The 144,179-nt window shown below is 37.6% G+C and overlaps 3 protein-coding genes across 3 annotated transcripts; 1 reads left to right on the top strand and 2 right to left on the bottom strand.

The window, feature by feature from the left end:
• Positions 1-11,159: 11,159 nt before the first annotated feature.
• LOC129245831 (uncharacterized) lies at positions 11,160-12,844 on the bottom strand. The gene is made up of 2 exons (XM_054884286.1): positions 12,605-12,844; positions 11,160-12,098 (listed from the first exon to the last, which is right to left on the bottom strand). Exons 1-2 carry the CDS (start codon positions 12,842-12,844, stop codon positions 11,160-11,162), a joined length of 1,179 nt encoding a protein of 392 aa, XP_054740261.1.
• Positions 12,845-18,667: 5,823 nt separating this feature from the next.
• Positions 18,668-50,168, top strand: LOC129253063 (dopamine receptor 2). Its single transcript, XM_054891302.1, has 5 exons — positions 18,668-19,367; positions 37,027-37,129; positions 37,371-37,496; positions 41,699-41,882; positions 49,092-50,168. The coding sequence occupies exons 1-5, from the start codon at positions 18,668-18,670 to the stop codon at positions 50,034-50,036; spliced, it is 2,058 nt and encodes a 685-aa protein (XP_054747277.1). The 3' UTR covers positions 50,037-50,168.
• Positions 50,169-82,885: 32,717 nt separating this feature from the next.
• On the bottom strand, positions 82,886-125,361 carry LOC129235792 (tyramine receptor 1). Its single transcript, XM_054869831.1, has 6 exons — positions 125,084-125,361; positions 108,316-109,337; positions 99,876-99,978; positions 96,554-96,679; positions 85,726-85,903; positions 82,886-84,825 (listed from the first exon to the last, which is right to left on the bottom strand). The coding sequence occupies exons 2-6, from the start codon at positions 109,223-109,225 to the stop codon at positions 83,929-83,931; spliced, it is 2,214 nt and encodes a 737-aa protein (XP_054725806.1). The 5' UTR covers positions 109,226-109,337; positions 125,084-125,361; the 3' UTR covers positions 82,886-83,928.
• Between the last annotated feature and the right edge of the window lie 18,818 nt (positions 125,362-144,179).

Genomic DNA, 144,179 nt, shown 5'->3' with positions numbered 1-144,179 from the left:
CATCCAGCTACTTGCTTTCGAACGCTCCGGAGCGCCCGAGCGCCCTTTGTTATTTGTTGAATAACTCGAGAAGCATTTGTCGAACTCAGTTCAAATTTTCACACAACATTCTTAGGATATTATACTTTAGGAAAATTAAAAAAATCTAATTTTTTGAAATTTCTTACTACCCCTAACCCCTTAAGGGGGGCAGTTCCTCCAGCACTTTAAAATTTTCCATTTGTCTTGCTTTAAAAATACATTTACAAGCTAAAGAATATCTCTTCAATATTTTAAGCTTAATAGAAAGTCTAAAAATTCCCTATGAAGTCAGTGAATAGATGAGCGTCAAACGAAAAATGAGTAAGAACGAAAACTTTAATCGTGTTTTTTTCCACGCCGTCGAATGTAACTCAAAAATTATTAAAGATATCAACTTAAAATTCTATAGGGGTATTCTTTGACATATTGGCCTTTGCATATACCTCAAATTTTGTATTTTTTAATTATCACTAAAAATATTGTTTTGATCAATTTTTTTATGAAAAAAAGTCTAATTGCTTTCTTTTTCACTTCAAATTTAAATTTTTTTTTTGTTAAAAACAGGTAAGTGCAAAGCGGAATAACTTATTTTAATGAACAATTTTTCTGGTTGATTTCAATTGATTACAAGGGGCTGTACATTCCACGACGCAAATTGAAGGTTCCACGTTTGAGCGGCTGTAGCGCCGCCATTTTTTTTTTATTTAAACAATTTTTTTTGTATATTAATTTAAGCATGATTATTTATATGTACATATTGGGTTGTTCGGAAAGTAGTTTCGTTTTGTCCCGGCAGAGGATTTAATTGTATTTTTACACAGTTAACTTCTCACTTAAGTCGCATTATCATTATATGTTTTGACAGCTGATATAGCAAAGCTTGTGTGTGAATAATTTCAATTGACTTTACGCAGTACTTTTTGGTCGGCACCCTTTTAAATATGGAGAGCAATAAGCAGCATTTGCGTTATATTTTACTTTTTTTGCTATAGAAAAGGTAAAAATGCTGTTCAAGCCAGAAAGAAATTAACCGATGTGTATGGAGAGGATGCCAAATTTCGATCCGGTAATTTTGATTTCGAAGATGCACCAAATATCGATCCGGTAATGCACCACGTTCTGGAAGGCCGGTCGAAGCTGATAAAGACACTATAAAGGCAATAGTTGATGCAAACCAGCGAATAACTGTACGTGGGATCGGTGAGAGATTAAATTTATGGAATTCAACTGTTTATGACCACCCGAAAGGCTTGGGCCTAACCTCGAAGCTCAATGTGTGGGTTCTCCAGGCCCTCACGCAGGGAAATTTGACGTTGACATCTGTGCTTCACTCCTCAAACGTCACAAAAACGATCCATTTTTGAAGCGCATCATTACTGGAGACAAAAAACGGGTTGTATATAATAATGTCTAACGCAAGAGATCATGGAGCAGAAATAATGAGTCGGCCCAAAGCATTTCAAAAACCGACATGCATCAAAAAAAAGGTGAGGCTGTTTGTTTGGTGGGATTTTAAAGGAGTGACTTTTTTGAGCTTTTACCGGGTAACACAACAATTAATTCGGGAGTGTACTGTCATCAGCTGGACAAAATGAATGATGCACTTCAATAGAAAAGGCCAGAATTAATCAACAGAAAAGGTGTAGTGTTCCACCAAGATAGTGCGAGACCTCATACATGTTTGGTCACTCGCCAAAAGCGTTTACACCTTGTACTGCCACCCCCACCATATTCTCCAGACCTGGTCCCTTCGGACTATTATTTGTTCCGGTCACTGCAAAATTTTTTGGACCTTTACCCCAAATGCACACGTTAAAAATCAACTGGATCAGTTTTTTGCCAGCATAGACCAAACATTTTATGAGCGTGGAATCATACCAGAAATATGGCTCAGAATGGCCAATATCTAATTTAATCAAATATTTATTCATTATACGAAGATCGTCTTTTATTTCCACCCCAAAAAAAAAAACGAAATTACTTTCCGAACAACCCAATAATTTACTTTAAGATAGTAAATACTCTCAGTCCTTCGCAAGCATGATTGAAAAACTCGTTGTCTGGAGGAGCTGCCCCCCTTAAATGATGTAATTTTTTACATGTAATTACGAAGTGTCGTATTTTGAATAAAAATAGGGAAACCCGGAAGACTCTAACTTTTAAAACAACTTCAAACGCGTCTTCTGAAAAACCCTTTATAAGTGAATATACTGTTGGCAAAAAGTAAGGTGAATTTATTTGTCAAAGTTAGCGGGATTAAAATTTCGCTCTAGTTATTTTTTTCATGAATTGGCAGCACTGTTAATAACATCTGGGCCAACTTTCATGTGAATGTCATTATCAGTAATATATTTACGCTTGTGGTTACCAAACGACGAAGAGTGCATTTTTCGATTTTTTCAATGTCTGATTTGATTGAGCAGAGAAGTGCCATCAAATTTTGTTTGCGGAATGAAATTTCGGCTGCGGAAACGTTTAGCATGTTGCAGAAGGCATTTGGTGATTCGACCATGTCGCAGAAAAATGTTTATAAGTGGTACAAAGGCTTCAAAGAGGGTCGAGAACGTGTTAATGACTTGGAGCGCTCCGGACGACCATCGACGTCAACAAATGCCCAACACGTCAATAAAATGAATGAGTTAGTGCTCAAAAATCGTCGGTTAACTGTTAAAGGCCTTACTGATATGATCGGAATATCAGAAGGATCTGTGAAAACCATTTTGAAAGACCATTTGGGCCTACGAAAAGTCAAATCTCGTTTGGTACCGAAAACTCTCAATTTCTTGGAAAAAAGTCGTCGCGTTGATTGTGTGAAACAATGCTTTCAGACTATCAGGACAAGCTCAAATGCATCATTACGGGAGATGAGACTTGGATTTATGCTTACGACCCTGAAACAAGCGACCAATCAAGCGAATACCGTGCTAAAGGCGAGGCCAGACCGAAAAGAGCTCGTCAAAGTCGTTCAAAAATAAAGGTCATGATGACAGTTTTTTTCGATTTCGTGGTGTGGTGCACTATGAATTCCTTCCACCTGGCCAAACTGTTAATAAGGAATATTATTTGAGTGTTATGCGTCGTTTACGTGAAGCAATTCGTCTAAAAAGACCAGAATTATGGGCCAACAACTCTTGGTTTTTGCATCACGATAATGCACCGTCTCACACTGCACTCGTTCTTCGTGACCATTTCGCCAAAAATTCCACGCATATCGTTCCGCAACCACCGTATTCGCCTGATTTAGCTCCGTGTGACTTCTGGCTATTCCCAAAACTCAAGAGACCACTCCGGGGAACGCGTTTCGCGTCGATTGAGGAGATAAAAGCTGAATCGAAGAAGGTGCTGATGGCTATACCGGAAATGGACTATTTGGCATGTTTCGGGGATTGGAAAAATCGTTGGCATAAGTGTATTTCATCGAGAGGGGAATTTTTTTAAGGGGATGAAATTGATTTACAAGAATAAATAAAGGTTTTTCATTTTACAACCAAATTCACCTTACTCTTTGCCCACAGTAAAAAGTTTCGAGCTCCCTTGGGCTGGTAGAGCCCCCACCGACTACACAGTTTCAGATCTAGTACCCGTAATTAATTACCATTTGCTTGCATTTCAGTTGTGGGCCTACACCTTTGCGCTGCCGTCCCACTTCACAAATACTTCAAGTGCATTTTTATTAAGCAGCATATCACAGTATATGTATGTACGTATGAGTGTACATATTTAATGTGTGTACATATGTTCTTAGTAAGTATGCATTATTATATACGTGTGTGTGCCCAATAGAATATACAGACACGACGCTTTCCAAAGTGAAGCGCTCTTTTTAAAAATAACCAGTTTCAGGGAATTAAATGTACGAATAAAATATAGAAATAAAAAAAGGTCCAGATAAAAAACGGTCGAAAGGCATGAAAATTGTTCGTGGATGCATAAAACATCAACCTCAGTAACTGTCAAAATCTTCATTGATTGAAATTTATTGAAATGGAGTTAAGTGATCGAACATCGGGCAGCGCATTGCAGAGGAGGAAGTCGACATTTGTTGCCTTCTTATCGGCTGACAGCTGTGGCCGATGCTTTACTAAAATTCGCATTTCAGCCATTCCTCGAGTAATTAACAAAAACTCACAGCAATCACAATCACAATTACTCTACGTCTGTTAGTCAACAGAGTTGGGCATAGTTAACTAAATAATAATGCAATAAGCGGATAGTAAAAACACTGAGCAACTGAAGACTTGGTGATAAAGAAACCTTCGTTTTAACTACCACTGAAAAATTAGTGATAGTGCAAAATTTAGTAGTAGTGCAAAATGCCCAACCCTGATAGTCAGTCAGGGAGAATTGAATACTGAAATCAGTGGTATGAAGGATACACAGTAGAGCTGTTGAAAATCCATGGACCGTATTTTTTCAATTTGCTTAATGAACCGCTTCAATTTTGACAATTTTTATAAATATTGTTTAGTTTTGTTTTAGCAAAGCGAATTCTTTAAAGTTGGTGACACAAGACCAACAACAAAATGTTGTACCTTAGAATGTCACGTCGAAGTAGAAATCCGTAGAAAACAATGAATTGATTTATTTGTGAAAAAAATAGTCCATTTATTTGCCCACCGAAACAAAAACTGACAAGGAAAAGCTATCGAGTTTTCGAAACACATTTCAAAGGTTTTTGCACCATTTCCGAGTCAAAATGTGGAAGAAGACCATTTCAAATTGATATCCCGATTCCACGATTTACTTGGAAACAGGTAAAACACACAATAAGCAAAGATCTTAAAACAAAAAAGGCGCCGGGATACGATCTCATAACAAGTAAGATTTTAAAAATTAACCACACTCAGTAGCTGCTGCTCAGAGCGCTATTAGGTTGAAGGAGATTAGCCTCTGGAAGCAACTTCCTGTAAGACATAGTAGCATTTTGAAGCAGATCTTCCCTTCCATCTCTGTACTTCGCACTGATCTCTCCATCCGCAAACTGAGTTTTGGGGGTTGCGCTAGGGCTATCTTTCCGAGCAGGCAAGATTGGAAAAAGGGGAGAGTCGGCACGGACATAGGTACCTCTGTTTTTACTGACGGATTCAAGATGGAGTCTGGAGTGGGTGCGGGGGTTTTTTCTGAATAAGCCAGAATTTCGGTCCCCTTCCAACTGCCGGAAACGAGTAGCGTTTTTCAAGCAGAGGTCTTCGCGATCCTGCAAGCATGCAAAATGCTTAGGGATTGTTGTTGGGAGGGAGATATTAATATTTTTCTAATAGTCAAGCTGCGATCAAAGCCCTGTCGTCGCCATATTGCAGCTCTCTTCTGGTGAACTCCTGTAAGGAGGAGCTTAAACGTCTCGAACGTGCAGGAAACATTTCCCTTATCTGGGTTCCTGGGCACAGGAATATGGAGTGAAATGAAATCGCCGCCGAGCTAGCCAGGAAGGGGTCGACTGAACCGGATTCAGTTGTCCCCTTCTCAGACATCGGTGTCTCGTTGACCGTTGTTAAAGGGAAACTACACAATTTCGATCCCTTTTCTCTCCTCCACTACATCAACAGCACTGGATGGTTGTAGACGGGTTTTTTTCCCTAAATTTTTTTGTTTTTTTGCAGGTATTGGTCCACGTTATGGTATCAAAACGGCACGTAAGTGCTACTTGTAGTGTACCTGGGGTACTCGTGCCATCTTATCTACCTACCTACCTATCCACAAGTGGCTATAAATACATCATTGACATGTTTAATGCGATGATCAAAAACGAGTATCCATTCAGTGGAAAGTTGCTAAAATTATATTTATTCCAAAGCCTGGCAAAACTCCGAACGTTGTTTTCAACCATAGGCCAATAAGCCTGCTGCCGCTTATTTCTAAACTTTTGAAAGGCTGCTTCTCAAAAGACTTCATCCGATAATTTAGCAAAGAAAACTCATTCCCAGACACCAATTTGGATTCCGCAAACCTCACTCCGCTATAGAGTAGGTTAATTGTGTGTACAAATTCGCTAAAGAAGCACTCAAAAAAAGGACTACTGTACTGCAGCCTTTTCAGATATTGCGCAAGCCTTTGATAAGGTAGGGCACGAAGGCCTGCTGTATAAGCTTAAAATCAACCTAGCGCATAAGCGTACCTGAATAGAGGGTCCGACACTGGAAGTGTAACCAATTAAAAAGGCCATAAATTTAGTTTGGATAAATACTTTTATTCAATTAAAAGTAAAAAAATGAGTGAAAATATTATGAAATTAAGAATCAATTTACTTTTGCTCGATATGACCATCTTTTGCCATGACTATGGCATGGCCTTGAGACGGTCTAGAAACGAATCGCAAGCTGCCCGAATGTGACTTGCAGGTATTTTGGCCCACTCGCAGACAATGGCTTTTTTCAGCGCCTCGAGACTGGTGAATCTTTCAGTTCGGACCTTACTCCCCAAAATGACCCAAAGAGAATAAAGCATCGAATTCGCGTCTGGTGAATTTGAGAGCCATTGTGTGGACGTTATGAAGTTCGGAACGTTGTTTTTTAGCCATTTTTGGTTCACTCGAGCTTTGTGAGACAGTGCCGAGTCCTGCTGAAACGTCCATGGCCTGTGCATTAGCTGCGCAAGCGGTGTGAAGTTGATTACATTTCGAGTGTCGGACCCTGTAGTAGACATTTCAAAACTGCTGAATGTCCATCAGCATCACTTTGAGAGGAAAATTTCAGTTTAAGTAAAGCATTACTAATATCCTCAGAAGAAATACCTAGAGTTTCAAAGTTCAAGGTATAATCTATGCCGGAAGAAAAGTCGCACGGAAGATCAAGTTCTTCAGCAGGCAGCAAAATTAAATTTAAAAAACTCAGCAAATAAATACACAGAAACAAATTTAAAAAAAGTATGCAGTTTTATGGCCCACAGTTGATGTTTCAAAGTTTTTGTAGACCTGTGTAATTTTTTTTAAACCAAAATTTTTCCTTGCTCTTATTAAAAAAATACTGTTTATTTTGGAACACACCTTGTTTCGAATTATGGGGTGCATACGAGAATACATACATAAGCAGGCAGCTAAAAAATGATTTAGTCAGAATTTTAAATGCACTTCGCGCATTTACTGCAAGAGTGTCATAAGCCAATAAACCGAAATGTGGAGAAAAATGGCTGTCACGCTTGCAATTTACTCTGGCTCCCCAAGGAATAGTGAAGACATATTTTCATCTAATCCGATACAGTGAACAGATATAGCCATGCATTTTTGGAGGGCATAAAATAAGAGTTTGTGGTAATTTTTGCTTACTTGTCTTAAAGAAATTTCTTTTGGATTACGACTTTATTGAAGTGAATGAGCGATGTGCCCATCATTTGAGCGAATACTTTACACTGGGGAAATACGATTTTTCGCTTATGAGACAACTAATCAGGCAAAGTGGAAACTGCAGATGCTATAGTGCATTACTTTAGTAATATTAGAAACTGTGCAGAAATTTGCAGTCGAAATTTTGAACCAAATTTGTGAAAGCTTTGAAAAAAATGTATTTGCAGTGATACTTTTGCGATACTCCACATCAAAGTGATTTGAAAATGGTTGGTGATTTGAAAATCTTTGGTATGAATAACATTCTTTGGTATAAATAACATTAGTCAGTCCTCAAAGCAGAAAGTTGGTAGCGAATCCCTGCAGCTGAAAACTCCACAGCCCCCAATGACTCGATGCGGCCCTATCGTGGCGGCACCCTTGTTTGCGCATTAACGCCTTGAACCAGGGCTGTGCTCTTTTAAATGCAATTAGTCGTGGCAGGCAGGTGAGAAGTTACAAATGCGTTAAATGCACGCTTTTCCGATTTCTGCTTCATAAACTGCACTACACACATACATACACGCATACTTATGCAACTTATTACCGAACCTATGGCATAAGCAGCCGTTGCATTGCTATTCAGCTACATATACAAGAGTATGTACATACATGTGTGTGAATACATGTGTATTTATGCATGTGTGCATGTATGTATGCATGTGGGTATGTTTGCATGTACAATGTGCACTCTGTCCATGCACATATGAATCACGTAAGTTTTTTTTTTTGTAATTTGGAATATTTAGAACGCAATGACCTCGAAACGCATTCGTAATTGCAAATATTTTTGAATTGATAGGGGAATGAAGTGGAGAGTAAAATTCACACGTTCATATGCCACATGTGCTAGAAAGGCCAGTATGAGGACTTGCATGTTTTTAAGCACCGAAAATATCGGTGCTTATGTCAACTAATTAACTGGTAATTACTATTTTTTTTATGGAAGCGTAAAAAAAAATTAGAATCTATTGAATGAAAATTCGCATGAATTAAAATTACAGAACTTCCACTTTTTAACGTACAAAAATCTGAATTTAATAAAATTAAATTTCGTCACGAATGCCGAAAGCTCGAGGTTACATTAAAAGTAGAAAACGACCGAACATCGTTTTTAGGTCGCTCCGAATCGAACATTTTCAAACCCCAAGTATTAAACAAACAATGATTTTTTTAATCCGTGCTATTATTAATAAGCTGCAAAAAATGAATACCTACGCACATTACAATCTCTTTATTTCAGTTCACAACATACATAAATGTATGAACAAAGTGGCGCAAAATTAATCATCCAATTTTTTTTTTAATAACCTTCTTGAAAATGAAATTTGAAAAGGTCGGGCCAAGGAGCACCAGGACATTTGGTGGCTCCTAAAACACTCAGGCTTAATAGCCCATTGTAATTAAAGCTCTGGAAAGGGGGTGGGTAGGTAGTCAAGGAGGGAAGGAGAAAAGTATCAGAGAAAGAGATAGGAAAGAATAGAGACGGAGATAGAGATAGTTAGTCCTATGAGAGTTTTCCAGATTTTTTGGCAAATCTGTAAATATCCTCCAGTTTTCGAGAACGAATATTACTCATTCTCATGACATCCCAATACTCGTAGCCGTGCTCAGTGCTATCCGCCTCCTCCAAGCATGACAGGCATACCGGGTTCTCGATGATTCCAATGGTGGTAATATGCTGACCCCCTAGGTTGTGTCCTGTAATGATGCCGACCATCAACCGAATGCCTTTCCTTCTTAGTTTTAGTAGAATGTTTGACAGTTTTCTGTTAGGACTTGTCACAAAACACTTTGCAGTTCTGCAGCGTTCTAGACCGGACCATCGCTCTTTATGTAGATTGCATACATAATCGCTGATCAAATTTATGACTCCTGCGGAACTGGTTCCGATTATTGGCTCTGGCCCCTGTGGACGCACCGCTGAATTAAGCTTCTTCTTACATTCTTGAACAATCTTCAAGGTTTGCTTCGCGTTTTCCAGGGCTTTCAATGCAGCCTGACTGTCACTGAAGACTCCAATCTGTTTCCCGCTCCATCTCCTCTTGATTATCCATTCGGCTACTTTCAGGATGGCAAAAACTTCTGTTTGGAAAACAGTTGCCATTCCCCCCAAAGCATAGTGATACTTATTACTATCGTTTAAGTACCGTCCGGCTTCAGACCCTATTTCATTCTTGGACCCATCGGTAAAGAAAATATCCGTCAAATCTCCCTGCATGCATTCTGGATTGCTCCATTGCTCATGCAATGGAAATCTGTCATCAAATTTCCTTCCAAATGAAACTGTGGGTATCAGGTCATCTAGATGGCATTTAGATGCCAAAAACAGTGGATACTGCTCCGACAGCAACTTAAAGGTTTCTATGTGTCCCGAAGTTCCATCTTCGTGCCAGAAACTATATTTATGGAGTGTACACATTGCTTTTATTGCTTCCTGTTGTATCTTAAGATCCAGGGGGAGCAAATCAAGCATAGCATTTAGGGCATCCCCAGAGGTTGCACTCATGGCACTTCTTTGCAGCCTGTATAGTTCCCGGATTGTGGACTTAACCATGCTCCGTCGTCACCAGACCACAGAAGCGTAAGTGATGATTGGTCTGATAAGTGCTGTGTATATCCATAGGACCACAGCAGGTTTCAGACCCCAGGTTTTGCCAAAGGGTCTACGGCATTGCTGAAAAATATTCAATGCACGATTCACCTTCAGTGAAATAACCTTCTTACTAATTTTTTTAAATATATTTATTATTATTTATTGAATCTATTAATTACTTTTAATACTAACAATAAGCTTTCGACTCTTAACCCAAATTATAGTAGGGGAAGTCGGGGTATTATTGGACACACTTTCATTTTGTACGAAAACTCGCAAAAAAATTTTTTTCCTAAAAATGCGAAAACTTGGTTTTAAAGTACGAGAAATAACCTTCATTTTGGTATGACAACTTGATCAAATGGTATGATATTGTACAGTTAATATCAGTTAGCGCAAAATATCGATTTTCGCGATTTTCAAAAATCTCGGGGAATTATTGGACAGTTCGTAAATTAATAGAAAATTTAAATTATTGTTCGAAAATTTTTATTTGAGAATGAAAATGAAAAAATAAGACTTAATTTACAAAATAAATTGAAATTTGACAAGAAATATTATTGTGGACCGCATTGAACACACGTAAATGCATTGGGGTTCTCTCCGGCGCAACTCAAGTGAACACCTCGATCACAGGCGATGCAATGGGCCGTGTTTCGGCGGTTCTCCTTCTTGGGCATATTTTCCATGCAAATTATGCAGAAATCAATGTCTTCCTCATCGTCGGTTTCAGTAGAAGACGGTATTTTCTTCAGAGGAGTATTTGGTTTTCCACGGCCTTTTAGTTTCTTTGTTGCTGGTGTGCTTTTTCGTTTCTTTGCTGCTGGTGTGTCGCCTTTCTCCGATAATCTCTCCTGTTTCTTCTTAGCCTTTTCACGTATGTATTTCGGTTACACATTCTGGCGATGTCAAGACGGCCGATTTCATTGGCTTGCGACCACGGTTTGACTTCTTAAATGGCGTGCTAAGTTTCAGCGCACCTACCGATGTCAATGCAAGGAGGAGGTCTTTGACCGAAACCGCAGTGCTTGTCGATGGTTCGGATGTCGTGATTTCTTCATGAGCTGCGGTTGATATTGAATCCCCAGACATAATGATTCGACGCTGATTATCGACATCTTCTTCATCATCGTCGCACGCATTTTCGCCACTCAACTTCGAAGCAACAAAGTCGATTTCCTTGAAAGCTTGCGGATTGAATGGAAAAATTCCTGTCGCTCGAAGTCACGCCTTAATGTTTTTTGGCGTCAAGGCAACGTCTAAGGATTGGTCGACGATGAGTGGTACATGATGTAAATCAAAAATCACGCCTACGTTGGACTTCTTCCAAGCATCATGTTTTATGGTGAACATGTTCTTGAAAGGGCCAAATACCGAAACATCGAGCGGCTGCATACGATGCGTGCAATGCGGTGGGAATGAGATCATGGTAATGCCGTGCCTCAATGCCAATTCAATGGCCTCAATCGACAAATGTGACGTGCGATTGTCGAGAAGCAGAAGAGTTGGTGAATCCGCATTCGCGCCCGTGTGTTTGATGAAATGTTGCATATATCGGATGAAGTCTTCAGATGTCATCCACCCAGAACAATTTGCGAAACCAACTGCGCCAAGTGTTGCATGCGTCATGTACACCTCTTTCATGTTGTTCCGTGGGAAGAGATAAAACGGCGGAATTGATTGCCCCGTCGCGCTAACGGACAATGCTAGAGTCACATTTGTGCCTCTCTCGGCAGATTTTGATGTTCCTACACGCTTTTTTCCTTTCGGTGCAATTGTTTTGACTACTTTCGTTGGCACAGTCGGCCATGGACATTCGTCCATGTTCCAAATTCGATGCGATTCGAACTGGGTGGCACTGAGCACAGACGACAGATTGTTGAAGAAGGCATCGACATTCTCTTTGTTCAAAGACTTTGCACGATTCTGACTCACTTGTTCCGCTGTTCGTAATGACAAATTCCGGTGACGTTTCATGAAGGCCAATTGCCAATCCGTACTTGCCTCTTTGTTGGCATTCCATGAGTTCGGATACGAAATGCCGATCTTATTAGCATATTCATATGCAAGTTTTCGCAGTTCCTTCAAACTCAATCCATAGTTGATGTTGCTGGCGTCAAGAAGGTATTTCATCAGCACACTCTCTTGCTCTGCATTGAAAATCTGAAATAAAAATAAACAAGCTGAAAATTATGTTCATTTCATGAACATTTTGCTTCCTCATAGAGATAAAATTTTTATTATCATTGGATCATTTTTAATATTTAGGATTTTTTGCGGGTTAAAATGCGCATGAAATGCGGTTCATGAAATGAATATAAAAAATTTACGAAAATGACAAAAATTGAAATTTTTCGGATATCTGAGATGAAATTATAGAAAATTCTGAAGTAATGGATCATTTCTAAGATCAGGTTCGTATTCTACGTGTAAAAACTTGCAAAAATCAGCCCTAAATCTTTTGTAACAAAAAAAAGTCAAATTTCACAGATTTGTGCTATCAACTTATAAATTAATGTAAAAAAAATTCGATTGAAGCATTTTTAAAAAATTCATAATTTGAAGGAAAACAAAGCTTTCTTCATGAAGCAAAATAAATGAATTAATGAATAATAATAAATTTATTTGTGATTGAATAAAAAAAAATTAATGAAATTAACACAACTCACTGTTTTGCCGGTCGTCGAATGTTCTTTCAGCAAATTCTTCATCACATCAACATTATCAGCAGCAACGTCAATATTTGCCTTGTCAAAATTCGAAATGTGCCAAGCCAAAGTGCTTTTTGGAATGTTTTTCGCCTTTGCAGCTTGTCGAATGGAGTTCTTGTGCAATTTCATCAGCTTAATCGCCTCTAAAATATTGTCGAAATCAATCGTCTTTTCTTTCTTGGCATAATAACGCGGCATTCTGTCACAGAAAACTTTATAAGTCTAAAATAATAATAGAAATTGACAAAAAACAAAAGCCCTGATAAAATTATGTATGAAAAAACACTTATACATATCAATCACACGAATTTATATTGTAAAACATCAAGAACTAAGTGTCCAATAATACCCCCGAGAAAAGTGTCCAATATTCCCCGAATGCTTACTTTTACAAAATGTCATAGTACAAAAAACACAATGCAAACTTCATGCATAGTTCCTTTATGCATCGGTGATTTAAGGTTACACGAATATTATAAATATACTTACCTGAATTAATACGTTGAAAACAGCAGTCAAAATAAATATAATACTTAGTGCAAAAAAAATTTCACAGTGTCGAATTTTTTTACTCTTTGACAGCACTGAATCTGCGTGTCTAAACAGGTCGACTGCCTTATGAGCTGATTACGATATAAGTGCATGGCTATTGGTTGATACCTCTAGCGTTACGGGGATGAAAGATACCGAGCTGTCCAACAATTCCCAGTGTCCAAGAATACCCCGACCTCCCCTACCTACAGCTTCTTGAAAAAAGGTTAAGTTTGTTATGGGGGCCTCAAATATGCATCACAGGGTTGAAAGGTCAATTCTTCTGAGACGTGACGAATTGACGGTATGCAACAGCGACCGAGCCAATGGATTTGGGTGGAGCCTCAGCCTTTGGTAGTAGTTTTGTTGGATTACTGCTATTTCTGCTGCCACTAATGGAACATGGATGGATATTAGTTATATACCACGGGGCTCCAGTAACCATTTTTAATATTTTAGATTGTCTTCGTTGTATAATCGCAATATTGCTGGCACTTGCATTACTCCACAGTTGTGACGCATACGTCCAGATTGGCTTTGTGATGGTATTGTATAGAAGGACTCTGTGATCAAGGCTAAGCCCGGAACGGGAATTGATAAGCCAATGAATATCTTTCGACAAAGGATTGCAGTGCCATCAGCAAACGTGGTAAATATTCGTTGGAAGGTCAGATGTGCATAATACATATAAAAGCGGACCCAGTACACTGCCTTGTGGTACGCCGGCTTTAATATCGACTCCATCAGTTAGGTAGTTTTTATATCTTACCGTAAACACCCGATTTGTAAGATAAGATTCTAATATTTTGTGTAAGCTTTGTGGAAGTGTGCGTTGGATTTTGTACATCAAGAAATATGGCTAAGCAATATTCCCGTCGTTCAAAAGCATTCCTTATTTCGGAGCTGATACGATTGAATTGCTCAATTGTGCCATGCTTCTCACGAAAACCGAACTGATGAGCTGGAACAATATTGTTTTGCTGCAGTGTGGTGTCAGTTTTCGTTTTAGCAACTTTTTAAATAGTTTGGAGAGAGATGGCAGCAGACTTATAGGTCTGTATGAAGCTGCCTTGGCTTTATTTTTTCCTGGCTACGGGATCATTATATGGTCGATTTTTTCCATTGAGAAGGAAAGTGGCCAATTTGAAGAATTGCTTTAAAAAGCACACTGAGAAATCTAACAGCGCAGTTAGGAGTCTCTGAATAAAAAAAAAATATATTGAATGATGGAAAACTTTATTTTGGGCTTTATGCGCTCATTGCTTATCTGTTTGTATTATTTAGCTATCTAGTTCACAAGTCCGAGGAGGTGCCACCCTGTATAACTCAAGCGCATGTTTGGAAGTCTAGTATATGGAAGAAAATGCACAGCATCGCTTGAAAAAAAATGTTAAAAATCAACACGATTGTTGAGCTACTTCAAACTTGCACCTTCATCATCATCACTATCATCATAGCATTTACGAGGGTGGTTTGAACAATTAATCAATAAATAAAAACCTTTTAATTGCTTCGGCTAAATCCTTTTTATTTTTCGACATGATCTCCTTTTCGGCGTATACACTTCGTCCAACGCTGTTTGTTGTTATAGTTTGTTAATCTCTTCCGAATAATACGATTTGTTCAAGTCAGAAAAAGCACTCACTCGTTTCTGCAATCACCTGCTCGTTTGAATAAAATATTTTTCCCGTCAGCCATTTCTTCAAATTGTGGAACAAATAGTGGATCGAGAGATCTGAGGGAGCCAAAGAGAATAGGGGGGATGTGAAAAGCGTTGAAACCTTATTTCCATTAATTTTACCACCACAACAACTGAGGAGTGATATTCGACACACGAAATTCTTTTTCGCCCCTTTTTTAAAATCACTCAACTTCCTCGATTCAGACGAGTGCCTAACCCAAAAAAATATACCAATCTAGCTGAAACTTGGTGTGTATTCTTCCAAGAGATGCTACTAACTAAACATAATCTCAATATGCGCCAGCAGTACCATTTCTCTGAATTTGTGCGACTTATTGAATGACATTCGTACAGCTTGGGGCTGAGCCAATGCTTCCTTTACTATTGCAGTCCATACGTTTCAGTTCATTGCTTGCCTTCTTGTTAGGTTCATTCTACGCAGATCGTCTTCCGCATCAGCCTTCTTGGCGGCCATCAGTGCTTTCTGCTGCCCACAGTGCGAGAGTTAAAAGTCTTTGCAATTATGTTGTCTTCCATTCGAGGTATGATACTTTCCTACCTATCGAAGACGTTACACCTCAGTGTACTAGAACTGAATGGACAATATATAGAATTGCATATCCAGAGGGTTTCTAAAATTCTGGTTAAAAATTTGTATACTTGATATAACTGTATTATAAAGTAAGTTTTTTTTCAATTTTGTAATTTTTTACTGAAATTGAAACTTCGATTTATAAGGTTTACAAAATTTAGAATAGCCTACTTATCTACCTGTTGGCCTCGATTCTGGAGCGTTTGATGGGTTCTCTTCGTTTGCTATACAACTGCCGTGTTTCTTTCTTCTTTTTCCATAAAACAAAAGTGAAATCGGCGTACTTGTATAAAATGTTATAAGTTGACAACTAGGGTACTTTTTTTTTGTAAACTACGGCCGGTGTAATCTCCGTCGTTGAGACTGTCGTCGGGTGGTTTTAAGTATAAAAGAATAAATAATCTGGCATCTTAGGAACCTTTCGCTAAATTTTTCTGCTTTTATGCAGAATATTAACCCATTCAGTGTACCACCTGCGGACCTGGAAATGTTCTAGAGTACAGTTTGATAATTTTTCAAATATTTCAAATATTTCTGTTTTAAACTCCACCATGTATTAAGCATTAGTTCCAAGTGATCTCAGTTTATTATTAATATTATTATTATCCCACGCCATTATTTATTCAAAAACGACCACACCTACTGCCCATAAAATACTTTTTTTTTATCATCATATCTTGCAAGGAAATTTGTACTATTCAATACTTCAGTAGAGTGCCTTTCATGTACGACTATCTTCCGAAATATAAGTCATGTTAGGTTAGGTTAGGCTGCCCTAGCTAAAGGGCTCACTTGGACAAATGTTAGGAAATTCGTCCGTTGTGGTGCCATACATGGGAGAGGAGGAAGGAGATGGGAAGGAATAAGGAGCCTTGGGATTAGAAACGATGATGACCATACATTTTTACGACGGCGCCGACGGGGGCTGATTTGCGTTCGTAGTTAGCCGTAACAAGCTACTAATAAACTTCACCAAATTTATGATATCTACACCGGCTTTATCCGCAGGCGTAGCGAAAAAGTGAGAGCCCAAGTTTCTATGTCTTTGCCAGACGAGAGCAGGGCAGCTGAGAAGAAGGTGTTGAGATGATTCCACCTCGTCCTCCAGACAGTTTCTGCAGAACGGACTTGAGGCAATCCCAAGTCTTACGGCGTGAACACCTAACGGACAATGTCCGGTAAGGATGCCCACCAAATTTGAGAGCTGGGGCTTTGTTAGCCTTAGGAGTTCCCTTGAGCGTCCCCGATCTACCCGTGGCCAGAAGGATCTCGCGACCTTGCACGTTTGCGCACTAGCCCAGCGCTCACTGAGTTGACTCGAGGCCCATCTTTCCAGGAGCAGACCACAGGTTCTCAGGGGAACCCCAATTCTCTCATTTCGCGACGAAACCGTCTCCAAAGTTCCCTGTCTAGCCAGCTCATCATCCCTCTATGCCGCTGTGCCCGGGAACCCAAATGAGCCTGATGATGCAGTATTCGGATGCAATCGAGAGAGAAGCCAGACATTCACCGACCAATCTCGAGCGCACAAACAGCGAGCCCAAGGCCCTAATTGCCGATTGGCTATCGGAGTAGATATTTACTTCCTTAACGGTAATTACCGAATTTAGCCATCCGTGGACATGTTTGCCATTCGAGCCATCCGTGGACATGTTTGCCATGCCTTGCCGCCGAATGTTGCACCCCGCCCACTCATCCCTTGAGGGAATGCGAGTAGAAAAAGGTCCGCTCGGACCTAGCGTGGGTGTACAGTGGTCCAGCACCATAGGAATGAACTTTTTGAACTCAAAGTTTTTAAGAATGCTAGAGTGTCCGTAACTTAAGTCTAGCCTATGGCCCGAATACCTTAATCTGATTGCGGCGCGTGCAGCGGTAGTTTTTCCTACAATGTCCACGGGCGCCACATTCAGCATAGCGTTAAGCGCTAGAGTAGGAGTGGTACGGAAAGCCCCACTGATTCCAATGAGGGCAGACCTTTGCACCCTCTCCAGTTTCTAAACTGATACCATCCTTTCTAGCGAGTTCCACCAGACAAGGACTCCGTATAGCAAGATTGGTTTTATAATTGTCTTATAAAGCCAGAAAGTGACTTTAGGCGAGAGACTCCATCTTTTGCCGATAGCGCCCCTGGAACCATACAGGGCGACTGTTGTCTTTCTGATTCTCTCCTCAATGTTTGGCTTCCATGTAAGACCTCTGTCAAGGATGAGTCCCAGGTACTTCATCTTGTCAGAGAGCACCAACGGAGCGCCCGATATTGAAGGGAGAAACACTCTTGGTATTTTGTATTTCCTCGTAAATAAGACGAGCTCCGTCTTCAGAGGATTTATCGGTCCAATTTATAACTAGATTCAGATAACCCTGCATCAGTTCCATCAGAGTATCTAGAAACTTGCCTCTGACAATAAGTGCCACGTCATCCGCGTAGGCAATCACCTTACAGCCCCTCCCCTCCAGCTCCTCCAGCAGACCGTTAAGTACGGCAACCCAGAGTAGTGGCGAGAGAACACCGCCTTGCGGAGTGCCTCTGTTCACTTGCCGGCGGAGAGAGGTGTCACCCCATTCTGCCACGACCGTTCTATCGGTAAGCATCGTGTGGATAAGTCTTATAAGTTCGGTTCCGACTCCTAGTTTACCTAGCGACCTGGTGATTGCCTCCGGGAGGACATTATTATAAGCCATGTTGAAAGTCACGCATTTGACAACAACAGCCAACAGCTGTATCAAGCTGAGGGAGCCTGACAACTATTATTTCTCCAGTCGACGGAGCAAGATATGGCCGCTTTAAAGATTCTCATTGTTTAGGAATTTTAGTAATTTTTCATATTTCGTTCGAAAAATTCAGTACACCATTTGTGTGCTATTTCATTCACTCATTCCAGTAATCATTGTTTACCGCAATATATTTTTTCCATAAGGCGAAGTTACAGAATTTAAATTCCTCAAAACGCATAATTGGCAGCTACGGTTGACACTTTTAAAAGTAATACCAAAGCATTTTTGATTTTTTGTTTTTTGGCGGTATTGCCCACAAACATAACTACCGTTATTCAATGCACACGCTGATCTCCATCTTTAAATCATTTGAAATTGTTAATGATTCCTCTTTTACTTTCAGCCTCAATCAGCAAACCGGTTCACAATTACAATAAGTGCTGCAGTACAGCAGATAAATCGATAAGTGACCGCTTTAAAAGCTCACCAATGATATTCAATGATGATTGTTCGACCTTCCGTTATAAATTCCGACGACGACTTATACGCCACCGTCTGGACAATATCAGCTGGAATTAAGAATGCCGGCATCATCAACTCATCACACAAAAGTGTGAATAGTTCTCAAGCAGCAAATGTGCGGAATACAATTTTCAATAAAACAGCTCTAAAAATGCCATATGGGATGTATTACAGCGCCAACAATAACAATAATCAAATAGAAAATAGCAACAATGGGTCAGAGTCGCAGTCACGCACTTCCATAGCTGCTGTAGATTCAACTTATTCGAGATCGAACAGTTCACTCGTGTATGGTGACACCGAATTGGATGTCATCAATCGCTCATTGTTGTTGACAACAGCTGTCAGTGACAACGCAACGCCGCCCAGCAACATCATTCACATTCCGCCATCGTTGCTTATGGCCAATACCACGAATAACATTACGACTGCCATCGATGCGGACGAGGAATGGGTGCGTTTTTACGATTTAATGCTGTCGTGGCAGGGCATTTGTCTAATTGCTGTCTTCAGCACATTCATTGTGGTCACCATCATTGGCAACACGCTCGTCATATTGGCCGTTATAACAACGCGCCGCCTAAAGACGGTCACGAACTGTTTTGTGATGAGTTTGGCCGTAGCTGATTTACTGGTGGGGATATTTGTGATGCCGCCAGCGGTAGCCGTTCATTTGATCGGTAAGTGATAATATTGATAACTCAGTAAAGGTATGAACGAGGGTCATTTGAAAAATCCACCCAAAGCCCGTCTTATTGTTCTTTTAATTTTTCGTCATAGTTTCTTTTATGCTTATACACATCGTCCAACACTGTTCTAGTTTGTTGATCACTTCCGAATAATAGGATTGGTCCACGTCTGAAAAATAGCCTTTGCTTTCTGCAATCACCTGGTCGTTTGAATAAAATTGTTTTCCCGCCAGTTATCTCTTCAAATTGTGGGACAAATGTAGTCCTTGGGAGCCAAGTCTGAAGAGAAGGAGAATGTGCAACGAGCTGGAACCCTATACCCATTAATTTTGCGACCACAACTGCTGAGGAGTGAGCTGTTGCGTTGTCGCGATGGAAAAGGAAAATCACTCGACTTCCTCGATTCAAACGAATGCCAAGCACAAAGAAATTGTCCGATATGGCTGAAACTTGGCGTGTGTTCTTCCAAGAGATGCTACTAACTAAACATAATCTCGGTACGCGCCAATAGTGCCATCTCTCTGACTTTGCACGGACTTTTCAAACGACCCTCGTATATCACTTTCAGCATACGAATTAAGTTCACAACTTCAGCGTGTATATGGTGGGCTCATACTTCGTTAGGTATTTGGCGAAGGTCCTCCTCCAATTTGTGTTGCGCATCTTGATGATCTTCCCCACAAATATAGGAACCTATAGTTCCATACCGCCTCCGAACGACCAGAGCCGGTTTCGAGCCCATATCGTACCGAATGGTAGATTAGATAAGATTAGAGTTTTGGAGGTCAGACAAGTACAAGCACTCAGTCAAGAAGACCATAGTACTACACCCGAATAGATTACATGGAAGTAAAAAAGAGACAGGAGAGATACAATATCTGGGTTAAGACGGAAAAATTGGTTTGAGGTTACTCTTTCGTGAACATTTTGGATTCATTGATGAATCTTAAGAGATCTGGAAAAGGAAGAGTATGAACCTACGCATGCATAAGCTCACTCGACTACGGTGGCCGCTTCATTACCTTTTATAAAGGGTGGTTAAGTTTTAAGTGCCGGTGTTGATTTTGAATAAAATCGAATTTTTTTAGGAAATTATTGTTACTTCTCTTTATTATGATATTATTGGTATGGCTCAATTACGTATGGAACAAAATATCGGCCAAATGGCCGTCACGGCCTGGGCGGCACACCTCCATCCGATGGTCCAAATTTTCGATGACGCTGAGGCATAATTGAGGTTCTATGCCATTAATGTGCCGAATTATCTCATCCTTTCGCTCTTGAATTGTTGCTGGCTTATCGACGTCCACCTTTGTTTTCAAATAACCCCAAAGAAAGAAGTCAAACGGTGTCGTTGACGTTTAGTTGTGGTTCACATTCAATATCGGCCCTTGAAATTTAACCACCCTTTAATTAGAAACTTAAATTAAACGAAATTAACCCTTAAACACATTTTCCGTTTCGACTTATTTCTGGCATTTGAGTTCAATTTTGCGCTTTGATTTATTAAGAGACTTATAGTAGAATTTTATGGCAAATATTTTTGTAGTACATTTTAACCCGTTATATACCACTGTTATGGGTATTTTTGACTCATTTTCCTTAAAATATTGCACAAAAATGTTCCTTGTTATTTTTTGCATTAAACTCCCGACCACATCATAGATCTAAAATCTAAGTATCCCATTGTTTTCTGTGCCGATTTACCCAAAGAATGTGCAAAGCGATGGAATCTTTGGCACTTCAGAGAAGGAAGTAAACTTTCAAATCTCCCGTATTTTTTGCTTATTTTGTAAAAAGTTAAATTTTTTCGTACAGTGTAATCTTTTAGCACTTGAAGCGTGAAATGAATATTCAATACAGAACAGTTGACCATAGACAATTCTAAACCGATTTTCAGCTTGACAGCTGTGCTGCATCATTCTTTGTGTGGGTTCAATGAAGCATCTCAAGTAGCTTTTATTCTCAATGCCTTATAGCTTTAAATCAAAGGAAATAGTTGTTGAACAGAATAGTTGAGATTGTATAAATATATGTATGTATGTGTAAGTTAAATATTAATATTGTACGTAAGCTTTCTTGGTATTTGAGACATAAGTTTAAAGGCTGCCAAGATAGCAAACTAATTGGGCTTGCACTATGGTTGCGACTTTCGGAAGTTTAGTAAAGCTGTGTTCCTTGAGAATGCATTAAACGTTCACGAAAAAACTGTCTGAAGATCATTAAAAGCGGCCATCGATACTTTGCTGGGCAAAGAAAGAACTGAGGATTATGCGACATATATAAAATATACAGGAAGATAAAGAAGAAGAGGATGAAAAGGTTTGTCGGAAGGCAATAAATTGTGTCGGAAATCTTGGCCTCATATTATTATCAATATTGGCATCTTCCAATATTGCAATCCACGTCGTAATTAAGAACTTAGTCTATCCACAAAAGATTTCCACAAATAACGGTTTCTTGCTACATTTTTTTGTGTTCTTTGACTGATTTGCTGATCTCCTTATTAATACACCTTCTTCTAGTCAATTTAGGGCTGCCGCTATTATTGGCGCCTTGTGGACTTCACTACAAAGCTGAATGAGCTATTTCGTCCGGGCCTTTGCGCAGCGTGTGCCCTTTTCCATTTGCTCTTTCTGCGCATCATTTCCTTTTCAATTGGTTTCTGTTTGGTTAATTGCCACAGACGTTGGTTATAAATGGTTTGTGGCCACCAAATATCGTAATAACAAATACAAATGTAGTAGTAGTAGCTGTAGTTTTCTCACCGATTCTTGCTTTAAGTGCCACATTTCGCTCCCATTTTTTATCGCTTTGTTAGACTACACTCGAGACAGCCCATCAAAGTTATTCGGCACTTAGGTTATCCAAAGCCTTATTTATTTTAAATATATAAATAACTTGAAAAAATGTAAAAAATTATTTGAATTTATATTATCTATTGTGGCCAAGAAAGTATGAACCGTATACCTGAAAGAGAATTCTGCATTGACCACAGCAAGCGAGCCAGATGGACCAAAGAAACAAAAAGCTGTGAAAGAAGAGAAAACGGGATGGACCTTGAAAGAGCTGACAAAATAATTATTTCCACACTGATCCATTTAATGAAAGATTGAAGGTGAAACTTTAGGTATGGAGGAGATATACATTTTGAAGTTAGTTATGAAATCATGCATGATTTCAGTCAGTAAATTAATTTTAAGGAAATCGCTTCTATTTCCCTCTGAAGCCTCTAGGCAACCAATGGTTCCATATACCGATTTCCGAGTCGGACCGGATGATCGAGTTCATCGCATGTCCAGAGTAGGCAACCGGGATCAGCCATTTACATTTCCCCTTACGGTCAAGTTGTTGCTTTTCTGTCCAATTTGCGCGATGGAGATTGTTGGGCATTCAGTTTACACCTCTTAGTGCTGGTTCATTTTAATATAACGGCTGGGATGTAACGGGAACGTAGGTATATTTCCTCTGACTGTATTATGCCATGAAAAAGCTTCTCATAAAAAATCATTTGTCACTCTGAAAAAAAAACATCAACATTTGTCACTCTGAAAAAAAACATGAAAAAAACATCAAAACGCACACCACAAATAGGAGGAGGAGCTCGGCCGAACAACTAACAGAAGTGCATGCGCGAATTATTTATTCTTGTTTTTTTTTGTTTTTTATGTATCGGGTGCGCTATTATCAGTCTCAACCCTTTGTTTCCTTCCACCTAAGCTCTTCTTCGTTTGACTGGGACTTATTACTTAAAATTTATTTCCACTTATGAATTATTTAGTACTTTATTGAGAATCCTCGATTGTTTAAATCTGAACCATATGTTTCGGCATGGAATCAACAAGGTTATGGAAGACGGGAATGGTAATTGCTTTCCATGAATCCTGAATAACAGGAGATCATAGGAAGCCTTGGTTCTTTATAATGAGCATTAGTTCAGTTTTATAGCGGCTTATATCGGGTCCTTTACTCTCCGTCCAGCATCGAAGTGCTGTTTAGTATCTACGAGCGCAGAGTATTGCGGAATATGCAATGAATGCACTGCGTTAAATAACTGTAACGCAAGAACTCATTGATAAGTTTTGACAAGTTATTTATTGATGATTTAATTTCAATTATTTTTTATGAAAATGTAGTTTATTCTCCTACAAATTTTCAACAAAAGTTCACATTTTCACATTTTTTAAATAAGAATCTTAAGAAAATTTTTGAGTATGCAGTTTGATAGCTCATTGAGTTTTGAAATAACAAAGTGCAAGTTTCAATTAGCTTAAAATTCGCTTTGATTTTTAAGCATTTTGTTTTGTTGCTGGTGCTTTCTTTCATATAAAATAAATGTCGAGCAGTTGTTATATGGAGAAAATTATTAGCGAAAAAATTATTAAAAATCAGTGCCATTTTTGAGGCACTTAAAACTTGCACTTTGTTATATGAAAATTTAGTGGGTCACAAAGCCACAAACTCAAAAATTTTCGTAAAATTCTTATTTAAATAATGTGAACTTCTGATAAGAATTTGTTATTTTTTTTTTTAATTTGCACAAAATTTGAAAATTAATTTTATATAGTTTTTGTAGGAAAATGGGTTATATTTTCAAGAAAAAAATTATAAGATTTAAACAAGAAGGAAATGAATGGATAAAACTTGTCAATATGTCCTAGCTCTGTAACTAATTAAAGCGGTAAATATTTCTTATTTAGAAAAAAAGGATGTCTGTCTAGGTTATTATTATATACATTATATTATTTTATACATTTCCTTTTGTACAAGTCTTTAAGCAAAATACGTAAATAGAAGATTTCGTTAGCCAACAACAACAGCAAGGTTGTTTAAACGGAAAGGTGCAACCTTTAAGGAAAATTAAAAACTCTGTGACCTCCATCTGTGACAACTTTGTGACCCATCAATCAACTTAGCACTAAGTTCAAATGCCAAATGAGAGCACTCCATCATCACTACATCACTACAAAGTGGTTTCATGTTGCAGAGCAGCAATTCAAATGCCGATGGCCCATTTAGTGCTTCAGCTTCAGTCCTTTGCTCCGCTAAACTGTCAGCTTGTGCTCGTATATGAAATGAAAGGGCGGCATCCCAATCAAATCGCTGGCAAGGGCTACTTAAAGCAAAAGCTCGAATTTCATATTCCATTCATAAACTTTTAATACTTCAAGGTCGTGTCTTATACCGCCAAGACAAAACAATGAATAAAGAAACACAAGTAATCTACTACTCAGCACGAAACGCAAGTCGATATAAATTTGTTGTTGCAAACAAGCCAGCGCAAACAGCGTAAACCACCCCAAGTTAGACAAAATCACAATAGATTTTAGCTGTCAAAATACCAACAGCAAAATTATTAAACATGTTTGAATTTTTTTCTAGTTTGCTCCTCCAGGCAACTCATTTATTGGGCTGCACTACACTTCCACACTGCAGAGAAATTACACGTGAAGTGTACTGATTGAGCCGTCGCCGGAAGATTCCTATAACAAAATATGTAAATACGAATATAATAGCCATGGTTTGCACTACAAGAAAGTGTAAAACTTTGCAAAACTTGCTATGTATACAAATAAATAAGTTTGCGTTTAATTATTTCCAATGTTTTTCTCGAGGGTGTCATCCACTGAAGGAAACTTTTTAAGGCTTGTGACGAAAACGTGCGAGCCGGCGCTGAGTTAATAATACATAAGTATAAAGTGTACACACATACATACATGTATATACGTATATGTATGTATGTAATTATTCGGTGTTGCCGGAGAAATGTTCAAGTAGTGCAGCTGACAATCGAGTAGAAAAGTTTGTAATTAAAATTTGACTAGTAAATGGGCAATTAACTTTTCCTTACCAAAACGAATTTGTGCAGACAAAATGTTTTATATTTGTTTTGTGTTGTATATCTATGCGCCTGAAGAGTTTCAATATCGTATTATTATTTAAGTATAAAATATAAATAACCCTAAATAAGTGAAATGAGTTGATGTTGTCACCGACCACGACTTAATATTTTGTACTTTAGATGTTGTAATGAATCGTCCAGATTCAGGTGTCAGTTACAAGTGTCGAGATGTGCTATCGTTGAATGTTAATTCTCTGTATTTAAATATGAGTTTTATGAATTTTAATGAATATTGGCTTCTTAGTACTGTTGCTAACAAACTTGACTCCCTCAACCATAAATTGTCCTCGGTATTCAATGTGTATGACCCACTTTGTTGTGTAAATGTTTTAATTTGTTTGATCTGCCATTAGAAAACGCAACAAATTTTATGCTAAATTGAGAAAAATACTTCTGGAGACGGATACTTCTTGGCGCCGGTATAAGAAAATCCGAAACGAAACTACTGCTATAATAAAGGAAACGAAGCGTTGTACAGGGTGGGCCATATAGCGTTTGCTTTTTAAACCACCAATTTTTTGAGAATGGTAACACAAATGACATGTCAAATGTGTGCATAGTTTACTTAAAGGTTTGAGATTTAAGAAATGGGACGCTATACGCTTGAACAAAATTGGGAAATATTGAAAACCTATTTCCAAAGTGGTGAGTATTCTTCTTCTTTTCAGATTTTCACATCGGTGGCTACGTCAATAAGCAAAATTGTCGGATTTGGGGCTCAGGAAATCCACACGTTACTGTAGAGAAGCAAATGCATCCACAACGAGCCACTGTTAGGTGCGGCTTTTGGTCTGGCGGCATCATCAGGCCATTTTTTTTTTTCGAAAATCAGCGAGGAGCCGCGGTTACAGTAAATGGCGAGCGTTACCGTGACATGCTCAACGAGTTGTTTCCAAAAATTGAAGAGGATAACATGGACGACATTTGGTTTCAACAGGACGGTGCAACTTGTCACACTGCCAAAGTTACACTTGAACTTTTGGCTACCGTTTGTGAAAACCGAATAATCAGCCGAAATTGCGATATCAATTGGCCGCCGCCCGTTGGACTATGTTTTGTGGAGAGCCGTTAAGGACAAATGCTATGCGAACCATCCAGAGACGATTGATGCTTCAAAACACGAAATCGAAGTTGCCATTCATGAAATTGGAACCCAAACAATCGAAAATGTGCTTAAAAATTGAGTTGATCGAATGGCCTACTGTAAAGCCAGTCGTGGCAGTCATTTGAACGATATTATTTTTCATTCATAAATGACAATGTTCAATCTTCAAAATAAAAAAAAAAGTTTGAAACAATATTCATTAGTTTTTTTTTATAGCCGATTCAAAAAGCATATTTTCCATGGCCCACCCTATAATAGATACTTAAAACTTCATCCATCACTTCCCTCAAGAGAACGGTGGCGCAGCCTAAAAAACTTTAAAATTCATGTTAAAGAAAGTCCCGAGTGTGAAGTTGACCTTGATGAACTTAATAACAATTTTATCAACGTTGGTAAGCAAACAAACAAGCCGAATGAGTTGGTGCGTCGCTGCCATTCGGGAGTGCGTAAGTTCGAATCCCCGTGCACGAAACACCAAATGATAGAAACAGTTTTTTCTAATAGCGGTCGCCCCGCGGCAAGCAATGACAAACCTCCAAGTGTATTTCTGGCCAGAAAAAGTTTCTCATAAAAAATATCTGCCGCTCGAAGGTGGCATGAAAGTGTAGGGTCCTCCATTAGCGGAATAACATCAAAACGCACGCCACAAATACGAGGCTGAGTATTTATTTATTATTTATTTTTATACCTAAAAAATGTGAGCTAACCTTTCTTAAGTGCATAATTTTGGTTAAACTACATTTATTACAATAATTTTATATCAATGAATTTCGAAAAAAGATTTTCTGTCAAAATGGAATTTTTGAATCAGAAGCCAACAAGCTTGATTGAAGGCAATTTGAAGGCAAGGCATTTCCTTAAGGCAATTTCGGATACGACGTCAATTGTTTCACATTTAAATTCACTTTTAAATGCAACGAGAAACTCGTTAATTGATAATTTTGGCGACAAAGTAATTTAACTTATTTCTAGCATAATACGAAGAGGCTCGAATACATAATCGTCATCGCTACAAACTCTCTTATACGAAACACTTAAATCTGCAGCTCGCTGATTCTAAATCCGCTATCAATGCTACTTCTCATAAATACATTAATAACACTGCGTTATAAAAACGAACTTTTTTTCTGTCCTATGAACCAAATATACTTTTTCGGAAAGGGGAGAAAAAATCAAAATAACGTGTATCGTTTCATGTGCACGTCAGAATTTTTTTTTTATATATAAAATATAGAGCTCGTAGTCCGCCTGTGTGAAAAACTTTGGATACATTTTTAACCCTTTTTCCGTGTTCCAATCGCGCTGAATTTCTGCAGGCAGACTCGTGGAAATGTTTTTATTATGTAAAATTCAAAAAAAAAAATTTATCAATTCTCAGATTTTCTTGAATTTTTTTTTCTAAAAAAAAATTTTTTTTCTAAATTTTCGGCATAACTTGAAGGGACTCTAATTTAAACAACTTATTAGCCTTTAATTTATTGTTTCATACAACACACTCTGTGCCGTTTGTGTGTTTGTTACAGTTCCGGAAGTTCCGATCATCTGACAGTTGCGCTACTAGGAGACATATACTTTGACAATTGTTTTAAGTTCTGTTGCGCGAAAACGTCTTTCTGTATATTTCATCTTACGAAAAATGCAGTGCCCGACTCGAAATAACTTTTGTTACGTTTGTGGCTTATTCGCACCAAGTAAAAAATTTAAAAATATTACGAAAACAGTGGTTAATTCGTTTCAGAAAATATTCAAGACTGCTTATGTTCCTTACTTGTGGTATACTCCGGAAGTCGTGTGCGACTATTGCTATAGAAATTTATGTAAGTTTACTGATGGAAGGTCAACAATAAAGTACTCTGTACCAACAATTTGGCTACCACGTACGGAGCACTGCAGTGAACTGTGCTACTTTTGCGTAACTTTTACTCAAACTAAAGGGTACCAATACTTTCGCCGCAACAAAATTCGCTACGCTAATGTAGAATAGGTTATTCCAGCGGTTCTGTACTCACCAGAAGAACGTATAGCGGCTTCAATGGAGATTTTTTATGGTGTTCCCGAATTAAGGGATGGAGAACCAACAGTAGCACCAACAATGCTATCAACATTTCTTGCATCGAATGCGAGATGCGGGAAACCAGAAGTATCGGAATTTGTACCAACACCCAGTGAACTTTGGACTGCAGTGCCGCATTTAGTAACGCAAGCCGACTTCAATGACTTTGTACGAGAAGGAAATTTGTCAAAGAGAACAGCCGAACTCTTTGCATCATGCTTTAAGCAGTGGAATATAGTGGCGGCTGATTTTAAAATAACAGCCGGTCGTGATCGACGTAGCAGTATTCCATATGACGATTTTTTTAAATTGCACGAAGATCGGGGAAAAAACCTGGCCCTCATATTTCAGAGGAGTGGCGAATAAAAAAATTCGGGGTTTTATATCTCTATTGTAATGCGGAGTGAAATACCTTTCTTTTGATACCCACATCGGCATATCTCATGGAATTTTTTTTTTTTTAATTTCGAACAGGTGGCAACCCTGTGAAACATTGTCAGTGGCAACACCTAGGTGAAAAGTCTAGAAATGTGATACACTATCTGTGTGCCCAATTTCATTCAAATCCGTTAAGCTAATCCTGAGATCGTGTGGCTATACAGATGTGCATACAAGAATTGCTCGTTTGTGACGTGTACATGAAAATCGCCGATACACATGTATTTTTATTTTTTATCCCCTTTCCGAAAAACTATATTTGGTTCATAGAGCAGAATGTGTGTAACCCGTAATTCTCGAATCTGCATTTCAACTAAACTAAAAATCGATGATGCGTGCTCAAGATCGATGATTTCTTATGGCGCGCAAGGTGTCGATGAAAACGACTCAGTTGAGAGTTGAGAGACTTCTACGTCTCTTTATTAAAAAATTTAATTTTTTGCCGCCACACACTCACACAATTATATGACTCAATTCGAAATAGATTTGCATCCGTAATATCTACATACACTCCGAGTGGATATGTATTTTGTCTTGCTTGTATTTGTATTGTTTTTTTTCTTTTTACCAAGTCAAGCCTGTGACGCATTCTTGCTGAGTGGACTGTACGGCTCGGCGCTCATTAGGGGGAAAAATGGAAGGATATCTCACTAATGTTCAATATGCAGCCTCTTAATACTTTTACTTCTGAGCCCTTGTCTGTGTTCATACTTTTGTTTTTAGACAATCTTAAGAATAAAAAACTGTTATATTGTCTTTACACAGCAATTGTAAGACCAATCCTAACACACGGGGTACTAGTATGGTGGTCGGCTTTAGAAAAGTTATATAGTAAACAAACCATGGTGCATGTACAAAGAATGGCCTGTCTTTGCATGTGCGGGGCCCTCAGGACTATACCCACAGAGACACTAAGTATTATGCCTAACCTATTACCAATAGAGTAATTCGGTAAGAAAACAGCTGCCAAGGCAGCTCTCAGATTAAGAAAAATCGGTCTACCCAGAACGAACCAGAGATGACACTCTTCAATTTTGAAAAATTCTCCTACATTCCTGGTACAATGGATTTCTGTAAGGCCAAGGATATCAACTTAAACAAATCCTTCGTCACAGTATTTCCTTCCAAAGAAGACAGGCTAACGGGTTTATTGTTAAAGGAAAATGATATAAACATCTGCACAGATGGCTCAAAATTAGACAACATAGTAGGTGGAGTGGCTTACTCCGATAAACTCGGAGTTGGCCAATCATTTCGCCTACCTGATCATTGCAGAGTATTTCAGGCGGAAGTCACTGCCATAAAAGAGGGACTTACGGTAATAAAAACGAGAGTATTATCCACAAATGAAGTCTTCATATACTTCAAGAGTCAAGCAGCAATAAAAGCGCTAGAATCTAAAATACACTCGACAAAAACAGTCATAGAATGTTTTAAACTTCTAAATGACGTATCTAAATACTTTCAGGTCTGCCCATAAGTTCGTGCGTATTTTACCCATAATTTCACTTTTGTCCGATTTTTGCATACAAAAAATTATTCGCGGAATATAACGGAACTATTTATACTTTCTTTAATATATTGTGCATTTAACAAGTGATTTTAATCGCAGATAGAAGCACGTGTTGTTAAAAAATAAAATGGAGTCCTCGAACGCGTATAAGAGGCATTTTTTGTACTTTTTTTTAAAAAGTGGTGAAAATGCTAGAACTGTTGCTGCAGAAATAAACACTGTTCACGTAGAGGATACCGTGAGTGTAAGGACTGCGCCAAAGTGGTTTTCAATATTCCGAAGTGGTAACTGCGACCTGGAGGATGCCCCGCGCGCTGGTCGTCCTAAGGTCTTTAACTCCGACGCCTTGCTCGAACTCGTGGAAGCTGAGCCAAAGTTGACAGTCGATATTATAGCTCAGAGGTTAAATTCATCGCATGGAACAGTTCACAGGCATCTGGTTCAGTTGGGAAAGGTTTAAAAGCTGGGAAAATGGGTTCCGCATAGACTTTCCGTCGCCAACCTTCAGCAGAGAGTGAATGTGTGTTCTCAGCTGCTACAACGGCTTGAAAATGAAAGTTCTTTGAACCGTATCGTTACTGGTGATGAAAAATGGGCCCTTTACAATAATCCTGTTCGCAAACGCCAATGGTTAGATGAAAATGAAACACCAGAACCGACCCCTAGAGATGGCCTTCACTCCAAGAGGATTCTCCTGTCCATTTGGTGGGATATGGCCGGTATTGTTTATTATGAACTTCTGGAACCAAATCAGACGATAACTGCTGATTATTATTCCCATCAGCTATCAAACCTGAATGAGGCACTTAACAAAAAGCGAGCGTCTTTAGTGAATCGACGCAAAGTTTTGTTTCACCACGACAACGCAAGACCTGATACCTCATATCACCTTTTCAATGGACTTCAATCTCACATGAGTAACAAGAACTACTCCTCAAAAGAAGCTATACAAAGGGATATCGAAGCGTATTTTGGCTCGAAGGACAAACAATTTTTTGAGCAGGGAATTAAAAATTTGCCTAAACGTCGTAAATAATGAAGAAAAATATATTATTGATTAATAAATACTTTAAACATCTTTTTTATTAATTTTAAAACCACCTTAAAAAAACGCACGAATTTATGGACTGATCTGAAACAAAGTACACCTTATTTATGTGCCAGACCACAGGAATATAGCAGGGAACTGCAAGGCAGATGAACTTGCTCGAACCGGTACAACGCCAGATCTCCAACCGGATAAGAGGCTGATACCTATGCCTGTAGCCACTTGCAAACTACTGATAGATATGAAAACCATCAATAAGGTAAACACAAGTTGGCAAAACCTCTCAACATGCGAATTACGCAGGCAGACATGGCCGAAATTGAACAGCAGACGATCAAAAAGCTTGTTAAGATTTAACAGAGAAACTATAAGAAACATGATAGGGGTATTAACTGGTCATTGTCTGATAGGCAGCCATGCTAGGTTAGGACTCCCGTACTTCGATTCCTGTAGAAGCTGTCTTAATACAGAAGAAGAGGAAACAGACAGATACCTTTTATGTGAGTGTGAAAGCTTAGCGACAAGGAGGCTTCGCACTCTTGACATGGCATTTTTAACTGATCAAGCGGACATAGTGCATCTTAAACTAACGAAGCTTTGCTCGTTTATTAAAGCTACCGGAGGGTTTGAAAAGGAACCCATAAGGTAAGGATAACTTCCAGTGGTATCACAATGGACCTACGAAGGGTCTAAGTGTGTCATTGCGACAGTCATCCCACCTACCTACCTAGCTTGACATACATAGTAATAATTTATGTGATCTGTTATTATTTTTTATTTTTTGTTCTACGAGTATATGTTTTTTCAACCATTTGTAAATATAAAAGAATATCACAAACTTAATCTGAAACTTTCAGGCAGTTAGCCTAAAATAATAGAATAATTGTAGATTGTAATCCTTTAGTAAATGTTTAAATAGAGAAGTTCCTGCGAGAAAAAAGGTAAATAGAAAATATAATTGAGAGCCTTTTTCTTAATATCCAAGAGTAGAATGTCTACAATACCTATTGTCTAATTGGCTAAGTTTGGCTGCGAATTACTGGCGATGCGCTTATTACGAGTTTCATTTCGACAACTGGCACTTGCGATGTGTGTTTTTGGGAAGTGAGGCAGCAGCCCTTCACCAGTTGGCGCGCAAGTTTTATACATCTCAGCTTATCAACATTTAGTATTTCTTCTTAGCCAACTAAAATGTTTTGAGTTAGAAAGTTTGCTTACCAAATGCGAAAAATGCAAACAGCAATTATCGGTCATAATTCACCCGTTTCTAATATTTATAAATACGTAGAGTGGCAAACGTACCAGAGTGCGTAATGATTTGCTTTTCTAGTTAAAATTTATTTGTTATTTTATTTAAAAAATATTGTGCATTCCTGAAGGAAGTAAAAAAAATCTTAATTTTGAACTTTTTAATGTAAATTTTCAAAACAATTTGTATGAAAAAAGTATGCGGTTTTGTAGCCCATTGAATTTTGCAAATTTGCACTGTTTAAAAACCTCGATGAATTAAAAACGAAATTTTTTTGTGGTGGCAACTCTAGCGGGTTTTTTAATATATAAAGTGAAGTCTATAAAAACTGCTATTAATTCATTTAATTTTCTTGAATAATCTTGAGCATTTTCTTCTATAAAAACATCGGCTTTATATGAAGAATTTGCAAAGTGTGGTTAGAAAAAAGTATTAAATATCTAAGCCACTAAAATTTTGACTTATTTTACTAAAATCGTATGGGCCATATCAATGCATAGCCGAATATTTTCTAAAATTTCAGACTGAAAATACAAAAAAAACAAAAATTTTATTTAAATTCCAAATGAGCAATATTTTTTAATTAAAATCAGAAAGAAATATGAATTTGAAAAGTTGTTTAAATATAAAAAAAAGAAAATAATCAACACGCATTCAGTTGTGCCCAGCACTGTATATGTACGTAAACCGTTTTTCAGTAAGAGCGCTTCAACTTTTTTTTTAATAAAACACAAACGGTTTGATTTTTTTGACCACCGCGTGCACGTTTTACGAAGTCCAATCGTTGAACCCAATTTTCGACCACTCTTTTGCATAAATCAGCCGAAATTCCAGCAATTTCGCGTTCAATATTGGCTCTGAGCTCACAAATCGTCGCCGGCTTGTTACTGTAGACCAATGACTTCACATAACCCCAAAGAAAATAGTCTAGAGGCGTCAAATCACACGAGCGCGGCGGCCATTCGACCGGTCCATTTCTGGAAATAATGCGCTCATCGAACTTACTCTTCAACAAATCAATTGTAGCGTGTGCTGTGTGGCTTGTGGCCCCGTCCTGTTGAAACCACATGTCGTCTAAGTCCATACCATTCAATTGCGGCCAAAAATAATCGTTTATCATGTCGCGGTATCGATTTCCATTCACAGTAACGTGGCGATCGTTCTCGTCAACGAAAAAATATGGGCCAATTACGCCGCCGGCATGTAAACCGCACCAAACAGTGATTTTTTCGGGATGCAACGGTGCCTCATGAATCACGTGTGGATTGCTTTCTGCCCAGTAACGCATATTTTGCTTGTTGACAAAGCCATTGAGCCAAAAGTGAGCTTCATCACTGAAGATGATTTTTTGGAAAATCTGCTCTTAAAGTAGCAGCAACAGAACGATTATTTTCATAAAAAATTTGCACGATTTGAAATCGTTGCTCAAGTGTGTAGCGTTCCATGATGAAATGTATACTAATGAAGTTTACAAATGACAAGCGAAAAATACAAAATATTGCGTCGTTCGCCCTCCCTATCGGAAAAAATTGAAGCGCACCTATTGAAAAACGCTTTACATAGGTTAGGTTAGCTAAACCCGGCTAGCCACGCATAGACTTTTTCGTTCCTCCCGATACTAGATGGAAACTGACTACTAAGATTTAAAATAGACATCACGTAGGATGTCAACGCTTTTAGCTTTTAGCAAATCTAAGCAGCGCTGAAAGATCCATTTTTGAGATATCCTCCAGAGCCTCAAACTGTGGGGCTTCCAGGTACTTCGAGCTCGTTTTTCATAACGTAGAAGGTGCTCTAAAGTTTCTTCTAAATCTTCTTTGCACTTCTTGCATTTGTCGTTGCTAGCAATGCCTATCTTGTAAGAACGCACAAAGTCTGTGCATCTGTCCTAGATGCACTGTTCTGCGCGATCTAAAAGCCTTCCGAAAGAGTGTTTCTGGTCATTGACCGGAATATCCCTCAGGATGTGGGTACAAATCTTTTGGATGGGCAAAACTGCAGTGACGGTTTGGCCCGTTGGCACGAACTCCTTCTGGACAATTCCTTTGGAATTCTAAATACAAATGAGCATCGACTTGATTTCTGACTTCTTCAAACGAATTTCTTGGGTGGTGGCTCGTCTGGAGCCTTTCCTTCAGCACTTTGACGCTTAGTTTCAGGTTCATGTTGGAAACACCACGTTTCATCACCAGTTACAATGCTGTAAAGGAAGTTCTCGTCTTTTCTCACCTCTTTGATGAATCCTTTCGAATGTTGAATTCTGAGCAATTTTTCGTCCTCAGTTAAGTTGTGCGGAATGAAACGACCGCAGACGTTTCGTAAGCCCAAATGATCAGTCAAAATGCAATAATTCGATGTTTTGGAGATATTCAACTCCGATTCCATGAACTTCAACGATGGTTTCGATTCATTTTTGGTAAACTTACGAACAATTTCGATGGAGTTTTCGGTGACTACTGATTTTGGGCGGCCCGTATTTCATTGTCATTTATATCCTCACAATCATCTCTGAAACGTGTAAACCACTTATGAACTCTGTCACTAGATAGACAATCATCGCCACAAAACTCAAATGTTTGGGTGAACGTTTTACCGATTTTAAAACAAAATTTGATATTAACTCTTTGTTCGAAACTCATTTTTGTACCGATGACACAAACATACTGACACCTTAGATGAATAACTTCTCTTCCACTAGACCGAATATCATCAAGCTCATCAAAAACAGTTTTATGACGCCAGTCTTGTTTATTATTATTATTATTATTTATAGGAAATATATGTATACAAACCATTTTTTTTTATTTTGGACTTCTCCTTGTAATTATTGAGTTATTTTCAATTTTTGTGTAAGCTAGCTCCGCGGCTTTCTCAACAGCAAAAGCTTCCACTTGGAAAATATTGCTCTGGTCCGGTAGCTTGATTGCCTGCCTGGTGCGTAGGTTTGAGCAGTAAATATCCGCTTCCACTCCGTACAAAGTTTTACAGTTGTCTATGTAAATATGAAAAGTCCTCAGGCTTCATGCCTTCGTGCCATTCCTCCTCTTCAATTGTAATATGAAAATTCTTCCAATTAAAGCACGTAGTCACGAAGTCTGTGCAACCTGCGCTCCTATTAAGCTATGTCTGAAGGTTCCGTAAATAAGTACTCCAGCAGCGATTAGTACCAACTAATGCCAACGGAAATGTATTCTCTCTGGGGCTCAATTTAGGTCACAAATTTAAGAACAACCTTGCAATGCTGGTCGTTTCTGCGTTGAATCAAGGTTGGCGTCACTAAAACTGCGTTTTATAAATGAATCGTGAGGTGTTGCAGCTGAATATAAACTTAATATTAGCCTTGAATTTTTATACTTTGCTAGCTGAAGCAGCTCTCTTTTAGTCAACTCCTATAAGGAGGAGATCAAACGTCTCGAACGTGCAGGAAACATATCCCTTATCTGGATTCCAGGGTATAGGAACATAAAGGGGAATAAAATTGCCGAAGAGCTTGCTAGGAAGACGTCGACAGAAACGGTTTCAGTTGTTCCCATCTTAGACACCCTTAGGGGACACCTTGACAGTTGTTTTAAAGTAAAAATTCACAATTTCTTTCTAAAAAACGCGCGAAAAAAGGTGGAGTTCTATCTCATCGTGTGCTACCTCGAAAACACTTTGGCCTCAGCACAACAGAAGCAGGACGCTTGCAGTGAAGGGGATCCCCCGCCAATCAATTTCCAAGCTCATAGCGGTGTTCACCGGTCACTGCGTGATCGAAACTCTAGCGGAGAAACTAGGACATCCGTACAAACCCGCTTGCAGAAGCTGTGAGGAGCCTGCAGATAAAGGGACTATTGAACACTTTCTTTACAAATATCCGGGTATGGCGGCTAGGCGCTTGAAGTTCCTTAGTGTGCCTTTTGGGGCACACTACTCCACTACATCAACAGCTCTGAATGGATGTAGATGAGTTTTTTTTTCTTCCTCTAAGTTTTGTAACTTTTTGGTAATTTGACGGTATCAAAGCAGCACTTTAGCGCTGCTTACAGTGTACCCGTGGTTCTCTTGCCATCTAACCTACCTACCTACCAACCTAGCTGAAGATATTCTGAATATGCAGCTTTACTAACCACGAACCCTTCTAAAGCTTTTCCCTACAGTGAAGTTAAAACGTTACTTTGCCAATGCCATCGTCTGCTATTATTTGCTTATTCAACTGAAAATTATTGTATTTCTATGAAAAGCAGCACGGCAAGGACACACACACAAACGCATTAGAGTACTCTAAATTTCATTTTATTGACACTTTTCTTGGCGGGCGGCATCTGAAAATGTTTGTCTTTTCCGTTTTCTCTCCTTTCAGGCTCCTGGCGTCTGGGTTGGGTGCTCTGCGACATTTGGATATCCCTCGATGTCCTGCTCTGCACGGCGTCCATTTTGAGTCTTTGCGCGATCAGCGTGGATAGGTAAGTACAACAGAAAGCTGTTGAACGTCTCTTAAAAAGTTCAAATTTGGTTGTTTATTTAATAACTAAAAATACGAAAGGCATAAGCCTGTAAAATAATTTCAATTAACAATAAATTTTGAGCTTAATTTCCTGTATCAGTTGCCAGAAAGTGCACACATTTTTCACTTTTCTGCCAGAGACCGTCTTTAACTCTATTTATTTGTGATTTTTTTATATTTCTCTGTCCTTTTCGCCACAGGTACTTGGCAGTTACGCAACCTTTGACATATTCACGCAAAAGGCGTTCAAAGCGTTTGGCCTTCTGCATGATTTTGGTTGTGTGGGTGTTGGCATTGGCCATTACATGCCCGCCGATGTTGGGTTGGTAAGTATGCACCTTTTTACGAAAATTTAACAGTTGGTTCATTAAATGCTAAATATCATAAGGGAGCACTACATAACAGTGTACGTTCTGTAGCATTTCATCAAAATATCATCCCAAGAAATAAATCACAAAAATGTCATAATGGCAAATTAAGGCAAAGGGAACGCAAGAAGGGGGAATCATTTTATGGACGTTAAATGACTTCAATGAATTACTTGAATTATGCCGTTTAATTTTTATGTTGTTATTGTTGTTTTTCAAACATAATACCACCATAATAGTAATTGAAGTGGGCAGTTGGGAAAGGTTGTGAAAGCGCAAAAGAAAAAAATGCTTTGTTCCTTCGGTGAATAATCTTTCATACGCAAATGTCCTATAATCTGACAAGCATTTTTCGGCCTACTTTAATAACTCAATTAATTTTTATTCTAGTATTAACTTGGCCTGGCGCCAAAACAAAAATAATGCCTACTCATGCGGACTGTGCGCTTCGTGTACGTTGGGCGGTGGGAGGGCCATTCTTGGCTGCCTAAACAAACTTTATAGCCAAAATATGAAGCTATGGAAATTACTCAATACAAATATTTTTGATGAGGACTTTCGTAACAATTTTGTGTACTAATTCTGGTACGGCGAGGTTTGATAGGAACTGAATAATTCTAGCGAAATTTTATTATAATTTTTTTTTGTTTTAATTTTTTGTATCATTTAATTCTATGTTGTCACCTATCGTAAGCGAAATTTGCTTAACCGTAAGCAATTAAAATTAAAATGTAAAGGGTGATCAGATTGGATGTTCTTTTTCCAATAGGGGGTTTTTGACAGATCACGCGTGACTACTGTCAAACTAAATACATAATTTTTTTCAGTATTCATCGCCATTTCATCATGGAAGGACTTACGCCTCAGCAACGTTTACAAATCGTGCAATTCTAGTATGAAAATCGACGTTCTGTGAAAAGTGTTCATCGCGCGCTCAGGCCAACTTATGATGTTCAGCGATGGGGCCAATTTTTGGCTTAATGACTACATCAATGAACGAAATTTGGGTATTAAGGCTGAAGAGCAACCCAAAGCCATTGCAGGAGAGTCTTTTCATCCATTGAAAATAACCATTTGATTCGGCTATATGGGCAATGGGCTTGAGGAATCAACGGTCCATATTTCTTCAAAGTCGAGGCTGGCGCCAATGTAAAAGTGAATGGCGAACGCTCTTGCGCCATGATAGATAACTTTTTGATGCCAGAAAGTGAAATCTGTGATCTCCATAACATTTGGTTCCAACAAACCGACTCTAATTGCCATACAGCTCGTGAAACCATGGATTCACTGCGTTGTCGTTTCGGTGAGCAATTTAACTCTCGTCTCGGACCATTGGATTGACCACCAAGATCGTGTGATATCACATATTTGAACTTTTATTTGTGTGGGTATGCAAACTGTAAATGGCCAACTTCGATTGCGGCATTGGAAACCAACATTGCTAAAGCTACTCACGAGATACCGGCTAAGTCCTACAGCGTGTCGCGACTCATTGAAAATTCGTGTTTACGGATGGCCGAATTACGGCGTAGCTGCGGCGAGTTTTTGAAACAGTTACGTTAAAAAAATAAATATGAATGATTCTACATAAAAGTAATAAAGATTGCCTAATCAATCTGAAGTTTCGTTGTCCAATTTCACTTGAAAATCCGATACCTCTAAACTGATCACCCTTTGTATGTAACAAACCCATTCAAATGTCGATTTTGAAACTCGAACTTCAAGTCTATTGCCACATAACAAATCCATTAATTTCTGTTGATTTCATTTTGCCGTTTACTCAAGAACTGCATTTAACAAATTGACATCTAAATCTTGATGAAGACGCGAGATTATTAGTTAATATCCTTAATGAGTATTTTCCTAAATAAAAAAAAATTAGCCCCCCTATCGATGGATTTATAATTTTTGTAAATGGCGGTGTACAACAGCTGCAGTATGCAAACAAATAAGTAAAGAAGTACTTAAAAATCAAAATTTTCCATCAATCAATCAAAAGATTTTCATCACTCAAAATGGTAAAAAAAATGTGAAATACAAAATTGGATGATTAATTTTGCGGCGCAGCCTCTTTTACATATTTATGTAATCTTAATCGCTTCAAAATTAATTGCCATCAAATGAACTCCCACATCAAAATAGAACAACTCACAAATTGCCTGTGTTGCTCAACGAAACTCATCTCAATTCACTAGACTAACTGGATTCTCTTTTAAAGCTGGTCAAATTTGTGGAAATGAGTTTTCATTGAAATATAGCAGATGCGAATACATTTAATTGCCATAACTACTTTTTCGGACATTTCGGTTGTAGTCGCAGGATCTTTTAAGTTCGAGTTTCTTTTACAAATTCAAAGTAAGCTAAGTCAAATTTGGCGGGTAGTGGCAGTGGAACAGCTGGCTTGATTTTATTTTTATTTTTTTTAAGCTGTTAGCATGCCAAGCAATAGAAATTTAAAGGGTTCTTAATATATTGCCATTTATTTTCGAATTTATTTTCCAATGGCCAAACATGCCAATTGTGTCTGTTTACGTAGGCACAGATTTTAATGGAAATGATCTTCATACATTTTGCCAAAAAAGTACCGCAAAATAAATGTTTAATCATCTACATTTATTTTGTCGCCTTCAAAATAGGCTCCATTCGAAGCAATATACATATGCCAACGATTAGTCCAATCGTCAAAGCACCTTTTACCTTTTAAAGTCGTTTGAAGAGATCTTCTTCAGCTGTTTCAGCGAATTCTCCTTAATGGCCTCTGTCGATTCAAAGCGGCGTCCGTGGAGTGGCAATTTAAGTTTTGGGAAAAGGAGAAAGTCACGGGGTGCTAAATCCGGTGAATACGGTGGTTTTTCGATGATACTTGTCGATTTTTTTGTGAAAAAAGCGTTCACAATATCAGCCTTGTGAGACGGTGCGTTATCATCGTGTAAGATCCATTAGTTTACTTTCCACAAATTGGGCCGTTTCTTACGCACATTCTCTTTCAAATGTAATCAAAGAAAACTAGTAGCATGACTTTCACTTTTGACCGACTTTGACGTGGTGTTTTGGGTTTCGGTTCATGTGGATAGCGCCATTCAGCCGCCTGTCCACTGGTTTGCATGTCAAACTCATATCCCTCCCAACTGGTATGATGCGTCCGAATTCATTTGCTCAAGAATGTCTTCTTCGGATGAATTTTTTTATTATAAAAGAAATTCAACTCTCTAGGAACGAGACGAGCAGTCACGCGTCTTAGCGTCTCATGCCCAATTGATGGTGTAAAATGTTGCTAATTGATTCGTGAGACACGCTAAGGTCACGAGCTACCTCCCTCAAACTTAAATGATGGTTTTCCAGCACCATTTTCTTGACTTTGTCGACGTTTTCATCTGTCGTTTCCACGACAGTCGGTTCAACGTTACCAAAACGACCCGGATTTATATCCGGCCAAGGACTGTCACTCCAGGAGCATTCACCGTATGTAAGTATGGGGAATGTTTATGCTGCTACAACAACAACAACATGAGATGGGCGACCAGATCGGGGCAAATCTTCCACAGCTTCTCGGCCCTCTGCAAAAGCCTTATACCACTCGGGGATTCGAGTTTTTGATACAATAAAGCACACTCGCCATAGGCTTTTTGCAATATTTTCAATGATTCGGCAAACGAAATCCCGTGCAAAACACAAAATTTAAGAGAAATTCATCCATCGATATTTTCATCCATAGTGAAAATCGCACAGCGCACCTGCGGTTGACTGATATAATTAAATGCCAAAAACAAGCTAATTGACAGATCTCGTTCAAACTCTGTGACACTATAGAGGATAGTTGTACCAATATTCCAGCAAAAAAAATTTAGACATGTGTAACGCGCGCTTTTCAAATGAACAATTCTCTATATTTTTGACAGAATGTATTGGAAAATATATTTTTTTCATCAAACTGCTTCCCAAATGAATCGAGAAGAAGAACATTTATCATACATGAAATGAAGATTAGAATTACAATTTCACATTTCTTAATAAACAAAAAATCCCTTTCAAAATATTATGGAGTTAGAACCAAAAACAAAAAAAAGGTCATATGCACTTCTGTTTTCGCGTCCATTTTTTCTTTCATGTAATTAATTTAGGTAACATTTCATTCTATTTCTTCTTATTCCGCATCACAGGTATGAGCCGGGTCGTCGAGATCTGAATGAATGCCGGTACAACCAGAACGAAGGATATGTGATTTTCTCCGCCATGGGCTCATTTTTCATTCCGATGGCCGTTATGATTTATGTTTATGCGCGAATTTCTTGTGTCGTTGCATCACGCCATGACCACATGACTGACATTAGTGTGCATAACAAGGTGAGTGAGAAGTAAGCGAATTAGAGTTGTGTGTGTGTGGGTGACATCAGGTGAGGAAATGTTGAATGTTCTACAGTTACATAAATATTTACATATATCTTAATTTTTTTTTTGCTTGTTCACTTCTCTCGGGAGCTAGTGCCTCGATAAGACGCAGTTTTGCTTTGGTTTCGCTAATCTATATTTTTATACGCTGCATTAAATAACTAGAGCGCTAGGACTTTTTGACAAGTTTTGCCTACTTAACTGCTTCCTGTTTAATTTTGATAATTTTGTTATCATTTTATATTTTTTTTTTTGCAGAAAGCAACTTAGTTTCAAACTTTGCACAAAATTTAAAAATTTTCAACAAACTTTGAATAAAAATTTAAATTTTTTAATAAAAATTTGTAGAAGAACTCTGAGTATGCAGTTTGGTAGCTCATTCATGTTTAGATATTTTTTTTAACGTTGTTATGCATTTTGCTCCATATACCAAATGCTCGACATTTTTGTTTTTCTTTTGCAAGAAAGCACCAAATATTGTCAGCAAAAAAAATAATAATAATAAAAAATCGACGAGATTTTTGAGAAAATTTGAGCTTGTACTCTATTAAAATAAAATTTGGAAAATTAACGAAATTTTTTTTTATGTGGGAAAAACTCGCAACACCGTCGAGGAAAAAAATGATAAAAAAAACAGTGCAATTTTCTAGGAGCTTCAAACTTGAACTTTATTATACTAAAATTTAATGAGCTATAAAACTGCCGGACCACAAATTTTTCCAAAAATTCTAACTGCGATGCGTGGAATTCGGATATTAACTTTGTGAAATTTTTATAGTTTTTATACAAAATTCGAAACTTGATTTTTATTACACCAAAAGTGAATGGAGTATAAAGTTACAGCTCAGAATTTTTTTAATGTTTTAAAAATTCTGCTAAAAAATTGATATAGTGATAAGAAATGATGTAAAATAAATAAATTTTATAAAATTTTTTTAATTTCTGATTAAGGGGGAACGCCACTCTGCGGGGTCAAAAAATAGTCGATTTTTGGGAATTTATTTTTGTAAATGGGAATGATTATTCGAGGATCGGACAAAAGGCAATTTATTATAAATATATGTAATAGGACTATGTTTAAGTTCGTGCGGTTTTTTTTTCGAAATTTGAAACTTTATTGACGTAAAATGGTTACAAATTTAATATTCAAAGTATTGTCCATCGCTTACTACTACTTTTTCCCATCTTTCTGGCAATTCACGGATTCCCTTTGTGAAAAATTCGGTCGGTTTTGCCGCAATCCACGAATCGATCCATTTTTTGACTTCATCGTAATTACGGAAGTGCTGGTCAGCCAGGCCATGTTGCATCGATCGGAAGAGATAGTAATCGGATGGCGCAAGGTCTGGACTATACGGCGGGTGGGGTAGGACATCCCATTTGAGCGTTTCTAAGTATGTTTTGACCACTTGTGCAACATGTGGCCGAGCATTGTCATGTTGCAAAATAACTTTGTCGTGTCTATCGGCGTATTGCGGCCGTTTTTCTCGCAGTGCTCGGCTCAAACGCATCAATTGTCGTCGGTAGACATCCCCCGTAATCGTTTCATTCGGTTTCAGTAGCTCATAATACACAACACCCAGCTGGTCCCACCAGATACACAGCATAACCTTCAGGCCATGAATATTCTGCGCCGACGTCGATGTTGAAGCATGGCCAGGGTATCCATACGTTGCCCGACGTTTTGGATTGTCGTAATGGACCCACTTTTCATCGCCAGTCACAATTCGATGCAAAAAACCCTTTCTTTTGTGCCGTTGAAGCAGTTGTTCGCATGCCATAAAACGGCGTTCAACGTCTCTTGGCTTCAATTCATACGGCACCCAATGGCCTACCTTTCGGATCATTCCCATGGCTTTTAAACGTTTGGAAATGGTTGATTGATCAACTCCCAAAGTTTTTGCAACCTCTTCTTGCGTTTGAGCCGGATCTTGATCGAGCAATTCCTCCAATTCGGTATCCATGAACTTTGGCGGCGCACCCTCGCGTTCTTCGTCTTCCAAGCCAAAATCACCACTTTTAAAGCGTGCAAACCACTTCTGGCACGTTCGCTCAGCTAGAGCATGCTCAGCATAAACTTCCACCAAGATACGATGACTTTCGGCTGCTTTTTTCTTCATATTAAAATAATGAAGAAGAATTCCCCGCAAAAACACATTATTTGGCACGAAATTCGACATTTTCAAGTGTGGTAAAAATATTGTTGTTTACGCTTCAAATAAAAAACTTATACTGACGTTTGTGCCTTACGACAGTAGCTCTCCAATGAATGTTTGGAAATGTGGATCGATGGAATAATAATCAAGTTACGCCATCTGTTGTAAAACCGCACGAACTTATCGATAGACCATTATTAAACTATCTTGATGTAAATTTTTATTAAAAAATATTGAAAATTGACAAATTTATGTTAATAAACGTAACGAGTTAAAGAAATGACGTCATCTGGTGGCAGCGATACAGCAATGAATAATCATCTGAAATCAAAAAAACAAAAGTTTTATTATTCTACACAATAGTGGCTATCGTTGTACGTAGCCGTTTTTTGTTTTTTTTGTTTTTTTGTGACAAAATGGTGGTGATTTGAATTTCGATGTGTGTTTTTCACCATTTTTTTTATTTTCAACAGGCCCAAAAAAATAGTTATTTTCAAAATTTTGAAAATCGGCTACGTACAACCATAGCCAATGCGATAACAAAAATTTTGAAAAAAAGAAAATTAAAATCGGTCTTAATTAGTCTTCGAGAAATCGTTGCCACCGTATCAAAAAAAGTCGTTTCGAGAAAAACGCGTTTGAAATAAAGCATCGTATCATAAGCGCTACGGGGCCGAACCGACGCGACGGGCGCTCACTTAAGCGCACATAGAATCGAGAATAAAGCGAATTTCGCTTTAAAATTTCTACCACATTTTCTTGAGTAGTTGTACTAACAATTTATGCAAAAAAATCGATTTTTTTGAATTTTCATAGTGGAGTTCCCCCTTAAGAAGCGTGAAATTTTGAAGAAAATTTGCAGAATGTTTATTTAATTTGCACAAATTTTGAAACATGGTATTATATGGTTTTTTTTGTAGTATGGGCTATATTTTTATAAAAAAAGTTTAAAAATTAAATAAAAAAAATAGTATGAGTTCTATTTTCTTTTAATTTTTTTAATTTCTTATCAAAAACTCTAAAATTTTTATGAACATTGTTTGATGTTTTTTTATTTGCAGAAGTTTATATAGAAAAAGTTTAAAAATTAGATAAAAAATATAATAAAAGTTCTATTTTTATAAAACTTTTTTAATTTCTAATTAAGAACTATACAAGTTTTTTGAAAATTGTTAATGTTTTTTTAATTTGCACAAAGTTTGAGACTTGAATTTACACGGTTTTTGTTGTGGTAGGAGCTATATTTTTATGAAAAAAATTTTAAAAATTAAACAAAAAAAATATTCTAGTATGAGTTCTAATTTTATAAAACTTCTTTTAATTTCTGATTAAAAACTATTAAATTTTTCTAAAAATTTGTTGATGTTTTTTGTAATTTGCACAAAGTTTGAGACTTTAATTTCCATGGTTTTTGGTATTTCTATAAAAAAAGTTTAAAAATTAAATAAAAAATAAACAATTAGTGAAAATTTTGTCGCACGGCCAGTAATATTAGCGCAGTTGTGTGTACATTAGGGTAGACTAATTTTTTTTCTCACAACGTTCTTAATAAATTCGGATGCTAAAACTCATTATTCTAAAAAAGTGCTCTAGAGCCTAGTTTTAAAATAAATTCAATCAATCAAAATTTTAAATGGAAGCTATTAATTTATATGAAATTAACCCTTTAACTGTTTATGTTGAGTATACTCGTCAGAGCAAAACGATAATTGTTCGCATAATGTCGAGAATACTCGTCGTGAAGATAAGAAAATCGCGTTCGTATTATTATTCAACAGTCGAATTTTTTCCCTGAAAAAGGGTGGAATTTTTTTTTTATATTTAGTTTAGAATATTCGTTAGTCTGGCAGCCTTATTTATTTTAATGCACAATAGCTTGCATTCAGCTGAAATAACAAATTTTGGGAAAGTACTGTTACAAACTGTTTTTTTTTTTGTAACAAAAACTCATTTCACAGTTGAGCTTGCGAAAGTAAAAGTTATAAGAGTTCTGTGGATTTTATTGAGATAAAAAGTAAGTGTGATACTTTTATTCCTTTGAGGAATGAAATTGTGAAATGCATAATTTTAATTATCCCTACCAGATGACTTATTATAATAATCATGAAATTATGTTTTTAAACAGAAAAAAAACGCAAAGGAATGGTAATTTTGTCGTCTTCTGATGAGAGTAGCTAGGGAGATGTAGGAAGCAGTTGTAGACGATAGGGAGGAATTTCAAAAGAGAAACCAATGAAACAAAAAAAGAAAATAAAAGTAACAGAAATAAGTTCAACATGGACTGCTGTGGGTAGAGAATGAGAACCTTTTGGGTTCTTATCTAATCCTTGGAAGCGCTTCGATATTCCTTCATCTTACCCAAGATTTAAAAAATTAGTTCCATCGACTGTTAATGAAATGCGTTGTTTCATTGCTTTGGGTACTCGTTTTGCAAGGAATGGTAACTTGGATTTCTTGAAATTCATTTGGTCTTTTATTGCTTCTGTTTTCCTTCTTATATTGCATTAATATTTTATCTTTATGTGATATATTTTTTGTCAATGAAATAAATTTTGTTTGTTAACAGTGAGTAAAAATAAATATTTTCTAAAAAGCCAACACGCAACGTTTTATTTTTAGTGACAATTGCCAACTTTTATAGGCATAAACATTTTACTCTGTTTATGTCGAGTATACTCGTCTTCGCTGGAAAAGAATTAAGCAGGCAGAGACAGTTTTTCGAAACAAACTTAAGCAGTTAAAGGGTTATTAGGGATATTAATATTTACTTAGGCATTTTGTATGTTAATTTGTTGTACTTGATAGTTTCTAATTACGAAGAATTAAATTTTTTTTATTTTGGTTTAATATTAAAATTTTTTTTTTTCGAAAGTTTGAGTTCGATTTACATTTAAAAAACTAAATACAGCCATTTTTGCTATTAAAAAATTAAAAAATTACGTATAATTTGCTTTTAGCGCCTTTATGCGACTTTTTTTGTAAAAAAAAGATACAACATAATTTTTGGTTTTTGCATGCAATGTTAGCCATTTTTTCCATATATAATAATAATAGACTTCCGAACGTGCGCTCTTTATGAGAGAAAATTCTCAACATAATTTGAAAAAAAAACTTGAAACTTGGGCTTTATTATACCAAACAACATTGGACTATGAAAACGCACACTCGTAATTCGTTTTTTTTTTCATTTAAATACATAAATAATGAATTCGTATTAAGAGTGGAAAATTTTGCTGATAATTTTTGAAATTTGTTAATTTTTTGTGAATTTTGTACTAAGTTTCGAACTTTCACTTATAAGATTTTTATTATACTTACTATTATAATCTTGTTTACTGTATTTTTACAAAGAATTTACGAAAAAAAAATTAGCACAAAAAATTTTGCGAATATTGTGAAAAGATAAAGTAACTTAATTATGTCACCAAAAGTGTAGCTGCTTTTTAAATTTTGCGTGCTAAAAATTGTCCTTCGAGCTAGCTCCAATGCAGTTTTTTCCTACAATTTCTTGTATATTAGAATCTGAAATTCTTGGAAAGGTGTTGAAAAAAATGTATTCCATTAAAAGCACTAATGTTAACATACTACTGTGGGCAAAAAGTAAGGGGAATTTGGTTGTAAAATGAAAAATCTTTATTTATTCTTGTAAATCAATTTCATCCCCTTCAAAATAATCCCTTCTCGATAAAATACACTTATGCCAACGATTTTTCCAATCTCCGAAACTTGCCAAATAGTCCATTTCCGGTATAGCCATCAGCACCTTCTTCAATTCAGCTTTTATCTCCTCAATTGAATTGCTTCACGTAAACGACGCATAACGCTCAAATAATATTCCTTATTAACAGTTTAGCCAGGTGGAAGGAATTCATAGTGCACCACACCACGAAAATCGAAAAAAACTGTCATCATGACCTTTATTTTTGAACGACTTTGACGTGCTCTTTTCGGTCTGGCCTCGCCTTTAGCACCATATTCGCTTGATTGGTCGGTTGTTTCAGGGTCGTAAGCATAATTCCAAGTCTCATCTCCCGTAATGATGCATTTGAGCTTGTCCTGATAGTCTGAAAGCATTGTTTCACACACATCAACGCGACGACTTTTTTCCAAGAAATTGAGAGTTTTCGGTACCAAACGAGATTTGACTTTTCGTAGGCCCAAATGGTCTTTCAAAATGGTTTTCACAGATCCTTCTGATATTCCGATCATATCAGTAAGGTCTTTAACAGTCAACGGACGATTTTTGAGCACTAACTCCTTCACTTTATTGACGTGTTGGTCATCTGTTGACGTCGATGGTCGTCCGGAGCGCTCCAAGTCATTAACACGTTCTAGACCCTCTTTGAAGCCTTTGTACCACTTATAAACATTTTTCTGCGACATGGTCAAATCACCAAATGCCTTCTGCAACATGCTAAACGTTTCCGCAGCCGAAATTTCATTCCGCAAACAAAATTTGATGGCACTTCTATGCTCAATCAAATCAGACATTGTAAAAATCGAAAAATGCACTCTTGGTCGTTTGGTAAACACAAGCGTAAATATATTACTGATAATGACATTCACATGAAAGTTGGCCTAGATGTTATTAACAGTGCTGCCAACTCATGAAAAAATAACTAGAGCGAAATTTTAATCCCGCAAAGTTTGACAAATAAATTCACCTTACTTTTTGTCCATAGTAGTAAATGTGCATATGCGATAAAATGTGCGGAGTTTTGTTGTTTTTTATAGTAGTTCCTCTGAAAAATGTCGTCTAAAAGTAAATTTTATCAAAAAAGGAATAAAAAAGTAAAAAAAAAATGCATTAGAAAAAGTGAACTAATTCACTAATAAAAAAATTCACTTTACTTTGTTCGCCCAACGCGCATGCCAAAAAATTCGTAAATCTCTCATTTCATATTTATAATCACTAAAATTTTTAGAGCAACATAAATTCAACCAAATATTTCACGAAAAATAATAAAAACAAAATTTCTTTCATATGGCAATTCACTCCATTTTGCAGAAATTCAAGCGCTACACAGCCGCCGACGTCGACAATGACATTGACCATGAGTTCTCTGAGCAGGAGCTCAGTTCGGGTCAGCGAAAGCAGGCAGCTGCACGAACCTTTTCCAATCAAACAATTGCCAAGGAGTTACACGACGTGGTGCTGTCCGAAACTGAGACTGGCGCCGCCAATGCAGCAACAGCAATTAGCGGTGGCAATGGCGGCGGTTCCTCTTCATATTGCCACTCACTATTGACTTTGTCCACAGCGAATGCCAAGAATAGTTGCTACGAATTGACGCGCCCCTCATCATTGAAACGTACGCCCACATCGTCGTCCACCTTGACAGTCATGACAAGCGGTTGTGGTGGCACGAGCGGCACATGTGGCGGCGCCAGCGGAGCTCTGAATGTCGCCGCAATCGGCAGTACAAACGCCAGCGATCAAAATTGGCCCACACGTACACACAGCGCCCGACATCATCATCACTTTGGCACTTCGGGTGGCAGCATTGGCATCAGTGCGAACACTTCGGGTGGCAATGTGGCCACCTCACCAAATTTGCAGCCCGAAGTCGCTGCACTGACGCGACAAACTCGCATACAGCAGCAGCAACATCATCATCATCACAAATCCTTTTCGAATCGCATTACCTCGCTAAAGAAGGAGAATAAAACTACGCAAACGCTGAGTATTGTTGTGGGTGGCTTCATTGCTTGTTGGCTGCCATTTTTCATCTACTATCTGATAACACCCTTCCTGGCGGAGCATCAAGTTAGCCGGACACTGGCGAAGGGACTCACCTGGCTGGGATGGTTCAATAGCGCCATAAACCCGTTCATTTATGCATTTTACAGTGTTGACTTTCGGGCGGCCTTCTGGCGACTCACATGCAAACGCTTCTTTAGCGGCTCGATGAAACCGCAATTTCCAACGAACACCATGTCCATAAGGCGATAGTTACACGCTCTGCATGCATAGTATTACGCATAAGTAAATATTTACACACACACACACACACACATATAAATAATGCTAGTTAAGGTGATGCAATTTGCGTATAAGTAGTATTTAATAGAAAAATCACACACACATATGCAATATTACGATACGAAATGAAGCTAATGAGGTGGTATGTGGCTGATTCGGATTCATATCGTAATGCTATGGAATTTATATGGCCAGCTTAAATGAGTGGCAAACCAGAAGAATTTAGTGCAAACAGATTTGAGCGGATATGTGCACATGTACATATATTTTTCTGTAATTACGCGCAGCCTGCACGGTATAAAATACAAGGTGGCGCAAAATTAATCATCCAATTTCATTTTTTGAGAAATCTTTTTATGAAACAGAAAATTTTATTTTTTATGATGGAATATTTATTTTGACCTTTACGCGCTCCACTGCATATCTGTTTATCACAAATGTCAAATATGATTGACGTACGATGCCATTTGCAAACATTAAAATCTTTCGTTAGGGTGATTAATTTTGCGCCACCTTATAAAAAAAAATTCGCATGCCTAAATCAACCCTTTTTAGTTTCAATACATTATTTGAAAGTGCCACCGAAAAGCGACCGCCGTAGCCAAATGAGTTGGTGCGTGACTACCAGTCGAAATTGCACAGCCTCGAAACCCCTGACAAGAAAAGTCAATTGAGCGAAACAATTTTTTTTTCTAACAGCTTTCGTTCTGAGTGTATTTCTGCTATGGAAAAGCTCCTTATAAAAAATCATCTGCCGTTAGGTGGCATCTTAAAACTATAGGTCCCTCGAGCAAATACCCAAATGAGTGTAGGCGCCAGGTGTATTTATGTAAGTATGTATTATGGGAAAACCCGTCCACCTTGCTCTTTTTAAAACATCTATATTTACGCCTTACCAACCGCTAATCACGCAAAACCTTCAACCGAAATGTCAACGTCGACTTGTTAAAAACTTTCAGTACTGAAAATAGTAACGACCATCAGTCAATTAATTCCAAGGGCAATGGTTGAAATTGCTTTACGCCCCATATTCACCGACATTCATACATGTATATGCCACATGGTAGATACGAATATACCTAAACATACATACACGTATGCCCATTGAAGCGTTTGATCTGTTAAACTGTTTCCAAACAAGTGAAATTTCTATTTGCCTTCGTTCATTTTTCACTGCCAAGTAGAATGCAAAACTGACTACCATATTTCGCACACATTTTGCGCACCAACATAAAAAATTCAATTCTTTTTTTGCGGCAACACGTTGAATATGCTAAGGACAGTCACAGTCTCGACGAAGCGAAACTAAGCTGGGTCTATGCCGAAAAATTCCTTTTAAATGCGGGACACAGCTTTTGCTTTGGCGTGAAATGGGTCAGTGTGCAACGTGACTTGAATTCTCCACGAAGCAATGCTGTGAGAATTCACGAACGGAATTCAGTATATTAGATTTGTGGTAAATGGCAGTGGGAAAATCTAACTTCTGGCTGTCACACGATTTGCTCGTTCTAAAGTTGTGTTGCAAACACAAAAAAACGAAAAAAACAAAAAAAAAAAATGTCTCGAAAGTGCATATATCACATCAAACGCAATCAGATGCGTGCCACAAAAACAAAAGCAAAAAAACAGTTCTTTGCTGGTGTGTAGTACTCGTAAAACCAAAGTTTGGCGAAATTCGGTAGGCAGCATGGTACCCTTGAAGTTAGACGTTGCGTATGAGTAACTTTGAAAATTTTCAATATGATTATCAAGTAATTGAGCCACGCGAACGTGGCGTCTTAGCGCTACAAAAGCAAACCTGCATTGGTGGCAATTGGCGCTTTTCGTGAATTTAGTTTGTTAATAGTGAAAGCCCCAAACTTTGCTTTCAAGTGGGCACACGGCCAAGCTGCGCCATGGACTTCAAGCAAAACTTCTTTATATAACAGTAAAATTTTCGCGCAATTCCATTGTTAAAAATGCTTCTAATATATTTTTGGATTCTTTTACGCTCTATACCGCTTTCACGTTTCTTTTTAGTTATTATTATTATTTTTTAATTTTTGTTTTTTTGCTGTGCATACGCGATGATCCTAAACTTTTATTATAGCAGTTACCCATACACTCGCCGCCAAACCTATAGCACCTCAACATTTTCAGCTGTTCTGACTACTTTTTTTAATATTAATTATTTTTCGTAAAACCACATAAATCCAAATTTGAAATTTTCTACAAAATTTCGCAAACTTTGCATACCAATTCCATGGTTTTTAACTCGAGCTTCTAGAAAAAATTTTCGTATGCAGTTTTATAACTGCAGCCTAAAGTTTTACTGGACAAACCAACTTCATCATTCGCTGCTAAAGTAGCTACATAATATTGTCTTGAGTTGCATTTTAATGTACTTAAATGTGGACACGAACTAATGGTGGTTTTGCATTATTTCGTAACATTTGATCGTTGCTTAAAATTTGAGTTTCTTAAGGGAAATAATTATGAAGGCCAAGTGCTTTTATTAAGATTTCATTTTTTCTTGTGGCAGCTACGTGATATTTTTCTACCCATTTCATTATTTAAAAGAGTTCTTCAAGTAAACCCATTAGTTTCCATTAGCAAATAAATAGTTTTCGTGCGGGGCTAATAACCGAGAGAAATGCAGCAGTCCACCGAGGCTTGCGCTAGTCACTAACTTATAGTGAATCGGGAGTGTCAGCTCGCGAATTAGCGCTAAAAGTAAATCGAAATGAAAATTCCTTCCATAACTTTTTGAAAAATCTTGATGGTTATGGAAAGATTAAGAAAGCTGGTCCAAAGCTTAAAACTGACGACAGATGTCCGAAATAGATAAGCCGCTTGGCTGTCAATAAAAATATCAGCCCCTACCCTCTGAGATGTGAACTTTTTCATAATGTAATTGTTCCCAACATACAGAATACAACACATTTTGAGTATAGATTCGAGGTTAAAATTTCAAAATAGGCTGGCTAAACCGAAGCTTACACTACGCCACTAAGCAGTAGGACACGAATTCGCTGGTAATCTGAGAAGTTCTGGCATGATGAATGATAATCCAGCATTTTTAGCGATGAAAAAAAAACAAATGTAATCTCGATGGCACTGGTGGTTGTCCGAAGTATTGGAAAGGTATACATGAGCCACGACAAACGCGTCACTCACGAAACTTCCACGGTGGCGCTCTTACGATCTAGGTTTCTTTTAGCTGCCCCAACTTGTTTTATTTCGCCTAAGATGAACGCAGAAAATTACGTAGAGGTCTTGAATTATGGTTTATTGAATTTTTGACTCTAGGACACATCAATGAGCGCACAAAGGAGTTTTCGTGTCGAAAAATGATGCTGCGTTGAAGTGATTCGTAATTAGTTCAGTTCTAAAGCCAATGGAGAACCTGTGGAGCATTTTATTTATTTTATTTATTTGAAGAAGTGAAAAACACTTAATTCCAGACTGACTAATAAAATTAAGAATAATGAAACAAATTCAATTACAAACTTTCCTCTAACTAACTAAAAGATAGGGTTCGGTAGTACAGAAAATTTTTCCTCAGAAACTGAAAAATCCAGAAAGTTTAAATTCTTGATCTAATTAAAACCACAAAGCGCACTTTAATAAGAGCATTACAAACATAATTTATATTGAACTTATTTATATAGATAGTAAGAGCGTTACCAAGAATTCTGGGAGGCGTAAGAAAATTAAAACTTTGGAGCAGAAATGGGCAGTCACTGTCGCCTTTATTAACATTGTAGGCAAACGAGAGAGCAATCATCGATCTTCTACTCTCTAAAGACTTCAAGTTGATCAAACAACTTTACTGATATTAGTACGTATTTCGGCGTATTGGCGACCGCCGTAGCCGCATGGGTTGGTGCGCGACTCCCATTCGGAATTTACAGACAGAACGTAGGTTCGAATCGCGGTGAAACACCAAAAATAAGAAAAACATTTTTCTAATAGCAGTCGCGCCTCGGCAGACAATGGCAAGCTTCCGAGTGTATTTCTGTCAAGAAAAAGCTCCTCATAAAAAATATCTGCCATTCGGAATCGGTTTACAGCTGTAGGTCCCTCCATGTGTGGAACAACACCAAGACACACACCACAAATAGAAGGAGGAGCTCGGTGAAACACCCAAAAAGGGTGTACGCGCCAATGATATGACCTCCAAATAAAGGCGGCGTATTCCAATCTGGAGCGCCGAATACAATAAGCAGCGATTTCAGGGTATACAGGTCCGTCAAATTTTAGCTATTCTGTCGTATAAAGGCTAACACAGAATACGTTAAGACAGGTAATATTAAATTAATGTGACAATAAAATAAAAAACGATAGTAAAAATTTACACCCAAATCTTTAGATTCTGTAACAGATTGAAGTGCAATATTTGATTTGCTAAAAGAAGTATGAAAGCCAATAAGGGTTTTGGAAAAAGTGACATGACAGCATTATCTGATAATTAAAGAAAGTTGAGATTTCTGCCATCACATAACACATTTGTGTACATCTGCTTGAAGCCTGCATACGTCAGTTGTGTTATTATATTTATAACTGAAAATATTTTAAAGTCATCAGCATATAACAGAAAATTAGCAAATGAGAAGCCATGGCTAATGTTCGCTGATGAATAACACAAATAGTCGCGGACTTAAAACACTATCATTAGGCACTCCAGAGCAGCCAATGCATGTTTTAGAGGAAATACCATCGATTGTGACCACACAACGCCTTCCGGATAAATAAGATTTCAAGATTGCAAGAAAACAATGTGAAATCCAAGTAAAGATAATTTATGTAGTAAAATGTTGTGAGAGACTCTGTTGAAAGCTTTGGAAAAATCCGTGTAAATGCAGTCGACTTGCTGCCTTGCTGAGAGGGCTCTAATTCAATATTCACTAAAAACGGCCAGTTCAGACACAGTGGACCGTTCGGTGACGAATCCATGCTGATTGCATGAAGTTTTACTTTTAGTAGCAAATCACAAATTTCGAGAACTTGGAAACTGCATTTTCAGCAAGCCATTTTATGAAGGCGGACGCCAGTTTGATGGAATATTGCACCTTAAAAAATCTATACAGTAGGAATTTCCAAAAATCATTCTTCGCGTCCTGCAGTCACCCGTAAATTCGCTGCCACGATGACTGGTAGCAGCTACAATAATTGACGGCGGACATACAAGCTATTAAATATTATTTTATATTGTTTCATAAGATTTAATTTTATTTATTTAGTTTCGTGTCACTTATCTTCACACTGCTTGTATCTGTAAAACAGCTCATGACATCAATGTCAAAATTGTTCTAATGACAGTTCAATGTACCTGTATTGTTTATAAGCCATCAAAAGCATTTGCGTCTCAGTTTTGTTCAATTTTTTTTGAAGTGAAAACTTTTTTAGAATCGTTGGGAGTGATTTGAGAAAAAGTGAAACGGAAATAGCGACCCTCTTGGCTACGAAGCGTTATATTATATGTTGATATAAACGTAGCGACGAACTAAATAACTTTTATTTTTTCTTGTGATTCGAACCAAGGATTTTGGATCGGAAGCTCACATTGCTAGCCGCTCGGCTACCGCGCCATGCTGTCGGCGCTGGCCTAAAAGTTATTTAGCTACGAAGCGTTATATTATATGTTGATATAAACGTAGCGACGAACTAAATAACTTTTAGGCCAGCGCCGACAGCATGGCGCGGTAGCCGAGCGACTAGCAATGTGAGCTTCCGATCCAAAATCCTTGGTTCGAATCACAAGAAAAAAAATTTTTTTATACAGTTATTTTTTTTTTTTATGATATGTTTATGAGGAGCTTTTTTTCATGGCAGAAATACACTCGGTGTTTTGCCATTGCCTGCTGAGGGGTGAGCGCTATTAGAAAAATGTTTTTCTTAATTTTGGTGTTTTCACCGAGATTCGAACTGACGTTCTCTCTGTGAATTCTGAATAGTAGTCACGCACCAACCCATTCGGCTACGGCGTTTGTTTAATTTTACTGATGCAAAAATGAGGGAAAATATTTGAATAAAGTTTGCTTACTGTTTACACATTTTCCAAAGGTGACGGAGAACCAAAATCAATAAATAGCATCACGGAATTCATTCACGAAAATTTAATAAAGTATACACCAGAAGTATCGCGGATACGATAAAGTTCCAATGATTTTAAGAGGTGATTTCAACGTAAATTTTGCATTGGACACAGCGGTTCCTTCAATTGACTTTCTCAATACAACATTCAATTTAAAAATGTGTAACAATCGCACTGAATCGACAACACGATCAAAAACAACAATTGACGCGGTATTTCAAAGATATGTTGACAACATCGAAACCAAAGCATTTGTATCATATTTTAGCTATCATAAGCCACTCGTATCATTTGTTGAAATTGAAAACATTGAGGATGAATAATAATAAAATGAAGAAAATAAAATATGAACTTTATATCAATATTATAATGAACCTATAATTATCCCGCCCCTAATGCTGTTTTCGTCTCATTCTCTCTCAGTTTGTTTTACGGAAGGTTTCACTTCTATCGCGTCTAACCGTTAGACTGGTATTTTTTTTTCTGTGATGGAATTCAAACGTAGTAGTGTGATTGCGTTATATTTGGCTGGAAAATCACAAACAGCCATTGTTCGTGAGCTCAGTCACCTCAAAGTGAATAAAATGTTTGTGTATCGCACTATAAAACGTCACAATGATACTGGAATTTCCTAACATTGTGTTTTCTGATGAAAAAAATTTCCGAATTGAGCAGTTCATAAACACTCAAAACGATCGTGTTTCTTTGAGCGAATGCTCATACGAGAATTTGAGCCTACGTATGGCCACTCGAAGCAATTTCCCATCGCAAGTAATGGTTTGGGCCGCAGTGACCGCTGATGAACGCTCTCCAATCGTTTTTATCGAGCCTGGTGTCAAAGTGAATGTGACTTATTATCGGGAAAATGTTTTAGAAGCTGCTTTAGAGCCGTGGACACGCAAACATTTCGATCGTAGACCATGGACGTTCCAACAGGACTCGGCACCGTCTCATAAAGCTCGTGTGAACCAAGAATGGTTAAAAAGTCATGTTCCACACTTCATTTCGTCCACACAATGGCTTTCGAATTCGCCAGATGCAAATTCGATGGACTATTCCATCCGGTCCATTTCGGAGAGCAAGGTGAGGACTAAAAAACATGCCAGTATGGATGCGCTGAAAAAAGCGATTATACGAGAATGGGCCAAAATACCTCAAGATCACATTCGTGCAGCATGCAACTCATTTTTTGACCGTTTGAAGGCTATAGTCAAGGCAAAAGGTAGTCATATCGAGCTAAAGTGAATATATGTTAAAATTGTAATCATTTTTGAAAAATTTTGTCTTTGAAATCAATAAAAACTAATTTCACACAAAAAAGTTATGGTGTTTTGAATAGGTAACACTTCATATCGTTCACTCTGCATTTCCCTTTACGCAAACTGGCGGACTTTCAAATGTGAAAAACGGTTTCTGACCCCTTTTTTGGCTTTAAAGGTTCGAAAAAAATACTAAAATTTTTTTTATCCAAATGATCGTAGTGCACATGATAATGACAAAAATTTTACGTCATTTAAATTTTATTTCATCACAATCGAGAATCAGTAGAACCGTCTATATTCATACCCATTGTCCATGTGAAGACCATTTTTGAAGACTAACATCTTTTTGAACGAACATCGTATGACCAAAACAAAATTTTTGTTTTTTAATAAAGCAATAGAAAATAAAATACTGAAAACAAAATTTAAAAATCTTTTTTCGTTTTTGCTTTCCAAGCTTTTAAAGAAGCACTCAAAAAGACCATTTCAAATTTCAGAAAAAAAAATGTTTTTCTACATTGTCGCATATATGTAGCTATTTTGCATGCTGTATTATTTAAGAAATTTTTGTTTTTTAATAGTGCAACAGAAAATAAAATACTGAAAACAAAAATTAAAAATCTTTTTTCGTTTTCGTTTTCCACGCTTTTAAAGAAGCACCCAAAAAAAACCATTTCAAATGAGGCGAGGGCCTTAACCTCCGATTATTTTGCTGCAAAAAAAATGTTTTTCTTCAGTGTATATTTACCATTGTGTATTATTTCAATCATTTTTTTTTAATCAAGGAAGAAATTATAAAAAATATGGCTGGTGGCATTTCTCTTCATTTCCCGTGAATCCAGTTTGTTGATAGTGAAGTTGGCATATGGGCCAAGCTGCGCCATAGACTACAAGCAATTTCAATATCTCAAAATATTATACGAACAAAATTCCTAACTATGTGATGTAGCGCTTAATTTTCCTATTGGTAGAAATAATTACATCTAAGTCGCATTTACGCTTAATTTAAATATTAGTTATTCATAGGTGGATAATGCAAATGGCAAAAGTGAAAATATCCAATATTAATAGCTTTTAAGTGTAAATATTCATATCTGTATTAATAAACCCTAAGCGTAGAATTTGAGAACTTGATGCAGTATATTAATAGAAAGAAATTTGCACTTTAAAACGAGTGAAATTTTATAGCATTCATTTGAAGTGCTGAGCATTAAATAAATATCGACTTTGTATAAATATCCGCATTGCAAGTATCGACAACTAATCACATCGAGTCTGTGTAAATATTTGCTACAAAAAGCTTAGAGTTTTTTTCTAATTAGTCATAAGTTCTGCTATAAATATACCCACACTATTAAAAGCACATATTTCTGGCATCGGTTACATATATAAATACTTGCATGTACACAAAGTATGCCAAAGAACTGTAGCCGGTGAATGCCATACACATTTGGCTCAATTTGAACCGCACAAAGGGCAAAGAGCCGCTCGGCAACCAAACGTGCGCCCAAATGTTTACGCATCCACTACTTTTACGCTAAATTTAATTAAAACTATCTTATTATGCAATCCAACGGAATACTCGTAGCACACAAATAAGCTCACTTAACGATGTCAGCGCATCGCACGTAAATGATAACAATAATTACCGCTAAAGTGTACGTACCCGCAAACTAAAAAATCGTCCCTTGAATAGCAGTCGATATTGCTTTGCTTAACACTAAACCGAATTGCGTCAGTTGAGGGGCGGCCAACTCCCATAGCGCCACCGCCAATAGCCAAAGAAAGATGGAGCGCGGCTAGTCAGGTACAGACCAGTGGAGCGGTTGAATTGTTGGGCGTTTGCATGGTGTCTAATTTATTAGCCACGCGCAGTAAACTTTTTGGCGTTGCTCGTTTTTGGCGTTGCTCGTTTTTTGGCGTTGGATAATTCAATAGCCCAACACCCACAAAAGTTAGCTGGATAACCTAATTTACCGGAAAAAACGCCCGCAACAATGCGCACAAATGAAAGTATGATGAATGGACTTTTAAACAAAGGCAGCATGTTGACCCTCAGCTATTGTTTGCCCGGCTGTGTACTTTCGGGCGAAAGTGGCCGTCCATAACTATTCCTTCAAAACCACCATCCCTCCGCTAATGCCTCGTTTAGTTAACTTTGACAGTTCGGAGAAGAAGTTTATTTACCTTTTAATTACTCATGAAGTTATTTCCACTGAATATTCCCATCAAAGCTAAACAAGTTTGTATGCATAAGTAGTTCTTTGTTAGTGTTAGTGTGCTTGTCTAAGCTACGCCTTTACGATGTGCTATGTCAGCATTCTAAAATATCAAATAAGGAATCGTTTATACCTGCATACATAAACACAAACGTATGTATATGTATGCGTGTCATTGCATTTGTAGTTTGAAAAACGAATGGATACTGTGAATCTTTAATATGCTATTTTAAGTAAATTTTAATCTATTTAATAAAATATTGAAAATAAAATATTTAGCTAAGTTATAAGCCCAGTGTTGGCTATAAACAATGCAAATGTAAGACAATTGAAAATAAATGAATTATCTCGTTAGTGTTAATGGCTGTTTTTTAAATTAATTTTTGGAAATGCGTATATTTAGTATGGCAATGGATGACTTAGTAGCTGCTGCCTTTGAACGCATCCAGGCACTTTGATTTCGACAAAAGAAACTTTGGGTTTCTTAATTTCCAAGAAGCTGTGTATGAATCTGCGTTTCTTACTCCATTTTTAGAGGACTGACAACTTTTTGCAAGAACCTCCTATGAAAAAAACAAAATTTTTATTTTTTAGCAATGAATTAAAAAATATAATACTACAAACAAAAATAAAAAATCCTTTTTCGTTTCCATTTGACACGCTCTTTAAGAAACACCCAAAAAACACCATTTCAAATGAGGCGAGTGTCTTAACAACGTTCACCTTTACTAGGAGGTAAATATTTAGGAAAAGTTTAAATTTTATATTCAAAATAATACAAAGGCTATACGTACTTTAGCCCTCGTCGTAAGTATGTCCAAGGACTGTTTGTAAACAGGCCCTTAGCTCATGAACACCTGTAAAAAAATGTAGAAAACTCTGGATATGATTGGCACTTGGTGCTGTGCGAATGGGCTATCGGCAACCTCGACCAAGACTGGTATTGTCCTCTTTGCGAGAAGGAGGAAGCTTGATGGACTCGTTCTGCTTAAGTTAAAGGGAGTCACAATCCAGCTATCCTAAGAAATCCTATATCTTGGAGTAATCCCCGACAGTAACCTCCTTTGGAAGTCTCACGTTGAAACAAAGCCATCGAAAACACTGAGAGCCGTCTGGCAGTGCAAAGGGGTATTTGGGAAAACGTGGGGACTTTCTCCTATCATCAGGTAAGATAAGACCTATTATCAACTATGCATTAGTAGGCTGGATGAGTATACTCTGTCTCGTGGGAGTCAGGAGGACCTTTTCAAGACTGCAGCGCACTGTGGCCATCTGTTGCACCTAAGCTTTTCAGACTACTTCAGGCCCGGCATAAGATGCTCTGATTAGTCTATCACCACTACCACTTGACATTTTCATCCAATGAGAGGCCTTGAAGACCATCTGCAGGCTGAAACACAATGGGAATTGGTACGGCCCCTGTCTGGCATTGGACAACAGAGAAGTCATGTACATCAATCCAACGATACTCTCCATGCCCCTTGACTCTATGCCATTAAGAGTCGTACTTAAAAAAAGATTCAGTGTGGTGCTCCCAGATGCTCAATAGTAGTCAATCTCTGAAAATGAGCCTGGCAAACACTGTTTTCGCATTTTCACGGATTTTTTCATCGAGCACGGTTCCAGGAGTCTAGTGTTCACGTAGAATTCAGCGGGACAAAACTACACTTTTCGCGTAGAATGTACGCATCTGTGTTTCAAGCGGAGGTGTGTGCTATCCAAGAAGCAATGAACTTTCTTGTTGAAAACAGGCGGAGAGGCAGATCTGTATGTGTCTACAGCGACAGCATAGTTGGGCTCATGGACTTAGACAGCCCCCAACCACTTTAAGGGTAGTTGGGTTCTGTAAATCCAGGCTAAACTATGTCGGTTAGCATCAGGATGCTAACATGGATACCGGACAGACATAGGATGAGCTCTGAGGACAACTTCTTTGGTCCGGAGCATGTTCTGTCACTCCCTTCTGCTGCCATTAAAGCCACGGTTAGCAAACTGGTTACTTCAACCGGCAAGCGCGCTTGGCTGAGAGAGGCTGCAGATGGACCGAACTGATGTTACCTGTTATGTCCGACCGACTGTCGCAGATCCTCCTATCATTACGCAACTAGGGACCGTAGGCAGCTGGTTGGACTGATGACGGTCCACTTTCTATGGGAAAAGCACCCGGAAAAGGTAAGCATCTCAGACAGTGTACTCTGCCCAGCTTGTGAAGAGGAGGATGAGAAGGCGGGCCACTTCCTGTGCATCTGCTCGGCCTTCATTCGAATCAGAGTTGATGACTTTGGCACTGATGTGTTTAGAAGCGAACACTTTGAAAGAAAATTAAAAAGGGAACTCGAGTGCAGTACAATGGACTTAATCTCTTCTGAGTGCTGTGAAATTAAAATTTCAATAGGTCGAGCCAAAGAGCACCAAGAGACTTGGTGGATCCTAAAACACTCAGGCTAAAAAGCCCATTGTATTTAGAGCTCTGGTAAGAGGGTAGATAGTCAAGGAGAGAAGAAGAAAAGTATCAGAGAAAGAGATCGGAAAGAATAGAGACAGAGATAAAGAAAAGAGTGAGTGATGTACCTGCTTATTTGCCCTGACAAAAAAAGAAAAGAAAAATGTACAACGTCACCCAAAATTTATCACCACATCAGAATACTTATACGGCGAGCATAGTGCTACAAGAATTCCAAAACGAGTTCTTGATTTCATGCTAAACGTCGTCATCTTGGGATCCGTTTGGTTTATGTGATGTCGTTTCAGATGTCGTATAGAGTGAAGGTGAGTGAATGATTGGCCTACTACACCCAACTCTGGTGCTCAAGTATCCACTTCTCTGGACACAACTACTACTTATTTCGGCGTACTCATTTTTTGCCACAAAAACGACAGTAAGATGTGCAGGCCATGGTTTGGCACGAAAATTCAGTTTTTCTGATTATCTTCTTCCGCTGCTTTGAACCTCTTATAACGCACTAAATATCCGAGTGGACTAAGGTAACGGACGGAGGAGCAAAAACGATATTCGACGCCCCTGAACAGCCATTAAAAGCAGGTAGGTTGAAATTGAGATCTTTTTCGTAATACTTTCTTATATATCATAAACATTTTCGCTCATTGAAATAGCTCATCTAAAACTTAAAAAAAATGTTAGCACATTTTGCCGTTCAAGTAATTAAATTATACCCCACACACCTACCTTTTTGAACAGTTTCACACTCACATAGAGATGATCATCAGCATTTTAACATCCACCAGCACTACGAATATGTGGCATACTCAGTTATTTGCCGAACGCTTATCGCTGACTTTATTAGTGCAGTTATAATACAATGCTAAGCCGATTAAGACCGCAACACTGTGACAGACGCAAAGCCACACATACAATTTTGGTACACATAAAAAGCCGGAGCGCACGAAAGTATGCTTCTCAAAATATTTGCTATTTCAACACTTTCGACAGTACAGGGATTAGAGAGTGTGGAACAATAGAAGGCATTAGCGGTTATGCACATATGTATGTATGTATGTGCATACACACATTCACACGGTTATGTTATTAACATTCGCACATATATTCACACATATTTGTGTGTGTAATTTTTGGATTTATACATACCTACATATATTTTTTCACCCCTCCATGTGGTATGGCTGTCTAATGTACACACATCTGAAATGTTTCGGTATCGAGCAAAAGCAACTACGTTTATTTAAAATATGTTAAACTAAAGTCGGTCACCGTATGAGATGAAAATAAAAGCGGTGGTGTATTCTTTCACTCGTTTCATCGACAGATTAACTGTTTGGAAAACATTCTGCCAAAAAATTTCTATTCTACGAAAAAAAAAACACAAAAAAGCAGAGAAAAGTAAAAATAACTGACAAAAAAACCAAAAGCACAAAAAAACATAGACAAAATAAAAACATAATATAAAAGTCGATTGGGTTGAGGAATAAGTTCATATAGGTTTTATATTTTCTTTTATTTTAAAACGATTTGTTTGCTGTTTGGCAAAGGGTAAGTATTCATTTGAAAGAACTCTTTCTGCTCTACAAAACTATGTTAAGTGTAGCCTATCATATTAGGTTGGGAAAAAAGTTCGTAAGATTTTTACCGAAGACCTTTATTTATACAAAAAACAATAATCATAACAATAAGTTAATCAAGTATATATTCGCCGTTGCTGCTTAAAACCTCTTCCCACTTCTCGACCAATTTGTGGGTGCCATTCCGCCAAAACTCACCTGGTTGTTGAGCCAGTTTTTAAGGACTTCTTTGTAAGGTAATGCCCTTCATATGGTTTGACAGAGAGTGGAAAAGATGGTAATCGGTGTGTGCAAGATCCGGAGAATACGGCGAATACTGAAGGATCTCCCAGTCGATTTCTTGGAGTACGGCCAGACCTGGTCGTGAAGGACCTTGGTTTGACCATGTGGGTTAAGTCTTTTCAAACGAACAGCCTCATTCACGCGGTGTAGCTGAGCAATGTAGAGCTCCTTGTTGACCGTTTCATTTTTTTCGAGCATTTTCCAGTGCACCTTGGCCTCCCAGTCCGACCAAACACATATCATCATAATCTTTGCATGAAGATCCGGCTTGACTCTCGTCTTTGGCGTATCTCCACTACTTTCTTCGCTTCGTATTGATACATTGGCACCATTTCTCATCTCTCGTGACGATTCGGTACAAAAAGCGCTGTTTATGACTGCGCATTGCTCGATGGCGGGCGAGATGCTGAGAAGCAATTCGAAGGCGACTTTCTTTACTATTTTCGTTGAGCTCGTGAGGCACCCAGGCTCCTAATTTTTCGGTAAATCCCATTAAATGAAGTTCATTGAGAATCGTTTTATGATGGCTGTTCATTTTTTTTGCCAATTCACGACCTTCAAAAGTGATTTGAGACGTTCTTCATCGAATTCAGCAGGCCTTCCGCTGCATGACGTGTCATCGACGTCAAAGTCGCCATTTTTGAACTTTGCAAACCATTTCCGTGCTGTAGACTCGTCTACAACACCTTCTTCATGCACGACGCAAGTGTCCCGGGCTGCTTCGGTAGCTTTTTTACCTCGATGAAAAGCAAAGAAGAGCAGATATCGAAAATATTGATTTGCTCCTCTTGGGTATTCTATTTCTGAGCCTCAAAACTAATAAGAATTAAATAACTAAAAATACAAGTAACATAGTTTTGTAGAGCAGAAAGAGTTCTATCGAATGAATACTTATCCTTGACCAAGCAGCAAACAAATCCTTGTGAAATAATAGGTCTATGAATAAGTTCGTGCGGTTTTTTTCGAAATTTGAATTTCGGATCATTCCCATGGCTTTTAAACGTTTGGAAATGGTTGATTGATCAACTCCCAAAGTTTTTGCAACCTCTTCTTGCGTTTGAGCCGGATCTTGATCGAGCAATTCCTCCAATTCGGTATCCATGAACTTTGGCGGCGCGGCCAAAATCACCACTTTTAAAGCGTGCAAACCACTTCTGGCACGTTCGCTCAGCTAGAGCATGCTCACCATAAACTTCCACCAAGATACGATGACTTTCGGCTGCTTTTTTCTTCATATTAAAGAATTCCCCGCAAAAACACATTATTTGGCACGAAATTCGACATTTTCAAGTGTGGTAAAAATATTGTTGTTTACGCTTCAAATAAAAAACTTATACTGACGTTTGTGCCTTACGACAGTAGCTCTCCAATGAATGTTTGGAAATGTGGATCGATGGAATAATAATCAAGTTACGCCATCTGTTGTAAAACCGCACGAATTTAAAGAAAATATAAAAACGCTAGGAACTTATTCGCCAACCGAATATTTTTTACTTTTTTCCTAATCGACTTGCGACTTACTATAATTGATGAATTTTTAAATAAATAAAGTACATATAACAGGACAACAATGCACACTAGCACACTAGTTTACACGCGTGTACAAAACGGTGAATTTGCATCACACCACTACACTGCAAAATCAATTCACTTGCCCATCACCTATGCAAACAATACTGAAGTCGTTTTTTTTTTTATTTTCTTTTGTAAATATATTTCATTTGCATACAAATATGCGCATTTGAGTTCAATTCTACCGATTTATATGTGTATGTGTAGGCCAAAGAAAATCGCGTTGTAAAGTCAAACCGCAACAACAATAACAGCAAGGATGGCTACCGTAGTCAAACGAAAGTTACTCATACGCCCTGGGCAACGTTTGGCATCTCTTATTTCGATTTATTCCTTTTTCTTTTACTTTTACTTTTACTTTTAGCTGGGCTCGGTCCAGTGGGTTCATTATGCAATTTGTTGTGGTCTGCACACACACATATTTTATTTGTTTATATTTTCCCATAAACTTCTTTTTTGTCTTTGCGTACATACCGTCGGCACTTCCTCACCTTCACTCTATTGTAGTCATTTTAATAGCCTGCGCATTTCTGCAGCAACATTTTGAGTCAATTTGAATTACTTGAGGCGGCGAAAAAAAGTGTTGGCGCGCGGCGGATGCGTAAACACTTTCAATAAATCAAAAACAGAACAGTGAAAATTACTACAAAGAGCACTGCTACAACAAAGAGCATAATAAATTTTACTCAGACCATGCAGCCGTTGACCAGTGTGTGTGCGTGTGTGTGTGTGCATAGGAATTTATTTTGGTCAACAAACATGGACGTTCGCAAATTGGCGTTTCGCTTTTAGTCTTTATTCAATGCTGCGGTTATTCAATGCTCGCAACTAAAATTGTGGGGTTGGTTATTCTTTTCAATGCGGCTGTGTAATAAATATTTGTATAGGCTTTGAAAAAAGAAAATGCCTGAAAATATGTTTCGATATCATGGCTGAGCTAAATTGAAGGCTTAATTTCAGATTGAATATTTACTTAGATAAGCTTGAAGTGGCCTTTCACTAGTTACCAGTTTGTCTTTCTAACTGATACCTTTTTCTCCACTTTTTCTGCATAATACAATGTGAAGTGAGTGGCCACAATTCTACTGACGAGTCCCCGATGACGTGACAACCGAATTTGCGCTCACAATTGTGCTTCGAATAACCAAACCTGATAATCTATCATTTTAAACCTCAGGACTAAGCGAAAAGTAGTCACACGAACATCCACTCGGCTGTGGCTGCTTGTATTATAGTATGTACGAATGCCTTTGCACACACGCCTAGGTAAAATGTATGAAGTACCCGACTGGCACTCCCCAAGTAGCACTTAAGTCCAGGTAATGCTTCCACTAAATACGTAAATGATTTCAATTCGCAACGATTCCATTTACTAGCGAGGATTAGGAACTTCACCGACTGTAATTTGTAATTGTAGCACACGTGGCACTCCACTCATGTCACTCGTTGCACAAAAAAGCATTAGCAAATTAATTTTAAAGGCTTATATTTCATTCAAAGTCATAAGCGAGCATTAACGGGCTACCACAAAAAGTTGGATCGGGTTCTTAAGTCTTGCAAATATTCGCAACCGTATCCATTTCCACATTAGGCGCTGTGTCAACAGTAATTATGCATAAAATGAAAAAAAAAGAATGACTGAAATCCAAGCCAACCTTAGCAAATTTATACAAGCTAATAAATGCAAGCGCAGGAGCGTAAACAGCGAACTATGCTGTGAAGGAGGGAAAATTTTATTGAAGATTTTAAGCAAAATCACAACTGAATGCAAAACGCACAGTAAATCATATTTTTTATGCAATATTGCGCCAAATTAATCTGTTTATCGGACGACTTATAATTTTTTTGCAAATTGCGGCGTACGTCAAATATTTTTGACACTCCTGAATTAGACAGCTGACACATACAGACTGACATGCAATGAAGCGCGAAAAGGTCAAAAAATAAAGATTTTCAGCCCTCAAAATAATTTTTGTTTTTTTTATTTAGTAAAAAATTTATTCAACAACAAATTGGATTAAAAATTTTGCGCCACCTTGTAGCTACATCTATACATATATTTCAGAAATACGTTAAATTGTAATTGAGTCTGCTGAGTTAAAATATGTTAAGGGTTAGGGGTATTCAGAATTTTCTAAAAATTGGATTTTGTTAAAGTAAAGGGTGATTAAATTTCAAGGGCCGATGTTGAATGTAAGCCAAATCTAAACGTCAAGTTTTCTTCTGCATTACATTTGACATTTTTCAATTATAGACTAACTCAATTTGAATTATGGAAAGATACATAATCGAGCAACGCGTTAAAGTTATTCAGGCTTATTATGAAAACGGGCGCTCAAATCAAAATGCATATCGCGAACTTTATCTTCAGTGATGAGGCACATTTTCACCTCAGTGGATTCGTCAATAAGCAGAATTGCCGCATTTGGGCGAATGATAATCCCAGACTGATTGTCGGAAAACCAATGCACCCACAAAGAGTGACTGTTTGGTGCGGTTTATGGGCCGGCGGCATCATTGGCAGTATTTTTTCCAAAATGAGGCCGGTCAGGCAGTTACTGTGAATAGTGTTCGCTATCGTGAGATTATAACGAACTTTTTATGGCCCGAATTGGAAGATATGGATATGGACGATATGTGGTTTCAACAGAACGCTGCCACTTGTCACACAGCTAACGAAACAATGGCTCTTTTGCACGAAAAATTTGATGGCCGAATAATCTCACGTCGCGGCGATGTCAATTGGCCCCCAAGATCATGTGATTTGACACCGTTGGACTTCTTTCTTTGGGGTTATGTGAAAGAAAAGGTGTACGTCGATAAGCCAGCAATAAGTCAAGAGCTAAAGGGTGATATAATTCGGCACATTAACGGCATAGAACCTCAATTATGCCTCAGCGTCATCGAAAATTTGGACCATTGGATGGAGGTGTGCCGCCAAGGCCGCAGCGGCCATTTGGCCGATATTTTGTTTTATGCGTAATTGAGCCATACCAATATTATCATAATAAAGAGAAATAACAATAATTTTCTAAACAAATTGTGTTTTATTCAAAATCAGCACCGGCCGGTGAAATTTACCACCCTTTATAATATCTTAAAAATATTGTGTGAAAATTTGAAGGGAATCCGACAAATACTTTTCGAGTTATTCAACAAATAACAAAGGGCACTCGGGCGTTCCAGAGCAGATAGCAAAACTTTAAATGCGTTCTTCTCAAAACTATGTTTTTTGAACTGGTCATCACTGTAAGTTAAAACCCGCTTGGTAGATTTCAGTAAAATTTGTACGGTTTTTGAAACACATAAAAAACTCGAGCCTGATCGCAGGATTTGTTTTTCAAAAATTTCCATTTTTTTTAACACTTAATTGTTATTGTTTTTCTCGAAAATCTGAAATATACTTCCTGAGGCTGCCATATTTTTAAGTTTGAAAAAGAAAACTTCTATCAGGCCCACGATTATGTACTAATAAAACTTATTTATCCTGCCCGATTGATTTTAGATGAATCTCTAAGGACTTGTGATGATCACCGCAAGGGACTGCTGGAGAAATGGGCAACACACAAACAACTTTTCCTTTTTTTAAATTTTCTTTTGTTGACATTTTGCCAGAGTCAAGTCGAAGTATGATATATTAATGCTATCTTCTTATTTTTGTAAAATGAAGTGATTGACTAGCTAAAAAAAAATATTGAAAATCATCATGTTTTCGGGCCTCTGACTACACCTAACCCCTTAAGGGTAACACCACTGTAGAAATTTCAAAAAATTGATTTTTTTTTATAAGCTTAAAAAATTCTTTGAACCTTTTAAAATAGAGAACAAAAAGTTTTGTACGTTACCGAAGTTTATTTCATAAATATTTTAAGCTTTTAACCAAGCGTTAGTGACTGCTACCTAACGACTTCTCCAAATTTCCAAACTTTAAACGCGTTTTTCTCAAAACACGTTTTCTGAAACTGGCACGCAGCATAACTCAAACAATTTTAAATATTTTTAATCAGGTTTTTCACTACGTCTGTATAATAACCTTCTTAAGAGAAGAGCGTAGGGGATTTTCGATAGATTAATTTAAACGATTGTTATAATGATTTAAGTGCCGTTTTTTTTAGTCCAAAATTGAGTTTTTTCCTTCAAATGCTTGCTAATTCCACACAAATAAATATTTTTTAAATCCCCTATGTGTTTCTCTAGCTATTCTTATCTAGATTAAGAAAAAAAATGTTTCTTTGTTCCAGATTAAAATTTGCACCCTCTGTGCTGCGTGCCGCGGAGCTCTTTCAAGAGAAACCACATTACAAAAATGTCTCCTATGCCGCCATTTTGTAAAATTTTTCGATCAAACTTTGTAGTTTTGTATTTTAGTATATAAGTAATAACTTCCCAAATCAGAGTGATTGTTTTCCCTTTCCTTCTATACAAAAAAATTCTTTAAAAATCGTGTTTATTTTACGCGTGTACAGTGGTGCTACCCCTTAAGGGGGGTAATTCGTTAGTATAACTACTCAAGAATATGTGGTAAACATTTTTAAGCGAAATTCGTATTATTCTCGATTCTATGTCGGTCCACACCGTAGCGCGCGTTAGTTAGAACGGTGTTTTTCTCGAAACTACTTTTTTCAACTTAAAATATGGTTTTTAAGCAAAATAGACGATAAAATATGGTATAAAAAACTACTTTGTGTTCAAGCGCCTCAAAAGCATGTAATTTTCAATATTTTCTTACCACAATTAGGCTCGTATTCTTAGAAAATATGTTGTTAATAAAAAAAAAATTTGCTGTTGATTTCAGAGAAAAATTACAACTTCAGGAATTCCCACCAGCAAGACACTCGGATGGCGATCATCCATGGACAGCACGCTCCAACGCCACTATCTCCCGCGGAAATAACTTCAAAAAATTTAAAAGTGTACCTAAAAATATAAATAAAATATCCTCTAAACTTAAACAATTTGTTCAAAAAATTCTCGAAAAACATCAAATTTTTGGCCTCATAAACCAGTTTGCCCCCTTAAATTACAACAAATAAATGAAAACAAGAAAATAAAAATGTCACTCAAAATATTTGTATTTATATTTTATTTTTAGTCAAAAACAAAAATAGATGATTAATTTTGCGCCACCTTGTATTATAGCTACAAATACGCTGATACACAATTTGCGGATTTTTTTTTGTTTTAGTACCAAGTAGTACTCACATTAAAGCCCTATCTGCTCTTCAACAAGCCATGATTATTTTTAAAATCATTTATTGATTTCAAAGCTGGTGCTTCTCGTCATGACGAGAAGTGTCTCTATACGCTTCAATGGGTTTGAGGATGACTTTCTTGGCATGTTAAATCAACATATGATTTTCTAGGACGCCCTGACGAAAGATGAGTGGCCTCCTTGCAGCAGACTTAGTTGGCGTGTGCACTTGTTTGCATTAAGTCTCAATTTATTTTTAATTGAATATAACAAATATTTAGCTTCTTATTATAATAGCATTGCCGCACTCCAATCTACATGTTTCTGATAAGAATAGAAAACTGCTCACTTATTACATACATACATACATACATACATACATACTCGTTTGTATAAGTACTTTACTATGAGTATCAATATTTGAATCACATGGAGAGAAAGCCGAACACGTGCCTGTATTTATTTGTTCTTGTTGAAAAAAGCGCTCGTTATGTTGTCCCTCTTCATGATTGTGAAAATATCAGCCAGATGTAATGTCACTCAAGGTAATAAAAATCAAATGTGCGACTTGCTCTTATGAATAAGAACTCGAATGGAAAAAAGGAAATCATGCACAAGAGTGTTGTTGCATAGAAAAGAGCGTTGATTCCCAGGGGAAGCAGCTGGCTTTCGAAATGTACTTAGCGCACTGCTACTTTCCACTCTCGGAAGTAGTTACAAAAAAAACTAATCAAAGCAAACTTAAATATGAAGCTCGTTGTTGTAGTGGCGCTCGGAGTGAAACACTCGGTGTTCTCTTTTTATTAGTATCTGCACAGTCAGTTTACCGTAAGATTTTTTCTTTGAAAACCGAACTGGTGGCGGTTGCAGGAGTTATTTCTGCTTTATTGTACTTATACAAACACCGCACAGAAGTTGTCAGCGAAAGGAAAACAATTTCAAGAGAAAAAGTCAGGCGAGGAATTATTGGGTGAATATGGAACTTTTGGATTAGTATGGAGATTATTTTTGATCAAATAAAAGCATACAAATAAATTCAATATCATCATCATGATAAAGAGTCTTTCAGAAGTGACGCCCAGATATCAGTAGTGAATAATTTCTAGACGGTACCACAGTACCTTTTTTTATGTTTTTTATGTCCTCTTAGTTGGTAGACAGATGTACTCGTACAATTTTACGCGACGGAACAAAGCATTAAAATGATTGAGGCTGTAATCTTTAGGAACAACATATCACAAAATGCGTAATTTGTTTTTTTTTTGTTCGAATCGTCTCAATCGTCCGAATGAGTCGATAATTCAAAGGTAGGTGAAAAAATTGCAAGAAATTGTCTCTATTGAGGACCGAAACAAGACCAGTCGAGCAGACCAAAACTGGATGTTCTGTTGAGAATATTGCTGTTTAGTGCAAAATGTTGCTGCATAACCTTCAACATCGATATTTCGATATATGAATCGACTGTTTGGCGCATTTCTCATGCGAATGTGTATTTGTACCCTTAAAAAATCTATAAACACACAAGAATTCAAGCCAGCAGATCATCATCAACGCGGAGATTTCATCAATTAGTTCTTGGGACATGATGCTGGTTTTTCACGCAAACTCATCCCAAGTGATGAAGCTCATTTCACCCTGGAAGGATTTGTCAATAAATGAAACCGCCGCATCTGGGGAGAAGAAAACACAATTTCAAAAAGTCATTACTTTTATTAAAATGTACTGTTTTGGTGTGATTTTTGAGCTGGTGGAGTAAATGGTCCCTTTTTTTTCGAAGATGAAATTGAAAGAGCTGCTACTGCCTCAGGACAACGCTTCAGACAACTGAGTGAAAAATTTTTGTTGCCTGAGCAACAAATAGACACAGACCACCTTTATTTTCAACAGAATGGAACCACAAGTCACACAGCACCGAGAAAATATTACATTATTGGGATCTAAGTTCCTCGGGCGATTAATTTCACATAATGGCACATAAACTGGCCACCAGTTATTTGTAGAGTATTCGTATTGACTCTGGCATTTCGTTAAGAAGATCCGAGGATAAAGAGGCCCCTTTTTTCGTTATATCGTCTACTATCTCGTTTACTTCAGTGCCCTAGTGGCCTGGAACCCAATAGAAATGTAGCTTACAATATGCTGCCAATCTTTCTACTGCCTCCCTGCTCTGAAGAATGATCTTCGACGTTCTACTAAACGATGTAGCTGCTTTAATGGCTGCCTGACAATCTACTTGTATGTATGTAGAACTTAACCTTAGAGTTTGTCCTTGCTACTTTTTCAACTGCGAAGAACCACTGCCTGGAATACACTGCAGTAATCTGAAAGCTTAGACGACTTCTTCTAACTCTGGGCAGTATATTTCAGCACCTACTCCATTAGTAATTTGCGAAATCTTCCGTATAAAATTTAAGTGAACCGGCCGTATAAGTCGTGAAATGTATTTGCCCATTACGCCATCCTTCTTATTCGAAAGTACTCTTAAAACTTTTTTCCTCTTTAAAACCTGAAACCATATAGCCCATATTGACTAATTTTTCTAAAGTATCTGTTTTAAGGGTTACATACGTCCAGCGTTTTCAAAAAAATCGATTTTGAAAAGTATGCTATCTTAGGAATACTATGAAATACTGTGAAATTTTCATCCGGAAATTCCCAATATTATAGCTTCTACAGCCCATTAACTAGGTAGAGAGCGGTCCGCGCGCTCCTGTACCTCAAACTTTAAACTCGTTTTTCTCGAAACTACTTTTTCCGCCATGGTCTGCATGATAACTCATACAGTTTTTAATTTTTTTTTTTATGCGATTGTTTTAAATATTCGAAAGCGTTTTCTCTATAAATTTGATTTTTGATATTTTTATTACAAAATTTTATAAACATAATTAATGTATGACATTTATGACGGGAAACGCATACTTTTTTAAATGTTGTAAATTGCAAAATTTTTAGAAATTCAAAAATCCAGCTCGTCAGACTATAACTACAACTTTATTTTACAAGAATTTTTTTACTTTTTACAGATCCATCAGCATTTCAAGCAGAAATGATGCAGACAGGGAAGCAACTCTTTTTACATTGTACTTTGGGTCACGAGATTTTTATATACTAATTTTTGTAAAGAAAAATTACAATACATTTTTTTATAAAGTTTAAGTACTAAAAAACAATGAATACATTTATATTATATATAATATATTCATTTTTATATTTTTTATATCCCTTCTAAAAACAGTTTTTCTTTTAGCACATTTTTGGTGCTGCTGGACGTATGTAACCCCTTAAAAGTATGATACTTTGATCAACATTTTTTTATTTTTTTGTTGTTGTTGTTGAGGTGGTTGAACATTTCTGAGCTGAAAATGCTCCTAATTAGTGACCAGCACCGTTTTACTACCACTATCTCGTGTGAAGATGATGTTGTTATTGTTTTTTTGTTTGTTTCCAAGTCAGATCCAATTAGTGAGGTCCAAGTATAGCAGCAAATCCTTTATCTCTATGTCTGAGATTTCTTTAATTTGCTGTAAGAAAGGCTTACCGAAGGATCGGAGTCGCGCCCTGGCTAGTCCCGGACATTCACATAAATAGTGGAACACACTCTCCTTCGCCCCTTCCGATTGACAGCTTCTACAGATAGGATTGAAGGGTAGATTGAGTCTAGCTGCATAATCCCCTACTTTCCAATGTCCTGTAAGGGTTGCAGTGATACGTGAAATGTTTGGACGAGAACATCCTAGGAGGTCATTCGTCCTTTGGATTTTGTATGACGGCCATGTGTTTTTTGTTGTAATACATGTAGGTATTTGCTTCCATCTTCTTTCGGCTAAAGCATGATAGTATGAAGCAATGGATGCTTTTAGTGTGGTCAGTGGGGTGGAGACTGCCACCGCTTCTGCTATGTCTAGTGTCGAGCCCTTTCTTGCTAGCTCATCCGCTATCTCATTGCCCAGTATGTTCCTATGACCGGGAACCCATATCAGGGTAATTTCAAGCCAATGGCTGAGCAGTTTCAGCTCCTCTCTACACTGTAAGACAAATTTGGATGAAATGTAGTTGGAGTCTAAGGCCTTAATAGCTGCTTGACTGTCTGAGAAGATAGCTACTCTTGCACCAACTTCCTTGTAGAGTTCTAGGGATTTGCATGCTTCTCTGATCGCTAAAAGTTCTGCCTGGAACACGGTGGCATAATCAGGAAGACGAATTGATTGAGATAGGTTGAGTGGCTCCGAATGGAAGCCAGCTCCCACACCACAGCTCATCTTAGAACCATCGGTATAAATTTCGATATCGTGTCTTCCAATCACCTCTCCTTTGCTCCACTCGGCTCTCGGTGGAAAGCGTACCGTAAAGCCTTTGATTTTTTTTTTTTTTTTTTTTTTAATTTGCACAAAATTTAAAACTTGGAAAAAACTAATATTTCCACAATATTTCAGCAGGGCAGAAATCACGAGCTCTTCTTGGAGAGAAGTGAAACGTCTTTGCTCTGAATTTGATAACAGACACAATTGTTATATAAGCCATGCCTTCTCCTGATCGGATTTTAATCAGCTTAATTCAATGTAGTTATAAGAAAATATGCCTCTACTACTACTACATACTGTTATCCGTTTCCCCTCCTGAAACCGAATGAGACCAAAATTCCCCTCATTTCACTAAAAATGCACCGGATATATATTTTTTATGAAATCACCACACGCTGAGAGCTACGCATAGTGACGCCTACCTGTATCGTCTGTCTGAGCGTTTTTATCAACGACAGCGAGGAAAATAACACAGCGTAATAACACCTGCTTACTGCATAGACACATATGAATGTATGTATGTATGTTTGTATGTGCATCCATTTCAATGCAAACCAGCCTCAGTCGACTTGTGCATTTCCGCGAACGAGATTGAGCACACACAAAAATGCTCTAATCTGTGAGGAAGAATTCACCAGCTTGCATTAATACCAGTGTGCACACAAATGTATGTTTCTGTATGTGTGTAGATATAAAGATATATGCACGTATCTGCATTGGCAAATATTCTCGACGTGGCGCCACAATTGAAATCGTAAGCATTTGTGCGCAAATTGAAAATCCCACAACCACATTTTCCTGGTACGAATTTTGTGGAATGCAAATGCACAAATTTCGGGCAACCCCAATCGCTTGTATAGCGCGGTTATGTGTAACTACGCGATTAGTTTTGCAACTCTCCAGCTTTGCAATTTGCTCTTGATTTGTTGCGTTTGCCAGAAGATAACGACGGCAGAGACTTGTGTGTGCAATAGGAGATTGTGTAGTTGATTGAAGCAAAAGTTTACATTTTTGTTACACACGTCTTGGCATCCACATACACACGCACACATCCGCACATACGTGTGTGACTTGTATATCAACAGCGACTGTAGATTCAAAGTACACAAAATATGCTTCGAATTTTTATGGGAAAAATCATATAAGCCGTTCTTCTAAATTATTTACAGTTATACTTATTTACAGTTACATAGACATATACATACTTTATTTGGTCAGAATCAATGCATTACATATATAAATACGCATACAAGCATACGTGTACCCAGTGCCCGTTTAGAATATTTCTCCGTATTAACTACAAAAAATCAGCGTAAGCTTATTCTTTTCTCGATACTGTATTTGGAGCGACAACCTCTCGTGATACAAAATTATTATATATTAGAAGAAAAGTATAATGAAAAATATATTTGTTAGCTTAGCAAAGGACTAACTTTATTTCAAATAAGCTGTGGACGAAGAATTGAAATGAAATATGAAAAGAAAATAATTCTGAATTTTTTAAACTTTCAACAGCTAAATCGCTTTCAAAAATTTGTGTGGCGAATTACGTAATTCGAGGGGTAATTGTAGATAACTACGAATCATACAGAAAAAAAAACAATGGTTGAAAGAGCCAAAGTAAGGGTTAATCGTGTTGGAGGTACTTTTTCCAATAGGATTTTTCGACAGATTACGCGTGACTACTGTCAAACTAAATATCGGGTGATTTTTTAATAAGAGCTATAGGAAAGTTTTTCAAAAAAACACATGTAAAATTCAGAAAAATGCATGAAATTTTTATTTAAATCGATAGTACAGTCCATATAATTTAATGTTTGAAGATTATTTCATGCAAATGTTGACCGCGACTGCGCTTCAAATAGTCCATCCGCTTAGTCCAATTTTGGCATACCTTTCCAAAGTTTCGGCCGGTATCTCACATAGAAATGCTTTAGTGTTGTCTTCCAATGCGTTAATTGAAGCAGGCGTGTCTGAATAGACATGAGCCTTAACATAGCCCCACAAAAAATAATCTAAAGGCGTTATATCGCACGATCTGAGTGGCCAATTGACAGGTCCCGAACGTGAAATAAAATGTTCACCGAACTCGCCTCCCAACAAGTCCATTGTTACGCGTGCTGTGTGGCATGTGTCACCGTCTTGTTGAAACCAAATGTAATGCAAGTCAAGCTCTTCCATTTTGGACAAAAAAAGTTGGATATAATTTCACGGTAGCGCTCACCATTCACAGTTACGTTACGATTCGTAGCACCTTTGAAGAAGTACGGTCCAATGATACCTTCAGCCCATAAACCGCACCAAACTGTGACCTTTTCTGGATACATTGGTAGCTCTTGCAATTCTTCTGGCTGATCTTCACTCCAAAATCGACAATTCTGCTTATTTACGTACCCATTGATCCAAAAATGAGCTTCGTCGCTGAACACAATTTTTCGACTTTAAACTTTCTTAACAGAACACGCATTTTTATAATAAAATTCAATGATTTGCAAGCGTTGTTCGTTTGTAAGACGATTCATGGTTAAATTATAGACCAAACTGAAGATGTTTGATAGTGAAACAAAACACGAAACGTGCGTCAGCTGTTTAAACCAACTGTTTGAAAAGATAATAGATAAAGACTTACTCCTAAACAACGTCTACAAATCGTGCAATTCTACTACGAAAATCGACGCTCTGTGAAATGTTTTCATGGCGCGCTCATGCCAACTTAAAGTGTTCAGCGATTAGACCCATTTTTGGCTTAACCGCTATGTACGTCAATAAGAAACATTGCCGTATTTGAGCTGAAGAGGAACTCGAAGCCATTCAAGAACAGCCACTGCAGTCATCACATCCACTGAAAGCAACCGTTTGGTGCGGCCTATGGGCTGGAGCAATCATCGGTACATATTTCTTCAAAGACAAAGCTGGAGGAGATATAATGCATGAAGAATGGCGAACGCTATTGCACCATGATAAACGACTTTTTGATGCCGGAAATTCAATTCCGCGATCAACACAACATTTGGTTCCAACAAGACAGCGGGCGGCGCTACTTGCCATACAGCTTGTGAAACCGTTGATTCACTGTGTTGTCATTTCGGCGAACAGTTTATCTCTCGTCTCGGACCAGTGGATTAACCACCAAGATCGTATGATATCACACCTTTGGACTTTTATTTGTGGGGTATGTAAAGTATAAATACTTTATTAATAAACCAACTTCGTTTGAGTCATTGGAAGCCAACATTACTAAAGTTATTCACGAGATACGGGCCAATGTCCCTCACCGAGTCGCAAGTCATTCAAAATTGGTGTTTAGGGATGGTTGAATTACGGCGCAGATGTGGCCAGCATTAAAAAGGGATTATCCTTATAAATATATGTCATGAATGGCTGTACACAAAACTAATAAAGATGACCCTATAAATTTGAATTTTCGTTGTTTTATTTCAACTTAAAATCTCTAAATTGATCGCCCTTTATAAACTACTAATTTTAAAGTAATAAATGATGTATTCTGGTGTTATGTAAATTCGAGAAACCCCTGCTTTAGCATTCTCTCGGATGTGTTCTTCAATGGAAACTACGCCTCCTATACCAAGGAGGCTTTTGATCTGTTTGTGAACTTTTCAGTTCCAATTTTGAAACTGCGTCTGGATCCCCTAGAATACTGCTAGGGAATATTACTTCCCCTTCATTTCGGTTCTCTCCTGCTAATTATTGATGGTGTGTGGATGTTGATGGATTCTCATCTCATTTTATCGAAAAATTTTCGGCTCTTGCCTTTCCACTCTTATCTTATCTTTTATAAATCGTTAGCTTGTGGATCATTCATAGATGCTTGGAAAGCTACTTCTATCACACATATATTGAAAGCAGGGAATAAATACGACATCGCGAACTACAGGCCTATTTTCAAACTTTCAACGGTTCCAAAGCTCTTTGAGTTATTGTAACACAAAAATTAAACTTCGCTGTGAAACGTAATATCTCTATTAATCAACGTTGTTTTATGGCTGGTAGATCAATTGTCAAGGACTAAAGGAAGTACTTCCTTCCCTCAAACAAACAGTCGGCGCACTCGCGGATCGGCACTCATGTCACTGTTGAGAGTTATGATTTCGAGGTTGTAAGAGACTTTATTTCACTTCAGTCTTGAAATCCAACGGATAATCTCTCTAGCCACATCTGCTACTGTGGACTAAGTAGGCAATCGAGTAGTAAAGTCCTCTCACGACGAACACAACTAACACTCTACAAGGCTCTCATCATGCCCGTACTAACGTATGGCGAAGAAGCGTAGACGATGACAACATCCGACGAAGCGACGCTTGGAGTGTTTGAGAGAAGGATTCTGCGTAAGATTTCCACGTTGGTGATGGCGAATACCGCAGACGATGGAACGATGAGTTGTATGACCTTTACGACGACATAGACATAGCGGAGCGAATAAAGATCCAGGGGCTAAGTTGGCTAAGTAATGTCGTCCTACTGGATACAAAGACTATGGCTCTGAAAGTATTCGATGGTGGTAGCAGAGGAAGAGAAATACCTCCTCTGCGTTGGAAAGATCAGCCGGGGAAGGACTTCGCTTCCCTTGGTGTGTTCAACTGCCGCCGATTAGCACGAGAAAGAAATGCGCGCTTGGCTAAATTCGGCCAAAATCGCTTAAGTGGCTATTACGCCATTCAAGAAGAATATAATTACAGATAATTTTTGCTGTTAGTTCTATGTAGTCTGTAAGAATCCTTGTATTTCTAGATTTATTAAGCGGGCAAATTAAAATAAATGAAAAATAGATGAATGAAAATGAGGTTTGCCGTACGATCTCAAGGTCTTTTTCCCCTTGCACTCATCCCAGTACCTCATCCAAATCCAGTTCCCTTAATAAGCCTACGAGAGAGCTGGGTTGTGCTGAGCGTATGTGCCTTTCTTCCGGCTGCGTCTGGCGGAGATATCTCAACCTGCTTCGCACAATAGCGTCGCATTCGAAAAAAAAAATGTGATGGACCGGGAACTGGACGCAGAAACCACAGGAGTCACTGGAACATATCCCAATCGCATACAGATGACTACGCAATCTGTAGGAGAATGTGAGTATTCCAGTGAGCATTCTCAGTTTATGCCTAGGGAGGGTTATGAGTTGCCTGAATGTCCTTTGATTATAAGACTTCGCCTGGCTTAGCCCCATAATTTGTTGCCAACTCACGTCACTTAGCCTTAGGTCTTCACTTCTAAGCTTCTTCTTGATGGTATGTTAGCCCTTCACTGCGGCTAGGGTCCTATAGATGACGACGACGTAGCCTCTCTTGCCAAAAAATCTGCTACTTCGTTCCCAGTTATACCCCTGTATCCTGGGGCCCATATGAGCTGGACGCAATTATGCATTCCTAGCAAATTCAATATCTTGATGCCCCGTGAGTGGCATCAATGAGGACTTAACCCTATTTTAAAAGTGAAATTTATCAGATATTTTATTTTCCATATTTTCCATATTTTTAATTTATTTAATGTTAAGTTAGTGTAAACTCTACAAATAAATATTTACATAATAAGCATACATTTGCGTAGTGTTTTGTACAAATTTGTGGACTAACAGTTTTTCTTTCCCCATAATGTCGACCATTTATTTTTAATGTATTTAGATACTTAGATACATACATACATATCTACTCATTATGATTAGCAGTAGTTATTAAAATATTAAATTAAAAAAATTAGCTCCTCTTATATAGAAAATGGTACATACAGTTGTGCTCAGAATAATAGCAGCGCGACATATTCCAAAGTATTGACTTTTTATTTATTTTTATATAATTTTATTTGTTTTTTAGAACAATGTATTTTATAAAAATCTCACCAAAATATGTTTTATAATACAACCAAATCTATATAAACTAAAGTATCCAACATTGTACAAAATTAAAAAAAAAAAAAAAATTAATTAAAAATTCCTTTTAATAAAAACTTTTGTAGTAAAATTCTGAGTATGTAATTTTGTAGCTTATTAAATTTTGTGTAATTCTGACATAACTCAAAAATCGCGTTGAATTTTCAGAATTTTTTATTTGCGTTTTCTCCATATGAAAAAATTCGAGCATTCGTTAGATAGAAGAAAAAGTGTAAAATGTGTGCAGCATATTGACTATTTATTTATATATTATACAGGGTGACCGACGGGAATCTGACGTTTTTGGGATGGCTAGTACTCTGTCGGTGAGAGGAGTAGGGAGGCGAATTACAAGCCAGTAATCTCGCCATTCGATGCCGTTTCAGTAGCTATGGAGCGGTGGACGGTTGAACATCGCATGTTTGCGTATGACGCATTTGTGCAGAATGGCGGGTCTGTTATTACCGTGCAGCGACTTTTTCGTGTGCGTTTCAATCGCGGGCGTCGTGGAACCGTTCCAAGCCGCAACACGATTCTCAGTTGGGTTTATAATCTACGAACAACAGGATCTATTATGAAAAAAAAGCCACCAGGTCCGACTAAGACAGCAAGAACACCAGACAACATCGAGCGTGTGAGAGCCGCGCTGACTCGTAGCCCTGGGCGCTCTGCACGTAAACACGCGCGCGAATTAAGAATAAGCCGTGAATCTCTGCGAACAATTTTACAGAAAAACTTAAAATTTCACCCTTACAAGAGGCAATCAGGAAAGAAGTGGCTACAATTGATGTTGAACTGATGACTCGTGTGATGGCCAATTTTTGGAGAAGGCTGGAAAACTGCATTCAGGAGGATGGGCACCACTTACCCGACGTAATTTTTCACAAATAATATTCATCTTCAAATGGCATGTTATGGCAAAGAATTTTGTGTATTAAAATAAAATATTTCATTTAAAATAACTGTGTACTGTTCATTTCAAAAACGTCAGATTCCCATCGGTCATCCTGTATAATTAAAAAAAAAAAATTTTTTAATAAAAAATTCTTCTTCTTCTTAATTGGCGTGATAACCGCTTACGCGATTTTGGCCGAGTTTAACAAAGCGCGCCAGTTTTTTCCTTCCCGTGCTAACCGGCACCAGTTGGACACACCAAGTGAAGCCAAGTCCTTCTCCATGTGATCTTTTCAACGCAAAGGAGGCCTTTCGCTTCCTCTGCTACCACCAGCTGGTACCGCATCGAATACTTTCAAGGCCGGAGCGTTGGCGGATGGTTCCATGTGTAGAAGTCCACGCAAGTGGGGAAAGTTACTGATCGACATTCACTTGGGAATGGCCAGGACGATTCTTCTGCATATGGTTCAAGCAGCTCACAACGTCCGGGATTAGCCCACGTATCCTCTGGGTAGTTTCTGAACACCCGTTCAGGAGTGAGCTAACGTGAGAAGGCGAAGTATTCCAGGATAGCTGGTTGTGCGCTGGGTTTAGGACGCGCCACTTAAAAATCCCCCCCAATGAAAAGAATTACAAAGCCTCGGATGAGTTCTAGTTCACACTACAATAAAATCCATTCAGCTCAATGTTTCAAACTTTGTATAAAATTTAAGACACTAAATATACATCAATTATTCAAACTTTTTAATAAAAAATTTTCTGAAAATTTTGGGTATGTAATTTTGTAGTCCACTCAAGTTTGTTTTGAGAAGGTGCAAGTTTGAAGTAGCTCAAAAATCGCGTTGATTGTTGCTAACTCTTTTTTATGCTGACGGTCTTGTGCATTTGCTCCATATGGAAAGTTTCGAGCATTCGTTAAATGGCAGAAAATGCTGAACACCGTCAACAAAAAAAAAATTATCAAAAATCGAAGCGATTTTCGAACTACTTGAAATTGATACGGTGTTATATACTATTAAAATTAAATGGCCTACAAAACTGCATACTCAGTAGTTTTTTTTTTAATATTCGCTAAATATTAGTTTGGCAAAAGGAAATCCATCATTTTCTCGGTAGATGCCTGTATTGGTCGATATCTCGTAAAGTATCGATCAAACAATTTAAAGTTTACGCTTCTTGTCAAGGTGATACTACACACAAAAAAAATGTCTTTGTTGTTTTTAGTTTATTTCATTCAGTTGTGAGTTACAGGGTGTTAAGATTGGAAGTAAACAAAGAGAAAATTCGGTACATTTTCATGTTTATCTTTGATGGAGGCGAAAGTGGCAGCCAGGCCGCTGAAATTGTGAATGGTCTTTATGGTGCCGATACTGTAACGGCTAATTACGTGCAATTTTGGTTTCATCGATTTCGTTCAGGCACTTTTAATGTTAAAGAAAATGTCGATGAAATCACTGAAATAATCGAAGTTGGCCGGCAAAAAAAGAAATATTTTTGAATCTTTTTAAATTTTGTACAAAGTTTGAAATTAAGTTATATGGTTCTTGTTGTAATGCATACATATTACTATTTTATAAAAAAAAAAATTAAAAAAAATTGATAGAAATAAAAAACTGAAATAAGTAAATAGTCAAAATAGTCGCGCTGCTATTATTTTGAGCGTGTGTATGTATGTTGTGTGTATGCGTGTACATGGCAATTCGTTTCAGAAAATTGGCTAAAATTGGCACAGCTAAGCTGCTTCCATTTTAACTTAAATAATAAATTAGAGCTATGTTTTGTTTACACTTCGGTAGCCGCTCAAATGCTCGCTTGAGTTAAGGCACCTAACAAGAACTTATTTTCATCCCATGCTGGCCCTTGCCAAACCCACGGCTCCTGTACTCGTGTCTGGATGACAAGAATCATCACTAGCAAATCCAAATGGCATTGTCTTCATTTATCTGTCGATTGTTTCTTTTCCCATGCCGGTAATTTTACGCCGCTCGCCATAATAATTTTGGTCGTAAATGTCTTTTGTACAAATTTTTCAGCAAATTCACATAACCCGTCAACATCGCACACAGCACACATACATATGCAGGTTCACGTATGTATTGCTAAAAAAGGGTCCCATATGTTAAATGTTGTGTACTTATGCTGCAGCCCTTTAGCCGCGGAACATGGCTATATGGTTGGGTGGCGGTTTTTGTTTACAAATGCGTCTGCAAGTTAGTCGCCAGAACGCGGTACGGAAGTCTGGGTTGTAAAAGGCATAAATGAAGGGATTAATGGCGCAATTCACCCAACCGACCCATGTTAGGAAGGACATAAGACCCTGAAATACCGCAGCGCGTGGAAGGAATGGCATTAGCAGGTAGTAGACAAAAAATGGCAGCCAACAGGCGATAAAGCCACCCATGACAATTGTCAGCGTCTTAGCGGTTTTCGTATCGCGCTTTGTCGTAGAGACGCGCATTGGTATTCGATGCGGATGATGGTGATGGTTGTGTTGATGTTGTGCGTGCAGATGCTGTTGATTTTGTCCCATGACTTGACCAAATTTCATGCTCTGCGTTGCTGTCATGCTGGCGGTCGTCGCAGCCAGGCAATTCTCAGATAATGAAGTGGTATCCTCCACAAAGTGCACAGCTTGCATAGGTAATGAAGAAGAGCGACGCTCAGCCAATGGCACGCCCACCGCGCTTGAATGCATGCAGATGCCCGTGTATTTGCAGGAGATGGCCGTACATTGAATTACAGAAGTTAAGTGAGAGACCTCGACCAACTCGTAGAAGGCGGGCTGATGCTTCAATCCACCAACTACTACGCTGTTGCTCAGACCACCGTTAATAGTGGCACTTCCGTTTGCGTTGTTCAGGTAGGCTTTGTTACATTTGCTGCAGTGCAAACTGAGATTCTTTCCGGAGCAATTGTTGCTGCCGGCGTTGGCACTGCCCCAGCGCGATTTGAAGGAAGGAAACTTCGGTGTGGCACATTGATAATGCTCCGACTCGGAAATGAAGTTATCACAATCGATATCGTGGTCCGCAGCACGTTCAGAATTCTAGGAGAGAGAGAACAAACAAAGCATGATATTTTTAAGAAGAGAATAATGTTGGTGAAAGGTGGCGCAAAATTATTCACCCTATCGGAACATTTATACTTTTTGCAGGTGGCGTCGTACGCCAATCATTTTTGGTACCTGTGAGCTGAAGTAATCCTACAGGCAAGCAATGGAAATCAAAATAGAGAATTTCATCATGCAAAATAATTTTTTTGTTTTTATTTAGAAACAAAATATTAAAAAACAAAATTGGATGATTAATTTTGCGCCTCCCATTTGACTATTAAATAATTACTATCCTTTCAAACACAACTGAACGTTTCTGCTTATACATAATTTCAAGCATTTCAAGTTGAGTCATGAGTAGATATCGTCATATGAAATGCAAAAAGGCGTAACTAATTAAAACAACAATTCTTTTGCAAAAGCAACTAAGAACTTTATAAAAAAGTGATTTAAAAGTAAAACTCAAGTTTTGGTAATTTTTCATAAAATACCAAAATCGAAGTGCTTCTTTGGAAATTTCATTTAAAACCAAATTTTTTTTGTTTTGTTTTGTTTTTGTTTTTTTTTTTTTGTTTTTACAAGAGCAATTAAAAATTTATAGAATTAAAAGTATTGTAGAAATAAACCAAGGTTTGGTAAATTTCCATAAACGACCAAAATCGAATTACTTCTGAGGAAATTTAAAATATTTCCGTATAATTGAAATGGATGACGAACTGCTTCATAATCCATCAAAGATCAAATTTTTGCTGTTTTGTTAGTTACGGCTTTTTGCATTTCAGCTGAGGATATGTATTCACTCACACTGGATTTTTGTTTTTTTTTTTGTTTTCAAATCTCATTCATACTCCCACCAAGCGCACATAAGCCACATGACGCCCAGCTTCAACTTACCGCATCGCGAACAATGCGCTGTCTGCGTGACGTGAGGACATATCCAATCTTCAAGTACACGTACATCATAACTGCGAGCGGAATGAAAAATGAGCCCATTGCGGAAAAGACCACATATCCTTTATTTTGATTGTAGCGACAGTCGACATTGCCCTCGCGGCGTCGTCCCTGCTCATACCTGGTAATAAACAGTAAATAAAATGTTTATAAATAAATACATGAAAACTTTACTTAAGGCAATAATAAATAAACGTCGCACTCAATTTTCATACATATACACATAGCAGAAATAGTCTGTCTTCACTCTTTATATTAAAATATTAAATTTTAAAAATAAATGAATCTAAAAGATATCCGCAATTTCCTTTTATTGTACTAAGATTAAAAGCAATCATCAATCAAGAGGAACTCATACTAAGAAAGACAAAAGGCAGATGGCTTCGCATAACCAATTGCAAATGAGGACAGGTATACTGAATCGGTTATAGCATTCGATAGAAGGAACTGTAGAACTTTAGTTGGTGGGCACTGCCTAGTTGCGCTGTATGCCTACAAGCTAAATCTAACTCTTAATGTAATGAGCTGATAAAAAATAAACTCTTGCTCATCTTCTATGCTGCTGTCCGGCTCCCTCGAAACCTAGACCATGTTAGCCGGGTGCTCTCAATTTTGAAAGACTAGAAATACAACAATGAACTGGGGCTTGAGCGACTCCTAAACCTCGCGAACAGTACACGCATCTTGAGCGATGTATATTTTCACCAAAATAGGCCTCTGATCTGGTATCGCTATGGACTAAAATGGTCTCTGCGTGGCTTTGGCCAGCCAGTGCACCCTAACTTAACCTGTAAGTTAATGAGATTAAAAGCAGTCAAATAAGTCAAGCAGAAAAAGTGTGCGATCTCTTCACGTAGCAACTATTGATTGGGTGAAAAAGAAGAAAACAAGCTAGTTTTTTTAGCATTCAAATAGCAAGGCTACAAAGATATCATCCATAGAAAAAAGATACTTTATTTAACTATGGATAAAAATGGAAAGAAGATGAATATTAGCGAAAGAAAAATGATCTATAGTTGCTGGAAAAATGGTAAAAGCACTCGGGAAATTACGCAAATTGTGGCCAGGCAGTGCTCATCAATCCAAAAAGTGATTAACAACTTTAAGCAAACAAAATCCTACGAATGCAACTTCGCTCCGGACGCCTATCAAAAGTTTCGGAGAGAGAAATGTACAAAGTAACCACCCGTTTGAGGACTAAACAACGACAGACAATAAACCGCAAAGAATCCCAGGACTTTCTGAGTTCTTCGTCCATTGTACTTGGCCGAAAGAGTTTTCAAAAAAGCACATGAAGAAATCGAAGTCCATCTGTTCTGCGCTTTCCTGAGAAATAAGTTGTGTGATTCCCCTTTAACAACAATCAGGTAGATGCCGATGACCGGGTAGGAGGTCGCTGAGACCATTTTTAGTCTCCTTCCTGGCAAACTCATCACCAGTTTCCTTTCCCTCTATGTTCCTGTGTCCTGGAACCCAGATCATAGAAATGTTATCTGCACTACGAAGAGATTTGATCTCCTCCTTACAGGAGTTGACCAGTTTAGATCTGCACCATGGCATTGTCAGAGTCTTGATCGCGGCTTGACTATCGGAGAAAATGTTAATATCTTCCTCAACCGCAAGTTTCCTAAGCATTTGCATGCCTGCACGATCGCAAATGTCTACTGCCTGAAAAACACGATCAATACTCGGAAGTTTGAAGGAAATAGATAAATTGGCTGATTTAGAGGAAACTCGTGCTCCCACTCCCGATTCCATCTAGTCTGCGGGTAGCGAAATTTGTGCGAAGTTCAGAGAAATACGGTGTTCACAGCCCAAAAATGCTACCATGTCCTTCGAGCGATTGCCTCCAGAGGCCAACCCCCTTTAACCTGATTGCACAATGTGAAAGTCGATGGGAATTCAGTGCAAAACGCCATTCAGGACAAGTTCTACATACTCCGGTGATGTCAATACACGCAGTCCTTTGCACTTTCCTCAAATTCAGTGATATTTTAGCCCTTCTGAAGAGCTTTCCACCAAACCAGGCATCCATACGTTAAAATTGGCAGAACCACTACATTGTATAAGTAAATCCAAAGAACGCCCTGCGGTTTGACCACCCATTTTTCGCAGAACGTAGACTTGTGGGAGTAAAAAGCTACATCGCCTTCTTTACCCGATGTTCAATGTGTAGTTTCCAATGGAGTTTGGAGTCAAGTATAACTCCAAAATACCTAATTTTAAATTCACCTAAATTTTTCAATATTTTTTTTATACTTGATTCCGAGAAATTTCTAAATCTTAAAATTAAAACTTTAAAGAGTTTAAATGAAAATTTGTTAAATTTTTCTAAATTTTGTCTAATGTTTGGGAGTAAGTCGTTGCAAAAAAAAATTTTACTCGAAAAGCATTGTAAATATAAAAAAAAATACCATGTACTCAGTCGCTGTATACACAGGGTGGCGCAAAATTAGTCACTCTATAGGTGACAGTCACATTTGACATCTGTGAACTAGACAGCTGCAGTAAACAAACATACAAGCAAATGAAACACCTAAATGTCAAAATAAAGATTTGCATCATTCAAATTTATATTTTTTTTATTTAAAAAAAGGACGATTAATTTTGCACCACCTTGAATATCAGTGAATTTTTACAATAAAAAAATGAGAAACGGTATTTACATTTTTTAGGATTTTTTTTACTTCTTTTACATACAAAATTAAAAAAAAATGTTTTTTAATAAAATGAAAAAAAACAAAATTTTTTTTAATAAAACAACAATGAAAAGAAAAAAATAAAAATAAAATTTTTTTTTTATTTTAATAATTTTAAAAATGGCCTCCCAAAAAATTGGACCTGGACGGTGTTGTCTATTTTGGCTCTTCTATTTATCTGAAACACAAAAACCAAAAAAATTATTACTCACTATGACTGTAGCTATGTCCCTCTATTAGAATAAAAAAACATGACATATGGCAAATGGTTTAGAATTTGATATTCTAAAAATTGGGCTTTTTCCAGTTTTTTAATAAAAAAAGTACGAAATAATTGAAATAATAATATGATTCTAGCACGGGCGAGAGCCACTGATGTTGTGAACAAAATATTAAAATTTTAAACGATTCGGTTGAAATTTTTTTTTTTTTAACAACACCAGGCAGAAAAAAGTCGTTTCGAAATAATTGAGTTTCAAATTAGAGGCAGAGGAGCGCGCGGATCACTCTCTATCTAGTTAATGGGTTGTAGAAGCTATAATATTGGGAATTTCCGCATGAAAATTTCGCAGTATATTCTTAAAATACTATGTTTCCGAGATATCCAAAAAACAATAAATCGATTTTTTGAAATTTCTAGACCACCAGCTCCCCTTAAGGGGAGACGACTCTATTCTTTGCGTTCGAGCGCTGGGAGAGGAGTTTTCATGTATTCGAACTTTAGACGCGTTTTTCTAAAAACTATATTTTTCGAATTGGCGAACACCATAACTCGAAAAGTTATTGACCGATCTCCCTAAAATTTGGCACACATCTTTTCTATGATATTAGTTTCAATGTGAATTTACAAGTTTTCGATCATTTTTCGAAAAAATAATTTTTTCGAAGCAAAAATAGTAGGAAAATTCGCCCCAAAAATCATTTTTTTCTTTCTTGAAGCATTTTATTCCGCGAATTTTTTTCCATTTTTTTTAATTTTATAGAAGTTATGACATTAATAAACCAAAAAATTTTTGGTTTTTCGTATTCATGTCACTGACGCCGATGCTACAATTCCCGTCGATTGAGAAGCCCCGCTGTGACCTTCCTGGAAGAGTTGAGTATACATCCGCTATTTTAAATGACTAAAATAAAAATAAGAAAATTATATTATTTTTATGTGTCCCCACCTAAACGTCAAGTTTTTTTTCTGCATTTCATTTGACATTTTTCAATTTTAGACTAATTCAATTTGAAGCATGGAAAGATGCACAATTGAGCAACGCGTTAAAGTTATTCAGGCTCATTATGAAAACGGGCGTTCAAATCAAAATGAATATCGCGCACTTCGTGAAGAAAATCATCTTCAGTGATGAGGCACATTTTCACCTCAGTGGATTCGTCAATAAGCAGAATTGCCGTATTTGGGCGAATGATAATCCAAGAGTGATTGCCGCAAAATCAATGCACCCACAAAGAGTGACTGTTTGGTGCAGTTTATGGGCCGGCGGCATCATTGGGCAGCATTTTTTTTTAAATGAGGCCGGTCAGGCAGTTACTGTGAATAGTGTTCGCTATCGTCAGATGATAACGAACTTTTTATTGCCCGAATCGGAAGGTATGGATGTGGACGATATGTGGTTTCAACAGGACGGTGCCACTTGTCACACAGCTAACGAAACAATGGCTCTTTTGTGCGAAAAATTTGATGGTCGAATAATCTCACATCGCGGCGATGTCAATTGGCCGCCAAGATCATGTGACTTGACACCGTTGGACTTCTTTCTTTGAGGTTATTTGAAAGAAAAGGTGTACGTCGATAAGCCAGCAAGAATTCAAGAGCTAAAGGATGAGATCATTCGACACATTAACGGCATAGAATCTCAATTATGCCTCAGCGTCATCGAAAATTTGGACCATCGGATGAAGGTGTCCCGCCGAGGCCGCGGCGGCAATTTGGCCGATATTTTGTTCTATACGTAATTAAGCGATACCAATATTATCATAATAAGGAGAAATGACAATAATTTCCTAAAAAAATTGTATTTTATTCAAAATCAACACCAGCTCTTGAAACTTAACTACACTTTATAAATAAACTGTATTCCAATTTTGAAAAAAATATATTGACTTCTTCATTTTAAATAATTTAAATGAAAACCAGGGTCATATTTTCCCATTTACAGGTATCTGTCCCCTTAAGACTAAAATTCTTAAGATTTCTCCTTTTGTGTAGTGTAATGTAATCAAGTTCACCAAAGTTTTTTTTCTTTAATGGTAAACAAATTTTTCAAGTCTCAATTTCTCATAGTAAAGGTCAAATTTGTATTCCCTCGTTTTTCTTAGACATTCGAGGAAGATTAATCAAAATTTCAAGCATTTTTCTGGATCGGATGGTAGCACGATAAGCATCCATGTGAATTGCACCATTTTCTGTTACAATTCCAGGTATAAATGAAAAAATATCAAATAGGATTTGAAACAATACGAAGACCCCCGCGCTTTTAAAGCTGCTGTTTTTTCTGCTAGTCTCTTTAAAAATTCCATCGATATTTCATTACAAAGGCTTCCCAATATCTACATTACAAATTACTTTGTAAGCTTCCTATTCGATAGCCATACACAGTTTGTTAACAAAACGGATTTCCTAGTCCGAGTTGTAAAATTGTTAAAGCACAGCACTTCCGTTTGTTTTTTGCCCCCAATCCAGTTTCAAATGCTGTCTAATGCAGCAACTTTTGTTGAATGAGTTGCCATTCATGCATTTTGGCAGCCGTGAGTGGTTTTGGTAATTGTGTTGGGGCACTATTCCATCAATCCAGCCTTCCCTCCTTGTCGTTTACATCTTTTTCTAAATCTCTCGGCACCCCTTCAGGCATTTCGTGTGCATTTGTTATTAATAGCCTTACAATGTTATCAACATTATGTGGAAATTGTTTTTAAAAGTTATGTGGCAATTGCTGGCGCACTAGCACATACTCGTTCTATATATGTATATATATACACATCCATGTGTGTGCATGAGGAGCAATATTTTCGTTAAAAAACATTCACAAGTTTTTTATGTCACTAGAGAAAATGTGTAAAAGTTGCGCTTCCACTCAATAAAGTTTTTGTCAATGCCAAATGATGCGCTGACGCAAAGACAGTGGAAAGATAAAAAATGGCATTACGAATATTTATTCTTGTTTTATGAGTTATCACTTTTACTGTATGTATCTTGAAGAGAAAACTTTAATTAAATAAATTGAAAGCAATCTTGGGAACATTTTTTTTGTACAAAGTGACACTTTCAGATGGCTTGTTTAATGAGGGATGGTTAAAAAGAGGTGCTGGTGCTAAATTGACTTTGTTATTGGCATTATTATATTTCATTGTTGAATCCCTCCATTTTTATCAACTACAATTTTATACCAGACAGTTTACTCGCATTTGCTTTTATTGCAAACATGTCGCCATTTCGATTAGACTGAGAGCACCAAGAGATGAAGATATGGTAGCTGATCAGAATATCCTTTGATATTATTTTTTTTTTGTCGGAACGACTAGCAAGTACAGCACTCAGAAAAAATAGGTCCATTGTACTGCACTCGGATTCCCTTTTTAATTTTCTTTAAATCTACCCGACCTCCGAAGAAATCTGAGTAGATTTTGTGGTGCCAAGGAGCCATAGGTGGACGCTTCTAAACACATCAGTGCCAAAGACCTCCAGCCTGATTCGCACGAAGGCAGGGCAGACGCACAGAAAGTGGTCCGCCGTCTCATCCTCCTCTTCACATGTTGGGCAGATTGCACTCTGGTACTATACTGATTCAGGGAATTAAATAAACACAGACATGGATACTAAACTACAACTTTTTGTTTATACTTATTGTTTTTAAAAACTAAACTAACCGGAGTTCAGAAAAAAAAAACTTAAAAATGTAATTTATGCACATAAAACTGAGAATTTTTTATCAATTCTAAGAAATGTGGAAAAAAATCTGACACTTGAAACCTGGCATAAAAATGGTATTCGCATATCATCTTAATGGCAAAAAAGTGAACTGCGCTCAAAGTACAGATTTCCTCACAGCAACATTACCTATCTGGGTAGTCTAGTTGCACGAATCTTGCACTTTTTACAAATTTTACATTAAACACAATAGAGAATGGGATTCAAGTGTGGATTTCATTAACATTTTTGATAGCGTAAATCACAAATACTTCTCGCTTATGCTTTTGACTGGCGTGAAACGTATCTGAAGAACAGAAAGCTGCTCGTAAAATTTTCTTTATTTAGAGTTTTCTGGGGCAATTACACAAAAATTAAGAGGAAAATAAAGAGCAAATTAGTTTTAATTTTTTTTGCATACCTTCCAAAATGTCCATTAGAATGGACAATCCTACTGAATGACAAACCGCTAAAAATCTCAAGTACTGCAAACAAGTTAGCTTAGGTAAGGTTAGGTTAAAATGGTTGCTAAAGGAGTGACCACACTTGGACGAAGAAATCGAATTCATTCTTTGTAATCACTGAAAACAAGTACTGTACGAAGTTCTTGTGCCAAAAGTAAAGTACCTAATGAGATTCCTTTAAATATTTCGACTTTTACTTGAAGAGCGAGAATTACAAGCACTAAATATGCCCGTATTTTAAAGAAAAGTAAGAATTTTTAAACACAAATTGGATAAATTCATCAAATTTTTTGTAACTCGATTATTCTAGAATGACAGCTTGGTCGATTACCTTAAAATCTAGGCTAGTATTTCCTCTATATGAGGAAACGTAAAAAATGGAAGCTAGGAATACTTTCGAATTTTACGGTTTTTGTTTTTTTGAGACAAAAACAAACTTCTGTTGCACGCAAGCTACTCATGTGACCAAACAGAGTATTACAGGCATTAATTAATAGTTTTAAACGGACACATGGACATACGAATGTCGTTTGAGAAGTCCGAACAAAGTGAGAGAGGTGGCACTACTGGTGCGTAAAAAGGCTGGCGGGAAAAAGATTTCATTCAAATGACCAGGTGATTTCAGAAACGATTGACTATTTTTCAGACTTGGACAAATCCTATTATTCGGAAGGAACCAACAAACTAGAACAGCGTTAGAGAAAGTGTATGAGCTTAAAAGCAGACTATGCCCAAAAAAGGTTTACCCAAAACAGGAATTTAAATTTAATTTTTGCACAGAATTTTCAAACAATCAGGCCAAGGGTTCTATAATACGCTGTCTGTTCAAAAAAACGAAAAAAAATTAAAAACAAAATTAAAAGTTTTTTTTTTAATTTAACAAAAAATTTAACAAAAAAAAACTTTTTTTTTCAAATTTAGCAAAACAATTTGATAAAAACCATTTTTTTCCACTTGGCACATGTAAAGAAGAAACATTAAAAAAATTGATTGGGAATAATTTTTCTTAAATTAAAAAAAACTCTAATTTTAAATTTTTTTTAATTTAATTTTACATTTGAACTTTTGTTAATTTTTTTAATTTAAGAAAAATGATTCCAGTGCAATAATTTTTTTATTTCCGTAGTTTTTAAGTTTAACAAAAAAAGTTAACAAAAAAGTTTTTTTTTCCGCTTGGCACATGTAAAGAAGAAGCATTAAAAAAATTGAATGAAAATAATTTTTCTTAAATTAAAAGAACTTTAATTTAAGTTTTAATTTTTGTTAATGTTTTTCATTAAAAAAAGTGATTCCAGTTCAATAATTTTTTTTTATTTCCATAGTTTTTAAGTTTAATAAAAAAATTAACAAAATAAAGTTTTTTCCACTTGGCACATGTAAAGAAGAAACATAAAAAAAAATAATAAATTTTTAAATTAAATTTAAAAAAAAATTATTTTGTTTTATTTAAATTAAACATTTAATGTTTTTTAATATATATATTTTTTTTAATTTTATTTTTTTATTTATTTTTATTTAAACAAAATGATTACCATTCAATTTTTCTTTTTTATTGATTTCCGTAGCTTTTAAATTTAACGAAAAAGGTTATCAAAAATTAAATTTTTAATTTTTTTTAATTTAAAATAATTTTTAATTTTTTTTTTAATTTAAATTTTTTACTTATTTTTATTTAAACAAAATGATTCCCACTCAATTTTTCCTTTTTATTAATTTACGTAGTTTTTAAGTTTAACAAAGAAAGTTAACAAAAATAAAATTTTTTATTTCTTTTTTTAATTTAAATTTTTCTTGTCATTTTGGTTGGTTGGTTAGTTTAAGGGTGACCCCGCATCGGAGTGCCACATAGACCGCAAGTTGGGTCCGTTGTGTTGCCCTAGAGCTCATTATATTGTATGATTTCCCCACCCAACCGAGATTTTTATTATAAATTTTGGTCAAAGATTTTAATTCGTTTCGAGAATTTGATGAGAGATTCGATTTTCAGGTCCGAGAGTACTGAAAGATTGTCAATTGTTGGAGAGCCTAGAAGAGCGAGTCGACTTCTGGCTAGACCGGGACAACTGTACAGCAAATGCCTGCTCGATACTTTCTCATCTTCGTCCTCGCAGTATCTGCACAGGTCGATTTGAGGAACCGTGCGTGAGTGCACAAAAGGCAGTGGTCGGTGATAAGAGATATTATATGCCTTAGTTCGTGTTTAGAAAGACTTATAAAGGTTTTTGTTAGTTTCAGATTGTTTCTTGTCATTTTAATTAAAAATTTTTTTTATTTAAACAAAATTATTCCCATTCAATAATTTTATTATTGATTTCCGTAGTTTCTAGATCGGACTACATATGCGCAGGAGCGATTCTATGCCAAGTAATGCAAGTATTTGAGTGTTCTGAAGTTTTCTGAAAACTGGTTTATTTGAAGATTTAAGTATAATAAGAAGTAAACTGGAAAATTTTTGAAACAATTTTTACAATTTTGAGAAGTATTCAATGTTGAACATTTTGGTATAGAGGTTATAACCTTGTGTTGGACTAAGAAAATTTTCTTATGCAAATTTTTTTATGGCATATTCTAAAAGTACAGCATCTTAAAAATATAAGTTCAAAAAATCAGAAACAGCGGAGCACTAGAACGAAAGTTACAGACCGTGGAAGCGGGCAAATTATCCATAAATGAAGTGCACGCAAAACTTTAGACGCACTTATCTCGAAGTCGTGTTTTGAAAATTACCGTCGCGGTGGTCATTATTTGTCAAAAACTATTTAACCGATTTGCATAAACCTTATTTTTAATTATTCGAAGTTATAACCTCGTGAATCACTTTTTACAAATATTTGCATAGTTCGCTGGAATTAATTTTTTTTTAATTTTTCAACCCCTCAAAAAACATTTTTTGGTGTACAGAGAAAAATTGTGTTTGGATAAATAAACCGTTCAGATTCACTAAAAAACATTTTTATACATTTAATTTTTTTGATTTCAGTTAATCTGCTCATGCGCTACCGTGATCAGCGCAGGCCTCTTCTAAAAAACTGCGTTTCGGAGGAGGGGCGATACCAACAATAAGTAATAACATTTTTTTAACTCAACACCAAAATGTATTCTTCGAGAGTTACCCTTCAGTGCGATATATGTCTCATTTGAATAAGAGTTCTAAAACATATTTAAAAAAATTATGACAATCGTCCATATTTTCGGGCTCACAAAGTATATAACCCCTTAAAGTTAAACATCTTCGATTCTTTCTAACATTTCTATATTTTGTATTTTTTATTTTATTTTTTAGGATAAATCCCATTCGAAAAAAATTTGTTTAAAAACGAAAGTAGATTAGGTTGTTCAATTTTTTTTTAAATTTTTTTAAATTTTTTTAAGATTTTATGGAAAATAAAATGCCCATTAGAGAATCTTTTGACTTATTTTAAAGAAATTTTTGCAAATAAAGTAGGTTATCTTAGGCCAGTAATTTTTTTGGGATACGTTAAAATGCTAGAACTGTAGCAGTACCTGCTAAAGCTGGCCTAAAACTTATGTAAAGCTTTTTAGAGTGTAACGAGTAGTTTAGCGATTAATTTAATGCAACTGAATAATAATAATTCTCAAATAATAATAATTAATTATAAAGAAAAAATATTTGCTCGCAATAACTTACAATGCAAATGTTTAAAAAAATGTGCAGCTTCAATTCATATACTCACCAGCCCAAATATGGTGGACATGTGATTAATAGCGCCGTCACCCACACAATGAAAATCATGAATAATGCCAAACGTTTCGAGCGGCGTTTTTTGGAATAAGTAAGAGGTTGAGTCACTGCAAGATATCTGAAAATGCACCATTATCAAAAATGAGTTACAAGTCACCTTAGGGATAGCTAAGCTATTTGCTACAATAATCTAAAGTATCATACAATAATGCGGAGTATTACAGGGTGAGCTGCTTTATTTGAGTAAATATTTGAGCTCAATGTGAAAGAACATTTTTTGAAGCGCGAATTAACAAAACAGTGGACCAGTATTTGCTGCTACCACTATTGCCGCCGTCATTCAAGTTATACACTCTTAAGTACCTCAACCGAAGCCTTCAAAATTGTTGATGTTCTTAACGCAGCTGCGGTACTTAACTAATCGCAATTACCTCAAGAGAATTTTCTAACTCAAAAGATTTGTATTAAATGATAACAGCCAAATGCTGGTTTCTAAATTCTCCTCTGGAGAAGTTCTTGGCTTTACTTGGTGTGTTTATGGGGAATTTAAGTTTTAAGATTTTGACAGTGCAAATAACTTAGCGAAACTAATTTTTATAAAATAACTTCAAATATAATTTCTGTTCTCAGATTTCTCTTATAGAATTTTAAGAGCAATTTTCTGTCTTATATTTTAACTTTCTACCTCCTACCTAAATGGGCATTTTACACCCATTCTCAAAATATGTATAAAGAAAGGGTTAAATTATTCCAAAGGAATTTGAAGCTCAAAAATTTACTGGGGGTCACCGAAGACGAAAAACCCGTAAGAGGTCAGGCGAGTACGCAGGAAAGCTTTTTGGGAGCTACTCTTTGCCTGCTTGGCATAGAGAAATTGAATATAGAATTATGAGCATTAGAAGATCGATTTGTATGAAAACTAAATTTTTTGTCTTCCGGTATCACATAGGTTAGAGTTGTTGCCACTCTGCATAAAGAGGGTTGCCACTTAGGTCTGAAGGCCCATTGTGATACCTCTAATTGGGATTCTAAGTCTGCTAGACATTCAACGATGTAAAAATTTAGACAGTGATGTCGCGTTCTGGCGAGAGCGGGGCAGTAGCAGGAGGAGTGTTCAACGTCCCCCACCTCCTCCTTGTAACTGCAGAACTTGCTGAAGAAGCGTTTCCCTTTTAAATTGTTTGCTTATCCATTCCACTTCATTTTGGGTGAGAATTACATTCATTTTGGGTTTTTTACATGTGAGGGAAACCCCATTCGTTTCCCATGTGCTCCTATTCGGCAGTGTCTGGTGATGATACCAACCACCGTACTAATGGATTGAAGATGGATCTACTTCTTCCTTCGAGGCCTGTATAGTTACCTCACAAGCGGACCCAAGTGGACTGTATCGCATTATTTAAACTGAAAATGAATTTGAAGGAAACTTTCCCAATAAAGCTGTTTGGCAAAGGGTAATAATTCATTCGATAGAACTCTTTCTGCTCTACAAAACTATGTTAATAGCATTTCTGAGTTATTTAATTCTTTCATAGTTTTGAGGCTTGGAAATGGAATATCCAGGAAGCAAAACTCAACATTTTCGACACTTGCTCTTCTTTGCTTTGCCTCATAGGCAAGTCTACAGCACGAAAATGGTTTGCAAAGTTCAAAAATGGCGACTTTGACCTCGATGACACCTCCCGTAGCGGAAGGTCTTCAGAATTCGAAGAGAGAGCGTCTTAAATTTTGAAGGACAACCGTCGTGAAACCAGTCGTGAATTGGCGAAAGAAATGACCAGCGTTCATAAAACGATTCTCAATCACTTTCATTGTATGGAATTTACTGAACAATTGAGACAAACTCCTCAAGAGTTCACGTGTTCAACGACAAAACAAAGAAAGCTGCCTTCAACACACGGTCATAAACAGCGTCACGGGAGATAAGAAGTGGTGTCTATACATCAATATGATGCAAAGAAAGGATTGAACGCCTCCGGATCTTCATCGAAAGAAGATCATGATATTGTTTGGTAGGACTGGGAGGGCATGGTGCATTAGGGAATGCTCGAAAAGATTGCCACGGTCAACAAGAAGCTCTACATTGTCCAACTATACCGCGTGAATGAGACTATTCGACTGAAAAGACCTGATCGACATGGTCAAACCAACGTCCTTCACGACAATGCCAGGCCCCATCTTGCACAAGTCGTCAAAGCCGCACTGCAAGAGCTCGAATTAGAGGTCCTTCCACATCCGCCGTATTCTCCGAACCGTGCACCGACCGATTACCATCTTTTCCGTTTCCTGTCAAACCATATGAAGGGCGTTACCTCCGATAACAAACAGGTCCTTAAAAACTGGCTCAACAACTTCGTTGGCACCAGACGATTGGTCGAGAGGTGGGAAGTGGTTGTAAATAGCAACGGCGAATATATACTTGATTAATGTATTGTTATTATTATTGTTTTTTGTTTAAATAAAATAAAAATATTCGGTAAAAACGCTGCGAACTTATTCCCTAATCTAATAATTGAATTTTTGAATTTGAATTTTTTTCCATATTAAAAAAGTTGTATACTAAGGTGAACCCCGGGACGCGTGCCGGAGTCTCGGAATATTTCAAAAATATACCAAAATTCCAGAATCAACATTTTCCGCTAATATTGGCAGCCCTAATGCACAGATGTGTATTATACAAGGTGGCGCAAAATTAATAACTCTATCGAAAAATTTATAATTTTTGCAAATGGCGTCGTACGTTACTCATATTTGACATTTGTGAACTAAACAAATATAAAGCGATGGGGGGCGTAAAAAGTAAAAACTTTCATCACTCAAGAACAATTTTTTGTTTGTTTTGGTATAAAAGTTATTCAAAAATAAAATTGGCTGATTAATTTTGCGCGACTGTGTAGCTACATCCATGCATATCAAAAATACATTAAATTGTAATTGAGTCTCCTGAGCGAAAACATGTTAAATTACAACAAATAGATGAAACACGAAATGGTTGTAGGTAATAAAAATGTCAGCAAATAAATTTTTACTTTCTTTTTGCAGTCTTTCGGTTTTTTTTTGGCATACGACGACGGCGGCAATAGCAGCACCGATTAGGCAACAAGACAATGACAACACCGGCGATAGCAGCACCAAAGGGAGAAATTACGGTTTGCTGCCTTAGCAAGTAATCGCATGTTTACATGATTGTGTGTGTGTGTGTGTGTGTGCTGTAATATGTATAGTATGTATTTTGTACTTTGTAGCATAGTGTATAATTTATATACTTTTGCTTTGTTGTCTATGTGCAATTGTTTGTGATACTTCTAAATTACCTGTCCAGACTTATGGCACACAAACTCAGTATGGAGCCGGTACAGAGGAGAACGTCCAATGAAATCCAAATATCGCAAAGGATCCAGCCGTAATGCCAGCTACCTGCCAGACACAAGCGCGTGAGTACATAGCGACCGTTGCAGTAGAGTTGCCGAAAAAGTGACACAACCAGCAGACATCCGAATTTGTGTGTGAAAGGAAGAAAAGGTAATGTTAGTGTTTTTGCGGTATTTTGTTCAAAGAGATACGAATCTACTCCATGCTTGGACAAATTGATAAATAAACTTGCATATATGTGTACACAAACGCACACACAAACACACACGCATACACGCCTCAATTACATGTTCACCCGAGTTTACTTGGAAACACTTGTTACAAACAGTTAAATTAGTGCGAATGTGTCATTAGCAGATGCGACCAGCTACCAAGGTGCGTTTGAACATACAAAACAAAAACATAAAAAAACAAAAAAAAATTCTATACACAATCAAATAAAGTACATACAGAACATAGCACCTAGAAACTTCGGCTTCTTGCCTTAATTGGCCTTAATCCTACTCAAGCTGTGAGTTTATTTGCTTGACCAACTGGCGATATGAGCAAATACCTACGTACATTCGTATGCATGAACGAATGCACATCGCACACACTCATCTGTATGCCTAACCAGTAAGCAAAAAGTAAGTAATGAAATATGGTATATTAAATAAGGGACCTTATTAACTCGCTGAGTGCGCTAATCTTTACCTGTGGCCGGCTCCGGTCCCTGGGGACCGCCGTTACACTTTTCGTGGGACCGAAACTATTAGAGTTAAAAGATAAATGCAACTTGAATGAATGTACTGAAATATACTTTTAATGAGCTTCATTGAGGTCCTCTAAGCAATAGTGTTGGAGGGTTTTACACATGCAACAAAGTGTAATAATTTTTTCTGTTGAATTTTTGGCTTTCTTGGACCCAAATAATCTTGAGTTTTCATTAGACCAACCAGCGCACTATTTCCGAACTTTATGGACGTCGCCTTCCTTTTTCTGTTATTTATGATTACATTATTGCATACTTAGAAAGTGACTGCTTTCTGCCGGCCGAGGAAAAAGATCAGAAATATCGGCGTCCCGCTCAGTGTGTTCATAAGTATTTTATACTGTGTTGGGGAATAAATTCTCAGCATTTTTAAAAAATACTTTTATTCAAACAAAACACAATAATTATATCCATAAGTTAGTAAATTTTATATTCCACGTTGCTGTTTACACCCCCATTTTCCTACTTATCGACCAATTTGTTGATTTTGTTCCGCCAAAAATCGGCTGTCTGGTGTCAACGAAGTTGTTGAGCCAGTTTTTAGGGATATCTTTGTTATCGAAGGTAACGCCCTTCATATGGTTTGGCAAGGAGCGGAAAAGATAGTAATCTGTGTAAAGTCTGGAGTATACGGTGGATGCTGAAGGACCTCTCATTCGAGCTCTTTGAGTGTAGCTTTGAGAACTTGTGTGCAACATGGGACCTAGCGTGTTCGTAAAGGAGTATGGTTTGACCATGCCGATGAGGTCTCTTCAGTCGAATAGCCTCATTCATGCGATGTAGATGGTCAATGTAGAGCTCCTTGTTGACCGTGGCATTATTTTCGAGCATTTCTCAGTGCACCATGCCCTCAAAGTCCCACCAAACTCATATAATGATGTTTTTTAGATGAAGATATGACTTGACTCTCGGTTTTGACGTATTTCCACTCCTTTCTTTACCTCGTTTTAATCTATAGGCAACATTTTTCATCTCCCTTGACGATTCGGTACAAAAAGCCTTGTTTATGACCGCGTGTTGCTCGATGGCAGGCGAGATGCTGAGAATCAATTGAAAGGCCACTTTTTTTGATTTTTTTCGGAGAGCTCGTGAGGCAACCAGGCTCCCAATTTACCGGAAAATCCCATTGAATGAAGGCGAACGAAAATCATTTTATGATCGCAGTTAATTTTTTCCGCCAATTCACGACTGGTTTGGCGACCGTTCTCCTTCAAAGTTATTTGAGACGTTGTTCATCGAATTCAGAAGGCCTGCCGCTGCGGGACGTGCCGTTGACGTCAAAGTCCCCATTTTTGAACTCTGCAAACCATATCCGTGCTGTAGACTCGCCCATGACACCTTCTCCATACACATCGCAAATGTCCCGGGATGCTTCGGCAGGTGTCGAAAATGTTGATTTTTGGTTCCTGGGTATTCCATTTCTGAGCCTCAAAACTAATAAAAAATTAAATAACCCAACAACACAATTAACGTAGCGTATGCTTTACGTTTTCAACAATTTTTCATGATGTAACTCGAAGGTTAGCCATTGCCATATTGATTACGCTGGGCACTTCTCATATCGATAGGGTTCTTGGACGGCCAAACTCGGGCTTAGATTTTAATATGCCGGTTTGCCTGAAATTGTTTTCTACGCGTGAAAGCTTTGCCAATATTTCGGAAGCTATTTCCTTCTTTTCAAGATTTTATAATAATTGTTCTTTCTGATACACTAATTTCGTTTTGGTTGCCATGTTTTCAAATTATTATATATATATACATATATATAATTGGCGCGTACACCCTTTTTGGGTGTTTGGCCGAGCTCCTCGTCCAATTTGTCGTGTGCGTCTTGATGTTGTTCCACAAATGGAGAGACCTACAGCATGGGCTGGGCATTGAACCACTCCAATTCTTTTAAGACTGAGTTATAAGTAAGAAAGTAATTTCTGATGAAAAGTAGTTAGTGATGGGAGTAAACTCAATTTATTCGGTTCTGAAGGCAAACAGAAAATATGGCATGGCGCAAAACGAATGAAGAGCTGCAACCGAAAAACTTCGTCCCAACTGTGAAGCATGGCGGAGGTTCGGTGGTGATATGGGGCTATATGTCAGTGATTGGCGGAGGTAAATTGCAGTTTGTGGAAATAACTATGGTTTATGGTTTATTCAGACATTCTCAAAGCTATTTGAAAAAATCAGCAAATAAATTAAGTCTGAGTGGCGGATGGTATTTCCCACTTGACAACGAACCGAAGCATACATCTCATATAATAAATTGAAAGGTTGCTTTATAATATTTCAAAACAACTCCATTCGCCATTCCAATCACCAGACTTCAATCTATACAACGAACTAGAACGCCGGATATGCAAAAGAGCTTATAGCAACAAGCACGAACTTAGTGGTCTGAAGCGCGAATACATATAGTAGAACCAAATAACATCCGAAGCTACAGAGAAACTAACGGGTGATTTTTTAGCTATTATCTTTTTAAACAGTTGGTTTAAACAGCTGACGCACGTTTCGTGTTTTGTTTCACTGTCAAACACCTTCTGTTTGGCCTATAATTTAACCATGAATCGTCTTACAAACGAACAACGCTTGCAAATCATTGAATTTCATTATGCAAAATGTGTGTCCTGTTAAGAAAGTTTATCGCGCACTTCTTCCATTTTATGGTCAGTTTAGTCGACCCACTGAAGTGGCTATTCGAGCTATTGTGACTAAATTTAGAACCAAATTTACATTATTGGACATCAAACCATCAACACGCCTACGTAGTGTGCGAACTGAAGAAAATATCGCAGCTGTATCGGCCCGTGTTAATGATGACCATCAATTATCGATTCGTCGCCGTTCGCAGCAATTGGGCTTCTGTTACTCAACAACGTGGAAAATTTTGCGAAAGGATTTAGGTGCGAAGCCTTTCAAAATACAGCTGGAGAATTTTTGGTGAATGGGCTCTTGGAAAGTTGGTCGAAGATCCACTTTTTTATCGAAAAATTGTATTCAGCGACGAAGCTCATTTTTGGATCAATGGGTACGTAAATAAGCAGAATTGTCGATTTTGGAGTGAAGATCAGCCAGAAGAATTGCAAGAGCTACCAATGTATCCAGAAAAGGTCACAGTTTGGTTCGGTTTATGGTGGAGGTATCATTGGACCGTACTTCTTCCAAGATGCTGCAAATCGTAACGTAACTGTAAATGGTGAGCGCTACCGTGAAATGATATCCAACTTTTTTTTGCCCAAAATGCAAGAGCTTGACTTGCATGACATGTGGTTTCAGCAAGACGGTGGCACATGCCACACAGCACACGTAACAATGGACTTGTTGGGAGGCGAGTTCGGTGAACATTTTATTTCACGTTCGGGACCTGTCAATTGGCCACCCAGATCGTGCGATATAATACCTTTAGATTATTTTTTGTGGGGCTATGTTAAAGCTCATGTCTATTCAGACAAGCCTGCTTCAATTAACGCATTGGAAGACAACATTAAAGCATTTATATGTGAGATACCGGCCGAAACATTGGATAGAGTATGCCAAAACTAGACTAAGCGGGTGGACCATTTGAAGCGCAGTTGCGGTCAACATTTGCATGAAATAATCTTCAAACATTAAATTATATGAACTGTACTATCGATTTAAATAAAAATTTCATGCATTTTTCTGAATTTTACATGTGTTTTTTTAAAAAACTTTCCTATAGCTCTTAATAAATCACCCATTTGCATTAATTACAATTTCCACCCTTTTCGTGTGTTTGGCCAAGCTTTTTCTCCTATTTGTGGTATGCGCTTTGATATTTTCTTAAATGGAAGGACTTGTAGTTTTAAGAAGACTACGAACGTCAGATAGTTTTTCATGATTATGTTATTCATGACAGAAATACACTCGGAGGTTTGCCATTGTCTACCGGCAGGCGAACGCCATTAGAAATAAACTATTTTCCTTTCGAACCTCTGCACTTCTGAACAGTAGTCACTCACTAACACATTCAGCTATGGCAGCCGTCGCTGTGTATCTACAATTTTTTTTTACTGGGTATTCATATGTGAGCCACATTGAGCTTAATTGCTGCACTCAAACTACAGCAAAAACGACCACTCCTAGAAGCTGCCAGGTCACTTACACAATGACGGCCGAATGGCAAATTTAATAAAGCTAAGTCGAATGTCGCATCCATTCAAATTTAATGAACTTTTTTTTATATTATTTTTTGCTGCTTTAATTACGATTCACTGACAATTTTCGACGTTCTTTGGATTCTGTTTTCTTTTTTATGCTTTATGTCGAAATGCATATCGTTTTTCTATGCTGAAAGTTTTCAACTAAGCTGTTAGAATAACTAAACACTATTGTGGGAGTGCCAGTCTGGTTCTTCAACCATTTCGCTAGAATAAGAGTTGACCTTACGTGTCTGTGAAATACGAAGTTGCAACCTTTTTTAATAGTTTGTATGTGAAAATTGCGAAAATATTTATATATCACTTTTTCATTTACCATTTGGTGCGGTTGGTCAATCTAGAAAATGATACGGGTACTATGGAAATATGAATCAAAACTGTATAAAATATTTTCTAAGGTTTTTTTATTATGTAGCTGGATGTAGTAGGTTTTGATAAATTTAATAACCAAAGTCCTCTCAGTTTATGCTCTTGGTTCGCAAACCATCAGTCGGGATTTCTACGTGGACCGCCCCTGGCGGTACTTTGAAAGAAGTAGAAGAAATCAAGCAGCAAACAACCAGCGTCTCCGGTCGAGGTAATTTCGAATTAAGAAAATGGTGTTCCATTAGCCCAGATGTTCTTCGCAGTACTCCTGACAGCTCTAAACAACTCTTGCCTAAATTTGGACCTATTTTGACCATGAGCGAAAATTCCCTTACAGCGCACGTGGAGGCATAAGCTCGAATAGGATCTATTTACAATCTAGGCTGACGCACTGAACATAAATAACTACGCAAGAAAACTGATAGCCGTCTACGGGCTAAGCATTTTGCGGTCTATTGGTATCTTCTTTCGGTATTGCGTCGTTCGAGCGCTCACTAGCAAGACCGGTGGAACAGATCACCGAAGGGTAGATGGGCGTATCAGCTAATACCCATCCTTACGACATGGTTTGGTAGGAACCATGGTGAAACAAACTACCACCTAACTCAATTCCTTTCAGAGCACGGTGTATTTCGAAAATACTTCCAAAACTGCTCAATCTACACACGGAGGGAAGAAAACGTTGATCACGTTGATCCCAATGTCTGAGCTTTAACAATGCCTCCTTTAACATCTTAAACTCGAAAAATATTATAGATTTTATAACTGGAAGCGAATCTGCGCGCATGTAAAACGTATTTACAATGAATTAAGGCGCGTGGAACTTCGTAGAAGTCAACAACAACAAGAAGCCTATGAACGACTCAGCCCCGTGAAGTTATCCTTTTTTTGGCAGCTCCGCGGGGAGAGTGGTGGATAGTGGAGAGTCGTTTAGTACGTAAGTGTAGCTGTGAGGCTATGCGGATATAAATAGCAGTACTCATGATAGTTTTCCCTTCACGAGAGTCAATCCGAAAAAAAACTCTCGAGCAGGATGAGCTCACTGCAAAACTGCCTGGGCTACATTTCACAACGATTTTTTCGAAATGCAGCATTTATCAATCCCTCCGTCAACGCCGAGTTTTATGTATTTTGTGTTGCAAGCCTCGATGCTTGTGTTTACACTCGTTCGCGTCGCTCCACTGGCGTAGCTTAGGGTACCCAAATTGGAACTCTAAGCTGCTGCTGTGCGTGCGGAATTATATATACATAATTGGCGCATACACCCTTTTTGGGTGTTTGGCCGAGCTCCTCCTCCTATTTTTGGTGTGCGTCTTGATGTAGTTCCACAAATGGAGGGGCCTACAGTTTCAAGCCGACTCCGAACGACAGATATTTTTATCAGAAGATTTTTTATGACATAAATACATTCGGAGGTTTGCCATTGCCTGCCGAGAGGCGACTGCTATTAGAAAAATGTTTTTCTTAATTTTTTGGTGCTTCACCGAGATTCGAACCTACGTTCTCTCTGTGAATTCCAAATGGTAATCACGCGCCAAACCATTCGGCTACGGCGGCCGAAATTAGTGGAGGAGATATCCGAAATGGAACTTTTCAACGCCCGCTTTCGTTGTTGCTCGTATTCTTCGATTGTGCTATCATCGCTATCCGCCGACATTTTGCAAGTACAAATTTAGAAAAAAAAATCGAAAATTTGGTTTTCAATATTTTACGCTTTTTTTCGTTTTTTTTTTTTTGTTTTTGAGGTTGACAAAAACTCAGCTCTCGAACTTCGTATGTTTTCTCACAGGACACTATCCGCGAGGTGTGCATGCTGTGAGACTTGGAATTACGTCGAGTCCTTTTTGCGTCGGATGTATGGAAGATGAGGTGGAGTCATCTCGGCACCTTCTCCTTAGCTGTCCTGCTCTCGCGGGGCTAAGATTTAGGCATCTTGGCTCCTACTTCTTTGCTACGCCAGCTGATATAATAAGTCTTGACACTAAAAATTCAATGAACTTCATCAGCAGCATAAACTGACACAAACGCAGCACAGTCATCGTTCATAATCCACACACACTAAATCCATACTCTCAACCACCCAACCCCTACCTCTCTGCGCCCTCTCCCATCGTCCCATCTGTCTTCCTCCACCTTACTTCCTTCACAATGGTATCACAAAGGATGAATTTGTTTTCTTCGTCCAAGTGTGCCCACTCCTTGGGTAACCATTCTAACCTAACCTTTACTCTTTTTAATCAAAATCTTTAAAAAAATTTCAAGTATGCAGTTTTATAGCTCATTGAATTTTGTTATAACAAAATGCAAGTTTAAAGTGGCTCAGTTAACGCGTTCAGTTTTGACAATTTTTTCGCTGTCGATGTTGAGTATTTTATTCCATATAAAAAAATTTCGAGCATTCCTTATTTGGCATAAAATTTATAAATTATTAAACTCAAATAAGAAACAAATAAATTATCACAACTTGTCAATAGGTCAATATGCTGTGATTATGTAACGCAGTGTGCTTTATTATTTCACTCTATGCCCTCAGAAGGTATTTATATGTAAACAATTGTTGGGGCACATGGAATGCTAATTAATGGTGTATCAATACTTTTCACTTTAATTATTCACTTTTCGATCAGCGTCTGGTCATTCGGCTAACCAATTGTTGTAACTGATAGTAGTGCACCCGCAACCCGCAGCCCTCACTCAAACAACACCATCCAAATACACCTCTCCAACAGACAACCGCACATGAAATTGCCTGTTAATCAGTTCAAACAATTGTCTATTGTAAGCCACAGAGCCAATGAGTTCTGAATGTTCCTGTAGCCAGTCAATCACACGAAACCACAAACACAGAGTCCATCAGCAATGTCATTATTGCAACATATAAAATGTGCCCACATGCCAGCATACCAGCCTCACACACAACACTTTCACAAATGCCGAAATGCCCACATAAATTCTGAAAGCAACACACAGAACCACACAAACACGCGAGGCAATTGCTTTATCGGCATACATACATACAACGATAGTAAACAATTAACAACAGAAATAACATCAATAAAGCTATACTCGTATGCAAATATCAGCGCCACTCACCCACAACATAGAGCATCACAGCTGGCGGCATGACACACGTACCCACTAGCCAATCCGTGATGGCCAAATTCATGACAAAGCAATTGGTCACCGTGCGAAGCCGGCGCGTGGTCAGCACAGACAGTATGACGAGTGTATTGCCGACCACCGTTACTAGGATCAGCAACACAAAAATTGCAACCGCGAGCGCCTTTGGCCAAGGCAATGCAACAAGGTAAGCATCCATGGAGGACACCGCGCTAATGGTGGTTGCGATGGTGGTGGGAGTTGTGGCAAAGCTGATGTCCAACATGGATACGGAGTTTGTATTTACGGGAGTGGTCGTACCGACGCCAGCACTACCGGCGAGGGGATCATCCCCAAAAGCGGTGGAATTCATTTGAATAAAAGCATTTGCGGTTGTGGCTCTGTGAAATTCTGCACTCAGCGCAGTGGCCATCGTTGCCGGCATTGCCGTGAATGCCTTTGAATTTGTGACAATTGACGCTGTTGCGGTCGACCCTGTTGCATCGTTAAACGGAATGAGTTGTGTTCCTTTCGTTGCTAAGGCTGTGGTTGCGTTAACGGCGGGTGTGGTGGCAGCGGTGACGGCGGTGGCGGCAGTGGTTGCGGTAGCCGTTACTGCCAAGAACTCGAAAAGTAGCGTTTGCAATCGCCGTTTACCGTTTCCGTTGACGTGACATCTCCCTTGCACGCGACGTGTCTGTGTGGAAGATCTGCGTATTGGTTGGTGCACTTCTTTGCTATGCCGAGGGCATGCCAAAGAATTGGCGTCGTTCAGGTTGAAAGACCGTAAAATTGACCCGGTGAATATTGTTGCTGAGGCTGAGGACTGCTTTCTGAGTAATTCATTTGTGGAAGCTTCGGTGGTATAAATTCGGCGAATTTCAGATTTCATGCTGCTTTTCATTCTCCCCTCACGCAATTGCCATTGAATTGCGGTAAATAAATAAACTATTGACTTTTTGCTCTGGTTTTGTTCTGTGCAGGCCAACCACTTTCACCGCCGAGGACTACCAAATCTGTAAAGAAAAAAATACAATAAAAGAGGCAATTAAAATATGGACATATCCACTTAAGTGAGATTAAATTTTTAGGTAAAACAAAAAACTTTTACGAAAGTAGAAAAGTAAATAAAAATTAACAAATAATTGTTACAAAGTTACTTTAATGAGGATTTCTTGGAGTGTCCAATTGGACTGTAGCAAATTTTAGTATCAAATATAGCGAGAACATCTCTGGACATGCAACACCATGTGATAGAAAACGTTTTAACATCTTCCGCACTTCGGCCAGGCAATGGCAAACCTCCGAGCGTCAAACATGAAGAGGAGCTCGGCCACGCCACTAATAAAGCGTGTAAGCGTCAATTATATTCTTTTATATGTGGGGCGAACAGTAGAGTGCATCACGGCTCTCAGTAATAAGTCTCTAGAGAATCATTAGTGCAGTAGGGGCACCTGCAAACCCGCCAACTATTTCCTCCTCCCCGACAGAGGAGTAGTGAGTTATGAGCTCTGATACCACTAATTACAATTGTTTGGAGAATGAAGATAGTGCAAAGCATTTTCTTTGCCGCTGCCCAGCTTTTGCCAGGCGTAAATGATAAATTTTTGGATAGGATGTATTGAGAACGAACGAACTAGATTCTTTTTGACTTGACAAACAACTAAGATTTATAAACAAATCAGAAAAAATTTTCGCCCGTCCTCAATTCCATTCCATCCGCAAACTACTACTGTGGGCAAAAAGTAGGGTGAATTTATTTGTCAAACTTCGCGGGATTAAAATTTCGCTCCAGTTATTTTTTTCATGAGTTGGCAGCACTGTTAATAACATCTGGGCCAACTTTCATGTGAATATCATTATCAGTAATATATTTACGCTTGTGGTTACCAAACGACCAAGAGTGCATTTTTCGATTTTTACAATGTCTGATTTGATTGAGCAGAGAAGTGCCATCAAATTTTGTTTGCGGAATGAAATTTCGGCTGCGGAAACGTTTAGCATGTTGCAGAAGGCATTTGGTGATTCGACCATGTCGCAGAAAAATGTTTATAAGTGGTACAAAGGCTTCAAAGAGGGTCGAGAACGTGTTGATGACTTGGAGCGCTCCGGACGACCATCGACGTCAACACATGACCAACACGTCAATAAAGTGAAGGAGTCAGTGCTCAAAAATCGTCGGTTGACTGTTAAAGACCTTACTGATATGATCGGAATATCAGAAGGAACTGTGAAAACCATTTTGAAAGACCATTTGGGCCTACGAAAAGTCAAATCTCGTTTGGTACCGAAAACTCTCAATTTCTTGGAAAAAAGTCGTCGCGTTGATGTGTGTGAAACAATGCTTTCAGACTATCAGGACAAGCTCAAATGCATCATTACGGGAGATGAGACTTGGATTTATGCTTACGACCCTGAAACAACCGACCAATCAAGCGAATATCGTGCTAAAGGCGAGGCCAGACCGAAAAGAGCACGTCAAAGTCGTTCAAAAATAAAGGTCATGATGACAGTTTTTTTCGATTTTCGTGGTGTGGTGCACTATGAATTCCTTCCACCTGGCCAAACTGTTAATAAGGAATATTATTTGAGCGTTATGCGTCGTTTACGTGAAGCAATTCGTCTAAAAAGACCAGAATTATGGGCCAACAACTCTTGGTTTTTGCATCACGATAATGCACCGTCTCACACTGCACTCGTTCTTCGTGACCATTTCGCCAAAAATTCCACGCATATCGTTCCGCAACCACCGTATTCGCCTGATTTGGCTCCGTGTGCCTTCTGGCTATTCCCAAAACTCAAGAGATCACTCCGGGGAACGCGTTTCGAGTCGATTGAGGAGATAAAAGCTGAATCGAAGCATAAGTGTATTTCATCGAGAGGCGACTATTTTGAAGGGGATGAAATTGATTTACAAGAATAAATAAAGATGTTACAACCAAATTCACCTTACTTTTTGCCCACAGTACTGGCTAATTGAGAAAAAGTGGCGGGGTAGTAGTATTGGAATTTGTAGTGGCAGTCAAGCTACACTAAAAGCCCTTGCTAACCCACGCTGCTCTTCGAAATTAGTCGGGAAAAACTGAACAGTGTTGCAAAACACAACCAAGTTTGTCTTATTTGGATGCCCGGACTTTGTGGTATTACAGGCAATGAGTTGACTGATAAGCAAACATACCTGAACTTTTTCTAGGTGTCAATTCTGCATCGATTCAACTATGAATACACGACTTCATGAGGTCTACCTATAGGAGATGTTGGTCTGAGTTGGGCTCCCGCAGAGAAGCTATGTGCTTTAGGAAAGAACCAAACAGGAAATTAGGAATCATTCTCCTAACACTTAGCAGGAAGGAACTGAGAGTACTGGGGTCAGTATATGACTTCTATGGGATTAATTGGCGACCCAATATGCCAATCTTGTCCTGAGAATGAAAACACTGCAGAGCATTTTCTCTGTAGCCATCCAGCTATTTATAGAATCAGACTTAGGCTGCTGAGTTACGATGTACTAAAATCCATCAAAATCATACTCTTGCTCTTCCGCATCCGGAATCCAAAATATTTGGGGAGGAGTGAACTCAAATTTATCTATCCTGTCTATCTATTATTTCTACTGTAGTCTATCCGGGTGTAGTACAATGGTCTTCCAGACTGAGTGTTTAGACTTATCTAAAAGAGAGAGAGATATTTTTTGTATATTTGTATCTGCAAAGTATTCAATTAGTGGGCTTTACCGAATCATTGAATTCTCGCGTTAGTATGGGCGGCCGCCGTAGCTAAATGGGTTGATGCGTGATTACCATTCGGGAGTGGGTAGGTTCGAATATCCAAGTATGAAACATTAAATGATTGAAAAAGTTGTTTCTAATAACGGTTACTTCACGCTAGACATGGAAACCTCCGAGTGAATTTATGCCATGAAAACGCTCCTTGTTGATCTTTTTCCAAACCTTTATTAACCTTAAAAATAATTGGGCCAGGATTTTTGAAATTGCTTAAAAACCAAAGAATAAGAAGGGCAATCATCCAAATGCGTATTATAAACTTAGTTTCGCCTGAACTTATACCTATTTACTTATACAGTGAGTCCTCGATATAAAGAACCTAAAGAAAACAAAAAAAAAATGTTACATAATTTTTGCTGAGTGCAAAACATAAACCTCGTTATTGTGAAACCTTTCACTATCAAAATACCGCAACGATATATATACCTTTCAAAGAAATTTTGGGCATGAAAATCCTCGGAATATATTGGCTGTGAAAGACCTATTAGCAAAAATATTTGCTTCATTTTCCATAAATAAAAGGCAACTACAGATGTAGTGACGAATTTTTCTATCACTTCAATACAACTTCGATATATTTAGGTTTCACTGTACTTATTAAGACAAATTTATCGCACCACTAATAAATAGTGTTTGAATATTTAAGCATCAAGCATTCTTACATTGTTTTTGACATGTTTCTATTGCCATTTTGTAGCGACAGATATCGGCAAACAACGGCAATCGAAGCCGAGTGCTTTGGGTATGACCACCATTTAGCCCATCCCGAGTTCGGTGCGATCTATGGACATAAAACATGAAATCATGGAAAACCTCGAAATTATTTTAGACGTGAGGAGATGGCACGCAACTTTATGTTCGACAAGCTCGACGAAATCCCTAGCAAGGGAAGCATACAACCTGGACTAAATCATTTCTTATTGGGTATTTTAATTTACGCAAAAGTACCAACTGCTAGCAAAATTCATGATATGCAACCTAAAATATTATGGAGAGTAATAGTTTCAACTGGTCATAGTGCGGGTGCAACCTGTGGTGTGCTCTATTGTGCTTGACCGAGAGGTTATAAATGAAATTTTCTAATGAAATTGAACACTTCCTCAAACCTTTTATTCCATACTAACAATGGATCCAGAATAACAGCATATAGGTGAGTGAGTTTTTGCCTTGGAAGAGCTGCACTTTCGCAGAGAATGAGTTCTGGTGCTTCATCACTTTGCTCGCAAAAACGACATACGCTTTATTCTACTAATTCTAGTTTCCTAAAATGATAACGAGGGCTGAAATGTCTCGTATAGTGTTCAGTGAGAGCTCATAGGCCTTATGAGCAGTGAGAGCTTGACGCTTTTCCAGAAAGAAGTGAAAATTCTTTTGCCTGCCTCTGTTCAGGACTTTTCGACAGTGTCGTATGAATTCCATGTTCTCCGAGTCGTTGACAATTTCCTTTACGTGGGATTTGGTAAGGCCGCAGAAGGTTTCTGGTCCATGGAACATTGCTATAGCGCCTACTTTTTCAAGGCAGTCCAACTGTTCGTTGCTGTCATGACCTTTGTGTCCTGATAGTCTGCCCTGCAAGATTGTATTCCTTGCTCCCAAGTAAGCGTAATATCACCTTGATCAAAAAGTTTCCAGATTATATTCAGAAAATTCAAAATATAATATAGTACAAATTTATTCCTCAATAGTGATATGCTTGCGTTCTATCCAGCTCTAGAAACATTTCTGGAACTCTATTTTCGGTATACCATAGCAATCAGAGCTTCCTTTCGGCTGTTAAAACGGGTTCCTCGTGGTGGTTTTTTGACTCGAACAAATAGACGAAATCGCAGCGAGCTATATGAAGTGAATTCGAAGGCTGTTAGTAGTAGAAGGTTGCTGATAGTATTCGTTTCGTTCTTGAGCTGAAATTCTTAGATAATGAAAGAACTGTGCGACGGTGCGTTACTACGATGTGAAATCCCACGAGTTGTTTTCCCACAAATCCTTACTTTTTTGGCGCATTCCTTCACGTAAACTTCTCGAAACGCACAAGTACTAGTCCTTACTAACTGACTCATTTTCTGGCAAAAATTCGGGGTGTACAATACCGTTCTAATCCATAAAAACCGTGAGCATCGCCTTCTTCTTTTACTGAAAACGACAGTTTTTTTTGTCTCTCCACTCACACTGCTGTTGTCTGGATTGCGTGGCGTACTCATAAACCCACATTTCAGTACAAGTAAATATTCGTTTAAGGAATGTTGACGGTGGGTCGTATTCAGCCTTGGAAATTTTGGAAATCATGTTTTTGGCGATTTGGCGTTCGTTCCCTTTCTTGCATGAAATTCAGCTCCTTTGGCACCAACTTTGCAGCAAATCATTAACTGCAATAACCTGAACCGATCCATAAGCAATGTTGAAGTCCTCTGCCAGCTTTCTGATGGTTTATTTGCGGTTATTAATTACCTTTTCTCTCATTTTATTGTTGATTTTATCAGTTTTCGATGTCGTTGGCCTGCCACTACGTTCGTCATTCACGATGGATTCACGATCTCTTCTGAAGCGTTCAGGCCGCTCGTAAACGGGTGTTTTCTTTCGACTATCATTACCGAAACAATTTTTCAACATTTCTAAGATTTTCGCACCATTGCATCCATTTGTAACGCAAAATTTCACCTGGCGGTTGTTCAGGGAACTTTTTGATCAAGTTGGTATCTAAAGGTCTACTTCAAGTACTCCTAAGGTGACTAGAATGTACTAAGAAATCATTTTCCACTATCCATGCAACTGGCCACCAAATTGAACAAACTCATTTCCATAACAATTTTTTTTTACCAGCAACGCTTTCAAAATCACCGTCTATTTCAAATACTTTGCAACTGTTTAAAGCATATTTTAATAAAAAATCGAATGTGTTCAACGGCTAAGAGATGAGTAATGCGCTGAAAGAAGTGCATATTAAACTTTCTATATTAATTTAAAATATATTTGCTATATATTATCGCTCTGCAGTATAAATAACAAAAATTAATAATCTATGCACGATTTACGGCTCATCCTTCATTCAGAAAATGTCTTGACTGAAAGTTGTTCAACATTGTTATTATTATTCCAGGTGTCTGGAAATACCTCGGTTTTTAAGGTGTGCGCAAAAAAAATAAACACAAACAGATTTTTTTTTATATCGCACCTGGCTTCGAATAAATTGATCAAATAAATTAATATTTGTAGCAAATTATCGCCATTTATCGATCTAATTTATTTTCTCGTAATAAAACTATATAAAAGTATATGTTATCAATAATCATCGCATCATACGAGGGTTGGTGCTAAAGGTTTTAGATTGACAAGTGAAGGTAATTATCAGTTGAATCAAATGTGAAATGCTGTTCATGAAGATCAGTACACTTTCGCATGCTTTTAAACATTTCATCTCACCAATCGAGTCGACTCGAGTTCGCATATAAGCGATTATTAAACTAAGCGATATTCAATGCAAAGAAATCTTCCATGAAATATTGAATTTATGCAAGTGAAACTCGTACCCAAGCATCTTGCAAAATCACTTCATGCACAGTATCGATTTTTTCTGGTACAATGATTGTTTTTGGACAACCTTCATGGCCTTGCCTCGTTCTGTAGCTAAGTTCAACTTCGATAGAATTTAGAAAACCGGAGAAACACGGAGGGTTGACGGTAGACCCACGTCGAAAGTCATACAAAATTCCCACACGAAAATGTTCGAGACTCGACCAAAGCGAATACTTAAGGTACCTGTAAGCAACACAAATAGGGCTCGCATCGAAAAATGTATTATGTACAAGGTGAAGTCCAAAATAAACTGGCATCTTTTTAATGAGTCACTCCGTTGGGAGTTACATCCCGAGCTGACTTCCAGTGAAAGCTTGGTAACATTCGGTTCAGTGGAAGCGAAGTTATTCCGTCTAAAATGTCAGCATGTTTGTGTCAGCGGTACAAAAATGAGTTTTGAACAAAGCGCTAATATCAAATTTTGTTTTAAAATCGGGAAAACGTTTGCCGAAACATTTGAATTGATGAAAAAAATGTATGGCGATGATTGTCTATCTCGTGCCCGAGTTCATAAGTGGTTTACACGTTTCAGAGATGGTTGTGAGGACATAAATGACAATGAACATACGGGCCGCCCAAAATCAGTAATCACCGGAAACTCCATCAAAATTGTTCGTCAATTTACCAAAAATGAATCGAAATTATAGTTGAAATTCTTGGAATCGGAGTTGAATATCTCCAAAACATCGATTTATTGCATTTTTACTGATCATTTAAGCTTACGAAAGGTCTGTGCACGTTTCATTTCGCACAAGTTAACTGAAGACGAAAAATTGCTCTGAATTCAACATTCGAAAGACCTCATTAAAGAGGCGGGAAAAGATGAGAACTTCCTTTACAACATTGTAATGGGTGACGAATTTCCAACATGAACCTGAAACTAAGAATCAAAATGTGGAGTGGAAGGCCCCAGACGAGCCATCACCAAAAAAATCGCGTTTGGAGAAATCAAAAATAAAGTCAATGCTCATTTGTTTTTACGATTCCAAGAGAATTGTCCACAAGGAGTACGTGCCAACGGGCCAAACCTTCAATGCAATTTTCTATCTTGGCGTTTTGAAGCGTTTGTTGCATCGCATGCGTCGAATTCGTCCTAAATACCGCGAAGGAGAAAGCTGGCGCTTATTGCATGGTAATGCATCATCTCATCGATCCAGTCTTGTGACTGATTTTTTGACTAGAAATCGCATTTGAATCATGAATCACTCACCGTATTCGCCTGATATGGCTCCCCGTGACTTCTACCTATTCGGAAAATTGCATATGGCTATGAAAGGAAAATGTCTGGCGTCCGTAGAGGCCGTCCAAAAGGCTTGTACCGACATCCTGAAAGACATTCCGGTCAATGACCTGAAACATTCTTTCGAAAAGCTTTTAGATCGCGCAAAAAGGTGTATCAAGGCCAGAAGGGGCTATTTTGAATAAATAAGCTCAAAGTTATCACAACGAAGCTCTTGTCATTTCTATTTTAGCTCAGTCTCCTTGTATGATTACAAAAGTAAAAAATAAACACATAATTGGCGCGTACACTTCTGTTAGGTGTTTTGGCAGAGCTCCTCCTGCAATTTACGGTGTGCGCCTTGATGCTGTTCTACAAATGGAGGGACGCACAGTTTCAAGCCAACTCCCAATGGCAGATAATTTTTATGAGAAGCTTTTTCACGGCAAAAAAACACTTGGAGGTTTTTCATTGTCTGTCGAGAGCAACCACTATTAGAAGACACTTTCTATCAATTGGTTTTTCATGACCACAATGAGTTTCGAGCCTGCATACTCCCGAAGAGTAGCCACGGAACAACCCATTCACCTCCGGCGTTCGCCATATATGATTACTGTACTAAACTTTACGATGACAATGTCAGATTTTACAGAGTCACATTGGTGTTTTCATACCTCGAAACTGAAGTAACGCAACTGACTCTAGATATGATAATCAGAGCAAAGCTGAGCGAGTTATAGCACTTTTACTGAAAAGTTAAACATATCCATAGAATTTTTATTATCATGGGCTATAACTTTTCATACTCGAAATTCTTCTAAAAGTTTTGAAACAAATTTTAAATTTTATACAAATTTATTGCATTAATTATTTAATTTGTACACAGTTCGAAAACTGGATTTATATACTTTTTATGGGAGAGTGATTTATATTTTCATAAAAAAATGTTTTTTAATTAAATAAGAAGCAATTAAATTGCCAACACTTGCCAATAAGTTACAGTTAAGATGGCTAATTTTTGTTATGGTTTGGTCCTTCGCTCGAAAAATTTACAATTCTCAAAGTGAAGCGCCTGTGAGTGCTTTCTAATACAAAAAAACAAAAAAAAAAAAAATTATGAATGCAAACAAATTTAAGTCTTTTAATAAAGTTTTTAATATTTAAAGTTATTTATAACAGTGAAATTAATATTGGATTTTGTATTCTTTTTACGTAAATAAAATAAAGAGTTGTTCGTCCTACGCTAATTTACAGCCAAAAAGACCCAAGAACCAGACCATCCAACTCCTATGATGCTTTTCATTTCAATTCAACCGGGCTATTCGGGACATGGTCTTCGATTTCGATGTAACTTAAATATTTATGTTGCTCTCTGGTCAAAATAATGAGACGCGTATTTTTTTGTTCGCCCGAAAAATTTTTTTTTCAAGATCGATTTTTTTAGTTATATAAGAACATTTTTTGTTTAAATGCTCATACCTTAGTCAAAAACGACCCGATTTTAATGATTCTGCGTTCAAAATGATCGTAATTACTTATACAAGCGACTTTATGTAGAAACAATTGCAAAAAAGTAGTTGAAAATTTTTTTTTTCAAAAAACTAAAAGTGCGAAACAGGTTTTTTACTCAAAAATTCATTACTCAAAAACAACTCATTTTAGCTACTAGGCATTCAGCTCAATTGAAGTTTGAGGTATCCTCTTGATTTGGAAAAAGTTAAAAAAAATACACTTTTTGAAATATTGAATTTCGAAAAAATTTCGATTTTTTTTGTTTTTTGCAAAATAAAAAATGTTCAACTACGTTTTTGCAATTGTTTCTACATGAAGCCGCTTGTGCAAGTAATTACGATCATTTTGAACCCAGAATTATTAAAATCGTTTCATATTTGACTAAGGTATGAGCATTTAAACAAAAAATTTTCTTATATAATTAAAAAAAATCGATTTTGAGGCGAAAAACAAAATTGGCGAAAAGTCTTGAAAAAAAAAAATTTTCGGGCGAACAAAAAAATACGTGTCTCATTATTTTGACCAGAGAGCAACATAAATATTTGAGTTGCATCGAAATCGAAGACCATGTCCCGAATAGCCCGGTTGAATTGAAATGGAAAGCATCCTATGTAAATTCGGTCGCTGAGTCTGTTTTCTGTAATATAGTCTTCGAGATTTCGCCAAATAACGGGTTTTGATTACATGAAAAAATATGAAATTACATGCACTGTATTTAAAATTCTGTTTCTGTTTATTTATAACACCTAATTAGAGTAAAAAAGTACGTAAAATTTGTGTAATCTTAAATTGGGTATTTATTTTGCTCTCGTTCGTCATGCGGGCACAAATTAAATTCCGTAGTCGTAATTATCTTTTATACACTTATTTAACTATAAAAGGAAAACAAATGTAGTACTGATTTTATATACAGAAAATAATAATATAATATTAGGTGCGCAACTAAGTTCTCAGTCTTTTTTTGATGAAAAAACAACTTTATTCTGAAAAAATGGTTACAAATGAATCATTGAAAGTATTGCCCATCGCTGGCTACTACTTTTTCCCATCTTTCTGGTAGATCTCGTATACCGTCGCGGTAAAACTATTCATCTTTTGAGGCTTTCCACGGGTCAAGCTATTTTTTGATGTCTTCATATGAATGGAACTGCTGGTTAGCTAGACCATGTGCAATCGATCGGAACAGGTGATACTCGGACGGCATAATATCTGGAGAATATGGCGGTTGGGGTAGGACTCCCCATTTCAGTCTTTCCAGGTAGGTTTTAACGGGTTTGGCAACGTGAGGCCGAGCGTTGTCATGCTGTAGAATCACTTTTTCATGCCACTTCGCATATTGCGGCCGCTTCTCGCACAGTGCTCGGCTCAATCACATCAATTGAAGTCGATAGCGATCCTCTGTGATAGCTTCGCTTGGTTTTAACAGTTCATAATAAATAACACCAACTTGGTCCCACCAAATACATACCATAATCTTCGCAGCGTGAATATTCGGCCGAGGCGACGACGTAGAAGCATGGCCGGGCAGTCCCCATGACTTTCTTTTCTTTGGATTGCTGTAATGAATCCATTTTGCATCACCCGTCACGATACGATGAAGACAACCCTTTCTTTTTTGCCGCTAGAGCAGTTGTTCACAGGCGAAAAAACGACGTTCTAGATCTCTTGGTTTTAACTCATAAGAAACCCAAGTCCCCTGATTCTGAATCAATCCCAAAGCATGCAAGCGCTTGGAAATGGATTGGCGGGTAACTCCTCTTCTTGCGTTTGACACGGATCCTCATTCACCAATGCCTCCGATTCAGCGTCTTCGAAGGTTTTTGGCCTTCCTTCACGTGGACGGTCGTCAACATTAAAATCACCATCTTTAAAGCAGCATCTCCATAAACTTTTTGTAGCTCTCGATGCGCTTCAGCCGCCGTTTTTTTTCGAATGAAAGAGGAAAATGAACACTTCCCGCAAATGACGATTATTCGGCATAAAATCAGGCATTTTCACAAAACCGGAAGTATATGATACCAAAACAAAATCACTAATGTGTCGAAGCAGTTTGTTTACCATATGCCTAGGCTTGGTTTATGACTTTTAGGTTATGTTAGAATTGACTAGCACACACTGCTGGCGGCATCAATTGACAAATAGCGATAACTTAGTTGCGCACCTAATAATTCGTCAGTAGCTTTTGCACTTTGCGATTTTTTTATTGCCGAGGAACTCAGTTGCTACTCGTACCATTCAAAACACACTCGCCGCAGGAGACTTAATAGCTGTCAAATATTTGGTAAACTCAGAGTCGGCGAGAAATTGGTTTATTTTTGCTCCCGTAAATACCGGCATTTTAATTTCTTCTTCTTCTTCTTAATTGGCGCTATAACCGCTTACGCGATTTTGGCCGAGTTTAACAAAGCGCGCCAGTCGTTTCTTTCTTGTGCTAACCGGCGCGAATTGGACACACCAAGTCAAGTCAAGTCCCTCTTCACCTGATCTTCCCAGAGGAGGCCTTCCTCTTCCTATACTACCACCAGCTGGTACCGCAATAAACGCTGCGCTTTAAGGGGGGACCCTCATTTAGACGGTCGAAAAATGCATCATTTTTGGGAATTTTTTTCTTAGGTAAAATAACTTCAAACGTTTTGTAATTCATAAAGTACTTTAATAAATGTCTTGACTGTCTACAAAAATTTTCGGAGAAGAAAAAAAACATTTTAAGTATGGAAATATACACCTCGTCCATGGCACCTCATTCTATTTGTGTACATTCTAGCGCTCTGAATTTTTTTCTGAAATAAAAAAACCAAATTTTTTTTTAAACTTTAGGATAATACCTTCGATGTGACATTTTGATTTAAAAAAAAAATGTCGAAATTGATATTTTTTACCCAGTTTTATGTTAAAAGTGATTTTTCATGCATAAAAATTGACTTTAAAATTACAAAAAAATATGAAAATCTTTTTTTTTTTAAAACACTTAATGTCACATTGAAAACAATTTAATTATCTTTAAAATGAGCTATTGTAAAGCCTGATTGGTTCAATACAGCGTTCTCAATTGTGTACACAAAATCGAAAAATGATGTTTCGAGAAAAACGCGTTTAAAGTTTTGGATACAGGCGATCAGGCCACCCATCGCGTCCTGTTAAAAATTTTGTCACTCCTTCAAAAATACAGATATCGACTTGAAATTTTGAAAGTATATTCTTAAATAGTTGTAGAATAGATTAAAATTATTTCCAAAAAATCGATTTTTTTGACCCGATAAATGAGGGTCCCCCCTTAAACTGTCTTACATGGGCCATTCGATGAGTCGAATTTTTGACTAATTTCTCCTATAAATCTGAATAATAAATCTAAATGAGCCCAATCAGCAAAAATGCGTCGCAAACGATGCTTCAATTCTTGCACGAGCTGTATTTCTTAAGCACTTCAGTCAAGACGCTCACGAAAATTTTCCACATAGTCAAAGAACAAAGGCCTATAAATCGACGGTTCGGCATCTTTTTACAACACCTCGCTCTATAAGCTTCGCGAACAGATTTTTTATTTATTTTTTTTTTCTTTCAAATTAAATTTCAACAATTTGTGAGCGTTGTTCTGGCGTTAAACGATTCATGATGACTTACCCAGCCTTAAAGAACAGAAATGCCAGCACGATATCATGCAGCTAAAAAACCCCCGATACTTCAATTAATATACTTGGATGCTTCATAAATACTCATAACCTTGCAAATTAAGCTTAGACATTTTTTTGAATTTACTTATTTAATCATCATTTCTCTTCATTGAAACCACCAGCTATCTGGCGGAACAGTCCTTAAACTACCATTCTATGCATGGGTTCTTCAAGAACCTTACCTACAGTTCTCATTCTAATAGTTCGTATAAAATTGTGTTGATTGTAATGGCTGTAAACATTTAGTTTTATATCATAGGTTACGTTAGGTTATGGCGGTAGTCGGTCTGCACGACCAACTCACTTAGACCTTACAGGTCCGTTGTGATACCACTGTGCTGCCCGGGAACCCCATTTACCTTCCTTTGTGGAACCATTTTGTGGCTCTTATGAAGCGTAGAATTGATCTCAACCCCACGGCAGACAGCTCTGTAAGATAATTAAAAAAATATTTACCTAGACAACCTGCTCTGATTTTAGCTAAAGCTGGACAATTGCAAAGGAAGTGCTCTACTGTTTCTTCCTCCTCCTCATCTCTGCAGCTTCTACAATATTCATGGGAGAATACTCCTAGTCTCAAGGAATGCCTTCTAAATAGCCAATGACCGGTTAAACAAGCCATGAACTACGAGATATTGTCTCTTGAGAGATTAAGCAACGCCTGTGTCCTTTCCTGCTTATTTGCGGCCATAGTAGCTTGGCTATTACGCATGTATCTTCATCTCTCCATGACCTATTCGTCTCTTGGATAATGTGGCTTTTTATTATTAGTTTACTCGTCGCCAAAGGTATCCCAATGGTGTTTGTTTTTATATCATACATAATTAAAATATTTTTTTTTAGTTAAAAACCGTTACTTGGCGCTATCTCCAAAACTATATTCCAAAAAAATAAATGATTTAGATTTTCGGACTCGACGACCGACTTTACATAGGACTTGGATGGTCTGGTTCCTGCATATTTTTGGCTGTAAAGGTTGAACACCTCTTTTTTATTTACGTGAAATGAAAATAAAATGCTTATTATCCTTACTTTTGTAAATCAAAAACTTCGCTAAAAGACTTAAGGCCTCATTTGAAATGATGTTTTTTAGGTGTTTCTTTAAAAGCGTGTAAAACAGAAACGAAACATTTTTTTATTTTTGTTTTAAGTATTTTATTTTTTGATCCATTGTTAAAAAATAATTTTTTTTTGGCATACGAGGTTCGTTCAAAATGTTGTCAGCCTTCAAAAAATAGTCTTCCAAAATAAGGTATGTCACTGGCGACATGGATTACAGGACTCGGACTCTGAAATCAAAAAGACAAAAAGGTTCTTATTCAGTATGAATGCCGTTATTGAGTGAACTACGATCTTAAAAACAAAAAATTGACAAAATGGCGAACGTTCAAAGATGAAAAACCGTTTTTCGACAGCTCTTTTTCCTTTAAAGGTCCGAAAAAAATACTAAAATTTTTTTTTCCGAATTGATCGTAGCTCGCACGATAACGAGATTTATTCTACGTCATTTAAATTTTATTTCATCAAAATCAGTTCAGTTGAACTGGCTATATCTGTGTCCATCCCTCCTGTGAAGACCATTTTTTGAAGGCTGACAACTTTTTAACGAACCCTGTATAGCCAAAACAATTTCTTTGTTTTTTTAATAATGCAACAAAAAATAAAATACTGAAAGCAAAAATAAAAAAAAAAATCTTTTTTCGTTTCTGTTTTACACTCTTTTATAGAACCACCCAAAAAACAGCATTTCAAATGAGGCGAGGGCCTTAAAATACTTTGTGTTCTCAGACCCCGTGGCACCAACCAATTTTAAATTTTAATTTAAAGCTGTTAAAAGTCAAAATAGTAGAATGTCTTATTGAATTTGTACAACTTAAAATTTTGACAGTCCGATAAGTTTTGCAATTGATTGCTGACGCCGCTAATACCCGGTAGTGGTAGAACAAATTTCCATTTATTTTTATTCGAAAGCACCGACAAGCGCTGCAATTTGAGAATAGTAAATTTTTTAACGAAAGTCCAAGCAATAAATTGTATTTGTAATTGTTTTAACAAATTGTGAGTAGCGCAATAAATCTCGAACAATTTCCGATTCGATTCAAAAATATTGCACATACACATGCACATTCGAGCACGAAGAGCTCACAGTTATTGTATTGTAATAACTGCACAACGGCCAGCAGCGTAACAAATTGGCATTTCAAAGGAAAACAACACTTGAATATCGTCACCATGCCAACAAATCGACGAAATATTGTAAACGAAAATTAATACAGCGGAAATATTTGTTATATTACAACAACAAATACCAACATTTGTTTGTCAACCAGCACCCACTACGCTGCGCACACCTTGGAATGCAATCTGCTCTGGCCGGTCGTAAACCTTAATCATTATTACGTTTCGCTCAGATGCGACGAACTTTTCGACTAGTAACTAGAATTTACTGGTATAATTGGATGTAAATTGAAAAATATAAAATTTTCAATATTTATTTGTTGTCATGTACAATGCCTCAGTGATTTCATTGCATAACTTGGATGAAAGCGTCAATCGATTGTCAATCCTCAAACGTTCGGGGCGTATGAGTAACGAGCCAGCCAGGTGTGTGCGGAGCGTTGATGAAACGAAAACAAATGCAGCTAAAATGAAACAAATAAACAGTACTGTAAGATCAACAAGTAAACAAACCAACAAAAACTACCCAAAATGTCAGCGCTTGTGCGGAAAACGCAAAATGTTACCATCCACCCACCCAAATACATTCACAAACGCACACACAAATCGGTGATCACAAAGCGCACCGCAGAATTTCCAAACGCTCGGTAATAGCCACTGCTGCGCGCAAGCAATAAAGCCAGCAAAGGCACTAAATTGAAACCATTTTCTGCTCACTGGCAAATGATTGTTGCCAAATTGGCGACTGAGTGAAATATCAACGCAATTCTAATTGCAATGACGGCGCGAAGAAGAGCAACTAAGTAGTTGTGTAGCATGCAACATACCCACAAATGTGCGCCGTTGCCAGCGTTTATAGATGTATGTTTGTATGTGCACAATGAGCATTTGTTGACCATTCAAACAAAACATAAGGCATTTTAGCACATTTTAATTTGAATTTCCACTTTTCCACTGCACTTCACCTCCATTCACGGCACTTCTATTCACTTCACTTCACTTGTGCCCCGCACTGCGCCGGTTTTTGCGTTCGGTGCTCACGAGCAATTGCCTTGTTTTGACGAACAATAAATTAAAAATATCCAATTCAACGACTGCCGTTAGACTCCAGCACTCACCGGTTGCGTGTTCGATCCGAACTGATACCACGTCGGTCGCAAAAAGTGCTCGCAAGCAGCCAAAGTCACTAGAAAGCTGCTGCTGAGATCTCAAGACTTGTTAGATGCATTGAATTGTTTGTGTTGTGAAACTAATTATTCCTATTTGCTTTATTTCGCACCTTGTCTAACTGCTAGACTGATTGCTATTTTCACGTGTCAGTCGGCGCAGCCAGTGCGACGACGCGTAAGAAACGCTGCAAAAAATTTTATTCGCAAGATAAATTTTATTCGAGTCTAAGCGGTTTTAGAATATAAATAGTTTCCGAACACAAAACGAAGAAGAAGAAAAAAAATGGGACTTTGAATTACTCGGCAAGATTGGGGATAAGATTCCTTCTTCTTGATTGATGCAATAATCGCTTAAGCGATTTTAGCCGAGTTTCACAAAGCACACCAGTTCATTCTTTTTCGTCCTAATTGGCGTCAGTTATGCACACTAAGCGAAGCCAAGTTCTTCTCCAACTGAGATGAGGCCTTCCTCTTTCTCTGCTACCACCAGCTGGTACCGCATCGAATACTTTCAGAGCCGGTGCGTTTGTGACATGACCCAGCCAAAGAAGCCGCTCGATCTTTATGCGCTACATTATGTCTATGTTGTCGTAAAGATCATACAGCTCATTGTTTCAACGACTACGATGCTCACCGTTGCTAACGTACAAAGGTCCATAAATCTCGGGCAGAATCTTTTTCTCTTACACTCCAAGGGACTTCTCATCGGATGTTGTCATCGTCCAAACTACTGCGCCAGACAATAGGACGCGTATGATGAGGAACTTATGAAAAGTTAGTTTTGTTCGTCGAGAGAGAACTTAGTCCAAAGAAGCACTTGTTGTTGATATTGTTACCGATGTTAATGCTGGTTCATAAATAAACGAAGTCTCTTTCTACTTCAAAATCATAACTGTCAACAGTGACGTGGGTGCCTATACGCGAGTGCGCCGAATGTTGGTTCGATGACAGCAGATACTTTGTTTTGTCCTCGTTGACTACCAGCCCCGTTTTGCTTCTTTATCCAGTTCGAAAAAGGCAATAATCAAAAATCGAATGTACGTTGCCCACGAAATTTGAAAAGACAATACTTTTTGTGCACAACTCGTAGGTATGCTTTGGGAAGGAACATAATTTCTAGGGCATTTCATCTGAAATTATCTGATTTTAACAAATATATTTGCTTGTGACAATATTCTTGGATAGGTATCTACCAGTTGATGACTGTCGCAAAGGATAATTGGTTTTAAAATATGCCGCGCAATTGAGCTCTTATAATACTGGCCTTAGCTTGGTGCGTGACTATCATTCGGAAGTGCCCTTGAAACACCAATTGATAGAAGAACGTTTTTTCTAATAGCGGTCCCACCACCGTTCTTCATGAAAATGGCAACTAGCAGGCAATTGGACTCCTGTCTGGAAGATCAGCTAGCAGCCCCAGCACGTTGCCCAGATCTATACCATCCAATTCCGACCATAAAAAATCGTTAATCATCTCTCGATAGCGCAAGCCATTCACCGTAACTGTTGCTTCAGCTTCATTTTCGAAAAAGTAAGGTCCAATGACTCCGCCGGACCATAAACCGCACCAAACAGTCACACGTTGAGGATAGAGAAGCTTTTCAACAACAACTCTTGGATTTTCTGAGCCGTCAATTTTGCTTGTTGACGAAGCCGATCATTTTCATGCATTTCAACTACCCTATCAGCAAAGACACGACGGCCGGCTTGAGCTTTTGGATTTTATAAGACTTAAGACCCAAATCTTTATAAAAAATATGGTGAAATGACGTTTGTGGCATGCCTAATTCCAAAGAACGACGAGGAATGGACAAACCTGGGTTTTCTTCAACACTTTCTGCTACAACAACAATATTTTTGGCTGCTCTTGAGCGAAGTGCACGGGTTTTATTCTTCACATCCCTAACTTGTCCCAACGGCTCGAATTTTTTCACCAATTTCTGTATTGCGGTCCGACAAGGTGTTTCATGATAACCCAAAAATGTTCGAGTTTTACGAACCGTCTCTGCCAAATTTGCACCATTTTTATAGTGTATTTTAAAATCGTTAATAGTATCGTTCCATTTTTATTAATGGCGTAGTTTCTATATGTCAAATATCAAAAAATGACAGCTTCAAAAGTGACATCTCGATAAATAGTGGGCTATTCAAAGTAACACCTGTTATAGGAAAACTCTTTATAAACTTTTTTGAGTTAAAAGCGCTATAGAACTAAATACCGAGGTATTGTTGTGGATTGCAAACTGTCGTGGAGATTAAATGTAGAAGAAAGAGCAACGCCTTATACGCATCCAGAGGAATGCTCGGTTAGATTTGGAACTTATCTCACACATTAGTCCTGCATGGCGGTCATTAGACCAATAATGCTCTATGATTCGCTAGTATGGTGTATGGCGTGCGATAAAGTGACTTACGTTGAAAGATTGAAAAGCGTGCAAGACAGATTGCAGAAATATGCGTAGCCGGCGCTATGAGCACAACTTCAATAGCGGCAATAGAAAGAATTCTCAACTAACATTCAATCAAACAATGATAGTAATAAGAAACTAAGACAAAAGATCAGCTCTAAAACGCTTCTCACTGAGGTTTTCTGGTCACAGCAACATTCTGGCTTCGTACGGAAGGTCACACTACTTAATTCCACAAGTTAAATTTGGCAAAAAACCTTGTATCATTATAGAGCAAAATGGATGACAGAAAGGTCTAGCATCCACATACCATTCATGCAATTTCTTTGCAGATGGATCCAAAATAGCAGAAGTAGTAGGAGCGGCTGTGTTTTGTCCGCAATATGATTTCCAAAAATCAAGCTGAAATCTATGCCGCAACAAAAGCAACTGAATTGGCTCGGAGATTAACTCCTCTCGGTTAAAGATTTTCATTGATAGCGAAGCGGCTATTAAAATAATTAAAGCTCCTTGGACTAACTTGGAATGTTTTCAACAATGCAGATCCAAAATGGCTGAACACAGCGAAAATGGGCAGGTCACTATTGACTGGATACCAGAACACAAAGAAGGAAATGAGGGAGCACATCACTCTCCTTTCTGAAAACGGATGTAAATGAGGAACTATCTTTGGAAACGCATTCGATATGGGAACACTTAACCTCGTACAAAACTGCCAAAAGTATGCTAAGGACTTGGAATACGAATAATGTAAACTTTATTTGATCACTTTCTAGAAAAGACTGCAAAATACGCAGTCAAAATGAGATTGGTCCAGAGCGATGCGTGTAACACATGCAACGAAGCGAATGTTAGGGCTACTTTGGAGCATCTACTTTGGCACTGTCCAGCTCTTTGTAGGACAGCATATTTTTTATCTTTGAAGGATATTGCTGGCAAAAAGCTCAACGGCTTATTAAAACTTGTGAACATGCATTAAGAATTCAGGGTCCGGCACTCACAGTGTAACCAATTAAAAAGTTCATAAATTTAGTTTGGAAAATTAATTTTATTCAATTCAAAGAAAAAAATGTGTGAAAATAATACAAAACTAAGAATCAATTTGCTTTTGCTCCACATGACCACCTTTTGCCTTAACTATGGCGTTGAGACGGTCCAGCAACGAATCGGAAGCTGCCCGAATGTGACCTGCAGGTATTTTGGTCCACTCGCGGACAATGGCTTTTTTCAGCGCCGCGAGACTGGTGAATCTTTTAGTTCGGACCTTGCTCTTAAAAAATAATAATCCATCGGGTTCGCGCCTCGTAAATTTGAGAGCCATTGTGTGTACGTTATGAAGTTCGGAATGTTATTTTTTAGCCATTCTTGGTGCACTCGAGTTTTGTGAGACGGTGCCGATTCCTATTGGATCGTGCAAGGTCTGCTACCAAATTGTTTGTCTGCCTACGGCTTGAAAGCAATCTATAGAATCCTTCCCGATAATATTTCGCATTTGTCTTGATGCCAGGCTCGATGACGATTGGAGAGCGCCCATCTGTGGTTGCAGCGGCTCAAACCATTACCTGTGGTGGGTGCTGCCTCCTGGTGGCCAATCGATGACTTAAAATCTCGTATGAACGGTCGGTCCCTATCGTTTTGGGAGTTTACGAATTGTTCAATTTGAATAATTTTCTCGTCACAAAACACAATGTTCGGAAATTGACCGCTTTCGACTAAGGGCAGCAATTCCTTCACTCTCTCAAATCTGATTTGTTGCCGCTTTACTGATTTGGTATGAGATCATGCGCCTTTTGGATCTTGTAAGGATTGACTTTGAGATAATTTTTCAGTATGCGGCGGATGCTACGGTCAGATATTTTCAGTTCTTTCGCCATTTGACGTGACGCTGCAGTCTTTTGATGACCACCTCCATGCACTGGATTGTCATTTAGCCAACAAACAGACAGCTGATGCCCGTGCGAGCCCCGAACTCTATAAAAAAATAAATAATTGGCGCGTACTCTTCTGTTAGGTGGAGGGACCTACAGTTTCAAGCCGACTCCGAACGGCAGATATTTTTATGAGGAGCTTTTTCATGGCAGCAGTACACTCGGAAGCTTGCCATTGCCTGCCGAGGGGCGACCGCTATTAGAAAAATGTTTTTATTAATTTTGCTTTCACCGAGATTCGAACCAACGACCTCTCTGTGAATTCCGAATGGTAATCACGCACCAACCCATTCGGCTACGGCGGTCGCCCCCGAACTCTATACATAAAATAATATTTGTACAAGTACAATACTCTGATAAGTCAATGGACCCTAGAGACATAAGTGAGATCTTTTTACAGACTACCTAACCTAACCTAAACCGCTTAAATATAAGTGACTTGATTGTGTTGCAAAGTAACTCGAAGTGTAGGAAAATAAAAGAGAGAGAAGACTACTGTAAACGACACCCAGAAAAGTACCCTTTCACAAATTTAACAAACAGGTCATACATTTTATTGACAGATGGCACCAGTTAAAACCACCAGTGTTTTCTTTTGTGCGTCGTATATGTAGGAACAGTAGGTTAGGTTGGGTTAGGTTGAAGTGATTGTCCACTGTGGGACACATGTTGAAAAAATTTCATAGGTGAGCTCTTTAACATCCCTGATTTCCACAGTGCTGAGTTCTTCTAACTCATTAAAAAATGTCTACCTAAATGTCTACCTGGATAGAGCAGAGCAATAGCATAGAAGTGTTCCATTTCTTTCCCACCCTCATGTAGACAGCTCCTGCAGAAATAATGTGTTTGCACGCCTACCCTCTGGGCGTGCGTGCCTATTACGCAGTGCTTCGTTATAACGGAAATCGGTTTACTAAGACTGTGCTTATTTTGGCTTAGCAGAGATTCTGTGCGTATAGCATTGAGCGTCGGCCACAATTTTCGTGCAACTCTGCAGGTGCTTTTATTACGCCATCTTTCGTTCGCTGCTGCTCTTACAATTACCTCAAAAATAAGTAGCTTACAAGTCTGTAAAGGTATGCCTATTCATTGTTTATGTACTCATCAATCAACTTGTTGCCGAGTAACTTACGAGGTGTGTTCAAAACAAAAGGTGAATTTTAATTTTTCTCAAAAAATATTTATTTATTCATCAATTTCCATTTTATCTACTTCAAAGTAGTCCCCCTCAGATATAAAACACTTGTGCCAGCGTTTTTTCCAATCCTCGAAGCAGTTTTGATATGCACTTTTTGGTATATCTTTGAGCTCTCTCAGCGATTCGGTTTATACCTTCTCAGTCGTCGCAGAACGCCGTCAATCTTGGGAACAGGAAAATGTCGCTGGCAGCTAAATTTGGGGAATACGGTGGCTGAGGCATGATAACGGTGTTGTTTTTGGCCAAATAATCTGTCACATCTGTAGGTGGCCGCCGTAGCCGAATGGGTTGGTGCGTCACTACCATTTGGAATTCACAGAGAGAACGTCGGTTCGAATCTCGATGAAAGATCAAAATTAAGAAAAAGTTTTTTCTAATAGCGGTCGCCCCTCGGCAGGCAATGACAAACCTCCGAGTGTATTTCTGCCTTGAAAAAGCTCCTCATAAAAAATATCTGCCGTTCGGAGTCGGTTTGAAACTGTAGGTCCCTCCATTTGTTCAACAACATCAAGACGCACACCACAAATATAAGGAGGAGCTCGGCCAAAAACCCAAAACGGGTGTACGCGCCAATGTATATGTATATATATATATTAGGCCGGGTCGATTTGTGGGGAGGCAAAAAAATCGCCCATTGCTCTGTGAAAATCATATTCTAGGGATCAAAATAAGAAACTTTGCCGAAGGAACCATACCTCTAAAACGAATTCTGATGTCCCCCAATTGGGGTCGAACTTTTTAGTTTCTTTTCTATAACTCACTTAAATTACTTGATATTTTGAAATGATTGTATGGGGAACCCCCCAGGGGAGTTCCAGGGGGTGTGCCACTGGCATGGATTGTGGGGTTCGGTCATACATTTGGACTCGATTGGAGCACTCTAAATGGGTCAAAGTGGGATTTTTAAAAAATTGCCCCTACCCAAAAGTTCGACCCAAATTGGGGAACATCAGAATTCGTTTTAGAGGTATGGTTCCTTGGGCAAAGTTTCTTATTTTGATCCCTAGAATACGATTTTCACAGAGCAATGAGCGATTTTTAAATCGACCCGCCCTAATATACATATATATATCTGTCACAAGCAAAGATGAGTGAGCAGGTGCATTATCATGACACAAAAGCCATGCATTTCCACAAATCCGGGCATTTTTCGTATCACTTCACGCAAACGGCACATAAATTCAAGGTAATACTCCCGATTTAGCTTATTGTAAGAACTCCTGATGCACTACGCCATGGTAAACGAAGAAAACAGTGAGGAAAATCTTGACATCGAGCGAACTTGGCGTGCTTTTTTCTCTTCCATTGGGATGATTGAGCTTTGGTTACGATGTTATAACCGTATACCCATGATTCCTTCCCAGTTATGACCCTTTTAAGCAAATTTGGATCATCGTTGCCGCCATTCAACAATTCCAGAACGATGCTCATGCGACGTTGTTTTTGATCAAAATGCAGCAATTTTGGAACAAACTTCGCTGTCACACGCTTCATGCCCAAAGCTTCCAAAAAGATTGCATGGTATGAGTCAGCCGATATGCTGACATCCTCAACAACTTCTCTAATAGTGATTCGATGATTCTCCATAACAATGTTCTTCACTTTCTTCACATTTTCATCGGTTGTTGATGTGTGGAGCGTCCAGAGCGAGCGTCGTCATTCACATAGTCTCGATCTTCTGTACCCACTTGTAAACCTCGTAAACAATTTGTTGACTCTTTTTTTATTTTTTTTTAGTCAGGAGGTGTAAATCAAAATGTCTGAAATATCATCAGAGGTGCCGTCACACCAATGGTATGTGGGACATGCTCCCACTAACACTATAACATTCCTCCTCCTCGGCTGATTTCCACCCTCGAACCGCGTTAGCATTTCTTCAGGGTGAAGCAGCGTTTCTGTATATTGACACAACAGGTTCCTGCGTCCAGGTTCCGCTCCTGTGGGCGTATGGAGATTTTACACCATCGATAGTATGCACTCCTCCCACTGTCTTCGAAAGCGCTTGTAGGGGGAATGAAACATCGGAGAATATGCCATAGTCCGATACTCACAAACTATTGTCTTGTCTTCAGTTTGGTACTGTTGTGAGTGTTTGGCTCAAGCGTCCGTGTCTGTCGTCGGTTTGTCTAAAACAGTTTATCTCCACTGCCCACCTGCTAGCAAAGGTACCAATAACTTTGTAATAAAGGAATAGGCGGCTTTATGTTTATAATGTTGTATTTTATTTTTATTTTTATTTTAATTTTAATTTTTTCTTCCTTTTCTCCTAAGAACTGTCGAATTATGACTTAGCTGGATTAAGTACATTACATAACAAATAATCCAGCTGGCCTTGCTACCTTTAATATCTTAATAGTATTGAATATTTAGTCTATCTTTCTGCTTCTACTACTACTGCAGTAGCAACTGCTGCTGTCGTTTCTGGGCTTTTCTTTCCCAGTCAATGCGGTTGAGCCTCGTCACGACTGTAGCCGCGAACGTTTTTGCGGCGTCCCATTTAGTGATGGTCGAGCACATATCCTGGGCAAATCTCGCGTGGGATGACGGGTGTTCGAATGCCTTTGCCAGCATTGCTCGTTCTTCACTGAAACGTCTGCAGTGAAAGGCCACATGTTCTGCGCTCTCGACTGTATTCGAGCAACTCGGAAGCTATTTCAGCAACCGTGTTTTTGACTCAGAATACTCTCACCGTATGCCACTGTCAACATTTCAAGTGTTTTTGAGCACTGAATTCCTTTTTATACACAAAATTTGATGCAACTTCTGTGATTCATTTTTTTCAGAAAGTCGCAAAACTCGCAAAACAATTGTCTTATTTATGGCTGCTCTCACAAACAAACTAAATATGCATTATTGCTAAAACCGGGAACATACTTCGAGACGGGTGTACCAACATAAAAAATAATGATCGAAAGTCGAATGTACGTAGTCCGCGAAATTTGAAAAATCACCTTGGTTTTTGAACACACCTCGTATATTCAAAACACAGTGAAATACAATGAAATGCATAGCAGCGTCAATACATAAAATATTCATAAAATACTCTTGTCATGCACTCAAGGTACACATAAAGTATTTTGGCATTCGATAATTACATTCCTTGACTTTTCTAATACCACCTCCTCATATTCGCCTCTCGCGTTGCGCTTGTTTGCACCGCAAATGCCAATTGGGTTTAACAATAAACTGAAAAACGAGAAAATACACTGAAGTGGATGTTCCAGTTACTAACCCACCGCTGGACATTCGCCACTACATACCACCACATACCAAATTTTGATGTGCAGCTTAATCATCTCGGTCCATCGGCATATACACATACCTACATATGTGTGTATGTACATACGTACATCATACATTGTATACGTAGGACCTTCCGCTATCGCCACCCTGCTGTTGCGGTCCCAATACTTTTAATCCGCTTAGATGCCGCCTGCACCACGCGTGCTGCTCTTCCGGCATTACGAACAACGAAATTTTTATGATTTATTTTATCAAGGCAGATGGTATTTTATTAGATTTTGTACGCTTATAAATACACACGGTTAAGTCAATAAGGAATACACATACGTACACACATATGTGGGAGCAATAGATACCAAAGAGCTTTGTCCTAAATCAACTAAAAATAGTTTAAGTTTTTTTTGTTTTTTGCAAAAATTATGATCCATGCGCGCAGAAGTTCAATGAAGGTTGCGCATTTGAATTGCTACTGCTGCTCGAATCAGTTGTGCTTACTTTGTGGGTAGTAGATGTCTCTTCCCATGAACACTAATATTTTGCACTCAATCTAATCTTTATTTTTCTCAATAGCCTTAAGTCTGCCACGCCTTTCTTCAAATGGACACCTTACATTGTTTTTCAAGAAATGCCGTGTTGAAAGACATAGCGAAATAAAATTATCGTAATAAAAAATTAGCAGCATACGAATAATTGTGTTGTATGTATGTGCGAGTATATGGCTGTATTGGTTGTAGGTGTGTGTGTGTGTGTGTATGATTATTGATGTTTTCTGCTATATTGATAAATGTAAACACAATCAAACCGCACATTTCAGACAGTCCGGTCCGTTTTATATTAATGTTGTTGTTATTATTTTTTCTTTATTTTTGTTTTTGTTTTTGTTTTCCATCTAAAATATTTCATTCTCATTTTCACGCCTTATTTCCCTTCATTGCTCATTTCCAATCCCATACTTTATTGAGGCTCATTAAATTCATAAAATTTTATCACGAACGTAATGATACATTTGAATGAAAGCATTCGCTTATGTGTACCATTAATATATGTACATAAACATCTACTTACATGCAATATATAATATAACTAAGTACCCTATAGGAAATTTAGCGCTGCTTAACTGCTCCCCTTCTAATGTATTTACGACTAATTCGACTAAACCTTCTATATTTTATATCAGCAACTTCATGTCCTCAACTGCTTAAAGACATTCATTGGACATTTTTACCGAAAAGTTTGATATTTTTTAGCACAAACCTATCTACATATAAAATTTTCACTTACGAGCTTTATGTGTGCTTTGTTAAGTGAGTTGAAAAATTCATCCCGCTAAACTTTTTCGTGTGAAAGATTTCTTACGATTTATCGATTTATTGCGATTTTCGATGTGGATTATCCAGATAGGAGTGCATTGAACAACTTACTTCGACCTTCAGCGTTAAAGCACCACACATAGCCACTGTAAAATGCTGGTACGACGAGTTCCAATGTCGGAAAAGTTGCCTAAAGAACGTTCAAAAACGATTGGTGTGCCAGAAACATTCCTTGTTTTGCGCCAACTGATAACGCAAAATTTTCATGTGGCATATCAAAATATCGTGCGATAGAGGCATTCTTGCGCATTAGTGGGGCCAGCATACATTCGAAATTGGATGAACATTTGGCCATCAAGAAGATTTGTATTCATTGGGTACCGCATAATTTGACAATTGCCCAAAAAAGTACTCATGTCGATTGGTGTAGAGAAATGTTGAAGAAATTCAGCCGCAGTAATGCAAAGCACACCTATGGTATCATAACAGGTGGCGAAGCTTGGATCTACGCACATGAGCCGGAAGCAAAATAGCAATCGAAAGTACGGGTATTCCAAGACGAGTTTACTTCAACAAAAATTGTTCGCGGAAGAAGCACCTCAAAGCAAATAGTCGAAAAATCTGATCAAGTCGCTACTGTACCACTAAAGAAGCTTAGAACAGTCAACTCTGAGAGAAACACAGTCATTTTTATAACCGAAGTTTTCGGAGAATTAAGGAAAATCAACGGCCCCGCAAACGAATCATCCTTCACCAGGGCAATGAAAGCTTTCACACAACCGTTTTTAAGCACTTTAAAGGTCTAATTATTGGGTCATACGCCTTACAGCCTCGATTTGGTATCTAATGATGTCATTTTGTTCCCGAAGATAAAAAACTAAATGCAAAGTCAACGTTTTTCAGTGCCTGAAGTAGCTGTTGAACCGCTCGTATTGGAGGTATCCACTTCTGTGTGACAAAAATGCTTTGAAATTTAATTCAAGCGAATGCCGAAGTGTATTGACTTCCAAGGAGAATATTAAAAACAAACAATAAAGCCATTTTGATTATTATTTCACTGTGTTTTCGTTGCTGGGCGCAAAATATGAAAAGTAAGCCTCGTATTACAATCGTAAACAAATTTAGCGAGGATAATATAGACGATATCATTTTTATTGTTAAAGGAAGTTCAACAAAAATTCTCTACTGAAAAGATATTATATTAAAGTAAGGGCTCTTCCTTTTGCAAGAGACGGGTTCAAATAGGTGTTTACAGTATGATATTTTAAAAATTATTTTAGAAAAATATCTAGCAAGCGAAAATTGACCACCTTATCAACTTAGTTAAAAAAACCCCCAATATTGGGAGTAGCAAAGGTAAATGAGTGTCAAATCGCCAAGACGTCAAGAAACCCTGCGAGCGTTTCGCCATTGAGCTGAAGAGTCTTGGGCCGTCATCAAAGAAGGAACTCGGGTCTGAAGCGCCAAGTCAGCTGTAGGTTTATAATTTTAAAGAGAGCGTTGCGCAAGCGAACATAGAACACGCCATACCGGCACTCAGTCATCAAAGAACTATATTTTATTGGGACTAAGTAGAGCAACCGCAAAGATTTGGAAGTAGTAATCAACTTCCAAAAAGACACTACACGTTTCAGCTTTAGCAAATCGTAAAAATACACAGAGGCAATTTGCTTCACAAACGCAAAATTAATCACCGCATCGGAAGATTTATAAATTTTGCAAATGGCGTCAATGTGATGTAATCATATTTGACAGCGAAGTGAAGGCATGTCAGCTGAGCATCAAAGACGTGCTTATATTATTATTCATCACAAATGTGCTTAGCAAAGTACGCATTTTTGTTCTAGTCTCGTGAAAAAACTGAGCGCTTCCCCTTGTTATATCTCTTATAATGTAATACTTTCATATAAGTGAAAAATATATCACTTTGCCCTAGAAGGCAAGGCAACTATTTACTTCTACGCTTATAATAAAATTATAGCTGATTTAGGAGACAGATACCTGTAAAATTTCGATTTTTTTTTCATAAAATGTTAATATAGTCCTTTATGAATATGCCAAAAAAATTTTAGAACATAAATTTAAGTATTTCTTATATAATATTATAGATCGTCAACCGTGACGTTCGAGCGCTGGAAGAGGTATAGTTACGTTGTATTCAAACTTTAGACGCGTTTTTCTTAAAACGATATTTTTCGAATTGGCGGACACGATAACTCGAAAAGTTATTGACTGATCTTCCTGAAAATTTGCACACATCTTTTTTATGATATTACTTTCTATGTGAATTTACAAGTTCTCGAAAATTGTTTGAAAAAATAAATTTTTCGAAGCAAAAATAGTAGGGAAATTCACTCCAAAATTCATTTTTCTTTGTAAGCATTTTATTCCGCGATTTTTTATCCAATTTTTTGAAATTCATATAAAAGTTATGACATTAATAAACAAAAAAAATTTTGGCTTTTTGTATTCAGGTCACTGACGCCGATGCTACAATGCCCGTCGATTGAGAAGCCCCGCTGCGACCTTCCTGGAAGAATTGAGTGTACATCCGCCATTTTAAATGATTAAAATAAAAAAAAAAATTATTATATTAATTGAACGTATAGATAAACTGCATGCTAATTTTGAAAAAAATATATTCACTTCTCATTTTAAATAATTTTAATGAAAATCAGGGAAAATGTGGCCGTTTACTAGTATCTGTCCCCTTAAAACTGATTATTGTTGTCACCACAATCACCTCAGCATCTACAGTGCTCAGCACTGTCTTGTAGGGTTGTGAACTAGGCAGCAGCAGTATAGAAACGGATAAGCAATAGAGTGCTTAAAGATCAAAACAAATATAGCCATCACTCAAAAACCATTTTTTTTTTTATTAATAAAAGAGTTATTCAAATACAAAATTGATTGATTGATTTGCGTCACCTGTTGCAATACATTAAGTCTACTGCGACACACGCGATCACAATGAGAATTCAACTCACAACCCTACGGTGCCGTTGGTAATAAATATAATACGTTTTACCTAAATGCAGTAAAATTTTCACTGGAGTGAAATCTATTTATTTAGTTATTTATTTTTACTTAATGTTATATTCATATTTTTTTTAGTATAGTGCGCTTAAGGATCAATTCCTGTAATATTATGCCAAATTATTACACAAAAATAATTGTTGTTGCAGTGGTTGAGTATTTTTACTGAAATAATCCTAATTAGTGACTAACGCCATTTTACTACCACTGTCCTAGTGTGATGATGCCTTTTTTTGTTTCCAAGTCAGATCCATTTAGTGAGATCTAAGTATAGCAGCAAATTCTTTATTTCGATGTCTGAGATCTCATTAATTTGCTGTAAGAAAGGCTAACCGAAGGAGAGAAGTCGTGCTCTAGCTAGCTCTAAGTAGTGGAAAAGACTTTCCTTCACCCCTTCCGCTTGACAGCTTCTGCAGATGGGATTGAAGAGAATGTTGAGTCTGGCTGCATGATCCCCTACCTTCCAATGACCTGTAAGGGTGGCACTGATGCGTGAAATGTTTGGTCAAGAACACACGACAAGTCTAGCTCTAAAAAAACTTGAGCTCTTACAAAGTCCTATTAATTGGACCTTAGCAGATAAGCCTGTACGAAAAGTGTCGACTCTGCGAATGTTTTTAGATGGCACATTAAAATCAATTAACGCAAGAAGGAACGAGCAGTCAATTTTCTCCGAAATGTTGAGTAGTCCATAGATTTCGGAGTACTGTAAGGCTTCGTTTTATGCGGTAGTTACGTTCTACAGAAAAGCGCATATCAAAAATTCGCATTCAAAAGATTTTATTTGCTTTGAAAAAGGAAATTAATCCGTAATTTTCTAAAATCTCATAAAACCAAAACAACGAGTTAAAATTAACTTGAAGCCACATTAAAAAGTGTGCAGAAATTAAAAGAAATAGGCTGCTTAATAAATGACTTCGAATGTGGGAAAGAAATTCATATAGAAGCTTAAAATAAACTTGTATACAAACCAAATTCATTTAATTCTATTAAAGCGTAAGATAATTTTACACTTTTTAATCCTTATCATCCGAAGAGACTAGTCTCTGTCATAGATATTTGCGGTAAAGTCAACGGATTTTCATAAAATTTATTCTCGTACTGTGTAGCTCTTTCTTTTCTGACAATGTAATTAGTAATTAAACGTTGCGATGAGCATTCTACTTATTTTTTATGTAGACGTTCAGAATTGGGGTCATTAATGAGAACATCACTTTCTAATTTACTGCAAAGTTGAAGGTTAGGTTAGGTTAGGTTGACCTGGCTGGCTGAAAGCTAGACCTTTACGTTTCTCTATAGTAGACTTCTTCTAATAAGCCTGCGTCTTTTGCGAATCTAAGTAAGCCGTGAAGCTTTAACCCCGCGAGACATTCCAGCTCCTCATATTGTAATGCTCCTAAGCATTTCATTCGCTAATGCAGGGCATGAACATCCAAAGTTTCCCTCTCTTCCAGCTCATTGCAAAATCTGCAGTTTTCATTCTTTGCCAATCCTGTCCTGTAAACATGTGCCGCTAGCAAATTGTGGCCAGCCAGTTTACCTACGACAAGATCGTTTTAGGCGTTTTGATAAAGTCGAATGCAAAGTGTAATGTATACCAAGCTTCGTAGATGATAATGATGATTAATTGCTATCGCGCCGATCACTGGGCGCATAGGGCCTGGTGGAATTAGATGAAAAAGTGTAATAGGTGTACGGGAGACTAACAAAAGTTGGGTAAGTCGAGGAATTTTTTTATTTTCTGTTAAATTTCAAAATCGGTTAGAATAGATACGATAAAAAGTGAAATAATTATTGTAATGTAAATAGGAATTCCGCCAGCGATGCAGCAGGAAGTTCATTAATCAATACTTTACGGCTTTCAACGTCAACTCAAGCCTTTGGCAATTTTCAATCTGTTCCAAACTGCATATAAAACGGACACTTATCACTTAAGACTATTTGTAAGTGGTGTAAAAAATTCCAGACTGGACATTTTTCTGTGGAGCACGAGTCTGGAGAAGGACGTCCAAAATTGTCGACCGACGCGATAAATGTGGCCCCGGTTGAGCGAAAAATTGTCGGGAAGTAATATGTAGTGAATTGGGCTTGAATGCTATGACAGTATAGCGAGTATTGCAATTACCATTTGCAATACGCGCAAAGAAATCTGCTCCATGGGTTCCACGAATTTTGAATGAGGGTAAAAAAGAAGTTAGATTAAATTGTGCTCCATATTTTTTAAGAAAATTCAACAGAGAGTCTAGCACTTTTAATATGAACGTAGCAGCTGGCGAAGATTAGTTTTTTCAGTATGACGCGAAAACCAAACAGCAGGTCAAATTTACCTGTTACAGCCAGACAACAAAAGTCAGCAGCAAAAATGATGATCTCGGTTTACTATACCAGAGAAAAACATTGTTGCTGCTATTCTGTTAGATTCTTATCAGAGAGTAACTGCCAAATGGTATACTGAAAACTATAGTATTAGTGATAGTGATGAAAAATGGATTCATTACAGCAATCCAAAGAAAAGAAAGTCATGGGGACTGCTGGGTCATGCTTCTACGTCGTCACTTCGGCTGAATATTCACGCTGCGAAGATTATGCTATGTATTTGGTGGGACCAAGTTGGTGTTATTCATTATGAACTGTTAAAACCAAGCGAAAGCATCACTGGGGATCGGTATCGACGTCAATTGATATGATTGAACCGAGCACTTCGCGAGAAGCGGCCACAATATGCGGAAAGGCATGAAAAAGTGATTCTACGGCAGGACAGCGCTCGGCTTCACCTTGCCAAACCCGTTAAAACCTACTTGGAAACACTGAAATGGGAAGTCCTACCCCACCCGCCATATTCTCCAAATATTGCGCCTTCCGATTATCACCTGTTCCGATCGATGGCACATGGTCTAGCTGACCAACAGTTCCATTCATATGAAGACAAAAAAAGGCTTGACCCATCGATAGCCTCATAAGGTGATCAATTTTACCGCGACGGTATACGAGATCTACCAGAAAGATGGGAAAAGTAGTAGCCAGCGATGGACAATACTTTGAATGATTCACTTGTAACCATTTTTTCAGAATAAAGTTGTATTTTCATCAAAGAAAACAGCGAGAACTTAGTTGCGCACCTAATACTACATACACTAAGTGTTCAAAAATTTACTTGAAAACAGGAAAAACGAAGAACTGCGGCGCTACATTGTTGAAATACGCTTTCGCTGCATTGCGCTTTCTGGTAAGAAATCTGTTTAACGCCATATTCTCCGAATCTGGTGCAGTGCGATTGCTGGTTATTTTCAAATATTGAACACAAGTTGAAAGGAAAAGTCTTCGGTAGCCAAGAAGAGATAAATTGAAATTAACAAGCTCTAAAAACGAGATCTTGAGTACTGTTTCCAACAGTGGATTTATAATACAAATTGTAAAAATGTATTGAAATTATTCGTGATTATGTGGAGAAGATAAAAAATAATTCAGATTGAAAATAAAAAATAAAAATGTATAATTTTTTTCCGAAAAATTAAAACAAACAAACTTATTTCGAAAAATTTAAAAAAAAATAATTTTTTTCCAAAAGTTTGGAACAAAAAAATTTAAAAATGTTTCAATATTTCCAATGTTTTAAAAAAAATTTTTTTGAGTATTCATTATTTTCTTATAAAAGTTGATCTAACAGTGACTATATGAATTCAATTTTCATTTTATTACAAAAATTGGAAAAATTGCACAAATCAATTTCACAGCTTTGAATTAGATTTTCTATAAAGATTTTCGATATGCAGCATTATAGCTGATTAAATTTTAGTACAGCAAAGTGTAAGTGTGCAGTTGCTAAGAATCCCATTGATTTTTATAATTTGTTTTCCAAAAATTGCAAATGAATTTAATTCCTGTCTCTGCATTTACGCTCTGCATTTGCTCTCTTTTTATCATTTGATCATCCATTTAATTTACTAATATCTAATATAACATATTTTATGCGTCTTACTTCTACTGTCCAGGCTGTTTTTGGGAGTCTACTCCCTCTCACTCTCTCTCTCTCTCCAGTTCTCAATTGGCTGAATATGGCTGTATTTCTTTTTGTGTGTATGTGCTTTTATTCTTCACTATTTCAGGTATGCCCTCTCGTGCAATTACACATTCGAATGTGGGGGAGTGGAGGGGCATTCGGAAAGCAATCAATATGCGCGCATATGTTTATCTGTGCCTTATGTCTCTAGTGCAATATTTCTTTTCTTTGAGTATTCATCAGTGGCTTTGCTTTCTGTAAGTGTTTGGAAAATTTTTAATTTTATGATCAATAAAAACGAAAAAGAATTCTTTTTGGAGGCTTTATGTATTTCTATTTTATTCAAAGTGTTTCTAAGAATGAGGTTTTTTTTTCTATCTTTTGCAAACTAAAAGATACATTTTATGTTCTGAACGTGTTTTTAGTGAGACTTTGATTTTATTTTTCTAGCTAGATATTAAATAGGAAATAAACTATGTGTCTTATCATATAAATGTACATATATACATATATATGTATATTAGGATGGATTCTTTTTTTCACTTCATCGTTAGCAGATTCGGGTTCGGCTTGAAATTATATAAAAATTATATAAAAAAAAGCCACTGGAGCATAGCGCTAAAGCCACTTTCGGGGCCCTAAAGCTATTTTTAATCAAAAATCACGGCGGGTGAAGTATAGTATAAGGTGGAATGACGAGCTAAACCAGCTTATAAATGGCGAAAATCTTATACGTTGCATCAAAGCACTCCGGTTTGGATGGCTGAGTCATATCACAAGAATGGAAGTTGCGAGGATGTAAAAGAAGATTTAAGAGCGTTCAACACTAGAGCAAGAGGAAGACCAAAATAAGATGGGCTATCGAACTAGAGGAGGACATCAATAAACTTGGGATAAGGAATGAAACTTGGAAATTGGATGAAATTCGCAAGCGATCGAGATGTAGGGAGGTCCCACGGGCAGCAGGCCAAAGTTGACAAAGAGCTGTGGGGCCAAATGATGATGATGAAGATTTTTAATTAATACGAAGTCAATTTCGAGATTAATATACCTTCTACTCAAATATGAACGAGACGTTATCAATAAAACGGTCCGCGGATGACATATGGCAAAAATAAATTTTTTGTTTTTTGGTAGGACTGTTATAAGCTTACATGGGAAATTTCAGCGTGATATGTCACATAGTTTGTATTCTGTGCTACTGTAAACAAGTCAAGCTCGAGTGTGTTCTTCGAATTTAACGACAGAAATTCAAGTTGAACAAAGAATTTGTTTGAAATTTTGTTCTTCCAACAAAATTTCGGCTTCAGACGCCTTAAAAATGTTGCAGACAAAGAGGGCCGTACATCGGTTGAAAACTTCCCTCATGAACGTCGTCCAGCAACATCAGTAAACGACGAAAACATCGGAAAAGTAAAGGAAATTGTGCTTGAAAATCGCACAAATCGCAAAATCAGTTAACGCTGAATATTATTTAGACGTTTTAAAGCGTTTGCGCGAGAACATTCGTCTTAAAAGGAAGGAATTGTGGGACAACAAGTCATGGTTCTTGCATCACGATAATGCACCAGCTCACACATCACGTCTTGTTCGCGATTATTTGAACAAAAATAATGTTAATATCGTTCCAC

Source organism: Anastrepha obliqua, chromosome 1 (genome assembly GCF_027943255.1).
Source record: "Anastrepha obliqua isolate idAnaObli1 chromosome 1, idAnaObli1_1.0, whole genome shotgun sequence".
In the NCBI taxonomy this organism is placed as follows: domain Eukaryota; kingdom Metazoa; phylum Arthropoda; class Insecta; order Diptera; family Tephritidae; genus Anastrepha; species Anastrepha obliqua.
This window is presented reverse-complemented; position numbering and strand designations above follow the sequence as displayed.

Excerpts from the sequence above, each read along its gene's own strand:
- LOC129245831 (XM_054884286.1), bottom strand. The coding sequence starts at position 12,844 with ATGCCGCGTTATTATGCCAAGAAAGAAAAGACGATTGATTTCGACAAT. Across the intron at positions 12,099-12,604 it reads ATTCGACGACCGGCAAAACA|ATTTTCAATGCAGAGCAAGA; the intron begins GTGAGTTGTGTT and ends TTTTTATTTCAG.
- LOC129253063 (XM_054891302.1), top strand. The coding sequence starts at position 18,668 with ATGATTGTTCGACCTTCCGTTATAAATTCCGACGACGACTTATACGCC. Across the intron at positions 19,368-37,026 it reads GGTAGCCGTTCATTTGATCG|GCTCCTGGCGTCTGGGTTGG; the intron begins GTAAGTGATAAT and ends CTCTCCTTTCAG. Across the intron at positions 37,497-41,698 it reads TGCCCGCCGATGTTGGGTTG|GTATGAGCCGGGTCGTCGAG; the intron begins GTAAGTATGCAC and ends TCCGCATCACAG.
- LOC129235792 (XM_054869831.1), bottom strand. The coding sequence starts at position 109,225 with ATGAAAAGCAGCATGAAATCTGAAATTCGCCGAATTTATACCACCGAA. Across the intron at positions 99,979-108,315 it reads TGTGATGCTCTATGTTGTGG|GTAGCTGGCATTACGGCTGG; the intron begins GTGAGTGGCGCT and ends TGTGTCTGGCAG. Across the intron at positions 84,826-85,725 it reads AGCGCATTGTTCGCGATGCG|AATTCTGAACGTGCTGCGGA; the intron begins GTAAGTTGAAGC and ends TCTCTCTCCTAG.